Below are 135,917 nucleotides of genomic sequence, written 5' to 3'. Positions count from 1 at the left end.
AATAGAGGAAGATTACCTAACTAATCATGGATCAAATCATAATTACACGCTAGAGCTGGATCCAGGCCGGGTGTAATGTAACGATGTTTTTATTGTTTTTGTTTTGGTTGCTTTATTAAGTTAAAGTGGAAAAGCCTGTCTAATCGGAGTTTTAGGAGGTACCTAGATTATCAATGTATGTAAATGATGATTTATTGATGCATTTTATCAATACATAATCAAACGGCCTTTATATAGATTATCAGACGAGCTGAATCTACCTACCCTCAATCTTATTATAGATCACGCTTGACACCGTACTTAATTTTAAGAATGATAATATCTAGTACATACCTAGGTTTCTACACGATGGGCAGCTGATATAAGATGAGATGAAGAATAATATACATAAGGAGGTACATATGTACTTAAATATTAACATGATCATGTTGCAAACACACAGAAAAATATAAGATAGTCTAAAATTATCACGAAACTCAATTTCTTTTTTATTCAACATTCACACGCTGCGCTGTATAGGTAAATATTAGGTACGTATGTTAAGAAACTGTTTTCTTTTCATTTACATATCCAAAAAACAAAGCCTAATTCAAAGGTGTGATGTTGGTCGACACGTCATTTAAATTTGTCTGTTTGGTGCAAACAGCTGCGACGTTCAGGTAGCGACGTGTGTGGCTGCCTTTATAGTGTTATGGCCAACCGCACTGCATCATAAACTTTACAATCTGTATTCGTAGGGGCCGAGAACTGGCGTGGATCCCGATAAATGTGGGTAGGACGCAAATGCATGGCCTGCTGTAACGCTTTAGAGTCTGTGCGGAAAGAGAAGAGTCGTGGAATGTATGAGGCCCAATACATTCCACGACTCTTCTTTTTCCGCACAGACTCTAACTGTCAGTTTGTGAGTCTTGCTTCATGCATGGATAGGTTTTTCCTTTATCAATTATCATTTATTAATTGCAATCGTGTACAACGTAATAAGTACAAAATGTACAAATTAACATTTACATTGAATATATGTGACACATGAACCGACGAACTGCTTTGCCTAAAGTTTTAACATAATTTTTAGATGATATGATTAGGTACTGCTTAAATATATAGATTCTTTAAACAAACATAAGTAGGTACGTTTTTTCCAAAGAAAAAATAGGCAAATAGGTATCTTAAGGCAAGCTTCCGAGTAACTTCTTTAGGTATAGGTACATACATTTACTTCCACCTTTCCCCAACTTCCTTGTGCCTACTGTATCCCAAAACAAATCAAATTATACGAACTCAAAAATGAAACGTGTAAGATAGAAACCACTAGTACCTGCCTACACACCTTTAACATTGATAATATTATATTACTATCACCAATAAATGTTGACACAATTGCATTATTAATCGTTAAGTATGGCACGGTCGACGTCAAACACTACCTACATACAAAATTCACCTTATTACAGCGGTATAATGGTCCAAAATCGTACTTGTGATATTTGACGTCGATTGGACAAGTGCAAGTCAAGCTTAATCGTTACTCATCGCCACCAATAACCACAAATTCTACATTCCTAATGCCACTTATAATAGAGCTGACTCTATTATACCGCTAAAGCAACTATTATTTCCTGCGAATTTCGCAAATTCACGCGAACATTCACAGGAGGCTAACAATCTATTAAAAACGCCGTAAGAGCGTGCAAAAGCTTATACAGTCTTATTACTTTTTTCTTTAATACGGCACCGATAACCATCTCTTAATTAGCATTACCCAATGTACCTCTAACACGCGCCCGTAATTTTTAAACATTTTTAATTTCGCTAACCACCGCCGGTCCAGCATGCACAGGCTTGATTGAGAGCTCGTGCAAGCAGCAATGTAACAGACCCTTGTGAATTAAGTGGCTGCGAAATGATCCGATGGTCGCATTAGCCGTACAATGATGTGTCAATCATTGAATAGCCCGGTAAGTGGGATATTTACGCTCATTGTCGGCTAGGTGACGCGTTGCGTAATAAACAGTTTTACTATCGTCCACTCGATTTTGAGTGCAGTTGATAATATTTAATTATCAAAGGCTGTAAACTCTAGTGGTTTGAGAGGATGTTAACGACGGTTTATGTCCTCCACGAGAGGCTGTGATAAGAATGAGTTTAATGCGAGATTCTCGCACTCCTTCATAAAACCTTCATTACATTTCTAAATTGCGTCGTAAATGGTTTAGAGAAGCCATTTGAGCTTGCGAGTGCTTTTAATTGACGATTAGAGGTCTACATACTTAGTAAAAAGCACTTCAGTAGATTACCTAACTCAATAATCTCTGTTTTATATTGTGTAGCTAACAGAAGTTCGAACTTCGCGAATAGACTAACCTCCAATACAAATTGTTCACGATTCACAAACATGTATTGTTTATTTCAGTTGCGTCGAAAACAGATGTCTATATTTGTTCAAAAATGTTGTAAATGTATTTACACGTCCGATTTCATAGCTAAGTATAACAGATTTATTTTGTCTATTAAGGTAAATATTGTTTTTAAATATCATTTTGGAGTAGAGTTTGTAACTGTATATAGTAGATACTGTAGATAGGTACTGTCTACATTTGTTTCATTTGATCAAGAATCCGTCGATTAGATATAAGTAAACAAAAGGTAAAGTTAAAGATATACAACAGCCTTGACACTTGTCATATTTAAACAGTTAAAACATGCGGGTTTAAGTAATTCTCTTATTCTTGCAGTGAAAATGAGAAAATTACCCAGAAAAGTTCTTATTTTACAGCCAAGTAATGCTTCTTTTACCTCATGTTTAATTTAAACACTTTAAAGCAGCTATTACGAAGTTCGATAAAAGCTTGCGAAAACTAGTCAGCCAAACAAGTTCCAGTAGTCGATAGTACCTAATTCGTAGGCCGCTTCGTAAAGTAGATAGTATTGCTAACTGCCCACACAACTAGGAATTAATCGCCACCGTAATCCAAGCCTGCCAGGGTATTCTCATTGCTGGCCTGAATTGGCCGAGTCAATTTTAAGGTAAACCAGAAGGTCTATCTCGAACACGTATTTTATTTATCCTATCTCAATCGCTCTTGTAATACTACTATATTCTAACGATACTTAAGATACCTAAATAACGAAGTCCATTACAATACAAACATATACTTACGTTATTGCGTGTCTGGACTCTGCACCTGGACCTCTTGTAGGAATCTGTTAGTTTCATCTTTTCTCTCCTTTGAGAGAAGTCTCTTTAAAAAATCCTTATTTTTATTTTTTATTTTATTTATCAATTTTACAGATAAATTAACAGTATAACACCAAAGCACTTATGGTATATTACATATTAAATCCTTTATTATATCTTTATATTATATAGACCGTGTAGAGCTTGAGGTTTTACTTCATGCCAAATCTACCAAAGGAAAAGATATTGTACAGGCATAGGTACTTATTTATACATTGATCATATTAAGGTGGAGCTTATTAATCTTATTATAATCGTATTGTTACATTACACCTCATAATTCATAATCCCCGCAAATATTTTCTGATTTACCTAAGTTCGACTCACCTTGCTCGACTACGATTTAGAATGACACCATGGCCTATTCAACTCGCCTAATAATTCACACGCTTGCAAATGTAAATAAACTCTTATCTAAAGCCCGGATCGCATTCAATTTCAACTGGGCCCATTAAATATTAATTCCTGAGCAAAAAAAGTTTAAAAAGGTCTGCGGGGATAGAGCGGCCTTCTGGGAAGCGAACGGAATGGCATTCCGCTGACAATGGCCTGTTATACAACTAATTGTTCGCGCTCTTTAATTATGCTGCCTGTTTTGTTTGCTCACTTTGTTTGGCCACTTCATTACTCCACTAGTGAGTAAAGGTTCACTTTGATCTCATCGTACATAATAGCTTTTAGGTAACGCCAATAGGTTGAATATTTTATGAAGTAACAAATGTGGTTTTGATGACTTAATGGTGCATTAAGTTTATTGGTATAAAAAGACTAAAATACCGGAAGTTCATGAGCTCTTTCCTCTATTAGTGTGATATATTTATGCACGATTCACTTCCGTTTATGTCAAATAACCTACACTTTAAACAGAAGTGCAACTAAGAGCCACTATGTTGTGTTCTGTTTGCCTTCTGCAATAATTTCAAAGATTAACGACTATGCATGTATGCACGCAGTCGACGTCGTCGTTCGTACCACATTACCAAGATTTGTTATGTACTTAACACATAAAAATAGATTTAAACTCGAGTCTGATTTTTTTTATCAAGATGATAATTTGCGATAAGTAGTTAAAGTTGAGGGTTTTCCGTGTGTTGCGTAAGTATAAGACCAGACTAAGATGACTAAGATCTTTTATTTAGTTAATAGTTAGGTATATTACCTACTCCACAGCCCATAATCCTAATATTTTTAAGACTTTCGTCCATATCTCAACTAGAAAAAGATAGGCTTTATTAACACGATAATTAATAGAAAACATTCCGTCGAAAACTTACCTACATACCGATCACTAAGACTAAATAAAACACATTAAAACTCAAACCAACGCAACGATAAAATAAGGAAGATACGTTAAGTTTATCTAGATGTTGACTAGCGATAGAGGTGTTTACGAGTGCTGTTTAAAGGAATGGGGAATGGTGTTTAAGGTTAATTAATTAGCGCGTTATCTGCGCGGTGGCGGGCGTAAGTTAGCCGTCGTATCGCGATGTCGCGGCTGATTGTTATTTATTCGTTATCGCGCGATCGTCCGCGGCAGATCTGTTTCACGTCGCATGGAACTAAGAAGAGGCGATTTTTACTTAAATATTGACTTACGTATCCGCAAACCCTATTATCAAATGTTCATTGAAAATAATATCTTTAGGTACGTTCGGTATCTTTAGGTTAGGCTAACCTAACCTAACTTCGCCGTTGATGCATGATGAATCCCATGATACAATTTATGGCGAAATTATGATTTAATGCTAACATTAACGTACCTCCTAAAGGCGAATTAAGGCGAACTCTTGCTAACCCTTATTTTTAATTTCAATGAACTGCAACATTGATAACGGGGTTTGCTTATCTGATGTGGTGTGTACGCCTTCAAGACTGACTTAGTTATCTAACCTTACTTAAACTAATACTACGGTATTTAACCTATTAAATAATTTAAATGCCATATCCATTCCTTCGCCGATCCCACAAGCCGCAACTGCGGTCGCGTCATGTGGGCTTCATCGAGCAAAACGGCTTCAAAATAAGAATCAGAAACGAGTAAAAAGAGAAAAGGGAACGAATGAGCGTGCACGGTTTATGTCGCGGCTCGTTCGTTACTCGCGGGTAGGGTTACCAGATGACAGGAATTTTCCTGACATGTCAGGAATTTTGGCCTTTTGTCAGGAATGGGGACGGAACACGAAAATGTCAGGAATTTTTTGAATTGATAGACTTTATTATAAAATACCTACATGTTTATTTACTTAAATTAATCAAAAAGATTGTAAAAAAATAATGAGGAAAAATATTCGGAATTAAGGAATTTTGTCAGGAAATTCTAAATTTGTGTATCTGGTAACCCTACTCGCGGGAGTCGCGGGTGCCGAGACGCCGACTAAATTACGATTGCTACTTGCATCGACAGCTTTCGAGTGTATGGAGTAGCATGTTGGTGGAGTATAATGATATTATACGTCTGTAGTGTAAATATACTGTTGATTAATAGGGACCTAAATAGCTCAATGTATAGGTATCTATATAGAGATTATAAACTGAAATAAGTAGGTGTCTTTATGGGTGGTTTCAGAAGCAATGTACCATTTACTTTATTTTATTTTCGATAAAGTATAGGTAACCACTTTTAGGTTATTTCAATTCAGAGTCAATAGGACTATTGATTGAAAGTATTGAAATTTGAAACAAATCTGAACTGTCGAAACGATTAGCCATTATGGGATATTTATTAAAACAGAACAAGTGACATGACGGCGGCCAAGTCACCTATGTTTAGTTCTATCCAATTTTATAAAATATAAATCGTGTCAAAAAATAGCTGCTGTCTACGTTTTCCTAATAATTTTCAGGCGCTTTATTTCGTGCATGGTGTGATTAATTTATTTTAAATACAGGCAACATTCCTATTTTAGTCTGTAGATACTTAGACCAAGGATTACCCATAAATAAATTAATCTAAACGCTTCGATAAGTAATTTCGCTGCTGTCTCGTGCAGCAGTAATTAATGTAGGCATTACAGGTCAATACACAAGCCAGGAAATTTACTTTCTCAACCGTGATTTTATGGGTTAATCATGTACATAGAGTCATAGATGATTCTTATATATTTATAGGCATATATAGTGAAGTCTGGAGCGTGTTAAACCTTGTTTTTTTGAGCAATATTTAATCTTAAAATGCGGATTTAAACTTTATATAGTTGGTCAAACCAATTTGTCAGTAAATAGGAACAAAAAAACTATATACTAATCCTTTTCTTTTGGGTGCTAGTACTAGTGTAAGACAAAGATAGAATGATTCTCTTTGTGTGTTTGAAATGAGACCAGAGGCCTATAAAATCTCGCATTCCATTGTATTTTAGCTCTTGCTTTTGATTTTTCTAAATTACATTAAGTAGATTGTTTTCGCAAGTTTTAATTTGTGGGCGGCTAGAGAAAATCATCACTTTCGCTTTTAAGAATTTGTTTTTTTTTAATGTTAAAAAAGGAGTCTTAGCGGTGTGTCAAGACAAGACAGACTATCCTATCTGATACCTAATTAGATAAGTCCCGCCACTGATACCCTGTCCAAAATTTCAAAATACCCAATAAAATAAACCGTTAATAGGTAGGTAACTAATTAAATACCAACTAAATCGTATTTTTCTACTACTTTGTAATCCAAATCACTCAAAATATTCCCAGCAAACGTATTGGCTATAGTCGCAAAAATTAGTTCCAGGCCGTCAAACACGTGAACACTGTGACACGTTTTATCTAATGAGCGACATTAATTATGCAAAATACATCGTTTTAGCTAACGGCTATTAGAGTGGCAGCGTCGGTGCATGTCCAACCACGTGCCGTGATTAGTTGGTACAGTCGAGTTCACAAACATCATTACAAGGCAATGTTCCAAAAATATGTTTACACGCGTCTAAAACAATACAGTATGTATATTTAGGTACTTACATTACATGCATCTAAGACACTGACAATACGGTCATGTAAGCCATGATGATGCCCCTAAAGCCTTCTCTACCAATGTATAACCAACTGCATAAAGGAAACAATAGGTACCTCTTGTTTAACAGATTAGGGGTTCGAACTCAAGAAATCGTCACCTCAGAAAATTCCAACTACATATTACCTACTAGGAAAGTTTACTAATACCTGATGGATGAGACGCGTAAATGACGTACTCGTAATGGACGAGCTTTTTTTACGGACCATCTGAAATTGTAAACTAAAAAAATCTTATGACGACCAAACATATTAGGTACCTAGGTATATTTACGTTTATATTGTAAGTGATTATTTTTTACAATTTTATTACAGAACAATAAAAAAAATAAGTTAATTATCGATTTGTAAAAACGAGTAAAACTACTTAATTATCCTTCAAAGCTCTATAAAAATGTTCTTTCCTTAATATACGTATCTTATTTTATCAAAGTTATCTCATAATAACTTTTCTCAACATTCACATCTTTAACATTACCATAGAGAAAAAATATATAGAGTGCTCACTCCATACATCAGTTTTAGTACCAAAAAGACTATTAGCATCTAGCATCGAGTAGCGGAACTATCAGTACTGCTACTTGACAATAGATGTAGCACCGACCGGAAAGTCTTATGCTGTTGAAGTGTTGAGATAAGACTTTCCGGTCGGTGCTACATCTATTGTCAAGTAGCAGTACTGATAGTTCCGCTACTCGATGCTAGATCTAGACACTGAAATTAATAGTCTGAACTGAATGGAGTGAGCACTCTTGTCTTACTTATTTCTCTATGACATTACTAAGAAAAAAAATTCTTTGATGTCAACCTAATTAAACATAAATAGAAAACAATGTTGCAGGTCTAAGGTTAGACGATAATGGTAAGGGGTCATCCATTAATTACGTCACACGTTTAGGGGGAGGGAGGGGGTCAAGAAAATGTGACATGTTGTGACATGGGGGAGGGGGGAGTCACAAACCTTGTGATGTCACTTTAACTTCATCACAGTAACCGAAAATTAATTTATATATTTTTATTCGCTGTATAGTTAAATATGTTGTGTTATAAAATTACTAATATTTATACCGTAAAACACCCTATTTTCGCCTACTTTTTGACATATTTTTGATGTTTCCTCTTAGGGTACATGTTTATTGTGTCATCACTAGTATCTAAATGGTATATATAATGATAACACCTAAATTTAATTTAAAAATAACCCAATTGTATTTATAATTATACCTAAAAAAGGAGCTCAAAGACAATAGGCGAAGTTTCATCTTTTTGCCTAATTTCGCCTACCCTATCAAACATGACTGAACATAGGCACATTCCATTAAAATTAAGTTCTACCCTCTGTATGATTGACGTAATTTATATTGAATCGTACGCCGGTGTTATTAAGGTCCTATTACGCACATATTTTCATCATAGGCGAAAATAGGAAGACATCCAGCGTGTTTTCATACATATTACTACGATCGTTCAGGGTTGTCAAAAATCATGTTTTTAACCAACTGTCGCAATTAAAGAGGGTTTTTGGTTTTCATGTCATAAATCATATAGGTATGAGAAAAAAAAAACATTTCAAAATCAACCACAAAATGTATTTAAAGAGTAATATTAATTAAGTACTTACTTAACAAAAATCCCGCTTACGTTAGGTGAAACATAGATAAATCAAGCTGCATAATTGCATGTACTAATCAAGTGTCCATGCAATTTTGCAACTGAGTGTGCATGATCGAAAATAAAGGTTTTTAGTGACCCAATAAGTAACTAAATATTTTATATCACGATTCAAGTTATCTTGTGAAATACCACGACACAAGAAAATAACTTTGTATAATCCATTTACAAACGCATGGTACTCAAAAAATAATGTCAACAAAAACACCACATGACATGACTCAGTTAAAATTTCAGAATGACCTGAACACAACACAATAAACACGTGAATCGGCCATTATTCAAATTCAAATTCAAATTCAAATATTCATTAATAAAATACTTCTTTTTTTCGTGACGAGGCTCATTGGTATATTTTATAGCACAACCGATGTTTGGACCCACGGTGTTGACCATCATACACATAGGTAGGTAGGTAGTGTAGGTACGTAAGTTTAAGTTATCTTAACTATAAAAGTTAACTTCGGATCTTTTTGGTCTCCTAGTTTAGTTTTAGTTAGGTAGTTGACGAAATTTAATTTACAAGTTGTTCAACAGATCGTTGCAGATTACATTTCGAAAAATATAGTTTTTCAGTTTTTATTTATTAGTAAGTATTAGGTATAAATAATCTCGATCTACCTATCTACGTCTATGCTACGGTTCGATCAAGCAACAGCGGGCCATATGATAAAAATGTGTAACCCAATTTCCTTGAACAAATACCCTAGCTAGGGTAGGGTTGCCCCGCGCAACAGGAAACGAGTAATTAAAAATGCGCGAATACCGAGCACGAGCATGGTCATTAAGTCTTACCGTCTTATTACTGCTAATGAGTAAATTGACAACTAAATCGACATACCAATACACTTGGTATTTGTACGTTGAGCCAATTAGGAAGGAAACTAAGTATTGAATGTCCGTAATTAAGTTTTACGTTATGTCATCAATATTTATAATAATTATAATTGTATAGGTCATTTACCGTGTAACCTTATTAAAATGAATGCATAGCTCAAATAGTTACCTACTGGCCGATGCTAGCCATCCGTGTAGGTACTTATAGGTATAATTATACTCGTATTATCCTCTAGCCGCCCAGAGACCTATAAAAAGGTCTCCTGTTCCATTCTAATTTGAACTTTGTGTTGACAAAATAAAATTTCATTTTGCTTGGCAAGGTTTGACGTATGGGCGTCTAGAGGTTGAAGCGAATCATTGGCAAACAGCTTGGTACAGTCAAGCCATAGCGTAAAATGTATTAGGTATCATATTAGGTACCTATAGGTAGATAATGTATGTAGATATAAATTAGAAACAGCTGACGTTCGGTAAAGAGAGCATAGCGGGAGTTGATGACCCCGCGAACATTCGCTTCTGCAAGTGCTACGCCGTACGCGCTACGGCGCTACGGAGCGCCGCAATAACAACTTTTTTGTCTAGGTAATTGTAGAACGTTCTAATTCGTGTTAGATTAAATTTAACCACAGTACCTAGTTACCTACGTACATCATTGACATCATTTTCTACTAGGTAGGTATTACTAGGTATTATAGGTATTATAGATCCTAAGGTAATACCTACCTATAATACTCCTATTAGATATATATATATAAATTCTACCTATTAAAAAAAACTTTTGAAGGTAATGTCGATTCTAAGATACTTACTTAATATGTTTCTCCAGAAACTTCCTGCCTCGCACAGCCAAATTGTGGAATGAACTGTCGCCTGCGGTATTTCCGGACCGATACGACCTTCAAACCTTCAAGAAAAGAGCGTACTCTCATCTTAAAGGCCAGCAACGCGCTTGCAACCCTTCTGGTGTTGCGGGTGTCCATGGGCGGCGGTAATCGCTTACCATCAGGTGATCCGTCTGCTCGTTTGCCTCCTATATCATAAAAAAAAAATGTACTTATTAGGTAATTTAATAAATTTTACCCAGATTTTACCTCTTTAAAATTACACTTTTACCTACTTAATATCTGTTATTACTAAAATAAAGAATAAACTTTTTCTTAAACGTTTAAGTACTTTTCTTTTTACAGTTCTTGTTTACATTGACCTGTACAAAAAATATTCTGAACCAAGAACTTAAATTCCGATAAAGCAAAAGGATTTCTTGGTTCCGATATTTTACCCGTGTTTTCAAGTCCCAATTTTTATTTAACCCTGTTTAAAATTTGTCTAACTTTTTATGAACGTTCAAAAAAACAAGAACGCTAGAACGCCAGTCATGTTGTTCAAAGAGATACTTACCTACTCGACGTGTTAAATGCGAGCCCACAATTGAATCGTCGGGCGAAGGCCATCAATTAAAGTTATTAAAAATAACATTTTAACATGTGTTGTGCAGCACAGGTATAAGGTATAGGTACCTATACCTACCTACATTTGACGTCAATACTTGAACGTTCGTGTTACTTTGATAAGATTAAGAGTTTGTAGCAACATATTTATAATTGTCGAATGATTGTTTTATCGGATTGAGAAGATTATAATTTTTATTTTAACATACCTAAGTAATCATCCTGCTTTGGCATTTTAAGATTTTTAAGTGATATGGCAAAGTTCAGTTTCCAAAATACTCGGATCGGTTTTGATAATAGTGTTGTTCACATATTTGTGCGAACCTTGTTCGCTCGGATGGCTGACGGCGGGTGTACAGGTAAGCATGAGTATGACGCGGGCTCGGCGAGTAGAGCGGAAGCCGACCCGCGAGTCGCCATTAGCGCCGCGCATTCAATAATAATGAACGAGTCGCTCCGAAATATCCCTGTTTACACCCGCCGCCGCGCCGCGCCGCACCGACGACCGACCGCATTTTATTTTTTTCGCTGTCGCCCATTTCGCCGTCATAGCTATTTCCACTCGAGGCATTATACGCGCGCCAGTGTGTGCGTCAGTCCACGTGGACCGCTTCGACGTCGGTGAACAGAATCCGTCGAATCACGGCTCGCGATTGGTCGGTTCGGCGAGATCGCTTATTAAGGGCGGAGTTACACGCGTTCCAGCGCGTCGATTGGTCGGCACAGTGCGCGAAAAGAGCGCCATTGGCCGGGTAGATTTTTATAAGCGGGGCACTCCACGTGGACTCGTTTATCTATTCAGACGCCGGCGGCGCGGTCGCGGGGGGAGGCCGGGGGGTATACGGGCAATCAGTAAAGGCGGGAGGAATACGGCCATATTTATAAGAGCTGCGGGGATGCAATCACGAAGCGGCGCGGGGGGGTGCGGAGGAGGGGGGCGGCGGCCATTTTGAGGGCAGCTCTTTTTATTCGTTTTTCGCGCGGGGTGCGTCGTCGGGAGCGCCGTGCTAATTGCGGGGGTAATGAGGGCGCTCGAGAGCTCACTCTATTAAACTCGGTATCGACTGCCTTATTGATTCGTCCTTATACGACAGGCTGTAAACAAAGCGGGCTCGATTAGACTCTTTACGCACGACATGACCGCGCTGCCCGCCGCCGCCGTACGCGCCCATTCATAATCGTTTATCATCGTTGAATTCGGTTTTACTCTTTATTTACTCACACTAGGTAAAACTCTGTTCTATTTTAATTATACCTACCTATGTATTCCACAAAAAAAATATCTAATGTAGGTACAAAAGGCAGGCTTACTGCCTTCGCCATAGCATAGGTATAGGTATACTAGCTGTTGCCCGCGACTTCGTACGCGTGGATTTGTATATTGGTGGTTATATATTCTACATTAGCTTAGAACATTATGCAGCAAAAGATCGCAGTAGGACGGTTAATCATTTGTTAATTATTAATATTACAACGCATGATACTTGTCTTTCACAACCTACGAAGCTTCAAGCTCCTAACTGAATAAAATTGTTCTCGATATAATCCCTCTCAACCAGAAGATTTTCATGTCCTCTATTTAATAAAACCTACTACTTAACTACCTATTTACGAAGTTTGAAGTTCCTAGCTTTAAATAAAATTTGAACCCTATACAAACTTTCAACCCCTTTTTAACCATTATAGGGGATGAATTTTTAAAAACGCTGAAATTACTTTTCTTGTATTTTAATAATATGCCCATATACAAAGTTTACAACGATTCAAGTCCCGCACTCAAATGAATGTTTGACCTCCATACAAATCTTCAACCCCTTTTTCACCACCATGGGGATAGTGATGGGTAGGACATCAATTTAAAATGAGTTTGTATGAGTACCTCATTTTCTAAAATGAGGTGTTACAATGTCTTACTTCAAATGAGGTGAGGTACTAGCATATTTTCAGCGTCGACTATTCCATTAATTCCAACGGCGACAAAAATATTTCATGTATATACATATTTATGTATTCATAACTTCCTTTATAAATAAATAAATAGTAACATTTAATTGGAGTGCAATTCTGGAGGTAAAGAATAGAACTTTTAGGAGAAAGATAATTTTAGAATCAAGTAAAATGAATAGAGGAGTGAAGTAAGACATTTTTGCGGTACGAAGTACTGCGACAAATTAACAAAATGAGTGGTACAAATGAGGTGCCTCACGAGTGAGCGACTCAACACTACATGGGGATGAATTATCAAAAACTCTGAAATTAGTTTTCTTCTCTTTTGATGAAATACCTTTTTACGAAGTTTCAAGTTTATTTGCAACTTTACAAACTTTCAACCCCCTTTCGACCCTTTAAGAGATGAATTTTAAAAACGCTGAATTTACTTTTCTCGTATTTTAATAAAATGCCATTTTACAAAGATTCAAGCCCCGCACTCACAAAAATGTTTGATCTCCATACAAACTTTTTACCATTTTTCACCACTTTGAGAGATGAATTTTCAAAAACGCTGAAATAAGTTTTCTTCTCTTTTAATAAAATACCTTTTTAAGAAGTCTCGAGTTCCTAGCTTAAAATAAAATGTAAACCCCATAAAAACTTTCAACCCCTTTTTAACCCTTTTAAGGGATGTACTTTTAAAAACGCTGAAATTACTTTTCTTGTATTCTAATAAATGCCTCTGTACAAAAATTCAAGCCCCGCACTCACAAAAATATCTGATCATACAAACTTTCAACCCCTTTTTCACCACCTTCAGATATGAATTTTCAAAAACGCTGAAATTAGTTTTTTTCAGTTTTAATTTAATACCCGTACAAATTTTCAACCCCTTTTTAACCCTGTTAGGGGATGAATTTTACAAAACGCTGAAATTACTTTTCCTGTCTTCTAATAATATCCCCAAATACAAAGACTCAAGTCCCGCGCTCGAAAAAATATTTGATATCCATACAAATTTTCAACCCCTTTTTCACCACCTTAGGGGATGAATTTTCAAAAACGCTGAAATTAATTTTCTTGTATTTTAATTTAATAACTTTTTACAAAGTTTCAAGTTCCTAGCTTAAAATAAAATTTGAACCCTATACGAACTTTCAACCCATTTTTAACCCTATTAGGGGATGAATTTTACAAAACGCTGAAATTACTTTTCTTGTCTTCTAATAATATCCCCAATTGCAAAGATTCAAGTCCCGCGCTCGAAAAAATATTTTATATCCATACAAACTTTCAACCCCTTTTTCACCACCTTAGGGGATGAATTTTCAAAAACGCTGAAATTAGTTTTCTTGCATATTGAAAATATATCTTTTTACGAAGTTTCAAGTTCTTAGCTTAAAATAAAATTTGAACCTTATACGAATTTTCAACCCTTTTTTAACCCTGTTAGGGGATGAATTTTACAAAACGCTGAAATTACTTTTCCTGTCTTCTAATAAAATTGCCAAATGCAAAGATTCAAGTCCCGCGCTCGAAAAAATATTTGATCTCCATACAAACTTTCAACCCCTTTTTCACCACCTTGGGGGATGAATTTTCAAAAACGATGAAATTAGTTTTCTTGTATTTTAATTTAATACCTTTCTGCAAAGTTTCAAGTTCCTAGATCAAAATAAAATTTGCACCCCAAGACGAACTTTCATCCCCTTTTTAACCCCCTTAGGGGTTGAATTTCCAAAAACGTTGCAATTACTTTTTTTTGTAACCGGCTATTATGCCTTTCTAAGAAGTTTCAAAGCATTTGTAATGGATTCAAACTTTCAACCCCTTTTTAGCCCTGTTAGGGGATGAATTTTCAAAAACGCTGAAATTACTTTTCCTGTCTTATAATAATATCCCCATATGAAAAGTTTCAAGTCTCACACTCACAAAAATATTTGATCACCATACAAACTTTTAACCCCTTTTTCACCACCTTGGGGGATGAATTTTCAAAAACGCTGAAATAAGTTTTCTTGTTTTTTAATATAATACATTTTTACAAAGTTTCAAATTCTTAGCTTAAAATAAAACTTGTTCCCCATACAACCTTTCATCCCCTTTTTAACCCCCTTAGGGGTTGAATTTTTCAAAATCGCTTCTTATCTCTTGTACACTTTACAAATGAAACCTGGTGTGCAAATTTCAACTTTCTATCTTTTGTAGTTTCGGCTCTGCGTTGATGAATCAGTCAGTCAGTCAGGACACTTGCATTTATATATATAGATATCTTAGTCAATCTTACGGCATTGGCATTAAGCATTTAACGTTTCACCTGTAAGTATATATGGGTGTGTGGTGGTAAAAAATCGCGGGTTTCAAACCTCGGTTGTCCAATATAAAATAAGTACAGTAGGAAAAACAATTAATGAACGAAAAAAATGCAATAGGATGACTAAAAATTCGGTTAGAAACAGGATTCTTATCATATAAAGACAAAAGGATAACATGTAAGTAGATAAGTATCTAACAAACGTGGATAAATATTCAATGCATAAAATACCTGTATGCTAAGTACCTATATTAAAAATATTTACCTATTCATTATTTTTATTCGTGTTGACAAAATGACTTATTAACTTAACAAAGTGTTGAAATAAGTTACCTAGTTATTTGTTAGCTTAGTTATAAACTATAATAACCCTGGATACATATAGGTAACTTACTATGTAATCATTAGGTATACATACCTACCTAATACTGTCTCACAATAATGTTTTCAGTCCGTCACGAAAAAAATTTAAAAATGTAAAATTGGTAATTTTCGTCGTTGAAATTTTACAGTTTTCGTTGACTAATAGAAATAAACAGTAATTGTTCCAATTAGCGCGTTTTCTTATATTTCCTTTTAATAGATCACAATTTTGAAAAAGCGGCCAAGTGCGAGTCGGACTCGCCCATGAAGGGTTCCGTATTTAGGCGATTTATGACGTATAAAAAAAAAGGAAGTGGAAGTTTACATGGTAATGTACATCATATATTTTTTTTAGTTTTATCATTCTCTTATTTTAGAAGTTACAGGGGGGGGACACACATTTTAACACTTTGGAAGTGTCTCTCGCGCAAACTATTCAGTTTAGAAAAAAATGATATTAGAAACCTCAATATCATTTTTGAAGACCTATCCATAGATACCCCACACGTATGGGGTTGATGAAAAAAAAATTTTTGAGTTTCAGTTCGAAGTATGGGGAACCCCAAAAATGTATTGTTTTTTTTTTTCTATTTTTGTGTGAAAATCTTAATGCGGTTCACAGAATACATCTACTTACCAAGTTTCAACAGTATAGTTCTTATAGTTTCGGAGAAAAGTGGCTGTGACATACGGACGGACAGACAGACGGACAGACGGACAGACAGACACACATGACGAATCTATAAGGGTTCCGTTTTTGCCATTTGGCTACGGAACCCTAAAAAGGAGGCTCTGAATTAATAATGATTTTTTTCCTGATGATCGTTTATGATCACCCGCGTAAAGCTCTGACTTCAAAACCCTTATTTATAAATTCTGAAAAGTTTAGACAGCTAAAAGTGGTGTTGTTGTATTATTTATATCCTGTCATTTATCTTTAATATACACTATATTAGTGTTGTATGATATTGAACAAGAGTAAATAAAAGTTAGATGAAATCAATTTTCACCAGAAATTACTTCAAAACAAGTGACATTTCTCGTGAAATCGATTTAATTTCAACGTAATTTTGATAGGTACCTAAACAATCTATACAACATTTCTTGAAACTGTTCTTATCATCATTTTGTATAATTTACCACCATAATTTTTTGATTATTTTTTTTTCTTCTCGTCATACATATATTACCGGAGATGAGAAGACGTGCTAATAGAAACCAAACCAATACTTGTTATTTATATATTACCTACGTAACAAAAGGTAGGTATAACAATTTCTACGACTAAATCTCACAATTTTACATTTTTGCTCTAAAATCGTCAACGGGCTCTTAAGGAGTAAACATAATTAATAAATTACTGTATTATTACTACGAGTAATTATAATTTGACCAGTACGTGCCAGTACCGAGCTACCGAGTCGTTTTTACATACAAGGTAAAAAGTCTACGACACCTATAGGTACCTAGAAGGCTGTTCATAAATTACGTCATCTATTTTTGACGATTTTTGAAAATAAACCCCCCCCCCCTAAAATCATCCAAAAATCATGCTTCGAATGACCCCGTTTCCTCCTACGTCATGCTACCATTACTTATCCGATGTCCAGACCCCCCCAATTTGAAATGAAGTAATTTATGACTAGCCCCTAGCCTAGGTAGGTAATAGGTAGTAGGTATATTGTATAAAGTTGTTTTTCCTTTCCACATTACGGCGATGATGCCAACACGGCCGAGGTAACAGGAAAATTACAGGAGTTGTCAGTAAAACAGGATAGGTATTAGTTAGGTACATAATGTTGTCAAGAGTTTTAGTGTAAGGTAAAAGTAGGATGATAATTGGCCTGCATTTTAAAATGTGAAATATCATGTAGTCTTATAAGTGACTTAAGTACCTAAACACAATCTATGGATCTTAGGAATCTGAAAATAAATTATTTTATTTTTTAAGGCCCCGTAGTTTCGGGTTCTTCCTTCACAGTTCCTTCAGCGAGATATGGAAGTGCGTGCCTGGGATCGCTGATACACCTAATGATGATTTTAATCTTATACTTTTGTAAGTTTACCTAAATAAAAAAATGTAATCAATGAGTTCGATCAAACTATATAGGTAACTTATTGCTCTTTTTTAGAAGCAATTTTCATAGTATATTTTAGCTGTTATGCAAAATTTTATAGCAATTAAATTGTAATTATTAGCTTTCTACTTTTGTAGCATGTATAGGTAATTAGGTATAGGTAGGTACCTACATATCACAATAACACACTAACAATATGCAAATTGCAACACTCATTATAATCCAAATTCATTACAATGAAATCAAAGTGCAATTAAAGCTATATGTCGCATTGGAAGCCCCTAAATGTCTATTAGTTCTATTAGCGGCCCTATCGACCGCATGATCACTTCCTATTAGAGCATGATTACATTACTCATACTTAGGTGAGGGGTCAGACAGTACTAGCTTATACCTGCATCTACTGCGACTGGTACCAAGTGCCTATAGGATAGGAGGTAATCTTGAAGCCTGTTCGCAGATAAAATTGTCGTAAACTGCCACCTGCTGAGTGCTAGTACTGCTAGTTATACAGGAATGTAACAAAAATAGTGGGGATCCGTTTAAGGGCATTTTTGGTATCGTGTTCTGATTAGGGAAAAAGTAGAAGAAAATTTGTTGTGACGCGTAAAATTGTAGGGTTCGAATTCTATTTTCCTAAAGAAAACTTTAACGGTCTTTACTGAGCCGTTGTATAAATAAATTACTAACTTGTATGTATAAATATATGAACTCAGATAACAAATAGTTACTTATTACAGATTTTTAGATCAAACTTAATTGGTCTGCTTAGCAGGCATTAGGAATGCGGATTTTGATCGTGGATACCTATTAGTTATTTATTTTCAATTTCTACGACACGAATGTCTCTGAGACTACTATTAAAGTAATTACACGACATACAAGGTCTGCGTTATTAACTTTTAAGGTCTTTTAAACGTTTGTGTGGGTGAAAAAATTTGATTAGGCTTAAATCAGAGACGTTTTTGGGTCAAGCAAGCAAAACAAGAATACAAATCTTGATTTGGATGATATAATCCTAAAACTTTGGGATACCTATATATAAACCTTGGGAAGATATAGTGTGTCAAAGGTCTGTTTGATTTCAAACATAGACAGAGAGAATCATACTATCTTTGTCTTACACTATTAGTACTAGCACCCAAAAGAAAAGGATGAGTATAGTTTTTTTGTTCCTATTTACTGACAAGATTTGGTTGACCCAGTATATGATGAAGTTATTATGTGGTTGTTACCTACTCTAATCTGTACCTAATGTTAATAGGCAGGTATATTAACGGTTGCATTATGGCTCCTCTACACGATGGGCCAACGCCGGCCACTCCAAGGGACGCAGCGATGCGGTAGAATGAGATAGCAATATCACTTGCTCCCTCTAACGCATAAATGCGTCCCTTGGAGTGGCCGGCGTTGGCCCATCGTGTAGAGGAGCCATTAAAAGTATTCAAACCACCCGCTCTAATATCGTACCATCAGCAAACAGCAATAAGAATGGTAGGTAGTTAATAATAGTTCATTAAGGTAACGAATGGTTAGGCAACGTCGGCGGTACAATGGTTGACACAGTTGGGCTAACTGCTGCGTTCTTAGTTGTTATAACAATAGCCGATAAACATGCACGAAGCGAAAACTCAGAAAAACCAGTATAAGCGTTTCAGTATATTTATTACGGAGCTACGTATCAAGTTACACTGGATAGAAAAAAAAACTTGATTTATTCTGTAATCTGGAAGGTATTGGAATAGCTAGTCTTGCATTACTCATGTGTGACACTGCTGAACAAATGCGCTCGCGCAAACAAATGCTAGCGACGGAGTTTTGAGAAATATACAGGGTGAATCCTAAATCGTGAACAGAAATTGTGTTTCTTACTGTTTAACTTTAGCTTAAACATGTGGACGTGACAACATGCAACAATATATTTATTTATTACTTGGGTTATTAATACCCTGAACGCTGGATAGGCCGAAATGGACCCATACAGCACGACCGCGTAGTCTTGACTTAACTTTTGACGAAGAAAAGTAAAGGCCAATAAATTCGAACTAAGGAGAGTATAGGGTGACCATAAAGTTGGTGTTTTTGCTATTATAAATTATTATCAATAAAGTTTAATGCATTGAATTTGCCTTAAAATACTGTGATAGAAACAAACATTTCTGTTTACGACTTATGTTTCACCCTGTAGTATTTTTTTTATGTAGTTAAGGCCATAATTTGTTCAAGTTTTAATTGAAGCCTTTGTAAAACGAAATTTTAATTATACCTACATTTAAGTGGGTAGTACTCTATTGTATGACTTTAATTTGTAAAGTATATATCTACCTTGTTTTTACCGGCTGTGCGACGGTATAGAACTGGCTTATATTTGAATTGAATTGATCCATGCGAAATACTTTAATATTCTTATATTACATTTTGCATTTGTTCTTAATAATTAAGTAGTACCGATGAACTGTAAGATATGTAGGTAGGTACTTTATTTATAAAAGCACGAAGAAGTGCGTAAGAATTTCTACATCTAAGTACATTTTTATTTCTGTTAAAATTTGACCTGCACCTACATATTAGTACTAGAGGTATTTTATAGTATATGAGGTAGTATCTTATTTAATTAAATTTATATTATTTCACTAGACTTATATCTACTTATACTAACTAACCGTGAATCATATATTATTTGTTGACCCCAACAAAAACTATAGTTCGTTTTTTTAGCATTAGAAAGAAGGTAAGCGATCTTGACATGTCTTTTAATTGAAAAACGATTTTTAAAAATCAGTAACTTATACTTATGAAAGCAGAGAAATATAAATGATCGTATTAGATTCATAATTGTTACATATTTGCCGTGACTTATTTTTAAAACATGTTTTTCAATTAAAAGACACATCAAGATTGTTTACCTTTTTTCTAATGCTAAAAAAAACGAACTATAAGTATTGCTTAAAAAACAGGATATATGTGATATACTTATGTAGGTTATTGGAACTCCGACCCAACAAAAAAATAACAAAAAGTAGGTATCTTTAACATTTTAAATTATTTTGGCATTCCCATTAATTTCCTTAACATTGTTAATAGCCACAATATCAATAGAGTAAAATTTAACCCCCAGCACAGAATAAATAATAGTACAGAAGACTCACTCTCTAACAAAACGCGTCTGTTACGATCAGCACAGATATGGCCGATAAGGTGGCGACAGCGCCACGCGCGGCTTATGGCTTTCCCCAAAATTGGGGCCGAACGGATGTACTTTTAGCTACCTGTAGCAAAGCGACGAAATCGCGGCGTGAGACACGCCTGCCCCCAGACACAACCTTAAACCACGTAACACTAAACAGCCCCCGGCCATTAATGTTGCGATTTAGCCGGAGCAAGGGTTAAAGGGCTACAAGAAAATATTTATAAATTAAAACCCTCGGATTCCGGTAGCGCCGCAAAAGTGGGCTTCGTAGCAGCAATAGTTGCTAAGCGGGCGAGGTGTTAAAAATTATCTTGACGCGACTTTATTGTTAAGAGAATAAGAGCGTGTGAAGGTAATTTTGAGCACCTCGCCCGCTGTACTTACATAGCCCGGAGCGGACACGTTTTTAACAGCTACCTGTTTTTTAACCGCCTTCAAAAAAAAGGAGGTTCTCAGTTTGACCCGTATGTTTGTATGTATGTATGTATATTTGTCCGCGATTATCTCGCGCTTGTTATGTAAGTTAGGTATCTACCTATTCCTGGCAACTGTTTAAAAAAGTATAATAGTGCTTAGCAAGAACAGTAGAGGAGTACATTAAATTAAAGTCTTTCTTGTAACAGTTGTAACTATATAGTGGCGAATTTAAATTTTTTTAAGAATACTATTTATCTTACTAGCACGTCTTTTAATTAATTAAAACTACAATCGTTTAACTGTATGAAACAAAACATACTGGGTTAAGTACATTATCTTCAAAATATTCTCCTTTGAATTTTAAAGCACCAACATTATATGTTGCGGATTTAGTAAAATTAGAACTATTTTTCTAATTGTTTCCACCTAGCTACTCGTAGTTGCTCATGGGACGGGACAGAGAGGAGTACTTTTCAGCACTGGAGCAGAAACGTATCATTTTCTGCACACTTCGTAGGTCAACAATGACCCACTTTCAAAGCATGAGATATGAAAATTTATTATAAGGGTTTTAGTAAACTGTAAACAACATCAAGTCCTTTTAACTTTCTGATCTATCAATGTTTAAGTGTAAACTACATAACTCGAATACACATGTATAATAAGTCCAATAAGTACAATGTACATATATGTAAGTATATATATGTAGGTATATACTGTGCGTCCATCCAGCTCGGCGCCTTTAAGCTTTAATTAACCCAATCAGTGCCGAGGATGCGCTATCGATCGCTGATTGGGCATATACCTACGCCCAAACATCCTCTTTGACTTTATTAATAAGTTTCATAACATAACGTATTTACATATACATATAAGTACGTAATGTTAAATCATGAAGCCCAGTAGCCTTAGCACTGCCTGCCTTAGCACTCTTAGCAATGTCAAACTGTTGAGGCAGTCATAAGGGCGTAAGTAAGGGGATAAGTGGCGTACTCGAAGAGAGGCCTATGCTCAGCAGTGGGCGATAAAAGGCTGATATATGATGATGATGAATGCTAATAAACGGATTGATCATCAAACGCAACGCAAAGTAAATTGACAATAATTATTACGTTAGCTAATTTAAACTCGAAACAATACATCGCACACTCCATTAGCAGTCAGAATATCATAAATATTATACTGCCTTCTATAATTTACACGGTTTTACGTTCGAGTGTACTGACAGAAACATTGCTTACTCACAGCTACAACTGTTACAAGTCTGGTTCTTGTTTATTTTGTGGATTTGCAATAATACCTCCTACTTACCTGTCCCATTTACATGGACGATCATTTAGGTACTTCCTTAATCGCAAGTTAAATATTTTTGGTCTATAAGGAACGGGCTAGCATGGGGAAAATACAGTCTAAATCCTCTAGGGAGATGAAGCCTGAACGTGATGATCTGATGATGGTATGATGACGATGACGATATAATAAGTAGGTATATTATATTTATGCCGAGACTTAAGTATAAAATCTAAATAAAGTAGTTAACATTGCGGGTGTATTTCATTCGTAAGTACTAGAATTCGTCTCTTTCCGTTGGCAACAATGTGGAAGGAGGAAAAACGTATCAACTTTATATAACCAACTCTACTCACGATTCACGACCACAGAGTTTTTCCGCATCACCCCAGACTAGGCCAATGCAACACCCGCGACGTGTGAACACTACAAATAGCCGTTTATATTAACTGTATAAATACCTAACTAAGGTGTCCAGCGAGCCTTTAGGTCATTCTGCATAACACGATCATAAATATAAGGTAAGTGTCGGTCGTAGAACCAATCACCATAACAAGCTGACTTTTATTTATCCTAAAGCAAAGCTCATTTACTTGGCTCATAAATGGCATCAGGCATTTGAAAGCGGGGACTGATATAGTCTAGACAGGCCGGGTTCGTTTAATGACGTGAGAATGTCACATAAAAGTGCAAATCAGCTTCTAATGCGAGGGGACGACATATTGGTCGACGGTCGTGGTCGCCGGTTAAGGACTGCAAAAAGGTTTCGCGTCGCAACCGCGTTTGCTTGCCGACAACATTTAGCCTCGTGACGACTGAACAGTGTAAAGTTGGGTTTTATTTTACTTTTTAATTTAATCCATTATATTTGTACCGCTTTGTCTTGATCAAATCTTGCTTTGTATTGCAATCGCTGTTGCTGCTGATCGTAAAGCCGGTGTTCACTGTTCAACAACATACAGTGTGCCCACTTAACATTCCTGTTATTTTATTTTCTATTATCGTGACGCCCAATGTACAAGTAGGTACCAACATTTTGAGTAGCAGGACTAAATGAAATATAATTTGTCTAATTTGATTTCCTCCGTCTCAAAAAGCAATTTTGTGATATTTTTAGTTACGGGGAGCTTAATTTTATTAAGTATCGTACTTAAGTTCTTGGGTTTCGTTTAAATTCGTAAATTAAGTCAGGCGTATTTGCGGTATTAGAGTGCGTGGGTGCCTCGGGGACGGTTTACGGCCTTTATAGCGTAATCTATCGGTTTTCACTTTTAATTTAAATTGAGGTGGTAACCAAATAATCTTTGATATTGAGGTCCAGTTACAGAATGTTTAATTTGAACGTTGTTTCAAATTAAAAGTTTTGTAGTCACGGGTTACGTTATTAGGTGAACAGAAACATTTGACCACTATAATTTTAAGAAATTGCAACCCGGGGCAGTAATTTTTCCACTTTTAATATTCTAAGTTTAAGAAATGGATCTAAAAACCACTTTTGAAATTAAAGTGTGAATACCGAGAGCGGATTATTTAACATACCTATACTTACCTAGATACCATACCTGCTGATTTATTTCAATGCTTTCGTCTTGGGAAGTAGGGAGCATTCAATCGTGATACATACATATATGTACCTACCTATTTAAAGGAAATAGGTAATATTCTACCTAAGTTATTATTTCTGATTTCAAACTATTGTTTCATTTGCGTGTTGTATTAGCATCCATTACGAGTATAAACCTAGTTTCGTGTTTGAACCGAAATAAGGCAGAATTATTAACAATGGAAGCTATCTACGAGCCCAGCTCCAATTAATCATTGTAGAGCATTTCACAGAGATTTAAATCGAAGTATCGTTCTAGTTTTGTACAAATGAGGAGCAACAATCACCGTTAATTTCTATTCAGTGTGTTTACCGAGTGGGTATCAATAATGGCGCTCGAACAATAGCGTTCAACAGTCAAGTGTAACAATTCAGCTCGTAGGTAGCGGACAAAGGCTGGCCGGGGCTGGAGACGCGCGGAGCGGGAGCGGGTAAACGTGGCTTATGGAAGGTATGGCCCTTAACCCCTCGAACGCCGTTGTCAAAAATTTGCTACTGACTTAATAAACTTTCAACTGTTAATTACAGTCCAAATTGTCTGAGACGGATACGGGACAAGGCGGTCGAGGGGTTAAAAGGACCGTAAAATAAAACAATAGAAGAGAGATGCGCTGATATAGTAGCTTATGGCAAAGCATCTGAAGCGTAGCGTAGCAGCAGCGTAAGCAGGATGCGAATAAAAGCATTGAAGCTGTAGGTAGCTTAGATGGACAGAAACACAGACAAGACATCCTCTAGACTGACCATAGTAACTCTACCCCCTCTGCCACCCATACGGTAGTTTTACTCCATCTTCGAGTCAATCCCGTGCCGTGATTGGTCCGTGTCTTTGAACGGACCAATCACAGCACGGGATTCGCTCACCTCGTCCCCCCGCACCCCCGTATTTTTGGCAGCATCGGTTTCATGAAATAATTGCTCTAAACTCAGTCTATGGTAGGGCTTCCAATACCGGGATCCCGGTATTTCGGGATCCCGGGATCCCATCTTTTTAAACGCATTTTTCAATACCGGTATTTTTAAAGGCAATACCGGGATCCCGGTATTTTAAAAAATGAGGGAAATGCGCAGTATAAACCCTTTAAATCCATTATATTCGGCTGTATCAAAAAGCTTACTAAACGTCAGACGCATCTTGAGTTAGACCAAGAAAAGTCTGCAACGATTCTGATACCACGCGCAGTGCAAGTATTAAACGTCAAACTTTTATGAAATTATGATGTACAAATAACACTTGCACTGCGTACTGCGTATGCTGTATAGCCCGCATTTTATTATTGAAACAAGATCGTTGCCTAATGCGTCAGATAAATATTTGGTGGTTGGTGGTGGATGAATCCTGAAGTTATGTGAGTGATGAATATGATGATAGTAACATTAACATTAACATAATTAGTTCTTATAATATTATCAAAAAATAAAACGAAAGAGCAAGGATAACTGTAATAAGGGCAAACCAATTTTGACGGAAATTTGAAAATATGTTGTCTGGTTGGTTAAGCTGGACTACAAATGTGACTGGTGAGGTGAAGTCAATAAATTGGATAAAATTATTGCCAACCTGGAGTGTGAAATAAAATTATTGCAGATGGCGGCATTGATTGTTTATTGTTGTAATAGCTTTTAGTACATATCTGGTATTCCAGTGAGCCTTTCTAATTCCCCTTTTTAATAAAACTATATATTTTTAAGCGATTCATATCCAATACCGGGATCCCGGGATCCCGGTATTGATGAAGACAGTTTCGGTATTAATACCGGTATTGTGAGAAGTCCGGTATTTGGAAGCCCTAGTCTATGGGCAGAAACGAGGGCGGATTAAAGAAATTATGCTTAATTAAACTCTTCAGTGTTAGTGTTACAAATAATGTACTAGTTGAGATTAACATATGTTGCCCCATTAAGTATTAAAGAGGCAGTTCTCCGGGAACTACATACGCAAACAAAATGCTAGTCCCGAAAACAAGTATAATCCGCCATTCCGTTAATCTCAGTCCGCACTAAATCGCGGCTCGGAGCGATATGAAATTTCATTAACGAGGCTCGGGTCCGCAAGACGCGTGAACCCGCGAGTCATTCACACGCGGCCAACAACAACGCAACCCTAGCGGTAGGGCTGCCTATTAGCTGTTATAAATAATGATGGACATGAAGGACAAATGAAAAGTTATATAGAGGATAAGTATCTGTAACTGTATTTGTTTTGTAATTTACGGAAACTAAAATAGGTACCCTAAACCTATAAGTAACATGTTGATAACGTTCAGCAAAACAACGCATTTTGAACTTACGCCTAAACTAATAAACAATATAAGAGTACACCCGGTCAATAATAATTAACATAACCCTAGTGGTAGGGCTGTCTCTGTCTATTAAATGTTATAAATAATGATAGACATGATGGAAAAATATACAGGTATATTGAGTGCAATTACATATATGTTGTACCTATCTGTATGTGGTTAGCAGTTTCAAGTAGGTATGGGTAATACCTAATACAGGAAATATTTATAATCCTATTATGATAGGATTTTATACTACATACATACATAAATATAATAGGTACCTATGTAAAATAAATAAGTACCTATCCAATAGGGATAAAATATTGGGATTTCAGGATTTCATAATTCTAGAAGTAGGTACCTATACACTACGAATAAATAAATAGGACAGTTCCTATTATATCTAATATTGTGACACAATAATATGCAAACGACACTATAATTCAGTGCATATTAGTTACTCAGATTTAATTTTGGAGGAAAATAATTACCATTTCATTTGAGGTTACAAAATTACCCAGAAAAAAATAGACTATATTAGGACAGTGGACGGTATGTTCGGTTCACCATATCAGCCTTTTATCGGTTAGAGCAATAAAACCTGTAGGTAAGTAGGTATTTTATTCAGCACGTTGTAACACCAACAAGCCGCCATAACTACTTAGGTATTCAGTCTCCTGTTTCGTATGCATACGCGAATCAGCCTTCAGACACGTGACATTCAACAAAATAGAAAAATCGCTCGCCCCCAAAACATAACTCCAAAAAATAACTGACAACCCTATCTGGCGGTTTCCTCACGCCCCTCTGGCCGCAAACTGAGTTATTTATCGCCCCACCCCTCCCCCCACAGGAACAGGAAATACCCGCACGTATTTTTACTGCCGGTTGAAAGAGCGACATCTATCGAGGGGTAGGAGCACTGGGACCCCGAATTTGAAATTGCCGTCTCTTTCGGTCGGTTTATCTATTACTAAGGTGTGACAAGGGTAGGGTGAAGAGTTTCGCTGTTAGAAACGGAAAGCAGGTACCTGACTGACGTGACGTGTCCATTTATGCAAACTGCGACTTCATTTATTTTAGGGACGTAACGTGACATAGTTCAAGGCGGGATGTAGCGATTACCTCGACGATGTTTGTTTACACAACTCGTTGAAGTTGTTGTAATGTTTTAACAATAGGTAATGTTAAAATAATGAGCTGTTGAAGCGATGTTTATTATAAGTCTGTTTTAAATGGGGAAGGAAATCTTCCAGAATGGGTCGATAAGCGGGGCACAGTGCGTCATTGTTTTCGCAATGCCCCACTGTATTTGCGGTCTGTATGGCTATTTGTTAGTCAATTAGTGGCTTAGCCGTGTCGAGATGTGTGCGCTCACCGGAAACTGCTTTTTTTATTGCCTTTGTTGTTAACAGAGTATAGGTAAAACATTATAATTAACACAGTTTAAACCGCAAAGCGATAAGTGTAGCGCAAACAGCTACAAGGATAATAAAATCCGTATATAAAAGCCAACATTCAATTAATACCATGAAAAGCTTGTTGATTTAAATAAATCGAAGGGTTATCGAGGCATGAATGATTTTGAAATTAAAAAAGGAATCTCTGGTCCCCGGTCTCCCCTCGGGTATCGGGTATGTGTGCCACTAGCCCCTTCCCCTTTTTTCGCGGCGCTCGGTGACACCTCGCGGGTCAAGTGAGGGGAGGCAGGGGACGCTAATTCCACGCGCGTGACCGCACCCCGCGCTCCCCGAGGGCTTAACCCCGTACAGATGTGTCGTTTCGTCATGTAATGCTTTTTTCTAATCTACAGCAGGTTATATAATCTATATTACATACTAATTTTGGGTAGCCACTATAATTACTACATTTGTCATCGAGCATGTAACCAAATTTAAAGTCATTCCAAACAAATAAAAGTAAGTACCATACCTACCTCAAGCGAGACATTATTCTTGACATACATACTTACATAATATTTAGATACTACTACACGAGAATCGTTTGAGAATTGTGACCTGTAGAGGAGAACATCCGGACATACAAAAGCAAAATGCCCAGTCAAAACGTAGACCTTCGCTACGCTTCGGTCAATAAGTAGGTACCCCTGAAAGTTCCTAGACTTCCTAGAATGGGCAACTTAGAGATCATATGGGTAGCAAAAGTTACATCATTTTTGAAAATATAATACTACATATGATATGTACTTTAGATTGTTTTGAGGTATTCCAGATGGTTGTATTACTTGTATTTCGGGATTGCTGCGACCGAAGCCGCCCGGCCCAAAGGCCCCGTCCAGCCTCCAGCCAACACTCGGGTGAACACTCCCTCATTGACAGAACACCCTGTCAATGTCCATCCTTGGGGTTCACCAAGAGATGGCCGCTTAGCGTTGCCGCCGAGGTCTCCCTTTCTCCCGGGTCAACCGGATCATGAAAGAACGGGAAGGGACCTGGCTTTCTCCGAGGTTTCCCGTCATAGCTCCCCCGTCTAAACGAGCCCTAAGTCAAGTCTGTTCACGCAAGAAGACGCTTGCATGGTGCTCGGAGTAGTCCATACCTACACCCACCCTCTTTCAGCTGGAAATTCCTCAGTCTGTGTCTCTCTTGGTTCGGTCCCTGAAGGTCTGAGGATCAGGGTTGCATGTGGAGCGGATGATCTGCCTCCACTGGTTTCTGTCCAGGACCCCTTGCGACCGTGTAGAAATTGCGGCACGGCGAGTCTTTTAATTGATCGGTCCATCTCGTTAGTGAATGACCGCGCGATCGTCTGCCTTCGGTGTTACGTACCAACCATAATCTAACTACCTACCTTTTTCGTTCTAAATCTATTGCGAATGCCAAACGAACTGGACCGAACTGCGAGCGTCCGCCGCTCAGCGTTCCCCAGGGCTTGCGTTCATACGGTAAAATAAAAAGGCCGATCCGACTCCCGCCGATTAGCGCGCCCGGGGAAATTAAAAGTATTTTATTCCGCCATTAATTCCCCTTTTGTTTGTTATGAATAATGCCCGAGATATGGGGCGTTTTTCACGGCGCGTTGTTCAACGTAAGGACGGTTTGTGAAGGGTGCTTGCTGATGGGGTTGTAAAAATTGTAAACATGTGGTTTTCGATTCAAATTTACACTATCGCAGAATCTGAATCCCTCATCATTCTTTTTAATATTGTGTACTATTCATCTTGAAGGTTATCACCGATCATATGGGTTAAAAAAATACAGTACATTTATACAAGCAGGTAAGGACCTATAATTATATTGTAATCTTCTATTTGTGAAAAAATATGTGACACGCTTTATTGCTCTACAAATAAGATAATGACAGACATTTTTGCGGCCTTCGTTGTGTAACAAACATAACATACCTATTATTGCAGGTGACTGTACCTACCTAAATAGCTTACAATCGCAATGAAGCATATTTGGGGTGTTATTCTCGGCAATATTTCGCGCGACATATTGTCGTATAGAATAATGTAGGTCCAGTCGGCACGACGTCCGCGGAATGGGTCAGCAGATCTGTTTGTTACACACAACCACCAAAGAGACCAGTATAAATATCACCTCCCTTTACTTATGGTTGCTACGGAGTTGGAGTTCAAGTTATACGAGCCTTTACGAGTTGAAATGTGGAGGTGAATAGTGCAGCAAGCAGATGCCACCGCACTGCCGGATTACCGCGTTTGTGCGCATCTGTTACATAACATGGAAGACGCAAGCGGAGACACGTATGTAATAGACTGGTAATCTATATTCAAAGTTGCGTTCATGAACATGGGCTGTTATATCTATAAAATGGTGTAGGTACGGTGTATAGTCTGTAGATTTGAAGCTGGCCCCGAACGGCTTATCCTTTGTCATTGTGTTTTTTTTTTATAACTGAGTAGTGCGGCTCGCGGTGTGGTAGTTTTCAAGTAAAATTGCACCTGCAACTGGTGACGTATCGTCTTCGTAAAAGATTCCAGTGAGGTGCCTGATTTGAGCAAAAATTTTGATTTGTTCTGGTATTTGATTTTTTCGATTTTATGACGCAAGCAACAAGTAAGTCTTAAACAACAATTGACGCAAAAAAAGTCATTCATGTTTATGTTATGCTTATTATCTACGAAATTCCATTTCAAACACACACGTATAATATAAGTCATTAAGCTCTTTATTATACTTAGGACTGAACACGTGTAGATAACACGTCGCCTACTTATTAGGGCGAGCGAAGCGAGCCCTATCACTATTCGACAAACTATGCATTCTTGTGGTACACTTTACGGAAAAACTATCGCACTTATAGCTTTGAAATTTAACATAGTAATTTAAATTCATGTCTAGATGTGTTATCAAACATAAAAATATCAATTTATAAACCTAAAAAAATAAAATAAAGGAATAACACTTTGTATTACTACTAGCGCCATCTGTTAGAAAAAATATGAATTAAAATTCGTGTGTACTATGTGCTAACAACGATGAATAAAAATCTCACTTCGTTCGGTTTGATTCCCAATTTAGCAATTAAGTTTCTCTGAAAACTGGAACATTCAATCTTGCTGTATATTCACTGCGGAGGTCAATTTACTCGTATGTTCTGTTCTGTGACGCCGATGAACTGATCAGTCATGTTGTGTTAGCAAGCTTAAATCGGGTATTTTCAGTCCGAGAAATTATAAATAAAGATAAGCATATTAGGCCGTCTGTATCGTCCCTAAATCACTGACGTTTGTTAATACAAACTTCAGTGATTTAGGGCCGATACAGACGGACTACAACCCGACTGCAACTTGTATGGAAACCGCACGCCGACTGCATGCCAATTGCAACGTCGGCGTGCAGTTCAACAAAATGACCCAGAACCCTGGCAGTACCTAGTGGAACTTAGGTTTGGTGCAACATAGGCACACGCTGTTTTAGTAAATCGACACTTCTTGATGAGCACTTGGGAGAGCAGTACGATAGAGCTGATGCTGAACTCAGGTTTGGTGCAACATAGACACACACTGGGTTAGACATCCGACTCGTCATGATGATCACTTGGTAGAGCAGTAGCTAAGATAGCTGATGCTGAACCCTGGCAGTACCTAGTGGAGCAGGTTTGGTGCAACATAGGCAAACGCTGTTTTGGTCATCCGACTCGTTTTTTTTGAGCACTTGGGAGATACCCAAAATAGAGCTGTAGCTGAACCCTGGCAGTATTTAGTGGAACTCAGGTTTGTTGCAATATAGGCACACGATGTTTTGGTCATCTCACTCGTCTTAATGAGCACTTAGGAGAGTACTACCCAAGATAGAGCTGATGCTGAACCCTGGCAGTACCTAGTGGAGCTCGGGTTTGGTGCAACATAGACACACGCTGTTTTGGACATCCGACTCGTCATGATGATGACTTAGTAGAGTAGTACCCAAGGTAACTGATGCTGAACTCTGGCAGTACCTAGTGGAGCTCGGGTTTTATACAATATAGGCACACTCTGTTTTGGTCATCCAACTCGTCTTTTTGAGCACTTAGGTGATACTCACGATAGAGCTGTAGCTGAACCCTAGCAGTATTTAGTGGAACTCACGTTTGTTGCAACATAGGCACACGCTGTTTTGGCCATCTCACTCGTCTTGATGAGCACTTAAGAGAGCAAATTATACGTAAGTTTATGTGCGGAGCAGCATGATTACCGCCAGTAGGTGTCCAGAAGGGATAGTTTTACCCTCAATTGTGTGGTGTGGACGCATAAATAAATTCAAGGACATTGGCTCGCTGACCCAACATTATTTATTTATTTATTTATTTTATTTACATGGAGAACCAACAGCTATAACTATGCTAATAACAACATCAATAGTGACACAGAGCCAATTATAGGATCTCACATATAGCAACATGTATTGTAGGAAAGCCAGTTGGCTTCCTTACAAAAAGTACTGGGCGACCGTGTAGGATGTAATAAGCGCTTATGAAATTGTGTATTACGTGTGGATGATATTGGCAATTTGATTTTGTCGTCTGGACAAGTTTTTATTTATTTTATTTTATTTTATTTAAACTTGGGAAACAAACAGGCAAAATAGTACAACAAGATAATTAATTTAGACAATACATAGCCAAAACAGTTTCCACTTATAACTAATAACATTTATGTTTGCTCAGAAAGGACTTAACTTTTAGGTTACACATATTATTATTAACAACGCATATTATTTTTAAATTAATGCATTACATATTATATTATGTACATAACAGAAACAGAGAATATCCTAAAACCTTAAAATTTATTTCTACTAACTATTTTTTTTTTCATTTTTTTATTAATCGCAGTAACAAACTGTTGAAAAGACATGTGATTTATATCATGATCAATGTATTTTTCATTATAATTTTTACAAGCTCTGATTAGGAACCTATTCCTTGCATACGCTGTACGACATAACGGGGTAGCAAATAACCCTACAGAACGAGTACGCCGATTTGGACATCTATATGATATTCTTGAGAGGAGATTAGGTGAATCAATTAACCCATTTAAAATTTTGTAAATAAATTTTTGATCACTGATTTCACGACGCTTACAAAGAGATTCAATGTGTGTACTATCATAATCCCAAAATTTATATTTCAATGTTTTAATAAATTTATTCCGAATCTTTTCAATTGTCTCAATATGTACATTAAAATGAGGACACCAGACTGTACTAGCGTATTCTAAATTTGATCGGACATATGCATTATAAAGTTCTAATGTTTTGGGGTTTTTAAAATCCTTGCTTTGTCGAAATATAAATCCCAACATTTTATATGCCTTAGATGACATTTTATTTATATGAGAAACGAATTGCAATTCACTATCTAAAATTACTCCTAAATCCTTAACTTCTTTAACTATTTTAAGAGGTTTATTATCAAGAGAGGACAAATTTTAATGGACAAAGTAAAAGTTGTAACAGACAGGCGTACCGGACAGCGACCGAGGTCCAATTAGTAGGTATATTTCTTTCTTGCTATCACTTATATCTGTGCCCTTAACGGACTTATTATACGTACCCACTCGATCGAACATGGAACAAGCCTTGGACTGGATCAAAGTCGCGGTCCGGTACGTTTAGGTAGAAAAACTCCGCGAGCCCTTATAAAGCTCTGCTTTTTGCTAGTTTTTATAATTGTTTTTAACCGTACAAAAAACTTATAAACACTGCATGGGCATGAAAATTAATGAAGTTTTACTTACTCACATGTAAATGTTTTTATTGGCCGAGCCACTTCCCCCACGGAGAAATCGAAACGTTGTAAACTACAAACAATATTTTTAGGCCAAGGGTGGAGGGATGTTAGTAATAAGTAGTGCGGCTGCGACCGTATGCAAATCAGTCGAATAGATGCACCTACGCGAGACGCACGTCTTACATTTCCTTGCCCCGCCCCCGCACCCCGACTAACAGTTATAAAAATACATCAGTTTTTTATGAAGGTAATTTAATTTACCTCTGAAATTCCTTTTTTGTGGTAACTGACCAAAAACCTAATCTTCCATTCAAACACCTTTGACATTTAGGTATACACTTACATATATGATATGACATATCTAAAAAAACTTTGTCCATTTACAAAAATCGATCTTAGAGGCTACCTGCATCTTAAATTTAAGAAGGCGTTCATAATTTTATAACTAATTAAATTAGGTACATACATTTAAGTAGGAATTTTAATCGAAAAAAGGTTAATAATATTAACGTACTAACTATATTATATAACTATAGAATATCTGGGTGACCGAGCTTCGCTCGGAAAACATATAAAAACTCGAAAATGCGCGTTTTCCCAGAGATAAGACCTAGCTAGATCGATTTTTCGCCCCCGAAAACCCCCGTATAGCAAATTTCATCGAAATCGTTAGAGCCGTTTCCGAGATCCTCGAAATATATATATATATATAAATAAATAAATAAATAAATAAATAAACAAGAATTGCTCGTTTAAAGGTATTAGATAGATTAGATAAATAGATAGATATGATATTTGTTTACTGTATTCCTGCCATAAACGGACTTTTTATAGTAAGTAAGTAGGTCGAGGAAGGTTTTATAGTGCAATACAATATGTTGTTAGTTGCACAATAACCGAGATTGCCAAATAAGCAGTTTTTATATGAACTTTTGTTACGCCCACATAAAAAAAAGGGAGAAACAGGCCCGAGGGGAGCGAATAAACCCCATAAATCAATTTTAAGCAAAGTGAGAAGCGAACCGTTTGTCCGTACTTTTGCTGTTCTTGAGTTAAACAAATGGTTTTTATTTTAGGAAAAAAGTTACTAATAATAACGAAAACATTACGAAGTTTTGTTAGTGGAGTGAGTCAGTTTAAAAGTGTGGGGAGGCAATTTACAAAGTGCTACAAATAAAGTTTGTGTAATAAATTAGACTGAAAACGTAGGTACCTAATACTTATTGAGCGTTGAAAATGTACAAGAAATCGGATTGAGATCTTGAAAATATTAAAGCTTAAAACTAAACACTATTTATGCGACAATGTATAAAATAGGTACTTGCGACACCTACATACGGACAGACGGACATGACGAAACTACGAGTATAAGGGTTCCGTTTTTGCCATTTTGGATAAGGAACCCCAAAAAAACATAGACCTATTTATTTTTACTTGAAGTGTACTTGAACTAGTTCTCTTTTGCAGCTCAATTCGGGCAACCAATGTCACTTTTACGTTAGATATCTATTAGATGTGAATTGGATCTCTAAGTCATATCGTGTGGAAATCGTTCAAGAGTATCTCCAGAATCGCAGAAATGTCAAATTTGACAGATTAAATCTTAAACATATCGTTATCGTATCTTGGTGTCGTCTAAAAGATATCTAGTAGATGTCTATTTCAAAATCCGAATGGGGCCCCTATTTATTTTTACTTGAAGTGTTCAATTACAGACCACGATATCTCTCCAGTTGTGGTACAAACAAAGTGGTATCCGTGGCGTGGTCACCCCTCCGCGATCAATTATTCAACCGCTACGCGCGCTACGACTGCTACAAGCTACGAACTATCCGCTACGGTGCCAGTATGAGTAAGCTCAGCTCAAGCTCGGTCATGAGATTTATGTGTTTTCTTTAAAAATAAGCGGTACCTGCATCGGAGCAGACAATACCCCTGCCGTGCGTTCCCCCCCGCCGATCCCCCGAGGGGCGTCAAAGGGAGCACGTCTAATATTTCCGGGTCTGCAGTCGACAAAAGATCCCCTTTCATTGAATCAAGGATATAATCCATAAAAGAGCCTCTAAAGAGTAGATTTGTTTCGCCGAACCATTTAGTTAAAGGATCCCAACAATCTTTTGTTTCTCATTTCGTTAATATTAATATCTTTCCATCATGAATTGCAATTTGTTTTCGGATGAAACGAGGAACTCCTGTGTCAAGGTGTTAATTTAATCTTGATTGATTAACACAAAAATCGGGCTACCGACTGCATTTATTAATGGTGAACGCAGCGATATCTTAAAACGTCTTAAAATAACATGTATTCAACTTTATTGCCGCGGTTATTGGTATAATAACGATCGTGTTATTATCGCGCCGAAGGCAGATAGGCGGTTATCGTTAAACATCTGTCAAAATAGCTACCGGTTCTGTCCCGAATTATAGCGAGCTTCTGAACTTTGTGTATGTTTACCCTAACGGTAATGTATAATATGTTACCCGCGAGATTCGAGATTAAACTCCTCGCTGACTTGACGCCCAGGGTGACAGCTGCATTCGGATGCAAGATTAACATTATTTTAGGGGCGCTGGCAAGTAACGAACGCGTTACTTTACTGCGAGTGCATGAGTCTCTTTGTTCATACCAAACCCTCACAATAAAATAAGCATTAATAAAACGCGACATATTGCGGGAGGAGTATTGGTCGCAGTCGCAGTGCAGCGGCTGTGATATCCGTCGCTGTGAAAACGTGGCTCAGCACAACAGTTGACTCGGAACAGTTGCACTGGCCCACTACAATAATGGTGGGCGCGCGCGGGGGTGGGGGCGCCGCGGGGGGACCGGCCCTGTGACGATGCAGTTTGCACCGCGGCCTCCTCCAACCTTCACCAACTCGCGCCCGTGTTCTTGGGAATCGTTTTAAATTCAAGAACCGCAAACCACTCCGCGAACAACACTAAACTCTAGCCGCACCGAATAAGAATCAAAATCTTATCGCTAAGTTTTTATAAGTCATTTCGAATATGGAGCTCGCCGTCACCGCAACCCATGGTTTAAAACTCTATGTGGACGTCGGAAAGTTCAGAATCGTATAAATAATGTAAAAATGGTAGCAATCCTTGGTGTGAGTGCGGAGGTGAGAAATACATTAGCGGTGCCGTTTTCTATTGGTCGCCGCTCCCGTGTTGATATTAAGCAGTCCACGTGGACTGCTCCGAGTTCTTCCGTCTCGTTTTTTTACGGCGGTCGATTCAATATCCATCTCGTTCTAATCTACAACGAAACGTGGAATGTCATGTCCGGAGTTGTTCAGAAAGTCGTGAGCGTGCATCGTGCTTCGAACTCGGTGTTCGTTCGACAAGGGCGCAAGCAAGCGCGAGCGGCTCACCAAATTAAGTTTGAGCTCTCGGTAATATAATACAATTTGAAACGGAGGCTCGGGCGCTTAGGTCGGGGTGGCCGCTGTCGAATATTGATAAGCATTTTTAAGTCAATTAAGGTTGTAAGCTAAAAGCGGTTGTTGCTACATTTAAATTATCGGCCGGCATTCAAATAACGCAATTTTTTTCGTGTCGGCACGATTTTATTTATAGTTACTTATATGTTATGGTGGGTATAATAATGCGGCGTGGGCGCTGCGATACAACGCGTATCGAATATTCATTCACTTAGTCACGGCCATCGGTTTAGTGAACATTTTATAAGTTTTATTGGACGCGATCGGTGTCGTTGCACTACAGATAGTGACAGGATGTAATACCGATACTGTTACGTGATTTCTTATTTATTTGGTTTGTTAATTATTAAAGAGGTAGATAGACATTTTAGTTTATTTTATACTCTATGCTTACACATTTTATCGCATCTACTAACTACTTCTACTAGACTAGAAACTAGACAGCCGAGGCCGCATCGCCCGCATCAAGTCGATATGTAGGTATGTAGGTACCGTAGGTGTACTTCGATAATTTTTAGTCACGATCACTAGGTACTGATGATAAGTTTGATAACAACTTGTTTATAGTAAATTAACCGACGGCGTAGATTTTTACATACAAACTGTCCACAAATACATCGGTTGGTAAAATAAATATTATTAAATTTTACAAAAATCCCGCGTGCGTTGCTTATTTCAGTCCCTTTATTAGATTGGAGCGCCACCTATTGAGAAATTTGTTATGTCCGGATTTAGACGCCATCTAGCGAGAATTTGTAAAACATTTCATCTGGTTGAAGTTACCGAGAAGTTGTTGGAATAAATTGATGGATGCCAGAATCATTACATTTTTTTTGTGTTAATGAAGATATTTCTGTTTATATTAAAGTTCATTTATAAACTCTATAAATTAGCGTATAATGTAAAGATGTATATTTTTTAATTAAATTTGGTCGGATTGGTCGGATGGCAAGTTTTTGAATCGTTATTTGATATGGCAATGTCTACTCAGCTGTCAAATGTCAAATTTGACATGAATTTGATTTGACAAAATCAAAATCAGAAATCACTAGTTGGCGTCTTAGATATGTTGTTTTACTTGTTTATCTTTAAATTCTAGTAAAAGCCATTTAAAACCACTAATTGTGAAATGAAGACAATTTATTTTTCTGTTAAAACATGATATTATTCGGTTGGAATCTTGAAGCTGGTTTAAAACAGACTTTTTCGATACACTTGTTGTCGTGTGTCAAATGATTGAAACTAAAATTAAACCAAGCCACACAACATAATATGTTTAACTAGATAAAAACCTATATATTTGTCAACATGGCTCCGCGTATCATCTTGTTGTTTAGTGGCAAAAGGAAGTCTGGGAAAGATTACTTGACAGACCACTTGCAGAAGTTGTAAGTCTTAGTTGACTACATATATATTCTAGTGTTTTACCTTGATTTATTATATTTTCAATGAAGCATGAGGTTTCCAATTAGAAATTGAGGTTGTTTATACTTTTTTTATTGTTTTTAAATCAATTCTATTATTGACCGGTTTGGCCTGCCTATGAAGCCGATGTTCCTGGGTTGGAATCCTAGTAAGGGCGTTTATTTGTGTGATGACTGCAGTGATCGGAATTGCTAGTGCCATTTCACGGGACTTTGGTGCGTAAGCTTAGTATGGATATACCTTTTCACCCCGGGATTTCATATTACCTACTTCAATTAAAGACATGCCAAGAAATATTTTTGGGAAGAAAACCGGCCAATTGCGAGTCGGACTCGCGTACCAAGGGTTCCGTACATTAAGTCCGACTCACGCTTGACTGCACATTTCTAATAGGTTTTACTGTCATCTATAGGTAAAGAACTATTTTGTGTATTTTTTTCAAAATTTTAGACTCAGTAGTTTCGGAGATAAGGGGGGAATGGTCATTTTATGCCTATTTTCTTGAATAACTGCTAAACTATTAATCCTAAAATTATAAAAAATATATATTTGAAATCCTTACAATGAGCTCTTTCATTTGATATGTAACACGATATACTTAGTTTGAAAAACTTTATTTTACAATTTTCTCATTTACCCCCAAAAATGGCCTCCATATTTAAAATTCATTTATTTACGTTACACGTCCATCTTTGGGTCACAAACTTACATATGTGTGCCGAATTTCAACTTAATTGGTCCAGTAGTTTCGAAGAAAATAGGCTGTGACAGACGGACAGACAGACAGACGCACGAGTGATCCTATTAGGGTTCCGTTTTTTCCTTTTGAGGTACGGAACCCTAAAAATAAGAGTCTTTGAATCCCGAGTCTTCTCCATGTTAAGTACAATGTTTGAGGTCATTCACCCCAAATGGCACTACCTATTCCGATCATTGGCTGATGAGCATGGATATTTTGTTCCCGAGTCATGGGTGTTTTCTATATATTTAAGTATTTATATACTATTATTATAATTATTTATTTATATTATTTATTTACTCTGTTGTCTACTAATAAAAATCACTGCTGTACCATAAAGTACATTAAGATGTATACATACTTTAACTTAACCAGTGTAACTTGTGGGTATTATTCTATATTCTAATTTTATAAATAATATCTTATTTCAGGCTGGGAGACCGATGTGAAGTGATAAAGATATCTCAGCCTATAAAGAGTCATTGGGCGAAGGAGAAGAATCTGAATCTGAATGAGCTGCTCAGCGACACTGAGTACAAGGAGCAGCACCGATTGGAAATGATAAAGTGGAGCGACGAGATGCGAGACCAAGATTACGGCTGCTTCTGTAGAGTCGCTTGTCAAAATGGTAATAGACTTATTTGCATTTACTTTATTACATTTAAAGAATTTACAATAAGCATGTTATTTAGTTATCCTGTAAAAGTACATAATTATGATGGCTATGTTCACATTTAAAGATTTAAAGTTAGTCTTATGAGTTATGATGCATCACACAGACACACAAGAAGTCAGTATGGAGTAGTACAAGCCTGTTATATGTTTGTGTATAATAGTTGTTTCTAAAACTCTTGTGTTTGACGTGGGAGGAACACGCTCTTTTACGATTTATTGACCACATACGCGCCAATAGAATTTCAACCTTAACAATCCGATTTACGGTTCAAATTAGTTTGGACTGTGAGAAAATGTGGCTTGTCTTCAGATTAATCATCAAAGCTGGACTAATGGACTTTTTGGAAAACCTTGTAGATTGGTGTGGCCTGGGAAAGTGTTAAATGGTTTATACATACACACTAGAATCTAGAATATTCAAGGCTTGTATTGTATACTACCAGGAGGCACCTTCCCTATTGATCATAATTCGAAATCAATTCATTTGAATGAATTAACCTGAATTATAAAGAAATTATTAGCAAAATGTTTGAAAGTGTTATAATGTTTAATTTGTATTCAATGGAAATCAAATTGTTGTCAACACTTGCAGTATTTTCTCTCAACTCTAATTTTGTTTTCTAGCCACAGACAGACCCATATGGATAGTCAGCGACATCAGACGCAAAACTGATATCTGCTGGTTCAAAGAAACTTACGGGAATCTCATCAGAACTATCCGTATAACTGCAGATGAAGATACCAGAGTCAAAAGAGGATACAAGTTCAAGGAAGGCATAGACGATGTCGCTTCAGAGTGTGATTTGGATGATTATACTCTGTGGGACCTGGTCATAGATAATGGGAAAGGAAGAGAGCAGCTACAGGAGCAGTTAGGCAGTATTCTGGGATTATTGTCCCACTTATGATTATGATCTGACTTTGAAGTTAAATATAAGATTGGTATGGCATTTCATTGTTTGTTTACAGTACATTTTACTGTAGATGTGACTTATTTTTATATAAGCAAAGGGGTGTTTGTATTTAATTTAATATTATTGAAGTGAAAAATGAGGCAATTTTCTAACTACAGATCTACCACTTAGCTCAAGCAGTTGGTAAAGAAGTTGCGCGGTGTTTTGTAGTAAAAGGTAGCTGAGTTTTGGGATTCAAACTAATTTATATATTCCATCTTTCCTTATTTAACATAATACATGTTTTATGCAGCAGAGCCTTCAAACAGGTCGTACAGTCAGCAGCAAAAGTTGCTAAGCGGGCGAGGTGTTCAAAATGGTTTTGACGCGACTTTATTGTTAAGAGAATAAGAGCGCGTCAAGGTAATTTTGAACACCTCGCCCGCTTAGCAACTTCTGCTGCTGACTGTACCTGTACATAATAATTCTTACCCTTAGGTGTATAATATTCGTACCCTATAAATGGTCCTATGTCATAATTAATTTATATAGATCTACAATGTCCTATTTATTTGTTTTAAATTTTGTTCGTTTATAAGAAATGTATATATACATATTTACCGGATGTTTTTTGTCGTAAGATACCAGGTACCAGGTATTATTACAATAATATTATAAAATAATTAGTATAGTATTGGCCTATACTATGAATTCTAGACGTAGTTGTGTGCGTAGGTACTGCGTACTTGCATAGTCGTGGCTAAGCCAGAAAAAGATAGGCAAAACTAAGGAACTTTGATTCAATAATACCTATGTCAGGGATCGTCCATTAATCACATCACACAAAATTTTTTTTTTTTTTACAACTTTGCCCATCTTGGAATTTAACTGACGTTTTGGCGTTAAGTAATTCAGCATTCAGGATTTGGAATAAGTTTTAGTATAATTTTCATAATGAATAAATTTCCGTATTGTATACCTATCATATTTTACGGTTGTGTTTTTATTATCTCTACGTTACTTTACTTTTTGTATCGTAGATCAATGTAATATACGATTATAAATCATACTTGTGTACCTTATTCATATCATTTCACTTCTGTGGTAAAAATCTTGGAGTGTGGTAATTATTATCATTTTTCTTGAGGTAGCTAATGACTGTTGTTTATCGGGCGTTTCGCTGCACTTAATACATGAACGGACAAGTCAGAGCGAAATCAACGTGCGAATGACAGCTGATAGCTGATATGATTAAAATATCGATTTGATGTCTGGTGGAAGTTCGAATTGACCGGATAGTGCGAACTTACTTACAATTTACTTGCTTGGCAAAATCACTGCAGGACAAACGTATTCATCTACTTTAAAAAATGGCGATTGTAAATTAGTTTACCTACTACTGAGACTGATGGGAAATTCAATTAAGGGAAACTAAACATACCTACTACCATATAGAGTGGATTTTTAAATGGGGCATTGAGGGCATCTACCAGATCCCGTGCTGCTACGCCAAAATTATTATTTACTAGCTGAGGTACCCGGCTTCGCCCAGAGAGTTGACATGTGATTGTGTGGTAGTTGTAAAAAATCAAATGACCCCCACTATTCCAGCATATTCCACAACATTCGAGAGTGTTCTGGAATATTCCATAATGATCTGGGATGTTTTCGAACATTCGACAACATTTTCTGAAATGTTGTGGAATGCTCTCGAATACTCTCGAATGCTCAGGACGGATCTTGCTTTATATACACCTACCAATGTTAGCTCCGCTCCGACTCTACAAAAAAAGGCTTCGAATGGTCTATCTATAATATTCGAAAGTGTTCTGGAATTTTCCACAATGATCTAGGATGTACTCGAACATTTAAAAACTTACCAGAATGTCCTGAAATGCTGTGGAATGCTTTCAAATACTCTCGAATGTTCTGCACTGTTCTAGAAATGTCTAGCCTCCGAGACACGAAGACACCACACCAGGTACAAATTTTTGTAGGTAAGTATATATTTCACGATCTATTCTGAACTTTCGCCTATTAAGTTAAGGCACGTTAAGGTTCAAAATTCAAAAACAAAACGACAGTTTTGAGTCTGGATCTGGGCGAAACTTTCAGCCCTTATATCTTCAAAGGCACACGCTTCAGGTAAAAACGGGAAACTTCTTCATGCACTGGAGATAGAGGGTTACCACACCATATAACTTCCTTGATCGTATCGGGGTTCATTTCTGAGTTTTAGCGGCACGCTGCGGCACGCACATTGTACACTTTCTTTTATAATATATGTATATTGATTATTGACTTGCCCTGCAAACAAAATCGTCAAACAAAACTGTTTGATGTCAATCGATTTCAGTTCTCTATACCAAATTTCATCTAAATCGGTTAGCTGTTTTGCGGTTTAAGCGTGAAGATGTAACAGACAGACAAGAGTTACATTCGCATTTATAATATTAGCAGGGACACTAAGTATAAGACTTCGCTCAGTGGCCCCACCATACGGAAGAAAGAAAGAGCGCGCCGGGCCCCACCTACAACAATGACGACGAACTTTTTCAATGGAATATTTTCTATAGCCTGCCAAAGAAACTTGTAATTAGCGGTATCTTCAAGCTCCCTATATGTAGGGAACTGATGTCAGCATTGCTCGGAGTCTACGAGATGGCACTACTAACTAGAAAACTAACAGCAAAAACATCAAACTAAATAAAACGTTACATGCACATTTTACAAATGTGTACTATGTATATTTATGACTGATAGATTTTAATCTGTGATTAGTAAATAATGAAGACTGGCAATATCCATAACATATTAAGAAAATTATACTATAAAAATACTGATAGGTGGCTTTCGAAGTAAGATGCGTATCTAATACAGGTACCTACTTACTTAATATTTCTTTGGTTTATACAAGCACCTACTTACATATACATATGTACGTTCAAAAAATATTGGCATGGTATGAATGTATGATACATTACCTATTAGGTATAGGTTTAAATATGGTCTATAATATTTAGGTACCTATATTTCTAAAAGTTGCAGTATATAAAACAAATGTCGATTTTTTAAAACTGTTAGGTCAAGACGTATATGAAGATATGTTGTTTTGATAACGTAACTAGTAGCCAGTAGGTATGTATTAAATCGCTTGCATCTATTGTCTATTTGTTCAAAACTTTTTGGTAAATGCAAGATAGGATAATAAGGGGATGCGTCGAAACATTGCTTGCGCTCGGATCTGTAAGAAAGGAAACTTGGCAGACGCATTGTCTCGCTCGGCTACTCGTAGTCTGGCGCTGCTTCGATCGCCATGAGCATCGTAATGAGGTCACGTCAGGACGACCTTCAGCACGGGACCAGCGCCGCGAATCCGCCGTTCCAGGCTCTTGCAAACAAAGACCTAGCCGCAGTCTAGGCCGTCTAGATAAAGCCTCGACTCTGTTGTTTACAAAGATAGAAAAATCTAGAAATAGAGTATGTGACCTGACATTAGATATGTAGGATAGGTATGTACCTAATCTAGAACTAGGTGGAGCTAGAAACAACAAAGAACGATGACCCGTTTAAAATCAAATGGAAATACGATTATAGATTTCCTTTGACGCTTTTGACAACACCATTTTCAAGAACTAAATTGACGTAGCGCGCGTAGGCGGGAAACATAGAAGCAGTGAATTAGTTAAGTAAGGTAGTGACTAATATCACGACTAATGAATTTATAGGAAGAAGGAAAATGAATATGGGGGGATGTATGGGGACGGCTGCAGTGACGGTGGGGCCTGGCGCCTGTCTCTGGTGGATGAGTATAGCGTGTGATTGAATGAGCGCTGCGTCGCTGCGACGGGCGCCATTGAGCGCGGCGGTGGCGCGGCGGCGGCGCGGGCTGCGCGCAGCCGCGGCTTCGATCGGCGCTGGGCGACGGCGGCGCGTTGCATAACCGTGTGGCACTCCGCGCGCGACCCCGCACCGAGCGCCCGCGAGCGCCACGCGCAGCCCCGCGCATCCTCGCGCTCTTTACGTAACGCGCGTCCAGCCCCCAGGGCCAGTGTTTAGCTGTACGTTTAAGTGGTTCAGTTGGTGGAGCGCCTGGCTGCGGGCGACGGCCGGTTCGCTGGTAGGTGGCTAGCCGCAGTGCGCGCGCTCTTTGTCCGGGCGCGTGGCGGCGGCGGTGGCATCGCGTGCTGAATAATTGACGCGGAGGCTGTCCGGCGCTATCGACCCCCTCGCGTGACTCGCGCTATTAGCGCGGCAAGGACGGCCGCCGCGCGGGCTGCGGCACTCGCCGCCGCCGCCGCCGCCGTCGCCGACTCGCTGCTGTGCTCTACCCGACCGACCCCGCACCACTATCCCTGATGCTTCATCTTTCTGCCGCTTCACCCGCTTACCAGCCTGCCTTGACTGCCCAGCAGACCTTGCTGTCAATAGTCGTCACACTATGCGCCTAACCCATGCTACTACTATTAAACACGCCATGAATCGTGAACAAAGTGGACTATTTCAGTTACGAGAATAACTATTTAGTTTCCGTTTGTCATGTTTACAGCGTGACAGATGTCAGGTAAGGTTCGATCGATTACATACAAACGGCAAGCCTTTCATTATACTCGTATAGTATATCCTGTCGAACGGCATATCTAAAGACACAAACGTTGTAGGTATAGTTTCAGTTAGGTACGGAAATACGAATATGTCAAATATTCTATTCAAAAAGCATTGTGGATATGTCAATCTATATTAAAAGTGAAATTGACTAAGGGCCCGATTCGGATTTTGAACTAGATATCTATTAGGTGTCTATTAGACATCACCAAGATACGACAACGATATTTTTAAGATCTAGCCTGTCAAATTTGACATTTCCGCGTTTCTGGAGATACTCTTGAACGATTTCCACAAGATATTATTACGATATTTTAACGTAAAAGTGACATTTGTTGCCCGAATTGAGCTGCAAAAGAGAACTAGTTGAAATCTAAACTACAACGTATCTAGTACATATCGTATCGTTCTCTAGTCGTAGAACGGATCTTGTTTTCGGAATACCGCGGTAAGTTACGTAAAAGTTTTTTTTTTCCGTTTCACCGGAGCCCACGTCAGTTATATAAGTTTAGTGAGAAATCAAACTGAAGTAAGAAATCGATTGCGTATTGTAGTTCCTGATTCGATCCACGTTTTATCGCCTGTGACGTAATATCAAAGGTAGTTTCTAAGATAGGTCGAGATGTTTCAAAAGTCGGGAAATATATGATTCGCGATTAGTTCGAGACATTAGGGCGCCAACGCTACGGTAGCATAGCGTAGCGGGTCTACCTACGTAAGTACGTCATACGTAGAGCGCTACGCGTTCCGTAGCGCTACAACCCACCATCATAAACACAGTACTCCAGCAACACCCTTAACTAATAGTACCTTTGGGCCCGATTCGGATTTTGTACTATTAGATATCTTTTAGACATCGCCAAGATACGATAACGATATGTTTAAGACATAACCTGTCAAATTTGACATTTCCGCGATTCTGTAGATACTCTTGAACGATTTCCACAAGATATCACTTAGAGATCGAATTCACATCTAATAGATATCTAACACGATCTATCGTAAAAGTGACATTGGTTGCCCGAATTGAGCTGCAAAAGAGAACTAGTTGAAATCTAAACTATAACGTATCTAGAATGGACCTAGTACGTGTCGTCTCTTGTGAATATCTTGAAGTTCGAATACGGCAGTTTATCTCGTTGGAATAAGGGCCACGAATAGCCAGTTAACTATGTTGACGATCGATGGTAAGATCACTATCATGTCGGTAATACCTATCTACAGAGATGCGATTTATTTGAAATACTTCTATTTAAAATGCAAATACAAAATGCAAAATACCTATTTTGTATTTTGCATTTAAATGCCTTTTAGTAAAAAACATTTTGTATTTTATTTGAAATACTTTTAGAGATGTATTTTGCATTTTTAATATTAATTTCAAAATGCAAAATACTTTGTGATTAAGTTTAGTCAACATTACCATTCAAACAAAATGAAATGAACGAATGATGCTTGTATTGCCGAATTTGACCGATAGAGGGGCCTGCTAGCCATGCGCGCCCTTTTTTAACAAGCTTTTATTAGGTCGACCTGTATGTAACTAACTATGTAATGGAATCTAAGGTAACTAATTCAACCATCTTCCAAGGATCGTAGCGTCATGAAAATTGGCAGCTGTATGTAGTTCTGATGACAATACAACAATATGGTACTATCGAACTGATCTGATGATGGAGACAGGTGGCCATAGGAACTCTCGACCTGTATGTAACTAACATGGAATCTAAGGTAACTAATTTAACCATCTTCCAAGGATCGTAGCGTCATGAAAATTGGCAGCTGTATGTAGTTCTGATACTTCTGATGACAATACAATAATATGGTACTGACTGTCGAACTGATCTGATGATGGAGACAGGAGGGGGCCATAGGAACTCTGTGATGAAATAACGCAACCTAATTGTGTTAGGGGTTTTTAGAATTGTCTCTATGAGTATTAGTTGTCTGTCGTAAGAAAAGTACAGTCTGCGATAAAAGCTTGTACCAAAAATTAAATTTTTGCCAAAAACTTATTTCTTCTTTGGTCAGAGTGCGCGCCTTATAGGCGGTTTAGACTCGCGGCTCGGCTCGTGGCGCGTCTCGTGGCTCGCCTCGACACACTCGCGTTCGGCTTGTCATTCGGTTATAAACCTTATGCCGTGCCGTTAGTGTTTAAATTATATTAGCTCGACGAGCTTGCGAGCCACGAGACGAGCCGCGAGCCCATTGATACGCGTACTGATAAATATGACCAAAATGTCATGCATAAGGTGCCATGTTATTAGACGTTTTTGTTCGGCTCGGCATTGTGTCTCTATTTCTCATGATAAATACCTAAAATAAATAAAAATATCTGAGATTTGGTCAAAAGGTATTTTATTTTGAAAAAGTATTTTGAAAATACCTATTTTGCATTTAGCATTTGAAATACAAAACGCAAAACTATTTGGTATTTTGCATTTGAAATAGTAAATCTGAAAAGTATTTTGCATTTTGTATTTAAATTCTTTTTTAAAACCATTTTGTACATCTCTGCCTATCTATCCCTTACTAGCAAGTTTGTACGTGCATTACGTGCAATAGGAACGAATAGGTACTTTAATGCTAGTGCAAACACAATCTATAAATATAGAAATTTGCTATAAATACTTGAATATAGATAAATATATTAAGTTGGTAGTAGGTACCTATATTTACCAAGGGCAATTGGAAGTAGTACTCAGTTATGACTATCACGTACCTACTCTAGCAATATTTCTTTGATTACTTTTTAAGCTGAGGCTTTGCAAAGTTTCCTCGAAGAGCAAGTAATATAGTTTTCTGTCATAGAAATACGTTTTATCCGTATTATAATTAATATTAACCCAAAAAAGCGCTGGTAGCCTAGCGGTAAGAGCGTGCGACTTTCAATCCGGAGGTCGCCGGGTTCAAACCCCGCCTTGTATCAATGAGTTTTATACGACACTTACGAACTTATGTACGAAATATCATTTGATATTTAGTAGTCGCTTTTCGGTGAAGGAAAACATCATGAGGAAACCCGACTAATCCCAACAAGGTCTAGTTTCCCTCTGGTTTGGAAGGTCAGCTGGCAGTCGCTTTCGTAAAAACTAGTGCCTACGCCAATTCTTGGGATTAGTTGCCAAGCGGACCCAGGCTCCCATGAGCCGTGGCAAAATGCCGGGATAACGCAAGGAAGATGATGACAATTAATATTAAGTTGCGTTCTTAAGTATCTGTAATTCATAAAAAAAAACCATAGGTTTATTGGGAAACAATTGTATCTGTGTAGGATAATTTGTTTTGTCTACCTGCCAGCCTATTATGGATAGCTTTATCCATCTTTATCCACGTGATAAAATAACTGTCACTGTTTAACACCGTGGGAAAGAAAGTGACGGACACCGTTTTATCACGCTGTCACGTAGACAAGAACGACCATCATATCCGTACTGAGCATGGTTCGAGACGTTATTACATGCACACTTCTTAATTCACCCGAGTTAAACAATGGACCTACCCTAACTTCATTCAGTATAATCACCCTATTGCTACCTATAGTTAGTCCAAAAGCTTTCAACTGACTATGGTCCAAAATCAACTGGAATATCTTCGATCTGATATGACTATTATTCGAATGTCGTATTTTTATGGCAAGATATTTTTTAATGTAGGTAACTTTGGTATTTTATGTTTGTATGTATGGGTATCTTTGCCTGAAATAAACTAAAGGATGTCCCAAAAAGGACGCAAGATTTCAATTTGCCGCCATTTTTGTATTTTAGTGCTGGCAACCCTAAAAAAAAACTATTTGACAGCTGAATGTTTAGGGTTTGTAAAAATGGCGGGTTATACGAAAGATCAACGCGTTTTTTTATTGCGTTTTTCAAAAGTAATGAAAGTTTGGCGGGTACGGTTCGAAAATTCCGTGCAAAATATGGTCGGAATATTGACTTGACTTCACAACTGTGAGCAGAGTGGTTGGAAAATTTAGGGAGAGTGGATCAATTCATGATGTTCATTCCACTGGTCCCACAACCACTCATGCTTTAAAAGAGGAAATTCGACGCTGCATTGGAGAAATTCAGCCGCATCTATGCAAAACGGTCATAGAAAATTTTGACAAAAGAGTGCGTATGTGCCAGCAAAGCCTAGCAGGACATTTGCCTGACGTATTATTCCACAAATAACCCTACTTTATGTATTTCAAAACTTGTATACAAATATATTATAACGAAAAAAAATGTGTTTTTGATTGATAAAATGAAATTATATTAAACTCTGATGAACCCAAAAAGTAAATTGGTACTATTTATACCTACTTAATTATGTATTGAACTTATGGCCATAACGCCGTATTCGAACTTCAAGATATTCACAAGAGACGACACGTACTAGATTCATTCTAGATACGTTATAATTTAGATTTCAACTAGTTCTCTTTTGCAGCGCAATTCGGGCAACCAATGTCACTTATACGATAGATAGAGTTAATATAGATGGTCAAGCAAATCTTGTCAGTAGAAAAAGGCGGCAAATTTGAAAAATGTATGCGCGAAGAGATATCGTCCCATAGAAAATTTGAATTTAAGCCATATCTTGTGGAAATCGTTCAAGAGTATCTCCAGAATCGCGCAAATGTCAAATTTTACAGGTTAGATCTTAAACATATCGTTATCGTATCTTGGCGATGTCTAAACGATATCTAACAGATGTCTATTTCAAAATCCGAATCGGGCCCTTACTTTCTATGCATTTCGCTCGTACTGACATTATATTACTGCGAGCGGAGCGAGATATATAGAACGTAAATTACGTAAAACAAGAGATCAAAGTTTGATATTTCTTCGAGTGCTTATTTTGAGTCCCGTGCAAGCGAAAGATTCTATACTACGCACTCGCTACGCTCGTGAATCTAATTTAGAATCTTGAGCGTAGTAAGGGACTCAAAAGCGCACGAGATGTAAATAACTTTGATCTCGTGTAGTTCACAAAACTTTTCACCTCAGCAGTGAGAACCCGAAAAATGTATTCCTTCTTCATCACTTACCTCTATTCACTCATGTTTTCTTAAGATACTTATACCAACAATTAAGTTTTCACCTCAGCAGGTCGAACAGGGGTACTTTGCTACTTAAAAACAGTGAGCAAAATCGCATTTTGCTCATTTTGTCTCACTCAGTGAGCAAAATGCGATTTTGCTTTTAAGTAGCAAAGTACCCTTGCTCGAGCTGCTGAGGTGAAAAGTAAATTACGTTTTCGATAATTAGCGTAAATGTCAGTTTTGACACTGTCAGTGACTCATGGTACGGGCTCTGTGGCCTTTGCTCAACAGTGAGTGACAAAAGGTTAACATGGCAATGATAATGACATTGAGTGGCTCTAGCTAGCTAAAGGACTACAATATCCGTAACCATGAGTCACTGATAGAGTCAACACTGACATATATATGCGAGTACGAGCGAGATGTATAGAAAGTAAATTACGTTCTCGACGGCGTTTATGTCAGTGCCAAACTGATGGTAGCCGTACAGGTTAACCGAAGTACGTAATAGTGGTAAACATATGGTAACTTCAAATAGGTCCGTATCCCGTGACTTGCTTTTATAATATCAAAAAATCAATCGTTCATTTTTTAATTCAGCTTTCTAGGAAAGCTGTTAGGTATCATTTATGAAGTATCGATTAACTGATAGGTAACATTTAATTGTAGTCGTCACGAAGCAGTTTAAAGTCTAGATATCTGCATGACCTGTTTGTTACTAGGTCAGTTACGTACTTTAGTGTTATGATTAGCTTATTATTAGCTCTCATGCTATCCTTCTCCCTTACAACGCAAACCTTGCAAGTCAGCAATGTTTCGTTTATATGTATTCCGTCGCTGGAGCTGATGTTTAAATTGATTTTTTTTTCCATATTTTACGTAGCTTGAGGGTAAACGCGCACATTGAAATTTGAAGATGCGTCTCTGTATTTATCGCTCATGACCTATTTGTAAGAAAGAGGCAGAGACAGATAAAATTTCGATAGTCCAACTTGTTGTGTTAAGGATTTACGAATTGCTTAAGCTTTAGGTACCTCTTTTACTGCGCATTTAGGTATCGTAGCAACGTACTACGAAATAGAAAACATTTGCTACGAGCTACGGCGTAGCAGATAAACCAGACAAGCTCTACATACACATACTCGTATATAAAATTTATTTTAGGCCGCGGACCCGATTCGGATTTTGAACTAGACATCTATTAGACATCACCAAGATACGACAACGATATGTTTAAGAAGACTCTTGAACGATTTCCACAAGATATTATTACGATATATTAACGTAAGTGACATTTGTTGCCCGAATTGAGCTGCAAAAGAGAACTACTGCCGTATTCGAACTTCAAGATATTCACAAGAGACGACACGTACTAGATCCATTCTAAATACGTTATAGTTTAGATTTCAACTAGTTCTCTTTTGCAGTGCAATTCGAGCAACCAATGTCACTTTTACGATAGATCGTGTTACATATCTATTAGATGTGAATTAGATCTCTAAGTAATATCTCCAGTATCTCCAGAATCGCGGAAATGTAAAATTTGACAGGTTAGATCTTAAACATATCGTTATCGTATCTTGGCGATGTTCAAAAGATATCTAATAGATGTCTATTACAAAATCCGAATCGGGACCCTAGTTGAAATCTAAACTACAACGTATCTAGTACATATCGTATCGTTCTCTAGTCTAGAACGGATCTTGTTTTCCGAATACCGCGGTACGTGTTGATTTTCGGTTAGCGTTAGTTTTTAACCGAATTCAAATATTCGGTTCGGAGAAGGTTCTCAATTCGTCGGGATCATTCTTTTTAGGAAAGTATGTTCTCCGAATTATTTAAGACATTTAGACGTTTGGTAAATTCGTTTTGTTTTAAAGGGTATATTTGGATAAATATTCTTTTATCTATCACTAATTGCCAGGGTTACACTCACCTAATTCACTCGTAACTTAACTACTCTTATGATATTTAAAATAACCTAACATACATTTTTATGGCAGTTATAAGTAGGTAAGTATATTTATTCGCAAATGTCGTGTGCCAATTGTGTCAAGTGATGCCATTTTCTGGCCAAGAAAGAGTGAATAGGCATGGCAATATACTTGTACGCTAATGCCAAACCATGTAACGAATCGCTATACAATTGACACATATTTATCCTTCTTAAGACCCAGGGCAATTTATGTGCTTTAGAATTTAGAATAACTTTCTCGCCGTTATACCTATATAATAACGTTTGAACATCTCGCCCGCTTAGCAACTTCTGATGCTGACTGTACAAGTACAAGGGGACTTAAGATCGGTTTTCCTAGGATAGCGGTGCCGTCATATAGCGGCCGTCTCCATACTAAATAATACGGCTAAATATGGACGTCGTAGTATTTGTATGGAGACGGCCGCTATGTGACGGCACCGCTTTCGGAGGAAACCAAAGCTTTACGAAGATAAAATAAAACTATAAAGGGGCCCACATATTACTAGTTCGCCGGACGATATCGGCCTGTCAGTTGTTCGGAACCTACCACCTTTTGCGTTTAACTGACAGACTGATATCGGACGGCGGACCGGTAGTATGTAGGGCCCTTTAGCGACTGAACTACGAAAAATACAGAATGTCATTATCTACAAGTCAAATTAATAATATCGATCCTAATATATTCACAGAAGGCTGTTAAAGTAGATACCTAGATTGCGTATATATAATAGGTTAGAGGATATAAGCATTAAGAATTTATACGAATTCTAACCTTTAAAGGCTCTCGAGAATTCTTTTTTCTTTAATCGAAGCGTTGGAATTGTATTCATTAGAGCTGCCTGTCGCCTCACCTTGATCTTTCTTTGATTACTTAACTGGAATATAATATGGTGAAACTATTATCATTTCATATACCTTAATAATAGATGAGCACCTAATCTTTTTAAGGAAGGTTATTTTTAATAAAGCAGTAATTATAGTTTAATATCTGGGAGACCGAGCTTTGCTCGGAAAACATATAAAAACTCAAATACCAGCGTTTTCTAGATCAATTTTTCGCCCCCGAAAAAAACCATATACCAGGGTAAATTTTTGAAGGTGTTTTTTCGATATTTGTATGGCAATTTTTTATTTTTGGAAATTTAGATTTATAATTATCGATTTAAGAAGGATTCTTTACAACAAAAAATATACTGTACGAGGCACCACGCTACTTTTTATAGTTAGTTAGATATGGTCGTCTAAAGATCGACATTTGTATGGCACTATTTAGCAATTTTTAAGGCGCTTTTAACATGTATATGGCATTTTTTCGTCATTGTATGGCAGTATCAAAATGTTAATGTCACTATCTACTAGCAAAAAGCAGAGCTTTATAAGGGCTCGCGGAGTTTTTCTACCTAAACGTACCGGACCGCGACTTTGATCCAGTCCAAGGCTTGTTCCATGTTCGATCGAGTGGGTACGTATAATAAGTCCGTTAAGGGCACAGATATAAGTGATAGCAAGAAAGAAATATACCTACTAATTGGACCTCGGTCGCTGTCCGGTACGCCTGTCTGTTACAACTTTTACTTTGTCCATTAAAATTTGTCCTCTCTTGATAATAAACCTCTTAAAATAGTTAAAGAAGTTAAGGATTTAGGAGTAATTTTAGATAGTGAATTGCAATTCGTTTCTCATATAAATAAAATGTCATCTAAGGCATATAAAATGTTGGGATTTATATTTCGACAAAGCAAGGATTTTAAAAACCCCAAAACATTAGAACTTTATAATGCATATGTCCGATCAAATTTAGAATACGCTAGTACAGTCTGGTGTCCTCATTTTAATGTACATATTGAGACAATTGAAAAGATTCGGAATAAATTTATTAAAACATTGAAATATAAATTTTGGGATTATGATAGTACACACATTGAATCTCTTTGTAAGCGTCGTGAAATCAGTGATCAAAAATTTATTTACAAAATTTTAAATGGGTTAATTGATTCACCTAATCTCCTCTCAAGAATATCATATAGATGTCCAAATCGGCGTACTCGTTCTGTAGGGTTATTTGCTACCCCGTTATGTCGTACAGCGTATGCAAGGAATAGGTTCCTAATCAGAGCTTGTAAAAATTATAATGAAAAATACATTGATCATGATATAAATCACATGTCTTTTCAACAGTTTGTTACTGCGATTAATAAAAAAATGAAAAAAAAAATAGTTAGTAGAAATAAATTTTAAGGTTTTAGGATATTCTCTGTTTCTGTTATGTACATAATATAATATGTAATGCATTAATTTAAAAATAATATGCGTTGTTAATAATAATATGTGTAACCTAAAAGTTAAGTCCTTTCTGAGCAAACATAAATGTTATTAGTTATAAGTGGAAACTGTTTTGGCTATGTATTGTCTAAATTAATTATCTTGTTGTACTATTTTGCCTGTTTGTTTCCCAAGTTTAAATAAAATAAAATAAAATAAATAAAAACTTGTCCAGACGACAAAATCAAATTGCCAATATCATCCACACGTAATACACAATTTCATAAGCGCTTATTACATCCTACACGGTCGCCCAGTACTTTTTGTAAGGAAGCCAACTGGCTTTCCTACAATACATGTTGCTATATGTGAGATCCTATAATTGGCTCTGTGTCACTATTGATGTTGTTATTAGCATAGTTATAGCTGTTGGTTCTCCATGTAAATAAAATAAATAAATAAATAAATAATGTTGGGTCAGCGAGCCAATGTCCTTGAATTTATTTATGCGTCCACACCACACAATTGAGGGTAAAACTATCCCTTCTGGACACCTACTGGCGGTAATCATGCTGCTCCGCACATAAACTTACGTATAATTTGCTCTCTTAAGTGCTCATCAAGACGAGTGAGATGGCCAAAACAGCGTGTGCCTATGTTGCAACAAACGTGAGTTCCACTAAATACTGCTAGGGTTCAGCTACAGCTCTATCGTGAGTATCACCTAAGTGCTCAAAAAGACGAGTTGGATGACCAAAACAGAGTGTGCCTATATTGTATAAAACCCGAGCTCCACTAGGTACTGCCAGAGTTCAGCATCAGTTACCTTGGGTACTACTCTACTAAGTCATCATCATGACGAGTCGGATGTCCAAAACAGCGTGTGTCTATGTTGCACCAAACCCGAGCTCCACTAGGTACTGCCAGGGTTCAGCATCAGCTCTATCTTGGGTAGTACTCTCCTAAGTGCTCATTAAGACGAGTGAGATGACCAAAACATCGTGTGCCTATATTGCAACAAACCTGAGTTCCACTAAATACTGCCAGGGTTCAGCTACAGCTCTATTTTGGGTATCTCCCAAGTGCTCAAAAAAAACGAGTCGGATGACCAAAACAGCGTTTGCCTATGTTGCACCAAACCTGCTCCACTAGGTACTGCCAGGGTTCAGCATCAGCTATCTTAGCTACTGCTCTACCAAGTGATCATCATGACGAGTCGGATGTCTAACCCAGTGTGTGTCTATGTTGCACCAAACCTGAGTTCAGCATCAGCTCTATCGTACTGCTCTCCCAAGTGCTCATCAAGAAGTGTCGATTTACTAAAACAGCGTGTGCCTATGTTGCACCAAACCTAAGTTCCACTAGGTACTGCCAGGGTTCTGGGTCATTTTGTTGAACTGCACGCCGACGTTGCAATTGGCATGCAGTCGGCGTGCGGTTTCCATACAAGTTGCAGTCGGGTTGTAGTCCGTCTGTATCGGCCCTAAATCACTGAAGTTTGTATTAACAAACGTCAGTGATTTAGGGACGATACAGACGGCCTAATATGCTTATCTTTATTTATAATTTCTCGGACTGAAAATACCCGATTTAAGCTTGCTAACACAACATGACTGATCAGTTCATCGGCGTCACAGAACAGAACATACGAGTAAATTGACCTCCGCAGTGAATATACAGCAAGATTGAATGTTCCAGTTTTCAGAGAAACTTAATTGCTAAATTGGGAATCAAACCGAACGAAGTGAGATTTTTATTCATCGTTGTTAGCACATAGTACACACGAATTTTAATTCATATTTTTTCTAACAGATGGCGCTAGTAGTAATACAAAGTGTTATTCCTTTATTTTATTTTTTTAGGTTTATAAATTGATATTTTTATGTTTGATAACACATCTAGACATGAATTTAAATTACTATGTTAAATTTCAAAGCTATAAGTGCGATAGTTTTTCCGTAAAGTGTACCACAAGAATGCATAGTTTGTCGAATAGTGATAGGGCTCGCTTCGCTCGCCCTAATTAATTTTGTAGCATTTGCAAGACCCTGACGACATTTGTATGACGCCTATACGACATTTGTATGGCACTATGTCGCCATTTGTATGCCACAATTGACATCTGTACGGTCAAAATAGCCGTACAAATGTCGCCATACAAATGTCGTCAATAATATTTTTTGGCGAAATTTCTTACACTATATAACCGATTCACCTATTTATTTTACTATATATTTTAACACTATATTTGCAACTATTATTATGAAATACACATTTTTATTTCGACTGTGTACCACATATGAAGCGTCCATACAAATGTCATTGTAGTCGTACCAAAATATATCGAAAGAGATTATTACCTGTTTTTACATAAATAAAACTGTTTCCGCTTGCATGTTTAATGGTGATACCTAGACGCCCAACTAACCGCGCTATTGCGTCGTAAAGTTAATCTAATTGTTATTCAATACTCAAAGAAGATTTTGGGGGGTATCTTTAAGACATAACAAAACAAGTGCCGCGCGGGACAACGATAAAAATGCTTCCCTTGTTTTATTAAATAACGCATTAAATTATCGAAATTATTAAACAAATTCTCTAGAAAATGCTCTTTATAAACATATAAAGCTATTAGTAATACGTTGCCTACATCCAAAGATATGATTTTTTTTGTTGGGCTATGCCGCCACTGGGACACGCGAAAAACGGCAAATTTCGCCGTTTTTGGACCTTCAAGTGCGATATGCCTATTTGAAAATTGACCCACCAAATTTAATCCAAATCGTTAGATCCGTTTCCGAGATCCCAAAAAAAAAAGAATTGCTCGTTTAAAGGTATAAGATAAGATATAATTAAATGATTTACGTATGAATATAAATCATTCATACATTGTTTTGATGTCAAGTGAACGTTCGAATAGGCTTCAAAGGCGCGCACCTGCGCGCGTATTACGTTATAGGCACGCGTTCTTACACCGGAACAATATACCTATAAATTACTCCATTTTGGCGTTCCGGCTTAAATGAGCTTCGAGAAGCTTACAGATGAGCTACGTCGCTGTTTTACTAGTGTCAAAACAAGGAGATAATTATTAATATTACTTACGCAAAACTCTGCGCAGGGGCGTACTATCATAAACGGCAAAAAAACTGCCTTGACGTAACAAAATTATCTGTGAAAAATTGTCAAAAAGCTGTTTACGGCATAGTGCATATCTTATGTTACTACGTTATTTACGGTTTGTGCTAGTACTTCTCACGGCAGAAAATTGCAGTAATCACTATAATAAATGGGGCATATATTAGGCCAAAATCCAATAAAATAGACCTGGGGGCCGATTTTTTAAATTCGACCTCTCGATTTCGTGTATTTCGTTCAGTAATATCTCCACTAGGTACTAGGCATGTAAATTCTACTAATAGAATTGAAAACGAGTATTCAATACCACTAGATTCCCAATTTATATTGCTCGTATTTCAAAAATCAGCATTTCGCCGTTTTCCACCTATTTTCGAGTGACGAAATCGAGCGACCAAAATTCAAAAAGCGGCCAAGTGCGAGTCGGACTCGCCCATGAAGGGTTCCGTATTTAGGCGATTTATTACGTATAAAAAAAAAACTACTTACTAGATCTCGTTCAAACCAATTTTCGGTGGAAGTTTACATGGTAATGTACATCATATATTTTTTTTAGTTTTATCATTCTCTTATTTTAGAAGTTACAGGGGGGGGGGACACACATTTTACCACTTTGGAAGTGTCTCTCGCGCAAACTATTCAGTTTAGAAAAAAATGATATTAGAAACCTCAATATCATTTTTGAAGACCTATCCATAGATACCCCACACGTATGGGTTTGATGAAAAAAAAATTTTGAGTTTCAGTTCGAAGTATGGGGAACCCCAAAAATTTATTGTTTTTTTTTTCTATTTTTGTGTGAAAATCTTAATGCGGTTTACAGAATACATCTACTTACCAAGTTTCAACAGTATAGTTCTCATAGTTTCGGAGAAAAGTGGCTGTGACATACGGACGGACAGACAGACGGACAGACAGACAGACATGACGAATCTATAAGGGTTCCGTTTTTTGCCATTTGGCTACGGAACCCTAAAAATCGGCCCCCATAACAGCATTTTTATAACGGTAAAGGAATCACATAAGACCTCTTAAGTCATACATTAAAATATTAGTGTCCTTTTAGAATCTCGTGTATCCGGCCTTATTTTAATACGGAAATTACGGTTTCATAAAAACGTAGTAGTTAAGGCGGTACCCGTTGAAACTTTGAAAATGTATGAAGTGTTGGATGCTTATCCTCGCTGGACCCGAGTGTTGACAGACTGTAAATTGTTCTGATGGCTATCAATTTAAGAAGACAAACATTTCATGATTTCTCCCAACATTTTCGCGGAACATACACGCCACATCAATAAAATTTCGTCTTTAAAAAAACTTTTAAGTGAATAGTTCAATAAGCTATTATTTATATTGATTTAACTGAATTTAGGTCGCGCGAACGTGTCGTGTAAGTCGTGTTAGTGAATTTTAGTGATCGTTAAGTGTGCGGAGAGCTCGCCTAGTCGGTCACACCTCTCCAAACTCATAACGCTGAACCTAGTTTCCTCATTACCTTTTTATTATTATATTCTTTGTCATATATTATTTTTACTCAGAATTAGTTTATTTTCCTACTAGTACCTATAGTTTTTTAATGTGCATCATGTAGAGATGATGATAGTGGTTTTCAGGTTCATACATAACAACAACACTCTTAATTCGCAAAACTCTGCGTAGGGGGTGCCACTAGCTCAAACAGTAAACAAACCGCCTTGATGCATCAATGTAATATTTATTAACAAATAATCTGTGAAATCTTGTCAAAAAAATTGTCTCCGGCATAGTATAGGCATAGAGGAAAAAATACATAGGTAGGCAGAGTGTGTTTCCATTTCCATCAATAATAATAACGATCATGTTTATGTGATATCCATATACAGACCACCACGTTATAAGAAACAAGACAGAGTATTAGAATTCTTATCTGAGTTTCGTAACCTTCTAAAAAGTATACCTAGAACTTCTAAGGTCGTAATCTGTGGAGATATTAATATTAATTTGTTAAATTGTCATGAAAGTAGAGTTATAGCGTATGAAAACATCTTATCGGAACATGGATTTGTAAAATGTATTAAGGATGTCACACGAAGAGAAATTGTTATGGGAAAAATTGTAGAATCATGCATAGATCATATATACGTTAGAGCACCTTTATCTATCATAGACTCAGCTGTCATTACCCACAAGATTTCAGACCACTACTTAACTTCAGCTGTAATACAATGGAAACAGCCACTAGTAGCTAGCGGACGCGGGAACGCGAGCGCCGCGATTTCGCGGAATCGGCACGAGCCGGGCGGCACGGCGACGCGCGCGCCCGCGCCCGCTGTTACTAGGCGCGTACTCGATAATCGTCTAGTAAGAAAGAAGTTATTAGAAACTAATTTTGAAGATTTGTTAAATATACAATGCCCAATTAAATTATATGAAAGCTTTACTGTTATGTTTAAAAATATTTATGATGCATGTTATAAAATACAACCGACAAAAGACGTAAATAATATTAGAGATAATAAGAATTGGATAAGTGATAATTTGAAAAAAATGATCTCAAAACGGGATAGATTGTTCGTAGTTTGGTGTAATGATCCAAAGAATATGTTAAAAAGACTAGATTACACTAAATATAGAAATAAGTGTAATAAAGCAACTAAGAAATGTAAAAATGAATACGATAAACAAAGTATATTAGATTGTAATAATAATATTAAGAAAGTATGGGAGAAAATAAACAGTTTGTTAGGAAATAATAAAATCCCATTAGACAGTTCCGTCCTTAGTAATATGGTAAACCAAGGTAACACTATTAGAGACATTTGTAATAAGTTTGCATTTACCTTTTCAAACGAGATAGAACAAATTAAGCATACGTGTAACGATACATGGTTAGATAGAAACAACTATGTAAACAAGGCGGACGTGTGTATGAGATGGCAACCCGTGCATAGCAAAGATGTCAAACGTGTAATTAATCTAATAGATAAAAATAAAGCGCCGGGGAGCGATCTTGTACGCATGTCTGATCTGAAGCTAGTCGTAGATAAAGTAAGTCCAGTCATAGCCAAATTAATTAATTTATCAGTTGCTCAACATAAATACCCTAATAAGTTAAAAGAATCTATAATTCGTCCAATCCATAAAAAGGGTGACCGTAAAGTATACTCAAACTATCGACCAATATCCATTCTCTCCAGTATAGATAAAATAGTTGAAAAATGTATAATTAGTCAAACAAGCTCCTTCCTTCAAAAAAACAGTATATTAAATGATGATCAACATGGGTTTCAGAAAAATAGAAGTACTGCCACTCTTTTGTCCAAATTCACTGATGAAATAAATACGTACTTAGACGATAAAAAATTTGTTGTAGCAATTTTCTATGATTTTAAAAAAGCATTCGACACTTTAGAAACAAACACCCTTTTAAATGGAATGGCCGAATGTGGTGTGGGACAGCCGCTAAACAAATGGTTTCGCGACTATCTCACATCACGTTCATACCGCGTTAAGATTGGTGACGACCTAAGTGATGAGACACTGGTACATTGTGGAGTACCACAGGGCTCCGTATGTGGCCCAGTGTGTTACCTAATGCATGTAAATAGCTTATGTGGAGTTTTGCGAAACTGTTCCGCACACATGTTTGCGGACGATCTATGCACCCTACGCGCAGGAAACAATATGGTAGAAACTTGTCGTCTAGTTCAACAAGACATAGACTCAGTAGTTAAGTGGTCTCATGACAATGGCATTATATTGAATTCAGATAAAACTAAGCTCCTAATTATACAATCGCCATATTTAAGTACAACAGAAATGCCCCTCCCTATGTACACCCACAGTTTCACTTGCCTTCATAATAACTTACACGATTGCCATTGTATACCAATAGAAAAAGTTGATTGTGTTACATACTTAGGTGTCAAAATAGATTCCGCATTTTCTTGGCAACAACATATAAATTATATTTGTAGCAAACTTAGGATTTTATTAGGAAGATTTTACCACCTTAGCTTTAAAGTACCGACTAATGTATTAAAATGCTTATACTTTGCCATAGTTGAATCCTTGTTAAGTTATGCTCTTGATTGCTATGGTCTCACTTTTAAATCGTACATGGATAAAGTAGAAGCGCTACAAATTAGATTCTTAAAGTTACTTGTCAATAATAAAACTAGAAACAGCTGTAAAGGTAATTACAATAAACTATTTAAAATTTGTAAAATACTCCCGGTCAGCTTAAAACACAAATATCTCTTAGCAGTTAGCAACCATGGCAATAGGGTGCATATCTCGACACGATTAGAACATAAACATAATACAAGATCAGTGGCTGTGCAAAAATATGAAATACCCCGCGTTACTAACTATTATGGAGACAGAACATTAAGAAAAAGGTTGCCGTATTTTTTAAATAGTCTGCCTGAAAATATCAGGCTCGAGCCCAATAAAATTAAATTTAAAAAAGCACTAATGCTGCACTTACTGAAAACACTTGGGTGACAATTGTATGCCTGTGCCTGCAAATGTCACTCAAGTGAAGTTAGTTATAGCTACGATGTTAGTTTTAATTTTTAATATGTTAATTACGTTGATTATGTAAGTACTTACAACAGAGACTCGCGCCTGCAGTCAAACTGTGCAAACAGTTTTGCAGGGAACTGTATTAGATTATAAGTATTCATGTATTAATAATAACAAATAAAAAAAAAAAAAAAAAAAAAAAAAAAAAAGGTAGTATTATATAAGTTATTCTATTAGTTTACGATTTGAGCTAGTGCTGTACTCTGGTGGAAGAACATTTCAGTAATACAGGGACTATTGGCCATATGTAGACTTTATATCTTTGAAATAAAGTTCACAATCGTCAGTTAAGTGCCTGTGTGGATAATGGTGCTGGTCTCGAATTTTATAAAAGACTATCATTATTTATGTCCAAGTATATAGTTAACATCATTTTAAAGAAATTACGCATTCACATGTTAGGTACCTAACTATATAGCTATATTACGCAATACACAACAGACACACAAGAGGCAATTTTCAGGAGACCTGTGGGATGTCTTAAGGCTCCGTCACACAGGATTTCCAGGATCTGTACCCGTACCACGAGTCACTACGTAACTTACTTTCTATACATCTTGCTCGCACTAATATGCCAGTACGAGGGAGTGTATAGAAAGGAAGTTACGTTCACGCTAGCGTTTAAGTCAATGCCAAACTAGTGGTAGCTGTACAAGTAATTATTTACGAGTACTTACCTCTGCAATAGAATTTTACGCCCTCAGATTAAGTAGGTAACGGACAGGAAAACGAGTAGGTAGATAATAAATAATTACTTATTACCGCTGTGACACAACTTGTTATACAATTCGTGTAGCTGCTGACCTCGCCGTTACGTAAATATTAGTGAATTTGTTATATTAGTACGCGCGCACGCTACACTCATACGTCACGTACGTTTTCCTCAACGGAAGTAAGTAATAATCTTCCAGAAAGTAATTTCTACGGTTAATATTACTTTCAGTAAGATAGAATTACCCCTTGAACATAATATGAACCAGAAACATCTCCACTTTATGGGACTATTTGATAACTTTACGGAAACAAGTTGGTTTATTACGTTGGAACGACAGTAATTAGTAGCTGTTAATATTAAATGATTATGGATACCTTGTTTTACAGCGAATAGTCTTAAAACTGTTAGCGATTATGAAATATTAAAATCATAAACTCGAAACAAAAGTCCCAAAATCGAACATATGCTCCTGATTAGCCTTAGTTTTACCTATTACTTATTTTATGAATTTATGTGATTACTCAATATTAATAAAGTCTACATACTAACTCGTGATAGTTCTGCCTACCTGCACTATTTGTTTTTACATTACACAACATACTACTTGTACTTACCTACCGCAATCTTTTCACTTACCCATCCAAAAAGAAATATATATTAGGCTGGAAGGAGACAGCGAGCATGGACACTTCACTGTAACAAAAATTTGAAAAACTTTACATCCCTGAATCGCAAATGATTTAAAATAGTTAGCATTTTAAAAAACAACCTCACTTTCGCCACCATGCCTGGAAGAGCTACAATGATGCACCTGAAGAAGGGCGACCTACCTCTGTCACTAAAACGAAGGCTTCTTCTCCAATGTGGTTACGTATACTTCCAGTTCTAACCTACGATGTTCAGACTTGGTCTACAACTCTACATGACTTCAAAGCTCTCCAAACGGCCTCTACCTGTTGGGTCTATATCCACACGCATGCCTATAATGATCGGGCTCGAAAGAGCCGAGAGTTTTTTCTTAACGGAAATATAAAAAATAATTATATGTACTAAAATGACACCCTCATCACCTGATCAGGGATAAGGCGAAAATTATTATTCACCTCAGCAGCTCGAACAAGGGTATTTTGATTCTTAAAAACAGTGAGCAAAATGCGATTTTGCTCACTGAGTGAGACAAAATGACATTCAAGTGACCTTTATAGTCAAATGTCATTTCAACATGCGGGGTCTAATAAAAGTTCGAAATACTTGGGTTCTATTATATCTGTCCCTTTCACACTGTTAGCAAAAAGAAACAGACAAAAAAAAGTTAAAACGACATTCAACAGTATATTCACGGTTTATAATAGACCCCCGAAAAACTTCAGACCGCATCGTTCCAAACCACGTACGAGTATGAATTCTTAATAATTAATAAATAAAAATAAAGTTTAAGATTTAATAAAAACTGATAAAATACTATATTTTAGGTATTTTATTGTACAATTAAAATATCGAACTCAAAAAATACACAGATCATCACGCAAAATTAATTATTTTACTTTTAAGAATTTCTACCATAGTTGACAAATAGTACGTATCCGCAATTCGGACCGTATCTTACAAAGATTTTTTTTTTCAAAAATGTTGTCGATTGAAGTGTCAGTTAATGTTTGTTATTTCTATATTATTTTAATGGAATTTATTATTACGTTTTGTTTTTGTGTTCCATTGCGGTAATTAAACTTAATTGTTTGTATATCTTAAGAAAACATGAGTGCAGGTATTAAGTGATGAACAAGGATTACATTTTTCAAGTTGTCTAATAGGTATGTTCTCACTGCGCTGAGGTGAAAAATGTTGTGTACTACACGAGATCAAAGTTATTTACATCTCGTGCGCTTTTGAGTCCCTTACTACGCTCAAGATTCTAAATTAGCGTAGCGAGTGTAGAGAAATTTTAGCGTAAACGAGCGTAGCGAGTGAATCTATTATAGAATCTTTCGCTTGCACGGGACTCAAAATAAGCACTCGAAGAAATATCAAACTTTGATCACTTGTTGTACAAATAACTATATTTGCCTTTTCATGTTAGCTCCGCAACATATTACCTATTTTTGTCTAAGATGTTTTGATTTCGGTAGAATGTTTGGTATGCACATTTTGTCGATTTTACCATTTTTACGTTCAGTTTTTTTTCTTACACTATTATATCGATTTTGTTAAGATTTTTACCTGTATATTCTGGATCATGGTTTATAAGTTTTAATAGTCTAGTTTAAGTATGGTTTCGGTCTAGATTGAGCTTTTTATTTATTTTCCGCATCAAAGCATAGATAAAGTATCATAGGTTCTTTTTTTTTTTGTTAGAATGGTATCATAGGTTTTCCGCATCATTCCGCATTAACAGTTTGATTGACAATGTCAACTTTATTATTTTACTTAAATATCTTTTGACCTAAGATAGTTAGTCTGTTACACTAAAAGAGGTTGGCGCTCTAGGATATCAGAAAAAAACCAACCTACAAAAGACAGGCAGGAGCGAAAGATAACGAACTATACCATACCAACTGATTGATGCCTACACAAAAGATTATATTAGGTCAGTGGTTCCTAACCTTTTCAGTCCGGTTACCCCTATGACTAACTAGGGAACCTGATTTTACTCCTCCTCCCAATGGTAATAAAAAATAAAACGTGTACGTTTGTTGTATTGTTAAAATAGGTTAGCTTATTACCCCCGTAAAATACCAGTTTTACCCCCACGGGGGTAATTACCCCCAGGTTAGGAATGTATTAGGTAATTCGTTTTTTGTAATTCCTAGCTGTAATTTATAGTTAGTGTTTCGCGAGGTTTCGTATTCGTATTTTTACTCTATGACAAATAATAGGTAAAGTGTCATTCAATAGAACTTGCTAACTATGTAAACAAAAGTTACTAGTAAATTGACATTCAGTGTCAATTTTAGTATGGCGGTTTGTTTACATAGTTAGCAAGTTCTATTGAATGACACTTTAAATAATAATAGTGTCAAACTTGTGTTAAATAGCTTTAATAAAAACGTAGTGATTTAATCTTTGAAATAACTATCAAACTTTTATCAGACATATTAAAATTTATTTGACTATTGATCTAATCCAAATGCAGCTACCGTGAAATCTGACTGTCAATAATGTATCGCGCATAGGGATTGCAGAACCGGTACTATTTAAAAGAACCGGGATTTTCGGTACCGGGCAAAAATGGAACCGGGATTTCCCGGTATTTTCGGTACTTTCGGGACTGCCTTCAAAAATCAGTTTTCACATCAATTTTCAGTTAAAAAAAAGCGTAAAACGACCACGAATTTTTCTTAAGACAATAAAAAAGTAGCACAGTGAAGGTACACACTTCTTTTGTACCATAATATGTGTCTTTAAGTCACACAATCATTAATATAATTTGTTTTTTTTTCCTAAACTACATGATATTTTTACTATCTTTGTTGATTGGCAAAAATGAATTGTGGCTCAGTAATATCATCATTTTTTTTAAATATGTAAGACGTTTTGTGAAAAAGGATAAAAAAAAATGATAATTTTGCATGCGTTCAAAATGGGCTGTGGAACTTCGAACATATAATAACAGAACTATCAATACGACAAATCAAGAAATTATTCAGCCAGAATTATTAATTCATTTAAAATATCATTATCATATGTGAGTTTCTTATACCGTGTTTGAATTTGAATTAAAAGTAGTATTTTATTAATTACAAAATTGTCTCTATTTTTGCTTCTAGTTAGTATACAAATATGAAATAACTAATTTTTCGTATAAAATTATTTATCGTACAAACAATTATGCCCTTAAAGTATCAAATTACGCAATTTTATATTGTCGGCATTGTCAAACCCATTGACTTTTTTATTAAATTTATTTTAATATAGTGGTCAGCCGTAAAAGTATTACCATCAGCCTTAGATTGATAAAATATACATATTTATTTTCTTTATAAAACATGATATTTCATGCTATGTAACAGAAAACAGTCAAATATTGTACCGGAAATTTTAGTCCCGAAAATCCCGGGAGTACCAGGATTTTAATTTTGAAATCCCGGTTCTTTGCTTGGCTCTAAATCCCGGGAATTCCCGGTACTTTCGGTACCGGTATTTCCCGGGAGCAAACCCTAATCGCGCACTTACACATCATTTTAGCACAAGGTGCGCACTGACTTAGCAAAACAAGACATTCCATACCAGCTCATGGTTTTGTTATAAGTAATACAATTTGTGTGATTTTGTGCTGACGAAATCGCTAAGTCATGATCATGAGGCCTTAATGGAATGAGAAGGTCGTTGAATGTTTATTTAGACATACAGGTAGTCACTATACTCAGTGAGAACTCAGCAAGGCGACCAATAGACGGTGAGTGTTTCTCGACCCTTGGGGATCTTCTTCCGTAGTGTAGAACGTAGAACGTTCATATTATAACTATTATATGGCTACTAGCTTCTGCTCACGACTTCGTCTGCGTGTAATTATGTTGATGATTAATAAAAACCACCCTGTTGTCCATTCCCAAGTCTCAAACTATATCTCCATACCAAATTTTATCTAAATCGGTTTAGTGGTTTAAGAGACAGAGACAGACAGACAGAGTTAACTTACTTTCGCATTTATGCTTATACGTAGGGATATTATACATACTTACCATAAAACCCAAAATAGTTTGGTTTTCATCCTTAATATTATATTTAATTCCATTAATCAACGGCTAGTTTGATAGAAAAGATGGAAATATTAACTTCCGATGAGAAGTATAATTAGTCTACCTGCAATCGATTAGTATTTAAGTACCTATAGTCTAATTTGCTATAAAAATGCAAAATATAACAGTTAAGTAAAATAATAAACTTGATAACGTAACCTCGACTACTAAGATATTTAATTAAGTAGGTAGAGTTGGTTGCCTTTCCTTCACTGTTGTTGAAATGTTGTATTGGTATAAAAGTTCGAACTTAACTGTTGGTATACAGTCGAAAGATAATATATGTTTACACTATTGTAAATTTGTTTATTGTGATATGGAAAAAACTGACGTATGGTATATATATCTTAATAGAGTATATAAACTCTACCAGTATTTTAAAACCCCCAACCAAAATAAACAGTTATTTTTATATTCCATGTCTCGTTGCCATCTTGGCTGTACAATTAGATAGCTCATATAACTCCGCAAACACTCGCGAGCGCAATTACAGTATTTGCAGCGGAAATAAAAGCAATTTCGTTGAAAGCCGCCGCCCCAACCGACGTTCACATATGGTAAATAGATGCACGCACTGGTAATGGACATATGGAGAATTCTAGCAGTATGTTACTACGGTTACTACCAGCTGTACGTTCATTAGTAATAGTATACCCAGCCAGTTTAAGTTAGCTTCGATGAATTTTGTTAATAAATACTCAAATAAATATTTCGAGTAAATATCACTACTTAGGCTCTATACGACTTATCATAGACGGACGGATAGAGCAACAATCAACTTTAAAAAGTACGAGTCATGAGAGCATGGGTAGGGTAAAGGCACCAGTAGTCAGCCTTATAACGACTTTTTTAAGTTTGAACGTTCGGCATTTCTACAGGATTAGTCGGATAATTAAACAAATGACATGGTTAGATCAATTGTTTATCATAGTTTTAAAACAAAATATTAAAAAAAATAACTATCCTCTTTATAATATCTCTAATTAAGTTTAAACAAAAAGTGGCACTTTTCTCCAGTAGTCAGCCTCCAAAATCCAGTAAGCAGCCTCTGTGTACCCAGTACTCAGCCTTTATAAACTATTCATAAAATCACTAATATTTATATCATAACCAACGATATTATTATATTTATTTTTTCTTATAATACATACAATTCTTATGACACGAAATTTGTTAGTTAAGTACCTATGTACTTAACTAACACTATTCTTGCAAACTAAGAATCGCAATATTTATTTTCTAATAATTATTCCGTCAAAAATTAACGAGGTAAATCAGGTAATATATATGTAATAATGTTCCTAGTAGGTATTCGGTAAAAAATAATGAAACGAGTCTATGCAGATCTAATTATCATTAATATACAAAGTCATATACCTACCAGGAAAAAGCAAAATGATAGTTATGTATAGTTAACGTCAAAAATATGCATACACGTTTGAAACTTTGAACCTTATTTCAATGAGATAGGGTTTAAAAATGTGGACATATGTTTGGCGGCGACGTACTAAGCAAGGTCAAAGGCTGAGTTTTGGATCCGCGAAGTGAAGTGAAGAAGTTCCAGTGGTCAGCCGCATTAAAACGTAATTTCAAATGCGGCTGACTACTGGGTTTTACTTTAAATTGACTAGGGCATGCCTAACTAAATTTGAAAATTGAAATTTAACGGTCCTAACGGTCGCATTGGCTCGAAAATAATAAAATTAAAGAATAACCCAAAAGTCAGCCGTGGGGGGCTGGGCACTGGATTTTTTGGAAAAAAGTGTTATCCAGTGGCCAGCCCCCTTAATTTATAAGTGAATTATTGATATTTTCATTAAAACATAATTCAATTTAATAGATAAACTAATAAATAAACCAATCATTAACAAAAACAATAACTTTTAACATGAAAACATAGTTTTTCTTGCCTGTTAAGAGAACACCATGTGCAGTAAAAAATATGGCGGACATGACACAATTGCACTCGTCGACAAACAGCACCTGTATGAACGAGTATATTTCTTCCCCCCGTTCCCTCACCGCACCTGTCGTGTGACGTATTAACCAATAAGGAATCAAAGCTCCTATTTGAGTACTCGCGATTTGTTTAAACGAATATACCAGATATTTATGACCAATAAACGACTCAAAAGGCTGACCACTGGTCCCTGGCTGGCCACTGGTGCTGTTACCCTATATGCTCTATGAAAACCTTAACTGGACGAACGATGAAGGATTTGTAAGAGTCCACTTTAGTGAAGCACCCTTCGGGTATCGTACCGTGATAAACATATTAAATTCAAAAACGCGTCAACAATTTAGGTATGTCAATATATTACGTGATGTTGTGTGGGAGGCCTGACTTAACTTTCGGTAGAGTGGAGAAATGTAGTAGATTGTATACTTTTTACAACGTATGGTAGTTAGAAACGTTGAGAAGAGGTGTTTTAACGAATTTTTTACCTTGTATTAGTTTTCCTACTATATACACGTTTCATTTTTCACACCACACTAAGTATCAAAATAATATGAGTGCCGTATCGCTCCGGGGCGGTCTATCGTCCTACACTACCAAAACGTAATATCTAGAATATCAGTGACATTAAATTTGAACCTTAATACTATGACGATACCGGTTGTTTTTCAATATGAATGTTGTACTGGTACGTGCTAACTCGGGAGCTAGCGGCAATGCGATAATAGAGACAATGGCCTTTGTTTGAAAGATTAACGTTTGAAGCGAAAAGTTCACCTCAGAAGAGCCGTACTATACTTATGTTGTTCTTATTAAGATGTTGTAGTCTTTTATGTTGCGTCCTACACAGTGCGTTTCAGGGTTAAATAATGTTCTAACACTTTTAATGGTTAAAAAACTTACTAAGTATGTAAGATAAATAATGGTTAAAAAACTTACTCAGTAAGTAACATAAATAGTTGTGGTTTGTGGTCACAGAAAACCGCCTATTTGTGGTATACGTTGTAGGGCTGTAGGCAATCGCTCGCGTACCGCCATATAAGTATGTAGCGATAGAAACAACCCAACAGGTTTGGAATGACGAGGTCAACACGGAAGTATATTTCAGGCGAGAATAATTATTTATAATCCGCTCGATTATAATGGTGGCTACATGGAAATGTAGTTCAGTTGGTGTTGTGTTTGCTTCATTAGTCAAGGTTATTTTTTATAAGTAATATTAGGTACCTACATTTAGGCACCTATTAGTTATTTCCGTTAGGGGGTCATGTTCAATTATTGTGATTAGTCAATACCTAAAAGGTGCAACCGAAGTTGTTTAGTTTGGAATACATATATTGTTACATTTTTAAAGCATGATGACAAATTGTCATTATCTCTCAGTACTTTTAAAGCTTACTGCTGTCGCCAGGGATTATATTCATTTCGAGCGCCTACTTAATTTGTATTTATCATTACATTTTATGGTTAGGATTTCTAACCAAAATTTGCTATAAGGGGTCATCCATTAATTACGTCACACGAATTTCTAGGGTTTTTGACCCCTCTCCCCTCCTTGTCACACTTGGTCACATTTGGCAAATCCCTCCCCCTAGTGTTACGTCACATTTTTTCTACGAAATCGCCAAATCGAATTAAGTAAGTACCTAAGTATTATTAATATTTTATCAAAATATTTTTGACGATATAAATATTAGTAATTTTATAACCCAAAACTGCTTAGGAAAGAAAATTAAACGAATAAAAATGATTATCGTTTTAAAAACTTGTTATTTAAATGTACAGCGAATAAAATAATTTAAAAAAAAATTCGGTTACTGATGAAGTTAAAGTGACGTCACAAAGTTTGTGTCTCCCCCCTCCCCCATGTCACAATATGTCACATTTTCTTGACCCCCTCCCTCCCCCTAATGCCCCTAATGTCTCTTTGCCATATCTGTCGTTAAAGAGTTCATTAACCATAGATTACTTAGATACTTAATTCTAAGTTGACCAGTTTCATAAAAAGTATGTATAATATCGCTGACACAACAAGGCACAAACAAATCCTAAGTATTTGTGCACCCAAAAGGGCAAGATGTTATGTAAATGAGATCCCTACACGATCATCCCTCGAGCTCCGGCGAGACTGGCCGAAACGGAGGTTTACCCACAAAATATATCGACTATTCGTAAACCTTTTTGCTTGGAAATAAGGTCTACTTCGGGTCAGCTATTTGTAATGTGCCTCGTACACGTAGAAATACGCATAGGCCCCGCAGTGGCGCTCGCAGTCAAAACCGAGGGCCTTGAGCCTCTGACGCCGCCCCGCCGCACAGCCTTCGCCGCCCCCTCAACCTTTCGTATTTTCTCTATTGGACCTAATTGTCTGTTTTACACTTCGCCGCTGACTTAAAAAAAATAGATTAACCAACGATGTTTAAACGCGTAATTAGAGATAAGTAATCTGTTGTAGAGAGGTGTTATCTTTTTTGGACGACAGTCCTAGAATCAATGACGAACTATCAGTAAGTATGTTCTATTCGTGAAATGTGCTAGCAATCATATCTAGTGAGCTATAGAATTCGACTTACATAAATGAAAACTGATTTGAAACTTTAGGAAGGTCCAACAAAGCTATATGTAAAAATAATCAGAAGACGTACCTGTACCTACCTGTTGAGGGCCGAATGCAAGCTAACTCGCTCCGCTAAAGAGAAATTATGATCTGTCAGTATCAAAAGTGACGTTTCTCGTCGAAGAATTGTCACCTTTGACACTGAAAGATCATACCTATCCATAACAAATGCAGATCAAATTCATAACCTGTTATTACAATCAGAATCTTCACTTTGGTGTGACTGTGACGTCAGTCATTGACTCATCGTTAAGGTGCAGTAGGTTCAGCCAGTAAAGTTTTGAAAAATCCTAACGCTTTAAGAGATCATAAATACGCCAAACATATGAATAGTCATCTAGATGGCTTTTTGTAGTAACTTTCACTCGATAGGGAAAAATCACGAACATACGCACCTTAAAAACTTGTAACAATTTTTGCACAAAAGTTAAAAATATGAAAGTTTAAGAAGTATAAAATTCGCATTTTTTTTTTGATCGAACTCATCGATTGCTTTTTTTTTTGTTAAAACTTACTAAAAAAATAATACATATGAATAGTCATCTAGATGGCTTTTTGTAGTAACTTTCACTCCATGGGGAAAAATCACGAACATACGCATGACACGCACCTTAAAAACTTGTAACAAATTTTGCACAAAAGTTAATAATATGAAAGTTTAAGAAGTATAAAATTCGCAGTTTTTTTTTTTGATCGAACTCATCGATTGCTTTTTTTTGTTAAAACTTATAAAAAAAATAACTATTCAAAAACATGATATCCGCTGACGCTTACGCTAAGTGAGAGTGAGACAAGAACCCACGGAGCCTTAACTAGCAGGAACACTTCACAATTTTAGTGGAACTCGAAAGTGGGCTACAAACTAAATATGCCGCCTCGCAACCCTTTAAGGCCCCGTCATCCAAACAGCCTGAGGCCCTTCAAAAAGAAATTAAAATATTAAAAGAAACCTCTTTCCAATTTCTATAACCTACGCTCCTTTGTCGGCTTATCTGGGTATAATTACTGGAACATTCCGTGCACTGCCGCTTTTTGCGGCGACACAGTTGTTGCGATGCGGCACACCAGAACTAGGTCATTCGGTTTCGTAGAACAGGTGCTGTGGGGGCGCCGCCGCCGCCGCGTCTAGTGCCACTGCACTTTTCATTTCAATGCACAATATCGGTGACCGAGCGATGATCAGACAAACAAAAGTACCTACTTAAACCCTAAATAAAAAATTTGATAGATTTTGAGTTTTACCTCATTTTATATCTTTTCCGCTCTGTCGCACGCATGTTATCTCAAGTCTACTTATACATAATATAAAATAACCGTAAATAAGAGTAATATAACTGTCTAATATTTTTACTGAATGTTGAGAGCCGTTTTAGTAAAAACGAATTCAAATATTTTTATATACCTACATACTTACTTGTACCGATGCCGATGTGTTCTATTTTGTCTAGGTATTTATGAATATATCGTTCATTATCTCCTTAAAATAAGTTAAAACTAATTCTATTAATTAATTTTAATTAAGGTTTTAATTTATTGACAACACTCGTTCTTTTGGAAAGATTTTATAGTTTTGATGAAAGACGACAATACAATATCTGTGGGCCAAGTATTTTGTTTTTATTAGACATAAACTAGCATTTTGATCGATTCGTGTTGCTATTATTCATTTTCTTTGTTCACAGTTTCTTTATTAGCAACATAGCTTTGTTGGCGCCCATTCTCAAGGCTTACAAAATGCATCGTTACGGGCGGACTCGTCTGGTTTGGCCTGCGGTTACAGCGGTATTAATATAAATTGGCTGGATCTGAAAAGGATTATTATCTGATTTAGATTATATTAATTAGTCTTTTATGGATCTGTTCTTTTTGCAATAAGCTACGCGCTACGTTCGGTGCCAATACCACGAGAAAACTCATATGCTCAGCGAAAAGCGCATACGAACAGAGAATCCGCCTAGCTAAGTAAGCGTTTTACAAAGTAGGTAGGATGCCGCTATAGGTCACCGTAACCGCTTTCCAACGTGTGTTTCCTACCATAAATATTATGCCCCAAATAATCGAAGCGCGTTCTTATGAAGAAAAGTGTTTTCAGAACAGAAAAAATAAACTCGTGCAAGATCTCATGGGAAGAAGTGTAGGCAGTACATAAATAGACCAAGTGTAGTGGGTGCATTAGCTAGTAGGTGGAGCGGGATTCACTCGGAAAGCCACAATGGCACCTCGGAGCGTCTCTCGACGCCTTAAAACAAAGCAACGACGAAAATAGTGTCTAATCGAGATTGCCAGAGAGCTGAGGGATCCGCAGAGGGATCGTCGACACGCTTTTATTTTATTTTTCTCTTTTGTGTTACTCGAGTGGGCTTTAGCATAGAGAAAATAATACATAGATTGCTCACTCCATGCATCAGTTTTAGTACCAAAAAGACTATTAGCATCTAGCATCGAGTAGCGGAACTATCAGTACTGCTATTTGACAATAGATGCAGCACCGACCGGAAAGTCTTATGCTGTTGAGATAAGACTTTCCGGTCGGTGCTACATCTATTGTCAATTAGCAGTACTGATAGTTCCGCTACTCGATGCTAGATGTAGACACTGAAATTAATAGTCTAACTGATGTATGGAGTGAGCACTCTTGTCTTACTATATTTCTCTATGGCTTTAGTCACTTCGGGCATCCACTTAATTCTATAATAGAACTCATATTTTTGTGCGAGGTTGTATAAAATATTTAACAGTTCTTAGAACGAATGAAAAGTTGGAACAGATACAGGCACAGGTTTCAGTAATATTACAAAACGAACAACCTTCTTAAGGTATCTTTGGTAAAATTCTAATTTGATTGTTTTGCATTTCCCGGTGGCCGTCTTAGGTGGTACATATTTCCCATTAGTTACCATTTTGAATCAAAATATATGGCAATACAAGTCAATAAAAGTAGGATTTTAAACACTTATCCGTGGTGTACTTGTGTTGGCGCGGACGAGGCGCACGATAACTAAATAAAACTAAAAACATGATTTAAAATATCATTCTGGAGTCAGTGTACGTTCGAATTGGCCTGTAGCGGCCAAGGTGTTCACAATATCTGAACACGCACTCTAACGCCCTGACAATAGAGGCGTGTTCAGATATTTGTGAGCGCCTTAGCCGCTCCGATATATCTGATGGCGACTGTACAACGCGGTAGGTATACTTGGCACCTAATGTGGTATTTCAGATTGTTCTAATTAGTGGCATCGCCTTGGTACTCTAAGGAGAGGAATTCCCGCAATGGAGTCGCAAGGCACACAATAATAATTAGGGCTCATTTAGACGATGCGAGAACTCGCATGCGAGTTTCATGACATTGCGGGTGTTGATCGTTCGGTTAAATTGGACGTAACCAACAGTCCGCAATGTAACTAAAATCGCATGCGAGTTCGCGCGCCGTCTAAATCAGCCCTTAGGCGGCGAGCTTAATTCGACATTTGCACAATCAAGTAAACATTTTTTAATTTCTCATAGTCTGAAAGTGAGTCATTTATGTTCTATGAAGTGAGGGGATAGTGATACGTTACTGCTCTAAGGCATTTTACTTTCCAAGTACGTTTAACTATTGACGAAGCTTAAAAGTAGCAAGACCACCACCCGTGGCCTTCTTTGGAAACATAAAGGAATCTGCATTGCGACGAAAACACATCGCGATAGTTTTATAGGACATATACAAAGCTTATCCTAATGAAAATGTATGTAGTCGGAGTACATACAGAATAACCAGGCCGGTCCTACTAATTCGAGACTTAGATATTTTGATACAGTCAGCAGCAATAGTTGCTAAGCGGGCGAGGTGTTCAAAATAATCTTGACGCGACTTTATTGTTAAGAGAATAAGAGCGCGTCAAGGTAATTATGAACGCCTCGCCCGCTGAGCAACTTCTGCTGCTGACTGTACATGTGATGATTATGGATTTCGACAATTTCCCTGAACGAGAAACAGAATTCGATAAAGATAGACTAGGCGCTAATTGATTCCACGCCCACGCGACGAGGAATTATGGAGGATTTTAATAAACAAATTCACACCACTTCTCACTATAGACATAGAGAAATATAAGTAAGGAAAGAGTACTAACTCCATACATCAGTTTTCTTACCAAAACGTGAGTTATTCTAGCGTCAAGTCAAGCGAATTTATCAGTACTGCTAGTTGACAATAGATGTCACTCAAATCTCCCGTCGACATTGTCAAAGGTGAATCTTGTAAGCAGCTAAGTTTCCATTTTATTCGTCATAAGGTCTCAGCATTTGCATCGGGTGGATTTCCCGAGAGCTCGGCCGGTATCGATCCGGCGGGTTTGTTCACCCCACGAGTACGATTCTAGCACTTACGCTGAATTATATACAGAACGTCCCAACCGATGTTTATTGCCTTGTGTCTGAATTCCAACTGTACTGGAATAACATTCCATTTCAATTCATTTTTTAACGTACGGCGTATAGGTAACGTGCCGTAAACCTTTATGAACGTTAGCTTTAAGTGTATAGTATAGACAAAGACATTTTAAATTATATTTGTTTTGAACTATTTATTATTTTTTTAGTACCAGAAAACATGTTTTGTTTATAATGCCTGTTCATTAAGAGAAGAGTCGTGGAATGTATAGAGCCCCATACATTGCACGCCTCTTCTCTTTCCGCACAGACTCTAGTGATAAATGATTAGCATTGCCGTAATAATAAAATTGTGCCGTCTAATTCCCAAACCCGCGGTTACAAAGCTGCAGCACTGTAGAAAAAGTTCATTTTTCGATATTAAATATCACTTTCAGCTACTCAGCCATTGAAACGTCGGGCGCAGATAGATAGCTCCGCGCCGTCGTTGTCGTTTCAGTCTAACCAAAGGTATCATTCTAATCCCTTACCGAACACGAGCGATTCATACGCTCGGGTCGTTCAAGTATAAATGCGCTCTGCGGTTACACTTAGTTGTTACAGTTCTTGAGTCCATTTTATGCTGGGGGTACTCGAGAAATCGACTAGTGTGTGCTTCTGCGACCAATAGCAATACAAGGCAGCGGAAAGCGACAGACTTGCCGCCGCCGGCTTGTGAATGGGCTGACACTACCCGGATAATGAGCTCTCAGTGCATTCAAATAACTAGACAGCGGAGATGTATAACTGAAACTTGTAAACTTCTGGGCTGTTTAAGCCAACTTGCGTTTAGTTACTTTCATCTGCTAGACAACGCTGTATGTATTAGGTAGGTATTACTCGTTAAGAATATGATAAGGATGACGGCAGACTTTAAATATGAATATGAAATGACTTCCACACGTCATGTGTGATAAAAATTCCAAAGAAAAATTAAAAATTCAGCAACTTACCTTCATTACATTGTGTATGTAGTCTACAAAGGACGTTACGACCCGGCCAGGGTCAATGACATTTTAAGGTCACCAAATTAGTGGAAACACTTCAGATAAAAAACTCAAATAGTCAGCTGCAGAGATAACTGACACCCAATGCATAGAAATTTGTTTGCAGGGGGGGGGTAAACTATCTCTACATGCAACAGAGTGACGTCACGGACGGTAACACAAACTGTTACGCTCGCGTAATTTATAAGTTATTAATTAGTATTCGGAACAGTTACCCGTAACCGTCGTTATCGTTGTGTGCATTGGCGCCGTCTAAAGTCGTGCGAGTGAGCGCAGCTTGCCGCGCGCTAGTGATAGTGCGTTGATAGCACATTTATTAGTGTGTATTACGGAGTGACATTTTTGCGCTGGTGGGTAGGTGGATAAACAATATACAACAGCTGTTTGATTAAAACTATCTCTTTTTTAATAACTTAATAATACGTACCTAATATAAACTCACAAATATTACCTAAATACAGTGACAATAATAAGAGATTTACCAACACTTTTTATATTAAAGTCAGTGACTTGGACTGATATAAGCGCCATCTAGCGATAATCGCTGAAACTCCTTGTATCTCCCTTAACGATCGCAACATCGTCTCCGCAATGGGAAAGTGCGTGACATGCGGACGCTACCTGTCCCCGAAAGGTGCCGCCACTTGCGCACTCTGTCATGGGGTGTTTCATCGGAGCTGTGAGGGCTTAGACTTAACCGAGAATGTAGCTGTCCCGAAAAACTGGCTCTGCAAAGATTGCCATAAAAAGCAGAGCGGGTCCAGCGGCTGTACTCCTTCAAAAGGCGACGTAGGAACAAGGGACACATCTTCGGTGGCCGCTGCGCCTTCCCCTGTCGGAGCCGCGCTACCCGTCGCACTGTCGCCTGCCGCGCTGCCCGTCGCGCCCTCGCCGGCCGTGCCAACCGTCATTTCCTCGCCTGCTACCTTTAAAGAGTCGGACCTGCAAGAGCGTCTCGATCAGTACATGGCGGAGCAAAGAGAGTTCCGAGAGGAGATCCGGGCCACTTTAAAAAGCCTCACGGATCGTATGGCCGGTGTCGAGAGCCGCCTAGAAATAGTGGAGAGGAAGGTGGCGGAGGCGGAGGCGACCCCCCGCGGCAGCAGTGCGGAGGTGAATGAACTGCGGCGGACAGTGTCGCGCCTACAGCAGGAGCTGAATGACCGCGACCAGGACGCTCTGCTCGCTGACCTGGACATCGGCCACATCCCAGAGGAGAAGGGCGAGAACGTGGTTCACACGGTCACCGTCATCGCCGCTAAGCTTGGCGTGACGCTGGAGACCCGCGACGTGGTGTTCGCCGAGCGAGTCGGCGCGGTGGAGCGGGGTGGGACGGACGCCGGGGGGGAAGGGGCCGCGGGGCGCCCGCGCCGCGTCGTCGTGAGGCTGGCGCGGCGCCAGCTGAGGGACGAGCTGCTGCGTGCCGCCCGGGTGCGGCGCACCTTCACCTCCGCTGACGCGGGCCTGCCGGGCCCGCCGCGCCGAGTGTACTTCAATGAGCGGCTCACCCGCACTAACCGCCTGCTGTTCCACCGAGTCCGTGAGGAGTGTAGGAGTCAGCAGTGGAGGTTCGCGTGGACGAAGAGGGGCCGCGTGTATGCTCGGCAAAGCGACGGCAAGCAGGCGGTCTGCATCAGGTCGGACGCTGATATTGAACGGGTTTTTGGGAGAAGTTCGGTTTGACTAAATGGGACTATAGATATAAGTTAATTAATATGTTTTGTGTTAGGTTAGTCACTATTACAAGTTTTTTGATAGGATATGGCAATTCAAACTTCATAAATGTATCTATTTATACAATGTATGTTTTTTATTTATACACATCGTACCAATTGTTTTACACCATATATGCAATAATTATTGTTACTCGTTACAGTTTCTTATCTATCACTACATACTATGTTCATGACTCAAACCAAACCAGTTATAATATTCAATATTAAGCAGCTTAAAATAGGTTTGTTTAATGCAGGTTCCCTAGGCACAAATCAGGACAATCTCATAGCGGCTACTACTCGGCAAGATGTTGAAGTGCTTGCACTTAACGAAACTTGGCTGACTGCAGAGGGCGACGGACGGGCCCCGGTGATCCCAGGTTACAAGTTGCGACACATACCCAGGCCTCAGGGTACTCGTTCGCGAGGGGGAGGCGTTGGGTTTTATATTAAACGCAATCTTAATGCCCGTACATTCCCTCACCCCGTCGATCCTCTGCATAGATTAGTTGAGCAAATGTGGCTTACTTTGACGGTGAATGGGAGAAAGCTAGTTATTGGTACAGCTTATCGGCCACCTTGGATGGACGTGGATTTATTTTTTGACGCAATTTCTGACACAATTAGTTCAATTCCGAATTATGACAACTTAATAGTATTAGGAGACTTCAATATAAATTTGTTAACAAATGCCGACTCAAGAATAGTTAAATTTAATAATTTTTTGACATGTTTTCAACTTACACAATTAGTTTCGCAACCTACGCACTTTACAGAAAAAAGCCAGACTCTGCTTGATGTGATTTGCACAGATATGAAGGCAAAAAATATATGCATTGAACATGTAGGCACACTTTACGGACACTGCCTCATAGTCTGTGAATTTAATATCAAATTAGAAAAGCCTAAACCATATCACATAACCTACAGGCCTCTCAAAAATATACAACTTGAATATTTTGATAGGGACTTGCAGTGTGTGACTTTGGACCCCCTGTTGAATTCCGGAGATGTCAATGACATGGTTAGAATATTCAATAAGAACTTACTTTTCTTATTCGACCTCCATGCGCCTCTAAAAACAATCGCACTCAAGGGAGGGTCTCACCCCTGGATTACAGACACAATCAAGGATATGATGCGGCTGCGTGATAAGGCTGCAGCTGACTTCCATAAGAACCGGTCTGAGGGAAAACGACAATATTATAAGGACATGAAATCCATAGTAAGTAAGGCTCTGTACTGTGAGAGATCAGCCTATTATAAACTTAATATAAATAATAAAATAAATGATCCCAAAACACTATGGAAAAATTTAAAATCTACTTTATTGCCCAAAAAAAATACAGAACTGCCCAACTCATTCAGCGACCCAGAAATAATTAACACACATTTTCTGACCCTACCGGGCACTTCAGACATTAGCATATCTGACCTCACTTACTTTGAATATCATAGATTTAATGACTCTATCTTTCATTTGCACCCATCAACCTCTGATCAAATAATTAAAATTGTTAAGAACCTTAAGTCAAATGCTGAGGGCTGTGATGGCATTAACTTAAACATGCTATTATTGACTTTTCCTCATACTGCAGACATAATTACCAAAATAATAAATATCTCTTTCTTGACATGTACATTCCCTGACATCTGGAAATTAGCAATTGTTCGCCCACTTCCTAAAATATCAAACCCATCTGGACTAAAAGATTTAAGGCCCATTAGTATTCTGCCATGTCTCTCTAAAATAATAGAAAAAATTGTAAGTAAACAACTAACTGACTATTTAGAGACCAACAATATCTTACCAGATGTTCAGTCAGGTTTCAGAAAGGGGCGAGGCACAGCAACTGCCCTGCTGGATGTCACTGACAACATCTTGTGTTCCCAGGATCAAGGCTTGTGCACTCTGTTAGTACTGCTAGACTTTTCCCGGGCGTTTGATTGTTTAAATATTAATCTGCTCTTATCTAAGCTTACTTACTATGGTTTTGATAATAATGCTGTAAAGTGGTTTGACAGCTATCTTAATAATCGCTCTCAATGTGTAAAACTAACTCAGAGCAACGGCACCATAAAGACTTCAGTTCAGGCTAGCCTTAAGAGAGGCGTTCCGCAGGGATCGGTTATCGGTCCAATCCTATTTATTCTATACTCTGCTGATATAGGGACGCAGATCACACACTGTAAGTACCACATTTATGCAGACGATATCCAAGTGTACATTTCTTGCAAGCCAGATGAAGCAGATAGTGCAATTGAAAAACTTAACCACGATCTTAGCAAAATTGCATGCTGGGCCAAAAATAACTGCCTAATGCTCAACCCTAGCAAGACCAAATATTTAGTCTTCGGCAGCAAACAACAACTGACTAGGTTTAACCCCGCGGCCAATGTGATATTGATGGATCAATCCATTGAGCAAGTTCAGGAGGCTCGTAATCTTGGGCTCCTCATGGATAGTAGCCTTCGGTTTGAGCGCCACACTGTTAATGTTGTCAGAAGCTGTTTTTATAAACTTAAAATTCTTTATAAAATAAGGCCATATATAAATGAAAATGTGCGTATACGGTTAGTTGAGTCTCTTGTTCTCTCTAAATTAAATTATGTTGACAGTGTATATGGTCCCCGACTTCTTGCCAAGACAAAGAAGCTTATTCAGCGCGTCCAAAATGCCTGCGCACGTTTTTGTTTCAGCATTCCTTCAAGGGCTCATGTCACTCCATTTCTCAACAAACACAATATGCTAAAAATGCAACATCGACGCAAACTCCATTTAGCTTGTCTTCTTTTTGGTGTTTTGAAGTTCAATGCCCCAAAATATCTTTACGATAAGCTGACGATCAATAGGACGCGTGAACGCCGGCAGTGTGCGATACACCTACTGCCACCCCGACATGCTACATCAGCGTTCCGTGGTAGTTTCCGATATGCAGCAGCAAAGATTTGGAATAATATTCCTCCGCCAATAAGGAACCTGCAAAATGTTAACGGTTTTAGATGCAAACTCAAACAGTTTATGTATTTACACCAACAATCACAGGAAACTTTGAGTCATGACACTAGTTGCATATAACTTGTTTTGTCTCTCGTATTTATATAGACTTACCGTTCGTTTTTTGTCCCTTTTGCTTTGCCATATCGCTTCTATTATCATTTCTATTAATTTTAAGTTTAGGTTAGGATTACGTTTTGTATGCTATGTCGCAGAACTCATAGACAGCCAGCTGTACTGTATTGCCGTTACTTGATGTGGCTGAACAGGATTAGTGACACTCGCGGTAATGAGTTTGTTACGCCCACTTAATATTGTGTTGTCCATCTTCTAGTTTAACTTTTCCCATGGTGCGACCATGCCATGCCATGCTTATGCAGTTTTAGTTTCGCACGTCGCCGCTGGCGCTAGCAGTTGCAGGCAAGCGTTGACGCATGGTATGGTCGCGTTCATAATTTCTCGTCTATTATAAATTTTTGTCTGTGTTTATGTTTTTCTTTTCTTTTTGTTTTGTTTGTATTCATAATTCGTTTTCATGTATAAATTTTTGTATTCTCTGTTTTCTTATTTACTTCTTCTGTGTATCTTTTTCAAATGTTTTAATATGTATCTTTTTGTGTTATCTGTCGTGGCATCACCGAATGGGCCCTACGGAAGACCAGCGCTGGCTTTATAGCTAGCATTATGCTGAGTTGGGTCCATTTCGTGATGCACACTTATTGTTCTCTTCTGTTCTTGCTGTTGTTGTCTGTACATGTTCGTACATGTTTTGTGAACGTCACGAATAAAAATCTTTTATCTTTATCTTATCAACATTCACACACATTCATACATTCGACTCTGAAGCATGTGTATTATTGTGTAGCTACCTACCTACCTTTGACCCCCATGACCCCCCCCCCCCTCCTTCCTGGATCTTCCTTGGGCACTTACTAACTTTTCACCGTTATAATCAATATGAAAATGTGGCTCAAATATGACAATAATACCTACTCTGACAAAAAAAAATAGGGATAGGGCAAGAGAAATAAAAAAAAAGTTATTACAAATTAAAACATTATTATGTTCAACATATTCTCCTTTAGCTTTGATACACAAACTCAAACGGTTGTTAAATTTATTAATAAAATGCCGCAGTAAAATCATTGTCAACGTATTGAACCACTTTTAATGTATGTGTGTTAGTCTGTAAGGTATGTTACGGGTATTAAATAGATGGCATGGCTGTTGCAGAGGCGGCAACGGAGGCAGATGTGGTGCGCGCGCGCCGGTAGCCAGCAGCGCGCGCGGCCTGCGGGCGTCGCGGCCATCGAACCGCGCGCGTTCTAGACAATACCCTAAGCACTATATACGGTAACTACACAACATTTTATTTATTAGAAAAAGTAAGGGCAAATCGCCTACGGTAAATGTGATGCGGAGGGATGAAAGTTATGTGACGTGAATGGTAGGTATTAAAGTGGAGATCAATGGAAATTGCAAATAGTAAGTATGGAGCTTTTTAAAAATGTGTATGGAATTCGTTATTTGCTCTTAATAAAAAAATCTAAAAAGTCAAACTAGGCTATGTTAATATAGGTACAAAAAAAATAGCTAAGTTATTATACCAAAAATTATAATAAAATCTAACATCATCAGCTTAGTATTATCTAAAATCTGCTTGTATACAAAACATCCACAACGCAGGCTTCGTCAGGTGGCAATGTTATTTTCATTACATATTACATAAAGGTGATGAAATAACGTAATCACATCTGAAACGTAAGTAACATGACATTACTAGTTGCTATAAAAACAAGTCCCCCTGAACTAATTACACCCCTACGGAACACGACCCCCGATATAATCTGTACTCGCAGGAGTCGCAGGCCTCCTATCCAGGCCAAGGTCAGACAAAGGGCGACTCTCCTGTGGGTTCTCATTCATGACAATAAGTACAGAAATGCTTTTTTGTTTTTAAAAGGAAATGAGACGACCGCGCGCTTCTCGTAGTCCCCATTTTCCTTTTTGGATATTGACATTATGGACAATATTTTTACAAAAATTTATGTAGCTATACAACTAAGCAAGCGGCAAGCCTAGCGGTAAGAGCGTGCGACTTGCAATCCGGAGGTCGCGGGTTCAAACCCCGGCTCGTACCAATGAGTTTTTCGGAACTTACGTACGAAATATCATTTGATATTTACCAGTCTCTTTTCGGTGAAGGAAAACATCGTGAGGAAACCGGACTAATTCCAATAAGGCTTAGTTTACCCTCTGGGTTGGAAGGTCAGATGGCAGTCGCTTTCGTAAAAACTAGTGCCTATGCCAATTCCTGAGATTAGTTGCCAAGCGGACCCCAGGCTCCCATGAGCCGTGGCAAAATGCCGGGACAACGCGAGGAAGATGATGAAGATGATTTAGCTATACAACGAAGGAATCGTTTGACTTTTTTTGATTTTTTGGTTAAATGTAAGAATTAGGAGCTAAATCAAATTCCATACGATTTTTTTAATGCTCTCCTATCTGTCTCCTATCTCTTAGAATAATTTAAAATTAAAAAAAAATAAACGATGGGGCATGTGTACCTGTGGTTGATATATACATGAAATTGTGTCAAAATATTTTTAATAATATTATTAACTTATTAATTATCCAAAGAGGAAAATAATAATTGAAAAAGGCGCGGTCCACTTTCGTCTTAAGCTTTTAACTCTCAAAAAAAAAAACATCTTTAAGCCATGCTTGAATGGGAATAATGAATGAGGGAGTAAAACGCAACGACATGTCAGTTTGTTTCTCTTTATTTAAGGGTCTCTTGGGAATCGTAAGGAATTTAATGTTTCTAAGATGCGTAGTACGGGTAGTACTCGTATTGCGTAGTGCAGTGGGTATGGGAAAAGGATCCATATTTTATTTATGTTCGCCCATATCCGGTGTCAAATAAAAAGTAGGTACCTAATAAAACCTCTTTATTTGACTTTTGTCAGAAAAAGTCTTAGGTATAAGCGGAAAATATACTCTTATCGCACTTATTGACTTTAACGCGGTTGTTTTCCAAAACATTTTTGCATTGTTTAATGCAAATATTTGTAGGATAAGGCAAATGTAGCAAGCGTATACTTTATCCTTTTTTTATTAGGTACTTTTTTATGCACAATTAAGAATTTATCTTTAAGAATTATCAGTTTACTGGAAACATGCGTGCACATGCACATACACGATGCTTAAGTTTTATAAACCACCTAGTCCCTGGTCGCTCCCACTTCTGTATTTTTTTAAAGTTCTTATACGCCTTTAGTGCTGTAACAGTACGCTAAGGATAAAATACAAAAGACAACATTTCATAGACCCAAAAAAAACTATATAGTTACCTAACTACCCAGAAACCTGTTTTTAGGTTAATTAATCTAACTACATAGAATACCTTCAATTAACGTGGTTACGTAGCAAATTACGTAAGCCTAAAATTGCTGCAGTTAAAATGGTTACATCTGGGCAGGCCACGTTATTGGATTGCTTGGGTTTCACATTCGCGTGTTTACTCTGTGTAATCAACTTTCGGGACATTTACCTTTTTTCCTGCTAATAATGTAGCTATAGTTAGTCAAACCAATTTGTCAGTAAATAAAAAAAAACTATATTCACCCTTTTCTTTTGGGTGCTAGTACTAGTGTAAGACAAAGATAGTTTGATTCTCTCTGACTATGTTTGAAATGAGACAGTCCTTTGACAAACTATAGCTATATACATAAAATATGATAGGAATTGACGTCAATGATCAGCAAGACACGTCAATGACGCGTAAATGTTTTAAGTTGACCCCGAAATCGGTACTAACTATGCGTAATCAGAGGTCAAATACGAGCATAATTAAATAGTTACTTATATCAATATACATACTAGTTATCCCTAATGGGACAGCTATGTATTTAGATTTAGAAAAAGTGGGAAGTATAGTATACTTAATGAGACTACCGCGATATTGTATGAATCTTGAATGGTGTGATCAAAGTTACTGTTCTTTCATGTGTCCATCGGCTAGCGAAGCTCTTGGGTGTAACCACGGCCACGCTAAGTTTTCATGTCTAGTGCCACATCAAGTACGAGTATAGCGCTCCTATGTGATATATATTATATGTATTGTCACTGTCAGTCAGTGCAAATTTAGCTTGGTTGGAGTCAAACATCTGATATTGATATCTGCGCATTGGTTGCGAGCGAGATGCACAAATATCAATAACAGATAAGATGATATAGTATAATCGATAAACACTTATAAAAAAGTACGTGCCACGCTTATCTATAACAGGTACTGATGGTCTCTCAAAACATTAATCGAATAAGGTACCATCTGAGCGTATGATCTTATTGAGTCTGTTTCGCATCGTTGGTTTCAGGTCGGACATGAAAAATCTTGCCCATTTGCTGGCTGTCCCTATCAGCGAACACGAGCTCACTTTCATCTCTCTGGTAGCCGCGGCCACGCTGCTCTCGCGGACGACAGGTAATACTAATATCTAATATATGTACCTATATATTCGGTCAAACCAATTTGTCAGTAAATAAGAACAAAAAACTATACTCATCCTTTTCTTGTGAGTGCAAGTACTAGTGTAAGACAAAGATAGTATGATTCTCTGTCTATGGTTGAAATAAGATAGTCCTTTATACTTACATTAGCAATATATTTATATAATAATTCTTCACGTTGTTTGAGAACAGCACTTTTTACCTTGGCGGAAATAGGCATTTTTTGACAAGGATCTTTTGCCTGGCTTCGGCAAGCCTCACCATAGCAGTAAGCAATAATGTAGTACCTACGAGTTGTCGCTGACAGTCATTGTGTTAAAAAGATAAACATTGCTTCCAAGGTCCTTGTCAAAAACATTTTTGGATTTTTAAATAGGTAAAGGCAAAGGAAAGTAGGTACCTATCAGTGGCGGCGCGTCCATAAAAGCCGACTCCCACCGGCTTGCCTGTTTTTGGACGTTTGAGCAGAGTTGTAAAGGAAATATGTAAGCCAAATTAGCCCCGGCTTTCCTATGGATATGTTTGACGCGCCGCCACTGGTAGCTATATAAATACGCTGGAATTTTAATTATTTGTTCACCAAATACGCCCATATTTACAAAAACAGCTTTTCATATTAATATATCTTCTTGGTCAGCTGGCAATGTCATTGTTGCATAAGTTTGTACCTATTTGAATTATTTTTATGGACTCGTTGGCTTTGGCCTGTAGCCAAAATATGAAAATGACTACTAAAGTAGCTACAGATCATTCAATTCATTTTGATGATTCAGAATAGCATATTATTATGAGTTTTTCAAATTTTAAATTAACCTCTGAAACAATCTAAGAACAATAGAAGTAGGTACGTTTACTATACAGTGTGGAATTTATGAATACCACCTGGAATGCTACGCTAGGAAGGATGATATGCTACGGAGCGTAAACGATTGGCATGTTGGCTACGCACCAAGACTCATGTTCTCTTAATATGATATTAGCTTTTAATACCTTAATAGTTGCGTTAAGATGTAGCGATTATCATTCGTCTCGTTTTGACATATTGTGCAAAAGAGACGGCTGCTATACCTATCGATACTCGATAGCTATAAATGAGACCGTTTCGCCATCTGACCTTCCACAGCTAGACTTAAACATAATGCAACTATAAACCATCCAGACGGGAGGTCACAAGTTAACCGTATTGTACATAGCACGAAGGGCTTACGTATTTCTCTAGTATAAGTAGGTACACCATTTTGACTGCGCACCACTATAAACTTTTACGTAATCGCGGTAAAAGTTACGTCGCTATGAATATTTTATAGATTTAGAACGTCTAGGTTTAGGTCTGACTAAACTTAACTCGATCTACCTTTAATAATAAAAAAGTAAGCAGTAGAAAACCAAAAGGCATTTAGATTTTGTAACGATATATCCCGATTTGATTTTGATATGATATGTATATGATGAACTTCTACCTATATAATATATGTAGGTACGTGTGAGCGAGAAAAATAGTAATTTCATATTAATATGTTTTAAAAATCTAAATGCAGCTTTAGCCGTTTTCTTTTTTATTTCTGTTAAGTACATTTTAAATATAAAATCACATTCTTTAGTTTAGATATATAAAATAAGTACACAAAAATACAACTATCAGTTCATGATGTGATGCACGGAATTAGACGGCTGGCCGTATTCGATCTAGAGCTAACTCATTCTACACGTCGTTGAATTCCTACCCCAAGATTATAAGATATTATTACATAGTATACAATAGGAATGAAATTCTTTATTATTACATTTAAACATTGTTATGATATTATTTCGAAATTGATATGTTATTTGAAAATCGGATTTTCCAGCACGCGCTACGAGCGTAGCCATAACGTACCTTCGTATTTTAACCGATACCCGATAACCGAGCCGTAGGGCTGGGTTCGGCGGGGAAAACTATTTAAAAGCAACCATATGAATATCGTGACATCATATTTAATTTTATTCAAGCTCATACTAATCGTTTAATCGTAAATATGACTTATTACTGTGGTGTATAATAGAACAGAATGTTATTGTAACATGTGAATTGTAATACAGAAGGGTAGACACCCCAGCTATGTTTGTGGTCGCCAGGTAGATTGCGGCCGCGATCTCACTAGATTATTCTCACGTCACACCTCAGTTTTGCTTCATATTTATACTAACAAATCGTTTTATCGTATCTGACAGTTAGAATCTAATTTGTCCGTACAGTACAGTAGGTACAGTAACATAAACTACATAAAGGGATATTTTAAGTAGCGCATTGTTGGTAATTTCTAATCTATACCGTTTTGTAAGCGCAAAGAATTTTAAAAGTTACTTTATTATTTCATAACAATGTCACATCACACTTTGTTTTTCCTGTCGCAAACTATCGTACGTATCGTATCACATCGGTAAACTATCGCGATAAAACCATCGTATGATAAAAGGAGAATGGGTGAACATTGTAGTTTAACAGAATCTTCTGGAAATAGTAAGTAGCGTATTGTAATGGAGAGTATTTTGTACAGAAGGGCGGCGCCCACGTAGGTGGTCAGCGGGAGATCGCGGCCGCAGGGCGTGCGGCCGCGCGCGGCCCCCGCACCATCGCCCGCCCATTCACTGTTAGCAGGTAAACAGCTTATCGATACCTACCTTGCTTTCTTTTTTTCACACGACCAACACATATAGAAATATAAATAAAAAAAGAAATACATTTATTTGCAAGAATGAAGGTTATTTATTAATTAACTTAAGCCTTTTACCATCTGTGTCAGATGTTTTTTAAGTCGTGGTGTGGTCGTAGTGTTCGTGGCTGCAAAGCCCTATACGAGAGAGGATGCTTCGGCCACACATGCAGCAGGTGTATGCTGTATGTTATTAATTACAAGTTGGTTAGGTAAATCCATTATTATTCAATTTTCAAGTTCGTATTTGTCATGCTAGTACAGTCTGCATCGGATATATCAGAACGGCTAAGGTGCTCACAGACATCTGACCACGTCTCTATTGTCAAGGCGTTAAGAGTGCACGTACAAATATTGTTGAGCACCGCGGCCGCTCCGATATATTTGATGGCGACTGTACAGTCAATGTCAGTACTTTTTGTACCGAGACTGACTGAAGTAGCCAGACACATTCGTATGTTTCCGTGAAAATAAGATGGAAAATAATTATGCACTACATCTGTCGTACCTATTGTTTATCGAATACCGCGATAGATATTACTGCTTAATTCTTTATTTTATGCTGGCACCATCTCCTCGCTGAATGGCAATACTTATGCGCTGCGAGAGAAAGCTGCCAGCTCTCGGTCACCCGTAGTATCAATGAGCTTTTTGACTAGTTCTTTAAAAAAACACGTGCGCTATAGATCAGAAAATATTGTTATTTGATAAATAAAATAATATCGAAAGCCTTGTTTGTGTTTACACATCCTCTTTCACTTCACTACGCCAAAGAGAATTAAGTGCGCAATTGTACGCCTACGCTACAGTATGAGGCATTATTTCACCGTCATATAGGTAGTAAACCTCTCTGTGCTCCTTACAACAATATAAAAAATTATATGTACCTATAATTAGTAGAATATCTAATCCCCTTACCTAAATACAATAAATATGCCGATCACATCAAAGCAATAAGCTTAGAAATATTGGGATCTTTTGTACACCTAATTCACTCGAGAAGACGTATTCAGAAGTTAAAATATGGTTCCAATATAATATCGATCTAAACCAATCCGTGTTACAACGTAATATGAGCGCTTGCTCTATTTAGTTTGATATTGATATCGTATTTAAGCGCTGGTGGCCTAGCGGTAAGAGCGTGCGACTTGCAATCCGGAGGTCGCGGGTTCGAACCCCGGCTCGTACCAATGAGTTTTTCGGAACTTATGTACGAAATATCATTTGATATTTACCAGTCGCTTTTCGGTGAAGGAAAACATCGTGAGGAAACCGGACTAATCCCTAAACGGGCCTAGTTTACCCTCTGGGTTGGAAGGTCAGATGGCAGTCGCTTTCGTAAAAACTAGTGCCCACGCCAATTACTGGGATTAGTTGCCAAGCGGACCCCAGGCTCCCATGAGCCGTGGCAAAATGCCGGGACAACGCGAGGAAGATGATGATGATTGATATCGTATTTGTAAAATCGGAGTGCAGCTAAATATTACGATCGAGAGCGAGTTGCCTGAGCTGCTTCTCTTAATTCCTGGGCGAGCCGAATTTAAAAAAATATCACGAAACAAAGTCTTGTTAGGTAATAATTATCATTATAAATTCTAGATCTAGAATTACTAGACTAGACTAGACTCCAAACTACCACTAGTTAGACTGGACTAGATTCCAAAAAAAAATTCTTTTTTCTGATAGGATTTAATTTGTTGTATTTATATGTAGAATATAAAAAATATACAAGTAACCAAACTTATTTAGGAGGAATACGTAGTAATATTTAATTGCGGTAGTTGATAAATAATCGCCAGACAACTGAAACGACTTCCATAAGAGGGTTAAACGGGAAATAAAGGGGTGGCGCTAAAGGCTAGCGTGATTTTTGCCCTTTATGGTAGGTGAATAGGAAGTGTATGTATATAGGTATATTGCTAGACTGCAGTTTAAAAACCTTGAGTTAGGATTGCATTATGGTGTGATGCCTTATTCTGGTGTTAAAACAATTTCTAAACTTTTTAGTTACGTGCGTTCGTTTACTGTTGGTCGTAACAGTATATTAAGTACATATCTAGCCTTAGGTAGGGCAGCCTACCTAGCGGCGGTAAAGTACATACCTAGCCTTAGGTAGGGCAGCCTACCTAGCGGCGGTAAAGTACATACCTAGCCTTAGGTAGGGCAGCCTAGCGGCGGTAAAGTACGGACGGACGGTGTTTATTTTTCTGTTTGACGGAGCCGGAAAAGCGGCATATTCGTTTGATTTAGCGCAGCGGGCCGAAAGTTGAAGCAAAAAACAAGTTACAAAGCATTTTTGTGCATTGTTTCGTTTAGCTCATGCGTAATTTTTTTTATCAAAAAGTTTTGAGTTATAGGTTATTTATGTTATTATTTAGTTAAACATAAATAAGACTAATTTTATATAATATACCTACATTATAGAGTTTAGTTGAGTTGGAGGCATGTGTTTGTGTCGGGCTCGAGTGACCTTATTCCAGGCTAATAAATGGGGTAACTTCACCGCGCCCCGATATGAAATATTGCTGTGTTGTTCACGATCGATAACCTACTATAAAACTATCATTGATAATACAATTGTTTATAATTCATAACTGAAGTCTTACTACGATATCAATGATACATATGTATAATACAATTAGTAAGTATAAGATTAAATAATAACGTGTCATTTTTACTGAGAGCTAGGAGGTCGATTCTGCTTTAACTATTTGATATGGTTTTCACCTTATTTTGATACACGCAACATGTCATCGGGCATCTCAAACGCACCATTACGATCAAGCGAAATATCATTAAACCACTTCTAATTGTATTTCATTAGTCCTAATCAGCGTGAGACACTCGAATCAAATTCGGCCTCTTGTACGCGTAACCAAGTGATGTGGGGTTAGCAAATCTTATACCACTATGTCCTATCGTCCTACCGTTGCAATAATGATATATATTTTAGAAATGTTAATTCTGTTTTAAGTTATTTATTATGTCAATTAATTGTCTATATGATGAAAATCATTTTCCGCTGCCAATAGGCGGCGATTTAGGCCAATTTTTTATTTATAGTTTAGGCTTAGTTTTTAATTTTAGTTATAATTTTTATTTTAAGGGTTTTTGTTGTTTGTTACTTGTTTTAATCTTTTCCGCATTAATACACCGAAACAAAACATATTTTAATCAACGAAAATAAGCCGACAGAAAATAATAGACGGAAATATTACAGTTAGTACCATTTCCAAGATTAATTGCAGTTACAGCTTGGCTTATGTTTAAGGGCCCATCACAGCTTTACGGGCTAATTATAATATTTTGTGCGTTACTAGTAACATAGTTAGTAACAAAAACTTGGAGCTCTGAGGTGGGGGGTCGAGGCGGAGACGTAGTCAGTGAAACAACCAGTCAGTTCGACGTTACGTTTAATACTAATCCTAAACTAACACACTACAGCACGCCACACCACACCACCGGGGTTGGCAAAAAAAAGAAAAATAATACACATTTTTTTTTTTTTTAACATAAACAATGTCATAAACACAATTGTAATATGCCACACAATATAGATGTTTTAATTACTAATTTGTTGTTTTTCATTTTAACAAGTATTACTTAAGAACACTTACAATGTGTAAGGCATTTTAATAGTTTTACATAATAAAAATATAAGTATGACAGTTAAGACACGTTAAGTGTCCGAAACGAACAACTTAGTTCTATTAATATGGACAGTATCCTCTTTTCCGTTGACAGAAATTACAACATTAGGGTTTTCTAATCTAATCACTTTGTATGGTCCTTTGTATAACGTATCGAGTTTGTTACCGGTTTCACTTTTCACTAAGACGAGATCGTCCTTTTTATAACTCACTGTGTTCACTTTTGTATCGTAAGTACACTTTCTAAGTTGTTTACACTTTATCAAGTTTTCACGCGCGTCTTTGTGTGCCGTTTGTAATCGATACCTTAATTCTAAACTATAATCACTAGGGTTATACAATGGTTCAATTGTACTTCTTACTCTACAAGGTAATTCACATGATTTACCAAAAACAAGTTCAAACGGGGTGTACTTTGTTACTGTATGTACTGAGTTATTATATGTGAAACACCAATATGGAAGCCAATAACTCCACGTTTCTGGATATTTATTACACTGTATTCTTAGATAAGAACCTAAATTTTTGTGACTATTTTCGAGGGAACCTATTGTTTCATGGTGATATGCTGTTGATTGGAGTTTATCTATTTTTAACAGTTTACATACCTCACTCATTGTAGAGGAAATGAACTCGGTGCCCCTGTCCGTAACTATGGCTTTGGGTGGTCCATATCTTAATATAAAATTATTAACTAAACTACGTGCTACACTTACCGTATCTTTACTTCTAAGTGGGTAAGCTTCTACAAATTTGCTCAGCTCGCACTGAATAGTAAGTATATACTTATAATTTTCGTCGTCTTGATCGATCGGTCCCATTAAATCTAGAAATACCTTATCAAATGCCGACGAGGCTGTAGTCGTCACTACCATCGGCTCTACTGTATGTCGAGAGTGTTTGTGCTTTTGACAAGACTCACACCTTCGCACGAATTCCCTGACATCATTTTCTATTGATGGCCAGTAGAATCGTCTCTTAATATTGTTAATCATTTTACGTACCCCCGCGTGGCCACTTGTGGGCAGTAAATGGTAGTCACTGATTATGAATTTTTTTTCGTCATCATCGTATATTCTTTTTACTCCTCTTAATACACATACGTGTGGGCCGGACCACTGTTTACGATTATTTATCTCTTGTATTATCCGTTTGATAAAAAGCTCGTTTTCATCATTTTTAATAATACATATCTGTTTGACGTCAATTTCTTTACAGTAATCACTCAATTTAGTTACAAATTCGACTCGCGTAAAGTGTAATCTAAAATCGAGATTTACATATATTATTTTTTTATTTTTATCATAACTGAAACATTCATTCTTCTTTATTATTAATTGTCCTTTCTTTTCTAATTTGTTTACTTCCTCGCCTTTTACTAACATCATTTCTACTGCATTTTCTGGTATTCTTAATATCTCTACAACACGCGGTTGATCAGGCCGCTTGTTTGTGTCGATACTAGGAACATCATTTTGCACACTTTCCGATTGTATTCTTCTAGCCTGTGCTCTCGTCATCACTGTCATAATTTGATTACTCATCTCTTTCAACTCGTTAGAAGTAATTACTATACGTGATAACGCGTCCGCGACTACATTATCTTTTCCTTTCACATAACAGACGTTAAAATCATACTCTTCTAATAGTAATCGAAATTTTAATAACCTACTTGATGGATCTTTCATTCCGAAAAGGTAAATAAGTGGTTTATGGTCTGTCATAATAGTGAATTTCCTCCCGAATAAATATGGTCTGAAATATTTTATACTCCATACTACGGCTAGTAACTCTTTTTGTATCGTCGGGTAATTTTTCTCAGCTTTATTTAAAGGCCGACTGGCGTAAGCCACCGGTCTCAAATCGTAATTACATAATACCGATCCTATCGCTGTACCTGACGCATCTGTTTGCAAAATAAATTGTTTATCTTCGCTAAAATCCGGATATTGTAGTATAGGTGGGGAAATAAGTTTATTTTTTAAATGTTCAAAATTTTCATAACATTCTTGGGTGAAATTGAACGGTACATCCTTTTTACACAGATTAGTTAATGGCAACGTAATATCAGCAAAGTGTCTTATAAACTTTCTATAATAATTACAAAATGCTACGAATCGTCTAACTTCATCGGCATTTGTTGGTATCGGATAATTTTTTACGATTTTAATTTTTTCGGGATCCGGTAAAACACCTTTTGCTGAAACTACGTGACCCAAGTAAAGAAGTTCAGTTTTTAAGAATTGGCACTTAGTCGGATTTAATTTTAGATTTACTTGTCTTAACCGTTCAAAAACATCCAAAAGGTTTTTATTATGAATCTCTAAATTTCGTCCAAAAATTACAAGGTCGTCAAGGTACACGAAACATTTTTCAAAATTTAGCCCAGACATAGCTACTGTCATTACTCTAGAAAAAGTACTAGCACTAGTGCGCAAACCCATTGGTAACCTTTTCATGGAATATTGGCCTGTATTTGTGGTGAAACTTGTGTATTTACGACAATCTGGGGTAAGCTTGACTTGATAATAAGATTGGCTGAGGTCTAAATGCGAAAAGTATATAGCACCAGAAAGTGAATCCAATATTTCCGTAATATTTGGTAACGGGAATTTATCGTCTTCTAATTTCTCATTTAATTTACGGTAATCAATTACTAATCTCCACTCTTTTTTATCTTTATTTATTCCTTTTTTAGGTACTAATAGAATAGGACTAGACCATTCGCTTCGCGTTTCCTCAATTATGTCATCATCGATCATTCGTTTAATTTGTTTTTGTATTTCCTGTTGTTGACTCTTAGGTACCCTATAAGGTTTTACATATACCGGACTACCATTCTCTTTAACCTTAATCGTATGTTCACATACAGAAGTACTTGTAAGTTTATCACCCGGTAAATGAAATATGTCAGCATACTTAGAACAAATAGCTTCAATGTTTCCACGCTCATTATGTTGCAAGTGGTCAAGTTTCAATAACGATAACAACTCTTTAGCCCGAACGGAACTTGAGTCGCACTTGCTGAATTGACACATGTTGTATTCGCTTAATGCATACAATGTAGGTTGAAATGTAGGTATTGTTATGTTGTTATGGCTAGTGTTAAGAATTTTAATAGGGATTACATTGTTACGTGGTTTTACTATTAATCCTGCTAGAAGCACGTTTTCCTGTAATTCTTGTGGGCATACAACACAATCCTCTAGTATTGTTTCATTTAATCTAATATAATGAATAGATTCGCTGCGAGCGGGAATCGATAAATGATCACGGCTAACTTTTGTTGAACCGTAAATCGGCACAGTCGTCGATAGGTCTTGGTTTCTTAATGTTAATTGAAAGATTTCTAAGTCAATATGAGCTTTATTTATCTTTAAAAAGTCGAACCCGATAATTCCGTCTGATTTTACAGGTAAATTGTCAAAAATATGAAATTTATGTTCGATTGAATAACCATTCGGAGTAAGTAACGAAATGTACGTATATGCGCGGGAATGTAAAGTACCGCCTAAACCGCGTACCGGTATGTCCTGTTTGTATACAATAGCATGTTCCGATAACGCTTTGGATTTAATAGCTGATAACGAAGCTCCAGTGTCGACTAACCATGAACACTCTTTATGTGTTGTGTTTAAAAATACATATCCGATATTATCGTCAAAGGTTAATACATGTTCTTTAGGCACGAAAAAACTCACTGGTATTCGGCTGTGTAAGTTCGTTGTTTACATGAGTCGTAGTAAGTACTTGTCCCCTACCACGAGAAACTCGACCGCGATTCGAACGCGATCTTACATAGCTGCCGCGAGACTGGTATCTGTTATACGTAGGTATGTTATAGTTACCTCTACTTTGGTAATAACCTCGGGTCGATGCATTGTAATTACCTCTATACTGTCCTCGAGTTGGTGTAATAGGGTGACCTCTATAAGGTCTGTACCCGCGATACCCGTGGCCGTAGTGGCTCCTGTTGGACGACTTACCTCTGAAATTTAGTATGGTCTCTGGCTGCGCGGACTCCTCGTCCTGCGCAGCACGTACCGCGTCCTTAAAGTCCGTGTAGTCTCGAGCCGCTATAATGGTACTGAGACGTCTATTCCGTAATCCGTCGGCAAACTTTTTTATTGCTAGTTGCTCGTTTATTGGCTTAAGTACCTCACAAGCCTTTTCGTTCGTGTTGGCTTGCGAGATAGTTAAGTTCACGAAGATATCTTCTATTTCGTTAGCGTATTGCGAAATAGACTTCTCACCCTGTGAAACACTGTTTAGTTTAATGAGCAAAGCGTTAGCTGATTTTTTGGTCAGCAAGTACTTTTTCATATCCGCAATTAAATTTTCGCAAGTGTCATACTCAGATTTAAGTTTTAATTTTGCAGACTTTGTTAACCTTGTGGCTAGAACAAATTTTATCAGTAGTTGTTTGCAACTACTTTCCTTGAGGCATCCCTCATACATACTGACTGCATCAATTAAATTATTTGTTACATCTTCAGAACCATCCATTACAGGCAACAAAGTCGCCGCCGTTTTTAATTCGAACTTGTCCATGGTAGTGGTTATCGTACAGCTATTTTTAGAACAAGCAGGTTGCGTTATGTTACACTGATATGACAAAATCTTTTTATAAACGGACTCTATGTTATCTATTAAGTTTTCTAGTGTATATTCAGCATATTCTATCGCAAAATCACTCTTATTTAAGTTAACAAGAATCAGATTATATTTTTCATACAGACTAGTGGCATTTTTTATTTTGTTACTCACATTTAATGGATACAATTGCCTTTTCTGACCTAGTTTTCTTAATGCGACTTGAATATCCTTTAAACTTTGAAATACAACATCAAGTTCTTCCATAAAAATAAAGATAAGAGTTTACTATTAGTTTCAAGGCGATGAAGACAATTAAAAAAAAAAACTTACATAACTATAGGGACCGCATAGTTACGCGCACACATTTATGTCGCCGGTATCGGTACCTCCTGGTCCTGGACGTCGCCGCTGGAACGATCACCGCGCCCCGACATCCTTAAGCGAAGTCTCCGGAATGCGTTGTCCCGTAGTTCATGTCTCACCAGCTTTCTATGACAATTGTTATATTGTCTGTAGACGATATATAATACGCCAGCTCCACACAGGGCCAGCACCACCGACAGCAAGATATTGTTCACGCTTGTGTGAGCCCTTATTTCGGCTCCGGCATCGTTTAAGTCGCCGTGCTGGTTCACGATGACCTCCTTATTGTCACACACGCACTTAGAGCATTCTTTGCCCATTTTTATTAAAGTTTTCTCTGAGTGAACGGAACACTGCATACACCACAAGCGCACGAGTCGCGAGTCGCGATTGCGTCATTATTCTCGAGTATTCAAAAAGTCCTTCGTTAGCGAAACGCGCTGGCTAGGGTCGCCATCTGAGGTGGGGGGTCGAGGCGGAGACGTAGTCAGTGAAACAACCAGTCAGTTCGACGTTACGTTTAATACTAATCCTAAACTAACACACTACAGCACGCCACACCACAAGCTGAAAGCCACGCATAACACGAGAAATGTTGACCTATATTCCTGCGTTACACAACTGTTCCAAGGACCCAGCTCCGTTATATAATAGCCGATACTAACATTGGGAATAAAGTCAGGACTTGTTATAATCAGTGCCGAAGTTCCCTACTTGATTTCGCTCCGGTTTTCCGAGTTAACTGCGAGTTGAGCTCAACTTTTTCCTTAATGTCTTTGCTTCAGTACGTACACTGTACATAAAATAGGTAAAATTTTGTACTCACTCTGTATTTTTTTTACAAAGTACTACATTCTATAAAAAAAAAACCAAAATGATTCGTTGTCTATTTGTGATTAATTCTCATGAGGTTTTTTTTCTAATGCAGTAGTAGGGAGTTCACTCGGGGGGAGTTCGATAGACAATGTCCGTGGACTTGGACTCGATCAGCGAGGAAGAACCAAGCTTGTTCCGACCCTTCTCACGAGAGTCACTGGCCGCTATCGAAGCCCGCATAGCAGAGGAGCATGCCAAGCAAAAGGAACTCGAGAAAAAACGAGCGGAAGGCGAGGTATGTATACGTTCATCGTCTCACTCTAGTGTGCCATTTTTGCAAACAATCATTACAATCGACGTTAGGTATATTAAACATAAAACGAACTATTTAAATGGGAGATCGATCAGTACCTACCCTTTGTTGACTTAGGTACTTTGCTACGGAAGTAACTCGAAGGGATCCTTTCTGGAACCGTCAGCAACGCATCGAACCGCTCTGATATTTTTTTAAATCATTACAGAACGATTTGGGGCGGACGAAAAAGAAAAAAGAAGTAAGATTTGCCTGCTTGCCCCTTTTACCTTTTTACAGCTCGTTTTAGAGACATGATATCTACAAGTTATCGCATCAACTTCAAAATTCATTGTAGAAGCAAACAATGCTAGTTCCATCTGAGATTGGCGGCATGTTACTATGGTTACTAAGCGATAACTTGTGTCCATTCTGTTTTAACTGCATTTACTCGTAAAGTATTTTCTGAACACATTGCTTCTCGGCCAGTATTCGGAAAAAGAATTCTAGAGCGTTGTCAATGTCCCGGTTAACAGCTATTCTACAGTAGTTATTATAAGCTTGTCATATTTAGTTGCATTGTTACGGTGTAAATGCATTTCAACAGCGAGCGTCTTCACGACCCAATAGATAAAGCTAGAAATCTGGAAAAATAAATCAACATAAGTTTGCTTCCAAAACCATCCTTTTGTGAAATCCAATGTCTAAACTAGATGCTAACGCCTTTAGCTAACGTTAGTCCATTGTTATTATTAATTACGTTAGAACTAGACCCCTGTGTTTAAAACAAACTTACTCAATTACTCGGCATCGGCAAAAACAGTTTACTATAGTGGATAGGTGCAAAACAGAAGACGTAGCAACGTTCAGAGCGCTATAGCAAAACACACGAGCACGAATTCACCTAGTCAAGCATTGCACTGGACTCATCTCGCCACATCATCATTGACTGCTGTCATTTCGGCCTAGCATGGTGACGTCACCTAGCTAGCGATTAGTGCATTCCAACTAGTAACGACTTTTTTGAAATATGAACGAGTTTAGTTGGTAATAGTCATTGTAAAGTTTGGCTTCCTGAACATCCTGCTATTTTGGAACCGAGTTCGAATCGTCAACATGCAGTTGTAATATTTTTGCAGCGGCATAAGTAAATTAGTATATGTTAACATTCGGATAGGTCACTTAATAGAGGGGTATTAGGACATGGTAAGCTTTTGGATCAGCAGGACACGCATCATGGCCACACGACAGCAGCACTATACAGAGTATTAAACTTGCTTCCAATGCTCTCATGACACAGTAACAACACTAGTTGACTCCAACAGTATTGTTACACTTGCCTTTATGAATTTGCTCATGTTTGTGGTTTTCTATTAAGCTTATGGTTGAAAGCTAGCTTGTATAAAATAACAAATAATTTTTTGATGCGTTTAATGGAACGAGTGTAAGTAATGTTTTTTTAGGAATGTAAAAAAAGAGTAGGATACATATGAGTAAGAATACGGAGAATATAAACAAGTACCTATCGTATGATGTTTTTTAAAGTTTTTTTTTTATAAAACATTACCTACTCAATATAAACATATCCGTAACGTCTCTGATATAAGTGTAAATTATACTTAGTTAAAGTAATTAATGTATAGTAGGTATAGGTACAGTACACTAACCTATCACAACAACAACAATACTATGAGTTATATATTTGACAAATCCTTCGAACATTTAAAACAAGTCACAACCTTACGCCACATACATATATTATATAGATTGCCACCCTATCTGATGTCTCTGTACTAACATTGCGTCTCTATGATAACTCTAAATGCGCGTAGCTAAAGTTGCTATGATTTCCTAATGAGACTCTTGTATTATCCACAATAAAGTAGTTTAATTCATTGTAAGTTTTAAAGGAAATCATGGAAACTCTGTACCAAACACAGCACTGCCCATAAGTATAGAAAATATACTATTGCCGCTGCGCTAAAACTAAGCTTTAACTGGGGATTTCACCAAGTGCCAATCATCAGATTAAGCGCCAATCGAACCTTAAATAATGTATGAAAAATGATATGATTTTTCGTCGCATCTATCATCCCGATTTTTACATTTTCGATTGACGATAAACATTTGTCATGTTGGCTACGGTTCCTAGGGTCTGGCTATGCGTGTTCGGTAGTTAACAGTGTGTTGTGCGGTGTAGGTACGGTACGATGACGAGGACGAGGACGAGGGCCCGCAACCGGACGCGACGCTGGAGCAGGGCGTGCCGCTGCCCGTGCGCATGCACGGCGCCTTCCCGATCGAGCTCGCCTCCACGCCCCTCGAGGACATCGACCCTTTCTATCACAATCAAACAGTGAGTACCTACACAATTATTAAACATTATACTTATACTAATTTAATAATCACAGCCTTATTTTTCGGAATAAAACGGTTCCAAAAATCCACAGACAAGACATCCTCTAGACTGAGCATAGTAACGCTACCCCCTCTGCCACTATATACGGTAGTTTTACTCCATCTTCGAGTCAAAGTGTCAGAATCCCGTGCCGTGATTGGTCCGTGTCTTTGAACGGACCAATCACGGCACGGGATTCGCTCACCTTGTCCCCCCGCACCCCCGTATTTTTGGCAGCATCGGTTTCATGAAATAATTGCTCTAAACTCCGTCTAGAGGATTCCTAGCCTATGCAAAAATCTATACGTGAAATAAAATATATGTATATATATTTCGTTTTTATTGTGTTTGTAATCTGTCTTTATGTACAATAAAAAAAATCGATAAAAATGTGGGTAAGTAATTGCTTTACAAAACACTTGGGCTCTCGTATGGTTTGACTTCGATAATTGATGCGATATCATCCTTAAAGACATTATTACACATGGTGATTACATAAAGATTTATAATATATAGGGCATTATTTATATCGGAGCATCGTTAATAATGGTGTAACCGCCATCGACAATAAGGTCCCTTTTCATAGATAACGTCACATATATCCCATTTTATAAAAATTACTGAAGAAAAGCGTCAATCCATTTTTATTAGAGTCTCGTTGCCTGAGTCGGTTGCTAAATGTATATTTGCTTGATACGCTTTTATGATATTACAAAGATTATGCACTAGACAAGGTATAAGTAAACAGGAGAATTTCATTCCGCTGCTGCAACGCTTGTGCTGCATCGTCAGGTCATTGCCCTGAGGCCCCGGGGCGAGTGGCCCTCAATAATAAAACACTGCTCAACAACAAACACTAAGAAGAGCATATAAAACACGAGTAAGATATCGTTACAGCATTCTTATACATTACATTAGGTACTTCGTGTAGTGATATGCTACAAAGTTTACTGCTGATACGGAATCGATCAGTGTAGCTACCTATATTCAGTTTCTAGGACCAAAGTTGGATCGTTGCACTGCAGGTGGTGCAATTAAGTATACCTATAAATACATTAGGTACTACTTAGTACTAGTTAACTTATAAGTTCTTTACATTTATAAACGCTAAAGTTAACTACGACTACCGTTTCACATTATCCGATATCGCTACGAGTATAAGCAAACGCTCGATGTTGATGGGGTTTAGTGGCAGTGACCTTTGCCTTAGAATAATGGATAGTGGAAGCTACCTAGGTACTATATTTTTTTATAGAGTACAGACAAGAAGGGAGGCAGGGGTTAAAATACTAGAGGCATGCAGTAGCTTATAGTATGATTCATGGAAAAATCTTGCCAAGCGGCGTCAATTGAGACTTGAGACAACAGTGCAAGACTGATTCTGATATTATTTTTTGCACTAGAAATGTGACTGTTAACAGCTGGAAAATCTAATCTATAATTTTCAATCAAAATGAGATTCGGGAATCATACTTAATGTACTGCAAAAGCCCCCACTAATAACATTTGAATGTGGTAACAATCATATTTATAGACCAATTACCTATTTGTAGCAGACCTATTTATAATAGCTGAAATAACTAGGTACTAGATCCAATCCGGATATGGTTGAAGACATATTAATGTCAGCTCCACGAATATTATTTAATGCGTGTAATTCCATTGTTTCAGACCTTCGTAGTCATAAGCAAGGGTAAAGATATCTTCAGGTTTTCTGCCACCAACGCCTTATGGATACTGGATCCGTTCAACCCTATAAGAAGAGTGGCGATATACATTCTAGTGCACCCTTTGTTCTCCTTGTTTATTATTACAACTATCTTAGTCAACTGCATTCTTATGATAATGCCTACCACGCCTACCGTCGAAAGTACTGAGTGAGTATACCTTCTCTACTATCATATTTTTTCTATCCAACTAGTTACCTATACCGACCATCCAGGGTTATATGTTTTTGACAGTCTTTGATACATAATCGGACTATATTCATATTATTAGGTTTTACATTAGAGACTATAATTAGTAGTTTGCACGCTAGTTTCAAAATTGATAGATTTATAATCAGCTAGTAACCGAATTAATTTCTTAGATTATCGGAAGTAACATGTATTAGATATTGTACTTATACGTTATTGGTAAATATAAATTATATATGTTACGAGACCTTACTTGATATGATTCAGTTACATTTATTAAATAGTTTTAGATGTTTACACTATGGGCTAGTTCTCAAAATACGTTACATAGCAAAAACAGACCTTATGAATAATATTTTTCCTTAATTATAACACAATTACATACAACGACTAAGTAACTTTTTCTGGTTGTATTCATGAAATATGCCATTTTTAAATATTTTTTCTACTAATGCTTTGCTCCCTACGAGTAATATTTTGTATATTTTTTACATTCATAAAACTGTACATACTTGACACATCCTTCGTTTACACTTATCTACATAGATACTAAACTAATCATATTTATCGTACTTAGAAAAGTGTTTTGCGACTCACTCCCTTCATTACAACAAGTTCAAATACAGAACTTCCATTAGTGTCGCCTAAGCTTAATGATATTCTGATATACAATATCTGTTCTGTTGAGCGACATTCCACAGTGGAGGTGAATTTTTACAGAGTTATCTTTACCGGAATCTACACGTTTGAATCGGCGGTGAAAGTAATGGCCAGGGGTTTCATTCTGCAGCCATTCACATACCTTAGAGATGCATGGAATTGGCTTGACTTCGTAGTTATAGCTTTAGCGTGAGTAGTAGACAATTTATTAAATTACGTAGCATACGGTTACTTAAAACAGTTTTAAAGTAGATTTTTCTTATTTCTTTCAAGTCTCGTTAAATTATAGTTTTTTAGATGACTGTTTACCTATTTTTATGTAATTGTTATCGAAATACATTGAATAGTTCTTATATAGCAAGATATAAAGGTTATTTATTTTTGTACAGGATTAAAGTGTAGTTGACGTGAAGTAAGAATAGATGAAGTATAGAGTGGTGGTAGTGTTAATAATGTAGATGTTGTTGTTGCGGGTATTGTTTGCAGTTATGTGACGATGGGGATAGATCTCGGCAACCTGGCCGCTCTCAGAACGTTCAGGGTACTGCGAGCGTTGAAGACTGTGGCCATCGTGCCGGGTAATTCCATTTATAACTACCTATCTACCTACTATTAGCGTAATTCCATTTATAACTACCTATCTAGCTACTTAATAGCGTAATTCCATTTATAACTACCTACCTACTATTAGCGTAATTCCATTTATAACTACCTATCTACCTACTATTAGCGTAACTAGTCTTGTTAAAATGGGATCGTTGACGTATCAAGACTGAGAGTGGAAGTTTTATATTTCATTAAAATGAGCGATGAATTCAAATTACATTTAAATAACTTCGCTTTATACATAAATATTAGGTACTTACCTGAAACAAACTAATATAATTCAGTTAGTTTTGGATCACAGTTGGACGTACCTCTATCTTATATACGTAACGTATTCAGATTGCGATTTTGGGCATGTAGGAAAAAGTATAACTACTATACCTAAACGCTCTACCTGTGTTTTAAAGTATGACTGTTAAAACAAGGCCGTGAACTTGCCTTTAGTTCATACAATCTCACTTTAGCCATTCTTTTTGTAGTAAAATACCTTAGTAAATAGCCATCTAAATGTTTAGAAGTCAGTACCTAGTTTTAGTAGTAGTTTCAGTAAATTAAAATTAATAATTAATTTAAACCGATTACCATATGGAAGTAATTCCGGCAGGCTTGAAGACTATCGTGGGTGCCGTGATTGAATCTGTGAAGAACCTGCGGGACGTGATCATCCTGACCATGTTCTCGCTGTCGGTGTTCGCGCTGATGGGGCTGCAGATCTACATGGGGGTGCTGACGCAGAAGTGCGTCAAGGTGTTCCCCGAGGATGGCTCGTGGGGCAACCTCACCGATGAGAACTGGGAGAGGTTTTGCCAGAATGAAAGTAAGAATCATTTTGATGAAAAACAATATTTTATCCCTCTAGCCCAGTCAAAACCCCCACTGGGCTAAAAAAAATCTCAAAATAAAGTTTTAAATTAGAATGGAAAGAGCCTTTTTTATAAGCCTTTGGACGGCTAGAGGATATATATAATATAGTTGCATTCGTTACTTTTACTTTACGTTACGTCAGATTGCCATGCCATGATTTTTTTCATACATTTTGTATAGGTCGCGGGCTAGCGGCACTTATCTTTAGAATGACCCTTCATTTTGTTTACAGCAAATTGGTACGCAGGCGAGAACGGGGACTATCCGCTGTGCGGGAATTCTTCGGGAGCTGGGTAAATTTGTCTTGATTTTTACCTATTTTAAAACAAATATGTACTAAAGGCATATATACTGTTTATATTTTAAATGGTTACTTGGTAATGGAATAGGCAAAATAAAGAGTTTCTCTTGTTTTTGACTCTAAAATTGAAACTATTATGCAAGAGGTAGGTATATTTAATTAAAACAATTAAAGCTATCTACGTCAAATGGTCTCTGAGTAAAACACATTTAACTGATTTGCAAGACCGCGCGAAGTGATCCCATAAGTGTACCGCGAAAAAAGTTTTGTGCGGTACACTAAAAAATTTTCATCAATACTCTGATGTTAAATAATGAACGGTTCCATAGCACATAAATCTCAACACCGACATCAAATACAAAAACGTAACTAAAGCAAGGATGCTAAGCACGAAGACTTTCGTACATTGACCTACAATTTACTATCTCTATCGCACGTGCAAATTTAAATTGCTGTACCGTTCGTAGTAGGTGTTCAAAATAATCTTGACGCGACTTTATTGTTAAGATAATAAGAGCGCGTCAAGGTAATTATGAACATCTAGCCCGCTTAGCAACTTCTGCTGCTGACGGTACAGTGGCATTGGCCGCGGCATCATCGGCGGAGTACTATGAACATATGCGCGTGCTATAGAAATAAGAAATGACAGCAGTATGAAATTCTTCGTGATTACCGTCCTTTAGGGCCACTTGTTATTAACCACTAACTCAGGGTTAACGGGTTATACCTGGAGCTACCAGTACAGTTTAACCTTGGGTTAGCGGCTAACTCCAATTTGGCTAACCCAGGATTGATGAAAGTTGACCTTAGGGTTTAAACGTGATATATTGTACCAGTCAATGCGAGCCGGGTTACATCTGCCTGCAAGGCTTCGGGCCGAACCCCAACTACGGGTACACCAGCTTCGACACCTTCGGCTGGGCCTTCCTCTCCGCCTTCCGACTCATGACGCAGGACTACTGGGAGAACCTCTACCAACTGGTCAGTAATTTATTTATTTAGAAATTTAAATCAGGCAACAAGGCCCATATTACAAATACCTTACAGACTAACATACATATGTATTTTATAAACTTAAAACTAAACACTAGTTATTTAGTCGACAAAACGGCGTGGCTCCGTTGCATCGGCTGCTCTTGTGTCGGATTCGGCAGTTTGCCCCGGAACCTCCGAAACACGACACCTTTCGGCCAGAAGTCGGCGCATTCGATGGTCCCCTGCAGCGGTCGCGACACGCGCACCACAAAAGAGTTGAAGTGCACGTAGTGGCGTAATAATGAATGAATTATTTATTTCAGGCAACTAGGGGTCCATACATAAATACCTTAAAACTAGCATACATATTATAAAAATATAACTAAACACTAAACACTGAAAATCACATTATGATTGCGATGCATTACGCAACCCTCATTCCTTAATTTCTCATTCTCTTCCTTTTCAAATCACTTCACACTACACATTACACACACACACACACACACACACACACACACACACACACACACACACACACACACACACACACACACGAAGCGGGAAAACGCTGGGATAAACTACGATCGTAGCGCTACGGAAACGATGGCAGTGAATGTGTTAATGATTACACCTTAATGTACATTTGAAATCACGGTTACTTGATATGTTTAGTTTTATTGCAACATAATTTATATCATAAACTTATAAAAACTGTAACATCACATCAAGAAAACACATTCGTAAAAAAATGTAGATGAAATTATCTCGGTGTACAAGCGTGCTACGAGTGCTACGCCGTAGTCCGTAGAATTTTATTCAAGCTGTGCAGCGAAAACTATTACAGCCGCATTCCGACTTTAAAAATCTCATCTCACATACACTACCAGCGAGTCCAGCGACCCGCTCGGCGTGTTATCTGTTCGTAGGCGCTTTTGCTACATACATGTTTTCCCGTGTTATCGGCCACGCTCGTAGCGTGTAGTCTGCGTGTAGCTCGCGCTGGCATTGCACCTCGTATCATCGGCCTGATTCGAACTATAACATACATCTAAAATTAGCTATAGTTAGATACGATATGGATTGGATATGTCAGTATCCAAAGCGTTTTTGATTGAAGAAAATTATTTTGCATACACGTAATCGATTTAATAGAAATTATAATCGATTATGTGCATACTGTAGAATCTGTGCGGAAAGAGAAGAGTCGTGGAATGTATATGTATATAGACTCTAACTAAATTATTTATATTTGTTTATCAGGGCCGGCAACAAGAAACTGGAGGAAGTTCCTAAGGTTGAATTAAATGGTGCCGCTCTGAGGAGAGTGGAGCGTTTTAAATACCTGGGCCAATGGCTCACCGATAGCCTTAATGACGATCCTGATTTGGAACGAGAGCGCAGGGCATTGACGGTTAGATGCAATATGCTGGTGCGCAGGTTTGCAAAGTGTAGCAGTGACGTAAAGGTTACACTTTTTAAAGCTTATTGTCAGTCCTTTTATGCTTGCAGCCTGTGGACCAGCTTCACGCAGCGATCGTACAATGCCCTGCGCGTGCAATATAATAATGCGTTTAGGATGCTGATGGGTCTGCCTCGGTACTGCAGTGCGTCGGGGATGTTCGCCGATGCCCGTACGGATGACTTTTACGCTATTATGCGTAAAAGAGCGGCATCCCTATTGCATAGAGTGCAGGGCAGCACCAACAGTCTCCTAAGCGCATTTGTCGACAGAGTAGACTGCCCACTGATGAGGCGTTGGAATCAGTTGCACGAACCCAACGCATCATCAAAATAAATAGTATTAAGTAGTTTTAGGTATTTATTCTTTTACATATTGTACACTAACATAGATATAGGTAGTTAAATTGTATATTTTGTACTAACACTATGGGTTATATGCCTGAAATAAACGATTTCAATTTCAATTTCAATTTCAATTATATTTATTGTGTGCATACGATTTTCATATATCATATGTGTTCATATTTTATACTGGCAATAAAATGTCCTAGAACAGAACTGGCACTTTGATCCCTTCTAGCACGGAAGAATTTTTGTCCGAATAGGTGATGTGAAAAATAAATTGAAATATACTTCCAGGTGCTAAGGTCAGCGGGGTCGTGGCACGTGCTGTTCTTCGTGGTGATCATCTTCCTGGGCTCCTTCTATCTCGTGAACCTGATCTTGGCCATCGTGGCCATGTCCTACGACGAGCTGCAGAAGAAGGCCGAGGAGGAGGAACAGGCCGAAGAGGAAGCGCTCAGGGTGAGGGCTTTATATTTTAGGGTTACTTTTTTTTTGTCGTGGGTTCATTTTTTTTTATTTTGTTAAAATTTGGTGGATAGATTCTGTACAACATAAGTGCGATTCACCGTATGTCCTATAAAATCTTTCACTCAGTTACGAAACGTATTTTCGTAACTCAATCGGAATTCGCATACATTGTTTTTTGTTCAAAACTATTTTTTTGTATTAGAACAAATTAAATTATTTTCAGAAAATATTTTAATTTGTTTTTATTTCAAGTAGACACACTACTATAAATTATAAACTTCCAGCCTAGGGCACTGGAGGCCTTGGTCACTTTTTCTTAGTATATGACATTTATTCAAAACTATTTTTTTTTTCAAAACATGACAAAAAAATAAAAAAATGCCGTTTATTTGTATTTTGTATTGAAAAGTTTAAAACATTCGTGAAAAATGATATCAATTTTCGAGAATATAAAAGAATAGAACTGAAACTGACGACTTTTGTTTTTCTTAATGTGTGTTTTTGGTGGCTGTGAAACTAAGTTAAAATTTACTGCTGAACTCCTTAGTGGTCTTAAATATGGTTTTACACTGTAACAGCAATTGTAATATCTCAAAAATGTATATATTTTTTCACCGAATATACTTATGTTTGTTAATGCATGTGTCTATACATATAGGACACAATAAATAAATTTATTAGGATGTACACTTTCATGACCTTGACTCTAGTTTAATTATCTCTACAATTATCATCATAATGTATAACTAATCATTAATTCTTGACAATGAAAAGCATAAAACATTAAGATATGTATCACACATCAGGCTCAATATCATCGATGTCCGTATCGGTATCTCGGGTATGCGGATGACGATGAACCGAAGAAGGGAGTCATGAGCACGCCGAGTATAGTAGTCACCCATGTGGACGACGACACAGACCACGACCAGCTAGACTGCCTTCTGAACACTGAGGTCTTTGAGTCGCTGTCAGCCTTTTTGACTGATTGTACATTGATGTTGTGACCTGTAACTTTATTAACGTTTTATCGATGCACTATCCATGAAGCCTTGTAATATAAGTCGATGTTTTTAATTTTCCGTGTTTTCGGTGTGATATCGTGATTATATATAATAGGAAGCGGAAGAGAAGGCAAAGGCGCGAGCGGACAGGGCGGAGGCTCGGGAGGCGCACGCGCGCGACTTGGCGGAGGCGGCCGAGGCGGCCGCGTACGCGCAGGCGCACCCCGCCAAGTCGCCCTCCGACTTCTCCTGTCAGTCCTACGAGCTGTTCGTGAACCAGGAGCGCGGCGCGCAGGACGACAACACGCGCGAGCGTATGTCGCTGCGAAGCGACCCCTTCCAGGACTCGGTGAGCACTCAGCCCGCGCACAAGCCCGACTCGCACCACGACGCACGCCGCCACAGGAAGGTCAGCATGGTAAGTACGCGACCGCTGAACGCTAACGCGTGCCTCTCACTACACAGCAAGGACTCATTAACGCAACATCTGATGAATCTCTTTCAGTTACAGTTACCGACATAGACCAACCGCTGATTTACATCTTTATATCAACCGTGCTGTATAATGAAGGGCATGTATTTACCACCTTTACAAATTAGTCTTAACATATTATTTGGAATACTTACGTTACATTCATTACTTACGTGTTGCTTGCAGGATAATTTATCAAAATGTTAACTTTAAATATTTTTTGTAAAACTCGGGACCAGTTTGAAAAGGTGGAAAAAAACTGATTTCTTTAATTCCAGGTAAAATTAGTTATCGAGCATCCATGTCGCTTCAATATTGCATTCTAAGTGAACTTTATAAGTATAGTATTCCAGCAGGACAAGCTATTAAAGCGATGTGATACGCTAATGACTAACTTCGCGTGGAAACTTGAAATCAGTTTTAAGGGTAAAGCCGGTGTTACATTGACCGCGCGATTCAAGTCACGCGTCACCAATGGTCGACTTTACCAGTGCCCGGCAACTTTAACATGGCCTGCCCTGCCTCCCACGGCAGCTTGCATTGTTCCTACACTAGTGAATGTCGACACCACACGCTGGTGGCCAGTTACAGTTGTCGGAGCCTCCTCATTGCTCGCTATGATCAATGATTTATTAGTACTGGCCAAAAATATACCAAGTTACTACTTATTGAGCTTAACAAGCAAAACTTTTAACAACAGAACTATCGAGTCATTGACAGGCGACAATTTTCTTTCCCAACTTGAGCTGAAGCATCACACTACATCAAGCTTAAATCTAAACATAAGGCACAACTATTTCCTCTAAATCTTATCACAAAATTAATCTTTAATCTGACTCTAGCACATACCTTAAGCTCAAGTTGAGAAGTTTTTATCTGTTATCTGTGTCTATGGCTGAGCTTAACGATACTTTCACTGTCTATTTCTTTGTTACGATTTCCAGTGCCCTGCAAATATACAGATATCCCTCTGATTATTGGTAATTAGTAACCCTTTGAGACTATTCCACCAAAAAAAATTGATTAGCCCTGAAATGGTTTGTCTGTACTTATCACGTATGTCAAACGATATTAGTGGAATAAATGAAAACCGTACATAATAATTAATTCATTATACTTAGAAAGATTACATCGTAGCGCATTAACATGTAGTATTAAAAATAGATTTTTTATTATGTAGGTACTTATTTCCTTAAAATGTGTACATACTTAACTGATTTTCTATAAAAACATTGATCTCACGAATAAACAAATAGAGATGCATATATATTTAGATTTGCCTAGCTTGAAGAACATAGACCCTTATTATGATCGCTAGGTTTCATGTCCAATTATACTCAGGTATCGTGAGGCTCCATCTGCATATTTGCAAACATGATCGTTTTGTTAGTCGCCGACTTTTGTTTGACTTGTTTTATTTTTAGATTGTATACCTCCATCGATCGTGCCAAAGCTACTCCGGCCTTGAGGCATGCTACTAGACGTTTTGCTGTGTTGACAATTATCATGTCCTCGCCATTACCAATTCCATTTTCACAAAACATCTGTGAAGTAGATACATTTGTTCCTCAATTAGATTTAGATAGTAACATCCACATTATCTCATACTATGAACATTGTTTGCATAATTACTTAGGTATTGGCTATGTATTACTGTAAACATGATTATCATTTATTATTTTCTTCCTCGACAAAGTATTTTCCTACCTGCATTTTATCAAAACGGTTGACTTCATAGATACCTATCAATAGCAAAAAGCATGAATTCCACGTTACGTTTAAAAAACAGTTATTTAGTAGTACCTATCTATATTTTTCTTAGTAAAAAAGTCCCAGTCTCCAATAATATTTCTTTTCTTTTCATACTATTTATTTTAATATCGTAAATAAATCCTATAACAAATTTAAATACTGACAAAATTAAATAATTATTACAAAATAATTGGCTCTTTGACAAGTGTATTACGTCTCAAGGAATAATATTGGAGAGAACTCTATTGTCATGGTAGATTGTTTCTTTTGCCATGTTTGTGTTTGAGACAGACCGGACTGAAAGAGAACGAATCGCCGACAAAGAGGTAGGTTCGGCCTAAATATATTTAACTTTACACAATTGTTAATATAAATTACCTAATGTTTTTATATTCCTCAATTTTGATTATTAGAAACAGAGGCTTACAGTCAGCAAATTAAAACCAAAAGAACTGTCTTCATGACTTTAGACGTATTTAGAGTCGTACATCAGGTAGCCACCGCTAGGAACTAGGCGTATGCAGACGTGCATGTAACAGACCACACGTTACTTCATGTGTTAATAAACAAAGTTATACCTGACTAACCGTTGCTTCAACTCATGTTCATTTGTTTTTTTTTTCGTATCACAATTACAATAAGATTCAACACACATACCTAAAAACTAATCTTAAAAACTGTTTTAGTAACTTCGTGCGGATATAAGTATCAATTTAAGTCAATTGCTACGTGTAGGATTTCTTATTGTACTTGATTACGTATTACAAATTTTAATTTACATATTATCAACACTTCTGTAGTTTCCAAGTCACCTTTATTACAACGAGTTATGTTTCCTCGCATTAAGCTTTGGTTCATTATCAAAAACTCGCTTCTAACTACGCGCATTTCCTTCAGTTTGTGCCTGTTTATGTATCACTGTATTCCGCAGTCTTCTCTCACGCGAAATAACGAACAACTTTCACAGCTGTAGATTATTTCGCATATTCATTGGTTATGTTCTACTTAGTATTTTATTTGTCTCTGTGCCCGCTCTGTCCTTTTACCGTTTGGTCGCTGTTTAGAAACTTGATCAATAATTATAGTTTGTCGGGAAATTATTATAAATTCAAAATTTTGTTTGTGTATTGAAGGTCCCTCACCCCGAACGCATTAATAAATATGGGCAGTTGTCATATGGGCCACTCCGGGAGGGGTCACAGGTTGGTCCTTCTCTCCTCGTTGGTGTTTGTGCTCCCTTCGTCTTCCCTGCCCTAGGACTTTCTTACTTATATTGTTTCTCTTTTAACCAATTTCACCCTTCTAGATGCTATTAGAATACATACTTTGTCAGATTGCGCCGATTCACAGGAAATATGCAAAATCAATTTAAATCGCATAAAATGCATTTGTATTCCGTAAATTGGCGCAGGAGACCATTCCAAGCACATGTCATTTTCTTTACCTTGGTTATCTTTCTTTACTTTTCAGCATTTCCTTAACTATGTATAGTAATCTATAGTTTTTGTTTATCAGCACATGAAAGTAAATTAGTCGAGTACCGAAAATATAAAGTGAAAAAAACTAGCAAATGCTCGTGCCTCTGCAGGTGTTGAGAGTGATCTCGTTCAAATACTACTCGATCTGAATTGAGGAAAGTGTATTAAGCAGTTGAACATTTTGAAGTGGCTAAATGAAATGCAATATTAGTATGTCAATGAGTGTCGCAGGAGGTTTTAACTAAAGTGTGGGTGGCAGGCGTCGTTGTCCCTGCCGGGGTCGCCGTTCAACCTGCGGCGCGGGTCGCGCGGCTCGCACCAGATGACGCTGCGGCCGAACGGGCGCGCGCGCTACCCGCCGGGCGCGGACCGCAAGCCGCTCGTCCTCTCCACGTACCTGGACGCGCAGGAGCACCTGCCGTACGCCGACGACTCCAACGCCGTCACACCCATGTCCGAGGAGAACGGCGCTATCATCATTCCTGTCTACTACGCTAATTTAGGTGTGTACCTACTCATTCTTTTTGATTTTTTAAAATAATTATTGTACATTTAGTTCGGAATTACAGGATGTAAAATTATACTGTGTACCTACATTTTTCAGTTTTCTATAAGTAGGTAAGTAGTTTTCAATGGACTTATGTAAATCAGTATATGTACCTACTTAGAGAACTAAAGTTTATTGACTGACCACCGTGTGGACGCCAAATAGGTATAGTCGTTATAAGTTTATTGAGATTAAAAGTTCATCTACATCAACCTAAAGAAGGGTATAAAGCTTGCGCTAAAGAACTCCGCAATACCGGTTCCAGGTTCCCGACATTCGTCCTACACGTCCCACCAGTCGCGCCTGTCGTACACATCGCACGGCGACCTGCTGGGCGGCAAGCCGCAGACCAAGGAGGCGCGGCTGCGCGGGCGCTCCGCCTCGCGCAACCAGAGCATCACCTCGCAGCCGCACGCCTACCCGCCGCAGCGGCAGGACTCCTCGCTCGCCTCGCGCCCGCTCAGAGAATACGTGAGATATCATTGTCGTATAAAGTGTAAGTGTAAGGCCTGAGTGCACGCTCGAAGCGGAGCGTTCGGCGGGGCGTGCAGCGTGACGTCGGGGTCAGGAGTAATTTGAGCAGCGTGCACTAAGGCCGCTCCTATAAGCTTGCATTTGTTTAACATGCACGCCGTACGCCCCGCCCCGCTGCACGCCCAACTCGAGCGTCCACTCAGGCCTTACACTAACTGATCAGGCGCCAAGCTGACAAGGAGTTCAGAGGGCCTGCCGCTAATATCGTAAAACGTTATCTGCCTCTTTATCACTCGAATATGCAAGAGCGATTACGATTTTTAAATTTTTAATGTTGAAGGTTGGCTCTCTGGTTTCCTTGTTACCTTCGCGCCTTATCAGAGAACATGTAAGTATATATCTGTACCTATTTAACCACAAAACTTAACCGTTGTTGGTGCCATTGTTGTTATGTAAGGCTTGGTGCAAGGTTTGTTTACAAACTGTAATATTTTACGTAGATTTATTTTTCTACTTCTGTTACAATCTGAAATCTTCCATTAAAAACACTCCCTTTTTGCATAGTATCTTATCTTATCTTATGTCTAATGTACCATTTAATTTTAACATTTAAAATACATTTTTTTTATTTTTTTTAGGAAATGAGTGAATGCACGGACGAAGCTGGGAAAGTACTGAAGCCTTCAAACGATAACCCTTTTATAGAGTCGTCACAGCAGCCTAACGTAGTAGATATGAGAGGTAACGTTTTTTTATTATTATTTTATTAATAAAGTACAGTGATATTCTTAAATATAATCATAGCCCCGGGCACAAAACTCAACAATGAGTTTGACTGTGGGGTCATCAGTCTCTGGTTTAGCAAACTCATTTAGTATGTATATGTATAAGACACCGTCAATCACTGCTCGAGCGTTAACGCACCCTTCCGGCGTCGACCTACTAACCTTAATGTGGATCATTCCTGAGATCTAAATGGAGTTCCTAACTTTTATATTTAACTAACTGTGCTCGTGACTATTACAGCCATATTCGAACTTTAAGATACGTCAAATATTATATATTGAAACGATATGGGTCGGATATGTCAGTGTCAAACAAGTGTCAAAAGTGACATTTTTGTTTGAAGAAACGTCATTTTTGACATTTGTTTGACACTGACAATATCCGGTCCATATCGTTTCAATATGTGATATATGACGTATCTTAAAGTTCGAATATGGCTAGTTCGCGTCAGAGTAGTAAGTTAAGCCGTATAAAAATATTTCCATACATACATATATGAATACGCCTTACGCAGTTGTCGAGCACTATAGCTTTTGTACATGATGCATATAGGTAGAATATTGTAATTAATATTTTGATGACTTTCAGATGTAATGGTACTAAATGAAATAATAGAACAAGCCGGGCGGCAAAGCAGAGCCAGCGATCAGAACGGTACGGACCACTTTCAGAATGTTCACTCTCTTGTAACCGTACTTGTTACAAGTTGATGTCGGTGCTGTCTGTCTTGTGCATTACAACATCTTATTTTAATGTCGATGTTCTTTTTTTAATGTGCTAAGTCATGTCATGTTTTAATTAAATTTGCTTCTTAACTTCACTGTGTCAATAAAATGTTATTTAAGGTTTTCTGATTTGAATAAGTTTATTTAAAATACACTGCGAAATTTTCGCCTAACATGTCAATATGACGCTTACACTCAACACTCACAACACTTAATACACAATGGTATTGGCTCATTATGCGAATAAAGAAAAGCATAATTGGCACGAGTAAAGACATTAAGGGTGTCATTTATTGTCGCGATGGTTGTGTGAGCACCAGCACCTGGCAGAGGCATATCTGTGGAGTGAGAGATCCGTAAAACTAATATTCAAGATGCATATTTAAACGCATCCCTTTGTTTGTGGTGTGTGATGCGCCTTTAGAGTAGTAACACGCCTCTCCGCTGCGTTTTACTATAACAAGTGTTCAATCAGTGCTCACGATTCACTATAGGTATGTTGCTCAATTCATGCAGCAAAAAGTCTATTGCCTAAAAACCGATCACGAACAGACATTTGAACTGATTGATTACACAGATAATGATACTTTTGGCATTGTGTTTATTCCGCTTTCCGAATTCACCATGGCACTAAACAAACATTAATCACATTTGGAACTCAAATGTCTGACGCTGCCTACTTTTTAAAATTATTGTTGACTGCCGCCTAGCAGTCAATTTTGAGACTTGCCCATTCAATATATTTTGTGTCCGTTTGTAACCTTTTAGACACAAAATGTTTTGCAATGACTGGCCTCAACTAATTTTTAGGCGGTTGTCTACAATACGTTATATTCACGCACGCATGTTTATATTTTTGTTCGACGCATGGACTACTTACTAGTCGATATGAGTTTGCAAAGTACAGTTTAGTGCATGATAATTGTTAGATATTTATCTTAAGGTTAAAAAATAACAATGTTTCTAAATGTTGAGTTGAGTATTGCTTAATAAACTTGTGATAAGCCACGATATTCATATTTTTTGGGCCTTCAGAAACAAAATTGTCAAATCGAGTATTTCATCATAGTTGCATTATGTGTAGTTAATTTTGGTAAGCTTTTATCTTGGTAACAAGATAAATGTCACCGCCAGAACAGTTTGGGTTTGATTTGCACGAGATTACAGTCGCACAATAGTGATCCTCAGAATATCGTATTCAGAAAGCCAGCAATCCGCCAGCCACCCCCTTTGAATGCCACGGGCTTGAGCATTTTTGATGAAACTACAGATATAAATGACAGCCTACGACGTAACAAAAAATATGGATATTGGTAATACAAATATACTAGTATACATAGTTCATAAATTTCTCGATGCTGAATCCAATTTACAAAAAATCAGCAACGGCTACTGATTGGAATATAGTCATCACCTCGATTACCTGATAATGAGCGAATACTAACAAAATTATTTCTCTCTCTCCTCAACACATACACTCACACTCGCTGGTAAACGGAACCACAGTGTCAATATACTACTTGCCACCAGCAGCCCAAACAGCAGCAGCGGAAGACGATGAGGACGGGCCGACGTTAAAGGAACGGCTTCTAGACTGCCTGTGGAAGGGAATAGACTTGTTCTGTGTGTGGGACTGCTGTTGGTTGTGGCTGGAGTTTCAGAAGTACGTCGCCCTGCTGGTGTTCGATCCGTTCGTGGAATTGTTTATCACGCTGTGTATCGTTGTGAACACGTTGTTTATGGCTCTCGACCATCACGACATGAATAAAGATATGGAGAAGGCTCTGAAGAGCGGCAATTATGTGAGTATTGTTTCCTTTTCAGTCTTTGTTTAGTCTAGATAACATTTAGACTGCCGTATTCGAACTTCAAGATATTCACAAGACACGACACGTACTAGATCCATTCTAGATACGTTATAGTTTAGATTTCAACTAGTTCTCTTTTGCAGCTCAATTCGGGCAACCAATGTCACTTTTACGATAGATCGTGTTAGATATCTAACTATTAGATGTAAATTAGATCTCTAAGTAATATCTTGTGGAAATCGTTCAAGAGTATCTCCAGAATCGCGGAAATGTCAAATTTGACAGGTTAGATCTTAAACATATCGTTATCGTATCTTGGCGATGTCTAAAAGATATCTAATAGATGTCTATTACAAAATCCGAATCGGGCCCAGAGTCCAATAATTAGTTGGAACGTCTGATAACTAATTGAATAGAATAGAATAAGATTTATTCAGGACGCTTATACAACAAATTTTTACAAAAGATGTCACAAAAACTATTTAAAACGTCACTGAAAAGGTTTCCACTCAGCTTGGTGTCAAAGCATCTTATGAATTGAACACCTTGACGCTGGTCTTCCGTGGAAGCCCTTCATGTTTTTACAAATGAAGACAGTATTTAATTCAATTGTATTGTATTGTTGTATTGAGAATACACATAGGTAAGAATTTAGAGATTATATTTGTTTTTTGGAATTTCGGTAATGACAATAAAAACTTCGGTATTGGTAAATAACAGGAAATACCTATTTGCTACGACCTCCGGCGTAGCGCTACGAAGAATTGGATATTGTATCATGAACGCCATAATTAATTCGTATAAAAATATGTGTAAAGTTTTTTTCTCTCAGGATGCGTATTCCGATTGTAATAACAGGTTATGTGTTTGATCTGGGTTTGTTACGGATATGGTCAGTCAGTGTCAGTAGTGACGCTTCTGGTTGAGGCATAACCTGCTATTACATTCAGATGCTCCTGGACTACTTCGTATACTTGACGGCGTTATTCATAAACGTCTGCTAAGTTAATCAGCTGATGATCGTCGTGTGTCCCTCTCTATGGTATAACGACAGATAGGGACACACGACGATCATTAATTGATTAAGTTAGCACCCGTTTATAAATAACGCCATTAGTTCATTAGTAAACTTTATGATAATTTATGTTTTATGTTTTTTTTCTTGCAGTTTTTCACCGCAACATTCGCCATAGAAGCAACATTAAAGTTAATAGCAATGAGTCCAAAATTTTACTTTCAAGAGGGTTGGAATATATTCGACTTCATCATCGTGGCCTTATCATTATTGGAGTTGGGACTGGAAGGTGTTCAGGGTTTGTCAGTGTTGCGTTCTTTTCGTTTGGTAAGTTACCACTCTCAGTTATTTAATACACTGACTATAAAATACATTAAATTATGAAATTTATTAACATGGAAACATGTTGATCTTATATTAACTATATTGATTATCATTATACATATCTATTTACACGTTTTATGAATATTGGTGCATACACTGAACATGCTCTTGACATCAAAATCTAAACAAGTCCACGTCGGTGTGAACATTACACATTCAGTTACACATAATGATCCCTTATGTAAATGTTATAAAATATTTTCAGCTGCGTGTGTTTAAACTGGCCAAGTCTTGGCCTGCCCTAAACCTTATTATATCCATAATGGGTAGGACCGTGGGAGCTTTAGGGAACTTGACCTTTGTACTTTGCATCATTATATTCATATTTGCCGTGATGGGGATGCAGTTGTTTGGCAAGAACTACACAGGTTCACTTTGAAAGACAATTCCGCATCTCTAACAATTAAGCTTTATTATTGATTCAGCTTAACACCTCTAAATATTTTACACCGGGCTTGGTTGAACATTTCATAAGGAACAGCGGGTCCGCGCTGTGGCTTGACACGGCATGCGGCTCGCGCGCGCGCCCGCGCCGCGCCCACGCTTCACTCATGACATAACCCGCTTCGCATCGAGTATCTAGATGATTGCAGCTTCGCTTCCGGGGCATTACGATGCATTAGGTCGATGATGGGATCTATGTCGTTACTATCTGGCGGAAATTATTTAAATTAAAAGCCGATATGACAAGAGTTAAATATGATATTGGTGTTAAAAAGCTCTCACATTTTAAAAGACAAACATATATCCCACTCAAACAAAAACAAAGCAATGCACATTTGTTAGGTGACTCAAGCACACATTCGCTATACATTTGTCAGATCCAGAAGCACATGCATCATCAGTTCTGCATTATACTTGAGGCACGTGAGCGATGCGCGTGGTTGTGGACCTACGGTTAGGACGCAGTAGCATAGGTGAAGCGCCGAAGAGCGAGCTTGTGTGACGCCTCATTTCACAATTTGTACTTGCAGCTTCGAGTATTCAAATTGGCAAAGTCGTGGCCGACACTTAATTTACTCATCTCTATAATGGGTAGGACGATGGGTGCCTTGGGCAACCTGACCTTCGTATTGTGCATCATTATTTTCATATTTGCCGTGATGGGTATGCAACTTTTCGGGAAAAATTACGTGGGTAAGTGATATTGGTGGGAGTGTTGCATGTTCATTGGTGTTTAATTGGACGTGTCTTGGTGGAAAGGCGACGCGCTCTCTATCAAAGCAGTTAATGTATTTTAGAATACAACTATGGCATTTGTTATACATTGCTAGTAAAGTGTGCAATTTCCCTGAATAGGTACATAAGCAATGTATCTGTGGAACAAATTATGAAAATTGAACACCGAATTAATTGATTTATGAATTTCCATATAGGTAGCCTTTCGTCGTGGCATATAATTATGCCACGTAATCGTCGGATAGTTAAGTATTATTAGATGAGTATTAATCAATAGCGATTAATTAAGAATTTTTCTAAATTGAAATACATTGACTGCCATTTCATAATTAAGTTAATTGGTCGTTTAGCTCGTTAACCCTGTTACAGCTCTAGTGAAAAAACTTTTCTCACAGGCTTGGTGTGTTGTTTAATAATATTATATCAATGTAAAAATGATTTTACATGAGAAAGCTTTTAGCACTACCTGTAGATGTTATAGTTACTAGCTGGCTATTAGTTACCCCACTTCTCGGGCGCGTCGCCGTTTTTGACTAGCGACTATTGTGTTGTTGTGCGTCACACTGTTATGCTCTGTCCTGTCGCCGATTGGATTGTGGCCGAGTAAGTCAGGCACTTGAGTAAATGGACCCCAAAGCCCCTAGTAAAGGCGCCTCACTTGTGAAACATCGCCAGCTTCACTTCAACTCTTACTTTACCCTTATTTGGCCTTTCGAATGTTTGCGTAGAAACGGACTACTTAGTAAGTTACTTCCTAACAGTATCTATGACTAGGCGCCTTGATGCATGTGAATGATTTCAACTTCAACAAGTCAGTTAAAGTTTCTAATGCATGTACTTTGTATCGAGTAGATAAACGGTATGAGTTTATTTCGGCCTAAGTATTTGATTAAAACAGCTTCAACTACGCTTACAATGAAACTATAACGAATATCAGCTTTAGTCACCACTGATAGCTTGAAAAAGATATTTGCTTATATCGTCTAATTTTGAGAAATGAATATTGAATGTATGTTCCCGTCATCAGATTACGTGGACCGTTTCCCGGACGGCGACTTGCCTCGGTGGAACTTCACCGACTTCATGCACAGCTTCATGATCGTGTTCCGAGTGCTCTGCGGAGAATGGATTGAGAGCATGTGGGACTGCATGCTGGTCGGTGACGTCTCCTGTATTCCCTTTTTCCTGGCCACTGTCGTCATTGGCAATCTTGTGGTGGGTATCTTAAATGATTGCTCTTTAACCTTTTTACCGCCGTAGACTGATATATAAGACATACAAAATCGGGCTCATTTCGCCGCTGTGTGATAAATAGGACAAAACTTCGTGTAACTTCGTACCCCCCGGCGACACGAGCACGCTCGATGACGTATTCTATGGCGGTTAAAAGGTTAATATACTTTTACAGCAGGAAGCTAAACAATAAATGCATTAATTTCAGGTACTTAACCTCTTCTTGGCCCTGTTACTGTCAAATTTTGGATCGTCGAGTTTATCTACGCCCACTGCCGACCAGGAAACGAATAAAATCGCAGAAGCCATCAACCGGATATCACGGTTCATCAACTGGATAAAGCGGAGTATAGCGGACTTCCTGAAACTACTGAAGAACAAGTTGACCAATCAGATAGCTATACACGCCCCCGGTAAGATGTGTGCCGAGTTGTCGTAGCATGTCGTATCCTTGTCGTTGTGGTACTAAATATATCTACTCATACTGTATCTGCTAGATGTGCCTATAATATCGTGTGTAGATTATTATCTCCTTTTCACTGTTAAAGAAGATATTTGGGTAAGGAAGATGTTTATATATGATACAATCGTGATATAATCGAATTTAAACTGTCGCGCGAGTGACTTAAAACAAGTGAGTCTAAACCGTAAAATTATTCAATCGTGATATAATACAGAGCTTAGTCGAGTACCGTGTTTACTGTTTAGGCCACAAAGCTTACTTTTTCTACGAGTCAACTAAAATAATACGTTTTCTACAACTACAAAAAGAGGCTCATTGATGTATTTTGTTCTATTGTTTGGTTTTGTCCTCATGACCGCGGCGATACGTGATTGGTCAAATTCTTTATACCTAGTACACTAAAATGTTTCGCAATGAAGTAATTATATTTGAGTGACAAACACTAAATGAAGTGTAATGCCGCCGCCATTATCTCCTTATAGTTATTTAAGGGACAGCTCTTTATTAGGCCAAAAAGTAACTTGGACATACCTAATTAACTAATATTTAACGTGAGACATGTCAAATTATAAGGTAAATAGCTCACCCCCGCCCAGCTCTGCTAATTAAATATGCCGCATAATTAAACATTCTAAATAAAATGTCCTATGTCCATTTCTTTTTACTTCATTTCCCTACGTACCTCGTGCCTACTAAGCCATGTAGCATGATTTGTGTTGTGTGATTATAACGTCAATTATGTAAAATAAAGCATGGTTTTGTACCCTTCGATAACTTATGACCTGTATCACTGTGCGTTGCCTGTGCCCCTACATCCAAGTGTAGATTGCGGACCTGTAATTGAGTGTAATAAAATAAATGTGTGCTCAATATCCAGCGAAGCAAAACAAATGAGTAGCGCTCGTACACTGTCCTGTATAAAATAACTAAGGTAAAATAAAAGTAAGTATTCTTAGCAATTTTAAACTCTTCTAAAAATATATTGGTGATAATGAGTTTAAAGCTATTGTAGAACAAACCACGTTTGCTTTGCTTCGCTCACCTTCAGTGGACGAACACCCTTAGATTCCTGTCGATACACTGTTGTTGTTGTCGTGAATTGTTGTTGTACAAGTTGATTATTTTTTCTTGTTTTTTTTTCACTGTGTGGTTTTACTGTCGATCTGGAATTATGTTGTTGTGCTGCTTTATTTGTGTGATTGTGATTTGTGCATGTAAATAAAAGTACAGTTAACATTTTTTTATGAAAATGTGGTTTTGGTTATTATAATTTTACAGCAATTTAAAATTACGAAACATTATTGTATGTACTTAATTAAAAAAGAGTAATAGAGTTATATATCCATAATTAATTATATTTTTATGTCGGGTCAATGAAAAATTGTCATAAAAGAAGCCTGTTTTTTTAATTCAAGTATTACCTAATGTCTAATGTAACTGACACAATTCTGGCAAATGATGTTAAGTTTGTTCGTCCTGGTCTGATTTCTATGCTTGGATGCGGCGTCGTGTCGCGTGTGGCACGTGCGGGGACACTGGGCACGTAGGCTTAAAGGCGGCTCTGTGCGGCCGCTGCGTGTCCTCAGAGCGCGTCGACAACGAGCTGGAGCTGGGCACCGACCTCGACGACGCTGTCCTCTACAAGGACAAGAAACTCAAGGACCAAGTGGAAGTGGCCATAGGAGACGGCATGGAATTCACTATACCAGGTAACATACGATTCGGGACAAACATAGAAGCAGGAAAAGTGATAACCTGGTGTCCCTAAGAAGTCAATGGTATACTTTCAGGTGACAATAAGTACAAGAAAGGGAAGATATTAATGAACAATATAAACGCGATTACGGATAATCATAGAGACAACCGGTTAGAATGTGAGCTCAATCATCTCGGCTATCCTATACAGGTATGCATGTTTATTAAACTTATAAAAAATATTTATGACTAATAAGACAAAAAATTGGCCTAGCGGTAAGAGCGTGCGACTTGCAATCCGGAGGTTGCGGGTTCGAACCCCGGCTCGTACCAATGAGTTTTTCGGAACTTATGTACGAAATGTCATTTGATATTTACCAGTCGCTTTTCGGTGAAGGAAAACATCGTGAGGAAACTGGACTAATCCCAATACGGGCGGGCGTAGTTTACCCTCTGGGTTGGAAGGTCAGATGGCAGTCACTTTCGTAAAAACTAGTGCCCACGCCAATTACTGAGATTAGTTGCCAAGCGGACCGCAGGCTCCCATGAGCCGTGCATGGCGAAATGCCGGGACAACGCGAGGAAGATGATGAAGACAAAAAAATGGCCTAAATTAATAACTGTTCTGGTTTCAGGATGACGATACGATAAGCCAGAAATCATACGGTAGTCATAAAAATAGGTCGTTTAAAGATGAAAGTCATAAAGGTTCAGCTGACACGATAGACGGGGAAGAGAAAAAGGATGCTAGCAAAGAAGAATTAGGTTTAGAAGAAGGTGAGATTACTCTAACATGAATGCTGCTTACTACCTTCATAAATTAGGTTAGAACGGCTATCGCGCGCAGTTAGTATCGGAAGCGGTGTCGCCGCTCGGTCCTCTCCACATTTACTAACACTCGCGCAACGGTAGTAAAACTAAAAATTAGCTAGCGCCTTGTGTGCATGGTGAATGGATACGCCTCCTTTAGACAGATTTGATGTCTGGCTTCTTAATCTGAAGGTTATTTTGGCGCAAAAGGCATGTTTACTTCGTTTTCGGTCAGCGCGGGCGAGTAGCATGCGAGCGTTTGCTCAAAACCGGCGGCGACACGTACCCTGCTCGCATCGCCATTCTAACTTGTTCAGTGGCTTTACATGCTTAATTTATTAGTGCCACGATAAGTTGTTTTAACTGATTTGTTTAATGCAGAAATTATAGAAGAAGAAGAAGAGGGTAAAATGGATGGTATCCCCAAACACGACATCGTGGCTAACGACGAGGACGTGATCGACGACACGCCCGCCGACTGCTGTCCTGAACCTTGCTACCAGAAGTTCCCCTTCCTCGCCGGAGACGACGATTCCCCGTTCTGGCAAGGCTGGGGCATGCTTCGATTGAAGACTTTTAGACTGATAGAAAACACCTATTTTGAAACGGCTGTGATTACTATGATCTTGCTCAGTAGTTTGGCTTTGGTACGAATTCTTTTCACACAATATTGTTTTGATTCCACAGCAGTTGAACAAAAAGTAATCAATTCATCATCTATAATTTCAGGCTTTAGAAGATGTACATTTGCCTCACCGACCAATCCTCCAAGACATTTTGTACTATATGGACCGCATTTTCACCGTTATTTTCTTCCTCGAGATGTTAATCAAGTGGCTCGCCCTCGGGTTTCAGAAGTATTTCACCAACGCGTGGTGTTGGCTCGACTTTATCATCGTCATGGTAATATTCTTTTATTTATATTTTTATTATAATTGCCATTAAAGGTGACTCACGCTACAACGGTCCAGGCCCGGGGCACCTGTCATAGAAACAGAAGTATCGGGCGCCCCGGCCCACGCCCGGACCGTTCTAGCGTGAGCCATCCGTAAAGAGATTTACACACTGAAACCACGATCTGCCGTGGTAAATAGAGTATCATAAATCGTTTTGCTCGCCGACGCATAACGAATGGTACCAAACGGTTAAAAATATTAGGGTTTCGCTACGCTCACTGCGCCACATCCTGTCTTCAGTGTGTGTGGATTGCCTTATTGATTTGGTGAAATATATCTATAACCGAAACTTTCATGTTCAAAATAAACATTGTCTAACAACATCAAGTGAAAAATCTAGCAGAAATGTCTACCAAACTGAAAATGACCGGACATCCACCGCAGTCTGCGCCAGTCTGGTATACTAATAAACGACTTTTAGCCACGTAGGTACTCGTAAATATTTGCGAAGAGTTATCAAAATAGTCTCAAATTCAAACCAAGTTTCACTCCCTATTTTGACTTGCCTGGAAATGATGGAATTACAGTATCTAGTTAAGGGTAGTGGAACAAAGAGTAACGTTGGTGTGTGACGTTAGTTGTCGCTCGTTAACCACGGCGCGGTGATGGCGGGTGCGGACGACATTCCCGCGTTCCGCTCCATGCGCACGCTGCGCGCGCTGCGCCCGCTGCGCGCCGTGTCCAGATGGGAGGGCATGCGCGTGAGTACGCGCCGCGCTGCAGGCCGCGCCTCGTGTCCTCGTCGCACTGCTCATTGAACTGACAAACATATTATATTACTACTTTCTGATAACACGTCATATTGAAGTGCCGTTTGAAATTCAGTTCTCACGAATGGGCAGCGCGGCATGAAAGCGTGTAGCTTTAACTGTTGGATGTGTCACAGCGGAGGCGTCGACTCTTCTCGCTGCCTCAAGCTCTAGATGTCGTAATCTTGTCTGTCTGTGGATACTGCTTATCTTTCCCCTTGCCCGTGCCTCCTGACATTGGCTACCTTTGCCTAACCGATACACCAGTCAGGTGACTCATGATCACCCCGACACACTTCTCAGTTAATTTTCGATTGCATGGCATATGAAAACTTCTCCATTAAGTATTTTTTTTTATAATTATTGATATGAAATAACGTGTTCAATGGTGCAGCTACAATGGTTTCTAAAATTTGTGTACACTTGCACACCAATTGATGTTTACATATACCTAATTACTCTGTATTACATAAACTTATAAATTATTATATGTATCTACTTATAGAACATAATATAGATATAGGTTTTTTCTAACTAGTTGGCGCCTTCTCTTATACAGTCTTCAACACCATGTATACGGTAGTCGCTATTGATTCGATTAGGTGTCGGTTACATTTCTTCTTAACAAACCTCTCCTTTCAAAATGCTTTTCGAACCTTAATAGGTTTTATTGTGATTGGTTGACGTCATTTCTGTTCCAGGTTTTTCGGCAAATACTACTTTACCTAATACTAAATATCTGTTAAGTTATCATGTGTGATGCCTCATTTATCCAATGATTACCCTTGATTCCATCAGGTCTCGCTTATAAACTTCGTAGCGGCGCTTTGTGGCGCCGGCGGCATTCAGGCGTTCAAAACGATGCGAACGCTGCGCGCGCTGCGTCCGCTCAGGGCCATGAGCCGCATGCAGGGCATGAGGGTACGTACCACCCTGCTTCGGGCCCACGCACACCACCCGCACACCCGCCCCACCACACCCCGCATTAGATCCGACACGAGCGCATAGCGCGACCGTTTCACCAACATTCCCAAACACTCGATCTCCGCTCGAAATTCAGTAATCCTACATCTGACATCTGGTCTCTTTGGTTTTATAACTTAGATTAGTCACGAATCGTTTCAAAATCATTGGTAGTTAGTCCATTATCGATCAAATTGTAGTGAATCATGTTGAAGTCGTTGGTGGCACCCTTGAATGGCTTAGTATCATTGGTCATATTCTCAGTCAGTCGGAAATCGGTCCAAGCTGGTTCATTTCGGCAGACACAATCATTGTCATATTTTGGTCTTCTTTTTCTCTTGGATTTTTCTGATTATTAGTAATAGTTACTTGGAATGTTAATTTAGTCTCTGCACTTTAGACTTTTTACCTTATTCTACATCGTATTTTCTCTTGGCGATTGGCATGCGGTAGCTGTAATTGGCATATATTCTGGATTATTTAAATTATAATTATAACGGTAAGTTTATTGTATATTTTCCTGTTGAGTGCAATTAGTTTTATATTTATATTAAAGCATGCTTTGTGTCACTTATTAAACTGTATGTAAATGTAGTGTACGTTTTGTAGATTTGTTACGTGTAATATGACATTTTATGTTGTGTAATGTATAAATTAATTATTTAAAAAATCATTATTTGCTATCTTCACAAAATCTTAGCTAGCGAACCTCTCACCAAATGTATTTAAAGCAATCATATAAATCATACGCACTCATTATACAATCAATAATCAATCATTAATCATTATCAATCTATAATTTCATAGTTAAGATTTTTTGTTTCAAATTATATGGATAATCCATAAAAACTTAATTAATAATAATAATAACGATAATCCATAATTACTCAAATAATTTACCATACTTCACTCACTGGTCACCGAACTAATTCATAAAACATTCTATACATACCTATACCATGCATATTTATTATCTACTTACATATTTTGTGACGCTACAACGACACTTAATTGCATATTATGTTGTGTAGGTGGTGGTAAATGCTTTAGTACAGGCAATCCCCTCCATCTTCAACGTACTGCTGGTGTGTCTCATCTTCTGGCTAATCTTTGCCATCATGGGTGTTCAGTTATTTGCTGGAAAATACTTCAAGGTATGCTATTATACTATAATTCCTTAACAATTTTACACAATTATATCCCTTCTAGGCCTTATACTTAGCATTCAAATGTTTGGTGTTCCAGTGTGTCGATTTGAACCACACAACTTTGAGCCACGAAATCATTCCGGATAAAAATGCGTGTATCTTGGAAAATTACACATGGGAAAACTCACCTATGAACTTTGATCATGTGGGCAAAGCCTACCTGTGCCTGTTCCAAGTTGCTACATTCAAGGGATGGATTCAGATCATGAACGATGCCATTGATTCTAGAGAGGTAAGTTCTAAATCTCGCCAATCACGAACGAAAAAAAAAACAATTACTCCAAACGGTGTGTTTAACCCTTTAAATAAAGCGTTGCATTAGTTTTGTCTAGATAGCAATGAATAGCCGGTAGGTCATTTAATTTATTCCGTAGGTATTTTACACGTGTAAGATTTTTTTTTTATGAACCGTTATACAAATTTTAAATGTTTGTAGGTCGGCCGTCAACCAATACGAGAAACAAATATATACATGTACCTTTACTTCGTATTCTTCATCATATTCGGGTCATTCTTCACTCTTAACCTGTTTATCGGAGTTATCATCGACAACTTCAACGAGCAGAAGAAGAAGGCCGGCGGCAGCCTCGAGATGTTCATGACGGAAGACCAGAAGAAGTACTACAACGCCATGAAGAAGATGGGCTCCAAGAAACCGTTGAAAGCCATTCCTAGACCTAAGGTACGAAATGTTTCGTATAGATTCCCTTCAATATTTTAACATCTACAATACATAGCGAAATAATACTGCACGAAAATACATATGATTTTCTTATATGTAGGTATATGAAAGCATTTCACCGTAATACAGTTTCTTCTATACAGGCGGATTTGAATATCTCTGCAGCTCATTGTCCACAGCCCGACTCTTTCACTCACCGTACCTACGTCGTAGTACCTACATTTTTTTTTAAATAACGAACATAGGGCATCTCACTGATACTTGTATTGATAGCTACAGGTAAGTAGAAACCAACCGCTAATTGGACCGCCGGAGCCCCTTTACTCCTTCCCTTTTCGGGGAGTAGCCAAGAGTTAATCTTGTGGCTAGAGCATTAACACCAGCATCAGCTTACTGACAGACTGACTGGATCGTGGGTATTTTATAAAAAAAATATTTTCATTTGTTTCCAGTGGCGGCCACAAGCAATAGTATTCGAGATATGCACGGACAAGAAGTTCGACATGATCATCATGTTGTTCATCGGCTTCAACATGCTGACCATGACGCTGGACCACTACCAGCAGACGGAGACCTTCAGCACCGTGCTCGACTATCTCAACATGATATTCATCGTGATATTCAGTTCCGAGTGCCTATTGAAAATATTCGCCTTACGCTACCATTATTTCGTCGAACCGTGGAATCTGTTCGATTTTGTCGTCGTAATGTTCTCTATTCTTAGTAAGTACGATCATTGATCATTTAGGTATATAATCATGTTGTTTTTATTCTAAAGTTAAATGGCGTTTTTATCCGTCCCCCATTTCAACTTTCATGTGTTAAGTTTATACAGAATTATATTTAAAGCCTTTTAGACATTGACGTAAGATTTAATGTCTTCTGGCGTGAGAGAAAGTATTTGTATTCTACTTAAATACCTACTTTCTTTCAGTTAAAATTTACTTTACTACTTGTATTTTTTCATACATAATCAAAATGCAAATCTGTGCCAAACTCACTCACTGATGATTCGCTTTTCTTTCGCAGGTTTGGTATTGAGCGATATTATAGAAAAATATTTTGTATCACCAACTCTACTAAGGGTAGTAAGAGTGGCGAAAGTAGGTCGAGTCCTTCGACTGGTAAAAGGCGCCAAGGGCATCCGGACGTTGTTGTTCGCCTTGGCCATGTCACTGCCGGCGCTGTTCAACATTTGCCTTCTGCTGTTCCTTGTCATGTTCATCTTCGCCATCTTTGGGATGTCGTTCTTCATGCACGTCAAGGACAAAGGTGGCCTGGACGACGTGTATAATTTCAAGACTTTTGTGCAGAGCATGATTCTGCTTTTCCAAGTGAGTACGAGCTTTTTATTCACTTACTGTTATTTTCATAGCACACATTTTCATTGACTTGCTATATGACTCTGCGTAACGTAGCGTTACCAATGGTCACTACTGAGATGAACTTAACGCGGTATTCGGAAAACAAGATCCGTTCTAGAGAAGAGAACGATACTATATGTATTAGATACCAACTAGTTTAGATTTCAACTAGATATCTTTTGCAGCTCAATTCTGGCAACCAATGTCACTTTTACGTTAAATTATCGTTTTAAGATCGTTTTAGACATTGTGAAAATCGTTCAAGAGTATCTCCAGAATCGCGGAAATGTCAAATTTGACAGGTTATATCTTAAAAATATCGTTATCGTATCTTGGTGATATCTAAAAAATATCTAGTAGATGTCTATTTCAAAATCAGAATCGGGCCCTAGGTTTTTACAATATGATACGATTGATATTATGCGATACCTATATATTTTGCCGTATGAGAATCTAATTATTGTTATAGGTATCTACAATTATATTTAAAATACGTCTCACTAAGTTTAATTATTAATGATGCGTAACGTAATGTGCAGATGTCGACGTCGGCCGGATGGGACGGCGTGCTGGACGGCATCATCAACGAGGAGGAGTGCGACCTGCCGGACAACGAGCGCGGGTACCCCGGCAACTGCGGCTCGGCCACCATCGGCATCACCTACCTGCTGTCCTACCTCGTCATCTCCTTCCTCATCGTCATCAACATGTACATCGCCGTCATTCTCGAGAACTACTCTCAGGTAAGCTTCGTGTTATTGTTGTCACGGGGTATTAAAATATAAATAAGTTTGTTTGAAACCCTGTAAAAGAGGTGATAATATTAGCATAATCGTAATAATTTCAGATTAGATTTTGTATAAAATGAGTGTTAATAATCGATTTTTGAATGTGATTACGCAGGCGACGGAGGATGTACAAGAGGGTCTGACGGACGACGACTACGACATGTACTACGAGATCTGGCAGCGGTTCGACCCGGACGGCACGCAGTACATCCGCTACGACCAGCTGTCCGAGTTCCTCGACGTGCTCGAGCCGCCGCTGCAGATCCACAAGCCCAACAAGTACAAGATCATATCGATGGATATTCCGATATGTCGCGGCGACATGATGTTCTGCGTGGACATCCTCGACGCGCTCACCAAGGACTTCTTCGCGCGGAAAGGGAACCCGATCGAGGAGACGGGCGACATCGAGCCGGGGCGGCCGGACGAGGTCGGGTACGAGCCGGTGTCGTCGACGCTGTGGCGGCAGCGCGAGGAGTACTGCGCGCGGCTGATCCAGCACGCGTGGCGGCGGCACCGGCGGGGCGGCGGCGCGGGCTCGGAGGCGGCGGACGCGGGCTCGGGCACGGCCGTGCTGCTGGACGCGGGCTCGGCGCGCGTGGTGCTGGCGGGCGCGGGGCAGGCGCCGCGGCCGCCCGAGCCCGCGCCGCCGCCCGCGCCCGTCTGACCCGCGCTGGCGCTCGCGCTGCTGCCCGCGCTGGTCGACGACGCGCCGCTGCCTGCACCGCTGCCCGAGCTCCTCAGCCCGCCCAAGCGCACTTGATTATTGTTTACGCTAGATGTTCGCTGTACATAGTGGGCGGTGCGGCTGCCGCGCGCGCGCCCGGCCGTCACGCGCCGCGCGTCCGCGCCCTTTCTTTTTGGGACGTTAATTCGTGCGCGATTAGAGACGTTCGAAGTGTTAAGTGGAGTGTTTTATATTCGCGTGGCCGAAGCTTTTGAGACTGTTTGTTTTGCGACAGACGTTCGCGCGAGTGTAATATAATATTATTATATTTTATTGTACCGATTCGTATCTATTTACATCGTCGCGTTAAACCTGCCCGTGTGAGAGAAACCCGTTTTTTTAAGAGAATCGTTGTAGCGAGCATGTTTTTGTCACTGATGACGTAATGTAAGGTATCGGATAATATTGAGGAAATTCTATAAGCTTATTTTTGTATTCGATGAATATCACTGTCTGCCTGTAAATTCTAAATCGATACGATCTTTTAATTAAGATGACGGAGATCGTTGATTTGATAATAAATTGTGAGATATCATTTTCTTTCCCCGAAATGGTGTCGAACAATATCCGTATACTCGTGCTAGAGTAGTGAGGCGTCGCACGGCGCGGCGCGAGTGCGTTGCTTCATTCGGTTCCGCTTCAGCCAGCGGCGCGGCGGCCCGCGGACCGGGGGCTACACGCGCGGGCCCGCGGGCCGCCTGTGCGCGAGCCGGCCACGCAGCGAGCACATTGATGTAGCACACCAATATTTTAAACTTAACGACTTTAAACGAAATTACCTTGTATCATTACAATCATTGTAACGTCTTCGACTCGTCCGTTGCGTTTGGACGTTAGTGTAATCGTATCTAATAAACGCTTAAGAGAAGCAATGGCTACGCCGATTCATATCAATTTTGTCCGTAATAGTTTTAATAGTTCCAGTTTATAAGCTTCTTACTGTACCGAAATGACGTTGCGTTGTATCTTTCTATACGAGGTCGGCACACCGTCGGTTCCCTCGAGATAAAGAGAGTTTAGACAAATTTTTGCAAGTTATATCTATGTAAGCTTAACAAATCAGCTGTGAAATCGGTACCAGAATTCACTTCCGTCCTAATTCAGTACGCATCATAGGAATCGAGCCATTTTATGTAACGCGCACTTTCCATGTAGGTACCTAGTTAATGTAATTTCCTTTCCCCGGATTACATTAGCTGCGGCCGCGCGGGCGCCCGGGCCGCTTCCCCCGGCCCGCCGGGCCCGCGCCCCCTCCGTATATGACGACTTCAAGCGGGCCGGTACTGCTTCCATGAGTATTGCTCTCGCGATTTACATTCAATGCTGTGACGATCTTCGACTAACAAGAACGCTAACCCAGACTACCCACCGATTCGGCTAACTGAAAGAGTCACTTTAACTAGCAAATAAGATATATTGATAATACCTAAGAGATCGAACGTCCCTTACCGAGTAAGGTAGATATTATTGAGTATGTATTGTTTTTCAAGTGACACCCCTGTAGCGATCCGTCGCTCGCTAGTGGCCGCGGCCGCAGAAGTCTGCGGGGCCACTATACTGTGAAGAACTGTCGTAATTAATTCATTTGTAATTAAACTTTGGAAGTTGTCAATTTTTTACAAATCTGTAAATATTGAGAGCTTATCGCCGGGTAGATCCCGAACCGCACGTCGCAACACATATTTTTCATAATACCTATCTAGTATGGAATCAGCGAATAAGGCGGCGTTACGTAAATAAGCTTGAAGCAATAAACGTAAACGTGTGCTCGACGAAAGTTTTCGCTTTTCATTATGGAACAAGTCACCGAATAGTTGTGTGTCGGTTGTTTTCAATTCGTTTTAATAAAATGTGAATAAAACTGAAAGGCAAGACAATCTACGTGTTGCAGTTTAAAGAGTCAGTGTATTGTAAACTAAAAGAGATGCTTACCGTTTTGCACATATTTTGCAATAATACCGGTACGTGAAGAGTATGTACCGTGGGTGGCGGACGGCGCGGCGCCGGCGCTTCCCCCGCCGCGCTCCGCGCCCCTCGCCAGACCCGCTCATTCGTTCAATTGGTTCGAATCTTCTGTTCCTTTGACCCGTTTCGTTCACTTCTTGTTATATATTTATACGACGAACGGTCTTTAACATCCTCTTGTGTTGGTCAAACCAAACGTTTTACTATTAGGCATATTTGCACAAAGAAGTTGTGTTTAATTAAGTTTAGGACAATAAGTTATGATATCATTGTATTATTTCTTTAAATATATGACAAAAAAGTGAGTTCAGTTTGCTGAATGATAGAGGTTTACTTGAGTATTTATTATATATATTGTTGAAGTTTGTACAAAATAAATTAAGTAAACGATGAAATATAGAACTTGACTGCTTTACATTGAAGTTTTATTCTGCACTAGGTACCTACTATGTTCGTTTTTTTTGAAGTTTAGTACAGTTTTTTTTTATTATTTAGAAAACCAAACAGGCATATTAAACATATCAAAAATACAATACAAAAGATGTACTGCAACAAAAGGTACAATAAAAAAATTAAAAGTTACAAGATTTGAAGCACATATATGTAGATATATACAAAAAATATACGCGGTGAAGCTAAATAAAAGTGTATAAAAAACCTGGAGGTTCATACATTAATTGATTTATAAATGTGTTTCGCTAAATTACTAAAGTTAATATTGATTTATAAATTAATAAAAAAACGGAAAATAAATATTTGTCCAATTAGGTATTATTTTTAAATTAAGCCCAGGCAAAAAATACTTGAAGGAACTGCCCTCATAGGGACCATCATTCAACGCGCGAGGCTGCGACCGACGTAACGTTGCACGTTGTGTTTAGGAGCTACGGCATAGCGCAATCGGGAAGCAAATTCAGAGTTTAAAATAGTAATACTATTAATATGTATTGAATTTAATATCGCTTCTATTCGTTTTCTAAGCCTCAAATACACATGTATTTAGG

General features: G+C 37.9%; 2 protein-coding genes across 2 annotated transcripts; both read left to right on the top strand.

Annotated features, from left to right (window-relative positions):
• The first annotated feature begins 38,540 nt into the window (after positions 1 to 38,540).
• Positions 38,541 to 41,102, top strand: LOC134656645 (phosphomevalonate kinase). Its single transcript, XM_063512202.1, has 3 exons — positions 38,541 to 38,690; positions 39,898 to 40,094; positions 40,766 to 41,102. Exons 1-3 carry the CDS (start codon positions 38,611 to 38,613, stop codon positions 41,047 to 41,049), a joined length of 561 nt encoding a protein of 186 aa, XP_063368272.1. The 5' UTR covers positions 38,541 to 38,610; the 3' UTR covers positions 41,050 to 41,102.
• A 3,726-nt stretch (positions 41,103 to 44,828) lies between these two features.
• On the top strand, positions 44,829 to 135,328 carry LOC134656448 (sodium channel protein para-like). The gene is given in 39 exon segments (XM_063511980.1): positions 44,829 to 45,154; positions 84,001 to 84,120; positions 87,147 to 87,253; positions 89,817 to 89,917; positions 99,513 to 99,692; positions 99,919 to 99,951; positions 101,890 to 102,045; positions 103,759 to 103,964; positions 104,724 to 104,852; positions 105,150 to 105,241; positions 105,874 to 106,086; positions 106,366 to 106,426; positions 107,271 to 107,415; positions 109,513 to 109,677; positions 110,806 to 111,108; positions 114,048 to 114,116; positions 114,652 to 114,895; positions 115,205 to 115,410; positions 116,052 to 116,154; positions 116,788 to 116,853; positions 118,470 to 118,726; positions 119,901 to 120,074; positions 120,337 to 120,499; positions 122,338 to 122,525; positions 122,752 to 122,956; positions 124,593 to 124,715; positions 124,797 to 124,912; positions 125,337 to 125,478; positions 125,893 to 126,158; positions 126,241 to 126,414; positions 128,015 to 128,137; positions 129,211 to 129,333; positions 129,425 to 129,619; positions 129,824 to 130,069; positions 130,522 to 130,792; positions 131,099 to 131,403; positions 131,973 to 132,176; positions 132,337 to 132,757; positions 132,760 to 135,328. Coding segments are annotated over 35 exon segments (6,438 nt in total). The 5' UTR covers positions 44,829 to 45,154; positions 84,001 to 84,120; positions 87,147 to 87,253; positions 89,817 to 89,917; positions 99,513 to 99,545; the 3' UTR covers positions 133,164 to 135,328.
• Positions 135,329 to 135,917: the final 589 nt, after the last annotated feature.

The sequence above is a fragment of the Cydia amplana genome, chromosome 18, assembly GCF_948474715.1.
Source record: "Cydia amplana chromosome 18, ilCydAmpl1.1, whole genome shotgun sequence".
Taxonomy (NCBI): Eukaryota; Metazoa; Arthropoda; class Insecta; order Lepidoptera; family Tortricidae; genus Cydia; species Cydia amplana.
The sequence above is the reverse complement of the archived record's forward strand: the minus strand, read 5'-3'. Positions and strand labels throughout refer to the sequence as shown.

Bases quoted from the DNA above. Each gene is read 5' to 3' on its own strand.
- LOC134656645 (XM_063512202.1), top strand. From the start codon at position 38,611: ATGGCTCCGCGTATCATCTTGTTGTTTAGTGGCAAAAGGAAGTCTGGG. The intron at 38,691-39,897 runs GTAAGTCTTAGT...ATCTTATTTCAG, and splicing joins ACAGACCACTTGCAGAAGTT to GCTGGGAGACCGATGTGAAG. The intron at 40,095-40,765 runs GTAATAGACTTA...TTTGTTTTCTAG, and splicing joins TAGAGTCGCTTGTCAAAATG to CCACAGACAGACCCATATGG.